The 144,179-nt window shown below is 36.1% G+C and overlaps 1 protein-coding gene across 1 annotated transcript; it reads right to left on the bottom strand.

Annotated features, from left to right (window-relative positions):
* Positions 1 to 48,927: 48,927 nt before the first annotated feature.
* On the bottom strand, positions 48,928 to 126,452 carry MK (mevalonate kinase). The gene is made up of 5 exons (XM_089797420.1): positions 126,155 to 126,452; positions 124,316 to 124,568; positions 123,849 to 124,102; positions 56,302 to 56,715; positions 48,928 to 49,264 (listed from the first exon to the last, which is right to left on the bottom strand). Exons 1-5 carry the CDS (start codon positions 126,306 to 126,308, stop codon positions 49,143 to 49,145), a joined length of 1,197 nt encoding a protein of 398 aa, XP_089653546.1. The 5' UTR covers positions 126,309 to 126,452; the 3' UTR covers positions 48,928 to 49,142.
* Positions 126,453 to 144,179: the final 17,727 nt, after the last annotated feature.

The raw sequence follows: 144,179 nt of genomic DNA, 5'->3' as shown, positions 1-144,179 counted from the left end.
TGAGGATGCCATGATAGATATTATGGCAAATAATAAATTGGCTCTTAATGAGGTAGAGAGGAAGATTCCTATTGATTTTTTCAATAGAATAGATAAACGGTGGCAACAAACATCTACAATAGAAAAATACATTAGAGAAGGTACATTAGCCAAGGTTATGCCTAATTTATCAAAGGAGTAGAAGACAAAATTTTTGGAGAAGTACAGGAACCAATTTGTTCCAAAATTCAAAATCTTTATGATTTTACAAAATAAGTTTAAAGCTGCAATTCAACATAATGAGTTACTATGGAAGAAAATTTTTTGTCTCATCATTAAATAAGTGACATAGGAGAAATAAATTGATACAATAACCATCCAAGATGATCAAAGTGATGAAATGAGTTCAGGTGTGCCAAGTCCACAAGGAAACATTTCACCTATTCATACCGCCATAGCTAACACTCTAGTTGTCGAGAAAGAGAAGTTCTCAAATGTAAAAAAAGAGAAGCAAGAGACAAAGGAACCAAACATAGACACAAGTGTAGAAATTTCTACCAAAGGTCAAGAAGGACCAAATATGCTAGAACCTCAAATTGAGGATAAAAAGGAGGAAAATAAAGCAGTATTGAGTGCTACAATTATTTTTTCTAGCATTGATATTCAAGAAAGATTGAGTGGTGATACCCCCTCACCATCTCCAAAATCAATGCTAAGTAGCAACATTCCATCCCTAAGTAAAGGGAAAGTAATAAAGGACAACTCTCCAGATATTCAAGTTAGTCTAGATGAAGTTATTGAGATGGAAAAATGGGATTTGGTAAATCTCACTCTTGAGCAAAAAATAATGTTGCAAGAGATTTTGATGAAAAAGAAGAAACAAGAAGAGATGAGAAGGGAGTAGCAACAAAGGCAAGTATTGAATGATATAAGGGATATATTTGTAGAGGCATTTGATATACTTAATTTTGATGGGAAAGCCCCAGTTATCTCCTCACTTGTACATATTGTTGAACAATTAAATGCTAGAGATATAGAAGCAAATGAGAAGTTGATGGCATGGTTAGTCAATAAATTTAAAAATAAGATTATGGAGAAAATCTCAACAACCATTGTTGAGCAAAAAGTTGAATTATAGGAATGTGTCCATAATATCAAGGAACTTATTTAAAAGGTACAACATTTGTACAACATTTTGTGTGATGTGCCAAGATTCACAAGTGATCTTCAAGCAAATATCCAGTAGATTCAAGTTGAAATGTGGCAAACAAGAAACATTATTTCACAATCAACAAAATCTAGATCAAGCCATTACAATAAATTATAGTTTGCTCAAGGTAAATTGGCCAAGCTTCAGACAACTGATAGTAGCATGAGTTCAAAATTGATCTCTATCCAATCCATGTTGACACTTGATTTTGAGGTTATGCAGCGTGAATTGAAATTAGCACAAGATCTTATTCAAGAAGATCACAATATTTCAGTTGCTGATAGTTTAATTGATTTGGCAACTAGATTGGAGTTGCAGAATTACATTTTGGAATCAATCAGAACCACTTGGGATCATGCACTTGCTATGATTAACTAGGTTCACAAACCTTTTATTGAGAAATGCAGTTTGATTCCACCCATTCAACCCCAAAAACAACCATAAGTAACACAAAGAAGGGGGAATATAATGATGATTACATATTTTCAATGGAGTAATGATCATAAGGAGAACATTAGATTAGAAGAGTGAGAGTCAAAATCAACATTCAGAGATCAAAGTTCAGAAGATAAACATGATAGGACACTAAAACAATCAGACTACTTAGAGTCATGTGCATATATATATATATATATATATATATATATATATATACACACACACATACAAAAGTAAATTGGTTCAGACAAATGACAGATTCATTTGTATAAACTCTCCTAGACGAATATAGAAAATGTCCATACCCATAGGGAGGTTTGAATGTACTTGAAATCTAAAGAGTTGACATTGGAATGTAATGTAGAATCAAGGACGCCGTCACAAATGCATAGATCTATGAATGCCACTCCTAGATCTTGAATATGGATAAGCTTCATAATCACATGCAAAAGAGAGAGGTGGATATAATGGTGGATCTTCTTGCTTAATTGAGAATTCTTCTATGTGGCCATCATGAGAGAGAAACTTGTATCAATTGGAGAAGATTACCTTTGACATGAATGATCTTGTTCTTGGGCATTTGCCTTCAAATTTTGAATCCAATTGCTCTTTATTGCTCAAAAATATTGATAGCTTGATTGTCAAATGCTTGAGTATAGTGTTAGATGTTGGAGAGATTGTTGGATGTTGTTTGGATTTTTGCAGAGGATATTGCATTATATCTTTTCAGTTTAACATTTTTCCATTGATGTCACATATTTCTTTTTCCTAACAGAGTCGCCAATTTACTCTGTGAAGAGACTGGATCAATAAGACTTACATATTATCAATCAAATGTTACACAGTTGTAGATGGATTCATGGATGTTTGTATACGATAATGGTTGGATAAAAGTTGTCAATATTATGATTTGTGTGAGTTATAACAGGTTGGTCAGACTTCTAGTGAATAGCATTTTCTAGTTATTAAAGTTATGATGGAGTTCAATATTTGAATTGGCGCAAATGAGTTATGAAATATTTATTTTTACTGACTTGGTGGTATGCTCAAGACTTGGATAAGTTTCCTCAACTCGATTTGTTCATGATTTTGAGATGTGCAAGTTATTTTTGTTTTGTGACGAAGATTGCCTAGTGATGTTCATGATGAACAATACAGAGTTGTCCATGGATTTGAAGACAATGATGATATTATTGGTGGTGTGCTATTTCATGATGCTTGTTATTGTTTCTTATTCATGTCTTATTCTTATTGTTGGATTGTTTTTTATTATGTGATTTGATTCAGAAGATTTCATGAAGTGTGTTGTATTCTTGGTTGACTTGCTTGGTTAGTGTGTCAATTTGGATTGTGAGTGTGATTAATGGATCATGACATATTAGAGACTATTTAGATGTGTCCTAGCTATGTCCTAATTGACATATCTTGGATAGCATTGGATTTTGTGTCATATTATTGTGGTTATGGCCTTGATCTTAGTCATCTCAATTTATGTTGATGCATTGCATAAAAGGATGAATACAATTTGTATTCACAAATGAGGGATGATGCAATGAGTATATGAGATGAGAAGGTGAGTGAACATGTTGTATTTATGATTAAGAGAAGAGGTATGATTAGAATTTTTTGAGACAGAGTATTGATGTACTTTATTGGAGTTGTATTGGTATATTAGAGATGTTATTAGTCAATTCATAATTCAATCGATTATTGTCCATCTCAAAGTTGTTGCACTCTTTTCTATCTTTGAGTAGTAATCTCTAGGCACTAAACTTGAATGTATGTACATTCACATTGTACCTTTTTTATATGTGAAAATATGGCCTATGCTAACACACACACTTCAACATGGTCCTTATTTGTGGATTCATCCCAGAATGAACATTGGATTGTTCATCCAAAAATCAGCCGGCAAGGCGACCTGTTGCCTTCTATCTAAAGGAAATTGCTTGTTAGATATCCTTAGATTTGAGGTGTTAAGCAACTAGACCCTCTAAGAATGAAGGATTTAAGAAATGAAATTAATCTATATGATTATGCAGATTAATCTAGAATGAGAAATGCATTCTAATCTAAGAACAAGTAAAGGAAACTAGATTAATCATATGCATATTATGCTAAATGAAATTAAGCTAAGGATGGAAATGTATGTAAAATATGAGCAAATGTGAGCAAATGTGAGTATGAATTCTAGCAGCAATTTGATGCAAATTCCAAATTCATCCTCTCCCAAAATGAAGAGATGAGGGTCTCTTAAATAGACTTTCCTGGAATCCATCAACGGTTGAGATCGATTTCAATCAACGGTCAGGATTAAAGGTGAAGTTCAATCATAAAGGAATATTCCCAAATTAGAGGAAGTTAACTGATTTCTTTTGAGTAGAATAAGGAGTTAACTGATTTAATTTGAGTAGAATAAGGAGTTAACTAATTTAATTCCTTTCTGATCAACAGTGAACTGGAAATTTCCCTTTTTGAACTGAAGAGAGATTTTGGAGAGATATTTAATTTAATAAAATGAGATATGCTCTCATAAATATATTTCCTATTTAATTAAATAATTTCATTTAATTAATTAGAGACACTTTCTTATTTAATTAAATAACTATATTTAATTAATTAGGAATTACTCCTTTTTACTTAAATAACTTTGTTTAATTAATTAAAGAATAGCCCTCCATTTAATTAAATAATTTTCTTTAATTAATTAGAAATACCTTTCCGATTTAATTAAATAATTACATTTAATTAATCAAGATAGGTGTATTTATTAAATTAAATAAATTTAGTCCCATAGTACATTGATCTTAGGAGATAATTTAATTTAATAAAGTATAAATACTTTTAAATTAAATTATAATAAATCAAGTAGGTTTAATGCGAGTAATATGAGTACGTACTATAGGAATTAAATACGAAATGTGATGAATGCAGATTAGGGTCTTTTGCATCTGACAATTAAGTCAAGTAGCGAGTTAGATCAAGAATGTGTCTAATGAAATAGGAATTTAGCAATGACCAAAATAGACTAGAATCGGTATCATGGCAATGAGCCAATTTTGGGGTATTACATTTTCCCCCTCTTTGAATGAATGTGCAAGCAACACATTCAATTCAAAGAAAATTAGAAAGTATGATGCGCAGATCAAAAAAAAAGAGATTGGTCCCAAAATTGATTCTACGGAGACCAATTTATGAGCTTTTAAGGACTATCTCTAGAATAGAGCTTAATCCCAAGGAATCCAAGCAGAATACCTAGATACCTGAATTGAAACATATAAGCTTTTAAGGATCATCTCCAGCACAAAGCGTAATCCTAAAGAATCCAGGTAGAACACATAGATACCTAAGTTAAAATAGATAAGCTTTTAAGGATCATCTCCAAAACGAAGCTTAATCGTAACGTATCTAGGTAGAACACCTAAATACCTAAGTTGATAAGATCTAATTATGAGTCACAAAATCATCCCTAGAACGAGGCTTGATCCTTAGGAGTTAGGGTTTAGACTGTCTCGATACCTGTCCATCAGACTCAGATCAAAAATGTTATAAGATGTGATCAAATGATGAAAAGATGAAGTAGATGACAAGGATGCCAGAAAGAGGAGGACAAGATGCCCCAAGTGAGAAGGACATAAAATGGGAACTAGATGCCCCAAGCAATGAGACTCAAAATGAGTTGAAATTTAGTTCAATGATGTAATCATCCTACCCCCTCGGGAGCGAAATTGAAAGATAACACACCAGAAGTATGATGTAAGGAGAGTGATGAAAGATACCGAAGAAATCCAAGGTTTAGTAGAATATAGAAGAGATTAGAATGATAAAAAGAAATATAAAGAGATTAGAATGATTAGAAGAAATATAAAGAGATCATAACGATCTTGAAGAAATATGAAGAGATCAGAATGATCTGAAAAAATTTGGAGAGATCAGAATGATCTGAAGAAATATGAAGAGATCAAAATGATCTAAAGAAATATAAAGAGATCAGAATGATCTGAAGAAATATAAAGAGATTAGAACGATCTAAAGAAATATGAAGAGATCAAAATGATCAAAAGAAATTTGGAGGTTGATCCGAAGTGATTTTGAGATCCAAAAGACCAAGTTTGAGTTGAAAAGATTCCAAGAATTGCAAAGTATCAGAAAGATTTGGATTGCACAAAAAATTTTAAAATCCATTTTGAGCCACTTAAGTGTGTTAGATTTCGAATTTGATCCCGAAAAATAGGTTCAAAGCAACCAAAGTAGCCAAGAGGGTGATTAATCAATCATTTGTGTAGTTCGTGAAAGAACATGATACTTTGAAGAGATCAGCAATCCCTCATCAGAGAAGGTGAAAGTAGATTTGCAATTGAATCACATGCTTATGCAAGTGAAGTATGCAATGCAAGACTATGTTAAATGCAACCCTAGGTTTGGTTACTGAGCCTCAATATTTAATCATCACCGGATATAGAACAAAGCTCGTAGGTCATACAATTCCCACTGACATTGCAATCATGGAAATATGAATATAACATACATTATTGGTTTGTCGGGATTAAATGTAAGCATTCGACGCACAAGAAGCCAGAATGACCAGAACATTTGTCCCTTTCAATGTAGCAACTTAACATAAGCATCAAAGCATAGACGCTAGGATGACCTGAATGTTGCTTGCATAACAGACACACCAAACACACAGAAGATCCATCTTATGCTAAGTACTTAGTATTTATACTATCCACAACAACCCTTGTGTTCGTAACCTGAGACAGAAGTGTGCTAGATATACTCACAGTGACCCGTATGTTCACTTAATAGGATGAGTATCAGTATGTACTATAGCATAAAGAGTTCACTCTAACAAACAAGGAGAAGAACCAATGTCATTGACGTATATGTATAAAAGGAGTCGAGGTACACATGACCATCCAATACGAGATGAAGGCTCTTATAGTGGACACCCCTTTTATAGGAACGTATCAACTTGTTGGAACTAAACCACAGATAGAAAACCGAGAAAAGATCATGCCCCTAGTCATTACTTCTCTAGTCAAAGATGACATCATCGAGTTGCTCGAGGAGATATGATAAAGCAAAAACAAAGCAAACAAAGAAAAAGCTTAGCATATCCAACCAAGTATATCATTTTTGAGTTCAATGTTTTGGGTTTGATGTCAAGTGTCAATGTCCATAATAAATTTGAAAGAAATCTCTTCAGAAGGGTGACAACAATAGGCAGACACAGTCAGAACAACTGGTGATTGAGGTCAAAGAGGAATCTTCACGATGAAGAACCTAAGAAGTACTGAGCGAAAGTAGGCAGACACAGCCAGGACGATTGTTGACTGACGCAAGAGATTTTCCATAAAGGAATCTAGAGACATGACCTTAGCAATAGTAAGCAGACACAGCTGAAACAATTGGTGACTATTGCGAAAGAGATTCTATGAGGAGAATCTTGAAAAGAGTGACACTAGCGATAGTAGGCAGACGTAGTGAGAACCATTGGTGACTGTTGCGAAGGAGATTCTATGAGGAGAATCTCAAAAAGAGAGTGACACTGGCGATAGTAGGCAGATGCAGTGAGGACCAGTGGTGACTATCACGAAGGAGATTCTATGAGGAGAATCTCAAAAATAGTGACACTAAAGGGGGAATGCCCCCGAGCTATGACAAGACTCAATCCATGGATACATGAGCGAAAAGTAGGAAAAGCAGGAAAGAAAAAGCATGAAAGCGACTGTACAGAGTAGCCAGAAGATGTGCTGGAAGATGGAGCATTGGGAACAAGAGGCACCTGTTTACTAGGTTTTTACCTTCTTGGCAAGATTCTCTTTTTTTGCTACCATGATGCTTGTTTCCAAGTTTTCATCAATAGCACTATTTTTGTTTTTCAATTTTTTTGTATTTTTGAGATTTTCAAAAAAAAATTTGTGTTACCAAGGCACCTATTGCTAGGTTTTCACCAGGGTAACAATTTTTTTTAGGACTTCTTGAAATTTTTAGATTTTTTCAGAGATTACTAGCTCTCAAGAAGGATTACCTTGATTTTGTTCTAGTGTCTAGCAAGGTGTAGGATGAGATGTAGTAGCAAGCGAGTGGATAAGCAGAGATGAAAAGGCAAGGAGTATGAAGCAGTGAATGTTACCCTCAAGGAAAGTCTTCACAAGATTACCCAAGCTAGGGAAAAGGATATAACAATATGAGCTCATGGTGTAATGAAGGGTGTCACGTAAGTAATCAAAGAAAATGAACATGTCAAAAGATTGCTAAGAACTGAGTTTTCTTCTTTCTTTCGTTGATCAAGACCAAAGGGTTAACTGAATAGGATATAAAAGTTTTTTTATGGAGGTTATGAGTGAATGACTTCAGGAATGAGGACATTTGAAAGATAAGCAAGATCATGATAGGATGTCATGGATGGAAGAATTATGCATCACGCTTGTCTACCAAGTTTTGATCATGGTACTTGTCCAAGGTGCCACAAGAAGTGGTTTTCACCAAGGCACTTTTTTCATTTTTCATTTTTTTTTTTTGATTTTTAGATTTTTTGGAAATAATTCAAGCCTTTCTCAAATGAGATAGCACTCCTATAAGAAAGATAAGTTATGATAAGGCAAGGCCATAGTGAGGTATGCTCAAAGATGCTGATAAGGTAATGGAGGGAGATAGTAGAAAAGATATATGGAGGACAAGGTTTAGGCTATGGATAAGTAGATGGGATGGAAGGATAAAAGGTGGAAGATAGAAGGTGGAGTGGATAGGGTAATGAAAGGGATGCGCAAGGGGTAAGTGCACAAAGTTGTGGTGCCAAAAGGGGGGTATAAGTGGACACCTTTTTCCTGAAATCTGAAAATTTTGAACTTCAACAAGAATTTGAAGATAGTTACGCTCAAAATTTTTAGATATGACAAAAAAAAAGTCATAGTCCTTTGAATCTAGTTTCTAAACTACTATTTTTTTTTTCAAAATGGTTTAGTTTTAGGTCCTCAAAAAAGGGGGCCACAAAAAGTGGTACTGTTTATTCCAAAAAAACATAACACAGTACAAAGTGTGGCCCCCCTAAAATTTTAACTTTTTTTTTGAAATTTTTTAATCGCTCTGGTCAAAAGTTACTTAACACTATGTAGTTTATCCTAGATTTTTCAAGTAATTTTATAATGTGTATTTTTTTTTAAACGAATTTTTTAACTAGACACATCCCAAAAACATGAAATATCTGTGTGCTCCCCCTAGAAATAATTGAAAACTAATCTAAAATCAAAACTTTTTTTTTCCAAAGTGTGTAGAATGGAGTCTAGTTTCTAAAAAACTAAGTTGTTACAAAATTTGATGAATAAGCTAAAATCTATAGCCCAATTAGTACGTGGTGGTTTTTGACAAAAAATGAACATACATTCAAAAGAAATTATAGATGAAAGGCTTGAAATAGTTCAAATTAAAAATAAATTATATGGTTAGATAGCTAACACAGAGACCTATAATGCTATGTAACCTAATCTTATCGATACCCAACCATAAGAAATCTTGAAGGGGAGCACAGAAGAAAAAACAATCATTTTTTGTATGTTTGCTGGAAAACACGTCTCAGGCCTGTTCATCAAATCCAAACCTTTGGGTTGGATCTCTAAGGCAAAACCAAGCCTTAGGCTTGGGTTTGATTAATGTTTAAATAGAGCATGCACCCTATAGCGCGCACGCACTATAGCGTGCACGCGCTATTTAAACCTCAGCTCTAAATAGCGCGTGCGCACTATAGGGCGCAAGCACTATAATGCGCACACACTATTAAGATGTAAGTTGCAAAAGAGAACTAGGTGGGGGGGGGGATAGGGGAATGGCTATGTGTGTGCATGAAAGAGATAGAGAGAAAGTAGGGGATAGGAGAGGGGAGAGAGTACAGGATGGGAGAGAGAAAGTGAGAAAGAGTAGGGGTGGCAAAGAGAGTATAGGATGAGAGAGAGAGAGTAGGGGTGGAAAAGAGAGGAAGTGTGAGAGAGAGTACAGGTGGAAAAGAGAGAGTGCGGGATGGGGGAAAGAGATTTAAAGTAGGGGATGGGAGAGAGAGGAAGTGTGAGAGAGAGTATAGGTTGGGAGAGAGAGATTAAGAGTAGGGGATGGAGGAGAGAGAGAGTAGGTGATGGGAGACAGAGTGGGAGAGGAAGAACTTGAGAGAGAGGAGGATGGGAGTGCATGTGTGTGAAAGAGAGAGAGTATGGAATGGGAGAGGGGGAAGAAAAAGTAGCTCAAGAGAGAGTAGGGGATGGAAAAGAGAGTAGGCGATGGGAGAGGGAGTGGGAGAGGGGGAGACAGGGGGGAATAGAAATGTGTGTGTGTGTGTGTGTGTGTGTGAGAGAGAGAGAGAGAGAGAGAGAGAGAGAGAGAGAGAGAGAGAGAGAGAGAGAGAGAGAGAGAGAGAGAGAGAGAGGGAGAGTAGGGGATAGGAGAGAGTGTGAAAATTTAAGAGAAACTAGAGGGTAGCAAAGAGAGAGAGTGGAGAGGGAGAGAGTAAGAGTGAGAGTGAGAGTGAGAGTAGGCAGTGGGAGAGGGAGAGCAAGTGAGAGAAAAAGTAGGGGATGGAAGAGGAGAGAGGGGGGATGGGTGTGTGTGTGTGTCAAAGAAAGAGAGTCAAGAATGAGAGAGGGGAGAGAGAGATAGAGAGAGTAGGCAATGGTAGAGGGATGGGAGAGAGAGAGAGAGAGAGAGAGAGAGAGAGAGAGAGAGAGAGAGAGAGAGAGAGTAGGCGATGGGAGAGGGAGTGGGAGGGAGAGAGAGAGAGGTGGAATGGAAGAATTTAAGAGAGATAGAGTAGGGGATGGGAGAGAGTAGGCAGTGGGACAAGGACTGTGAGAGAGAGAGGGGGGGGGGAATGGGAATGTGTATTTATTTATAAGAGAGATAGAGTAAAGGATGGGAGAGAGTGTGAGAGTTTGAGAGAAAGTAGTACGGGATGGGAGAGAGAGAGAGAGTAGAGAGGAAGAAAGAGAACTCGAGAGAGATAGACAGTAGGTAGTAGGAGAGGGAGTAGGAGAGGGAGAGGGAGAGGGAGAGAAATAGGGGGGATGGGAGTGTGTGTGACAGATGTAGAGAGTAGGGGATGGGAGAGAAGAAGAAGAGTGGGGGGATAAGAGTGTGTGTATCTATGAAAGTGAGAGAGTAGGGAATGGGAGAGAGTGTGAAAGTGTGAAAGTAGGGGGTGGCAGAGAGAGAGTACGATGATGGGGGAGAGAAAGTAGGCGATGGGAGAGGAAAAGAGAGAGGGTGTATGTGAGTGTGTGTGTGTAAGAGAGATAGAGCAGGGGATGGGAGAGAGTGTGAGAGTGTGAGAGTAGGGGGTGGATGAGAGAGAGAGTATGACGATGGGGGAGAGAAAGTAGGTGGTGGGAGAGGGAAAGAGAGAGGGGGGATGGGGGTGTATGTGTAAGAGAGATAGAGTAGGGGATGGGAGAGAGTGAGAGTGTGAGAGAGTAGGGGATGAGAGAGGAGAGAGAGAGTAGGGGATGGGGGAGAGTGTGAGAGTGTGAGAGAGTAGGGGATGGGAGATGAGAGAGAGCAATGGATGGGGGTGAGAAAGTAGGCGGTGGGAGAGAGAGTGGGAGAGGCAGAGAGAGCTTGTACAAGATGGGAGAGAGAGAGAGAGAGTAGAGAGGGAGAGAGAGAACTTGAGAGAGAGAGATAGTAGGTAGTAGTAGTGTGAGTATGAGAGAGAGTAGGGGGTGGTAGAGAGAGTACGACGATGGGGGAGAGGAACTAGGCAATGGGAGAGGGAGAGAGAGGGGGAATGTGAATGTGTAAGAGTGATAAATTAGGGGATGGAAGAGAAGAGAGAGAGTAGGGGATGGGGGAGAGAAATTAGGTGGTAGGAGAGGGAGAGAGATAGGGGGGATAAGAGTGTGTGTGAGAGATTTAAAGAGCCAAGGATGGGAGAGGAGAGGGGGTGAGAGAGGTAGAGAGAGTAGGTGGTGGGAGAGGGAAAGTGAGAGAGAGTAAAGGATGGGAGAGAGTAGGAAGAGAGAGGTAGGGGATGGGAGAGAGAGTAGGGAGGATGGGGAGTGATGTGTTTTGAGAAAGTAGGGGGTGGCAGAGAGAGAGTACGATGACGGGGGAGAGAAAGTAGGCGATGGGAGAGGAAAAGAGAGAGGGGGGATGGGAGTGTGTGTGTAAGAGAGATAGAGCAAGGGATGGGACAGAGTGTGAGAGTGTGAGAGTAGGGGGTGGCAGAGAGAGAGAGTACGACGATGGGGGAGAGAAAGTAGGCGATGGGAGAGGGAAAGAGAGAGGGGAGGATGGGGGTGTATGTGTAAGAGAGATAGAGTAGGGGATGGGAGAGAGTGAGAGTGTGAGAGAGTAGGGGATGGGAGAGAAGAGAGAGAGTAGGGGATGGGAGACAAGAGAGAGAGAGCAGGGGATGGGGGGGAGAAAGTAGGCGATGGGAGAGAGAGTGGGAGAGGCAGAGAGAGCTTGTACAAGATGGGGGAGAGAGAGTAGAGAGGGAGAGAGAGAACTTGAGAGAGAGATAGTAGGTAGTAGTAGTGTGAGGATGAGAGAGAGTAGGGGGTGGTAGAGAGAGTACGAAAATGGGGGGAGAGAAAATAGGCGGCGGGAGAGGGAGAGAGAGGGGGAATGGGAATGTGTGTAAGAGAGACAAAGTAGGGGATGGGAGAGAAGAGATAGAGTAGGGGATGGGGGAGAGAAATTAGTTGGTAGGAGAGGGAGAGGGAGAGAGATAGGGGGGATAAGAGTGTGTGTGAGAGATCTAAAGAGTCGGGGTGGCAGAGGAGAGGGGGTGAGAGAGGTAGAGAGAGTAGGTGGTGGGAGAGGGAGGGTGAGAGAGAGTAAAGGATGGGAGAGAGTAGGAAGAGAGAGAGGGAGGGGATGGGAGAGAGAGTAGGGAGGATGGGGAGTGATGTGTTTTGAGATAGTGCGTATGCACTATAGTGCGTACGTGCTATAGTGCGTACACACTATCTCAAATCATCAAAAAAGGTCAAAAACCAACCTTGGGGCCCATTTCATCCATTTTTAACTTTTGGTCTGTTATGCTCTCTGTTATTCCGACAGAAAACACGGGTTTCAACATCTAGCAAACACTATTTCAACACTTTTGGAAGCTAGCAAACACCAAATTCAATCATTGGATACGTGATTTGAAGAATTTTTGAATATTCTTTTAATAGAAAAGGTTAGTGCAATCCATTTTAAATATTGTTTGTCGATATATAGATACAAATTTGATTATAATTTGATATGTTATGTAATATATAGTGAATTCATTAAAAATTGTATGTTTGAATGAAATGTTATTTCAAAATGGTTAGAAATTTGACAAGTCGTTTGATATATATTGTGTATTCATTCAAATAATTATAATTTTTATATGTAATTGAATAATTTGTAATTTACACATTTTAAGTAATTCAGATGTTTGAATAATTTGACATGTAGAAATCATCATCATGCCAAGGAAGAAACCAAAGATTCAAAAAAATGTAGATAGGGAGAGAGATTTGACAATTAAAAGAGATAAAATGAAATTACTACGTGAACAAAGAAAATTGCAAAGCAATGATGAAGAATTAACTTTCAAAGAGGATCAAGAACCACCAGTACAAAGAAACAAGGAGGAAGAGTTAGAAAGACAAAGAGAACGAATGAGATTGTTAAGCTCAAGAAGACAATTGAATTGTGAAGCTACACCATCCTCCAATGTTGAAGTCATATCGTCTGCTACACCATCTTCGAATGTTGGAGTCATATCATCCACTACACCATCTTCCAGTGTTGAAGTCATATCATCCTCTCATGTTGAAGAGACACTGATTTATAGATCTGACGATATACACACTCCATCATGTCATGTTGAAAGCACAACATCAACACATCAAGTAGGTGATATTCCATCTTTTACATCTTATTGCCAAGGCACATCATCTTCAGTTCAAGGTACCAATACACTCAACCATATATTGATGTTCAAAATGTTGAGAGAATTGAAGAGATTAGAACACATTCTAGAATTCATTTTAGAAAACCAAAATATTTGATTGATATTGATACTAACATTTTGAAATCAATGCCTGACAAGATTAGCAAGCGTACTTGTCAAAGAAAAGTTAATCATATGTGGAGATTATTTTTTGAAGAATTAAATATTACAGGTCAATGCCAATTATTTTTTGAAATGATGAGGAATTTGAAATTTAGGCCTATCATGAAGATTCTTGGGCTAAGAACGATGGATGATTCAAATGAAAGAAATATTGTAAAGAATCTAATGAGTGCTTATGACAAAGTGGGTTCTAAATCACGCACCAAAGATAGTAATATCACAAGACGAGTACTCACATCGACAATAGTAAGTAGCCAAATGAAGAAAGCTCGACTAATGAGAAAGACAAGAAAAACATTAAAAATTGGTAGAGGTACGTTAAGGAGAGCCATGCTAAGGCGTGAGAGATTAGAAGATCCAACAAAAAATGAGTTATGGACATTTAGCGGTAGACTACCACGAAAGGATAAAGAAATTAGTGAAGCCTTGAAATCATTGATCGAAGATTTTTGGAAAAATAACACACGTGTTTCTCCTAATCAAAGAGATGTTGTAAGAAGGAGGATTGGTAGCTGAAATCGCAAGCCACATGCGAAACATTTTTTGGACTCAACTCAGACACAATTTTTTGCAAAATTTATTGGTATGTATCCTCAAATTCGACTAAGTCAAAGATTGATGCAGGAGCATCCAGAGGTATAAGGGCAATCCTGTGTCACCCAAAAAAAAAAATGTACTTAGACTTAGTTTCTATTTTATGTCTTTGCATTTTTGGATACCCATTTGGCTCAAATAAAGGTTCCAACTCTCATAGTTCAACTATCAGTGCATTTAAAAATCCTGAAAAATAGGAGCATGCAATTTGACCATCATTTTGGTGACCTAGAAGGTGTGACTTGGCCAGATGAATGTAATCGAGATTTAGAGCATTCCAAAAAAAGAATCAGGTCAAAAGGCCCCACGGTTTGAAAGTTATTGCAGTTTTTCGGGTTTTGGAGACCCCCTAAGAATGCTTCAAAGTCAGGTTTGGGGCATTAAATGACCTCAAAAAGGGTCGAAAAATGGGGGACGAGCAAAGCTGGTCCATAGGGCTATAGAGCGCTTCGAGAGCTTTCTGAAAATGTAAACGGTTCGTCAATCGGAGTTACGGTTCAAAAGTTATGCCTCTCGGAAGTTCGGCTACCGTTTCTGGATTCTTCTAGAATTGCACCGACTTCTAACGTAGCTTCCGGAACCTTCTATTTTGTCGATGGATGCCTACTAGCACTTTCTAGAATGTACTCCTAGTCCTTAACCCTCCGGGGTCTATTTAAGGAGATTTCTAGCATTGTAAAAGGCAGTTCGGATTGGAGCTTGAGAGGAGGTGCTAAAAGGAGAAATATTCTCCAGATTTATGCTATTGTAAGCCCGCAGGGCATGTTTTGAGTTTATTTTCTCTGCACTGTTTGTACCAGCTTATTTTCTCAGTTAATATAATTTCCCCTTTCTATTTTGTCTATTTCTGGTTGTTGGGTTGTGTCTCCATCAAGTGGTATCAGAGCGGGTTTTCCTGAGTGTGTAGACAGAGCGCCGACTGTGAGGCAGTTTGCACCAGGACTATGTGGTTGTGGGTTCGAGTTAGAAGATGCCTCCATGAAGAGAGCGTGGTGGAAGGGCCAGAGCTGTTGATCCTGAGGAGGTTAGAGCCCTCCAGAGACAAGTACAAGCATTGCAAGAGGAGCTTCGTAGAGGAGCAAATATTGCCGCAGATGACAATAGTGAGGATGACAATGAAGAGGAAGTAATGGAAGTTGACGGGGAAGTTCTGAATCCTGTAGAGGAAAGGCTTTTTAGGGCCATTTCTAGGTTTGGGAAAAGACCTACAATTGAAGTGGGTATATTTTTGGGAAATTTGAGACCAGATGAGTTGATCGATTGGATCAATGAACTGGACGAATACTTTGAGTATGAGGATATAAGGGACCCAGATAGGGTTAAGTTTGCAAAGGCCAAACTAAAAGGCCATGCCAAAATCTGGTGGCAAGAGGTTCAACTGGAAAGACTTAGAAGAGGAAAGGAGAAGATCACAAGGTGGGATCGCATGGTGGACAAATTGAAGAAGCAGTTCATTCCTGTGGACTACGAGCTTGATCTGTTTAAGAAGATGCATGGGTTAAAGCAAGCAGGAAGATCAGTCCAAGAATATACAGAGGAGTTTTACCGACTCCTGATTAGAGCAGGGCATGCAGAAGAAAATAAGGAGAAGGTTGCTCGTTATATCAGTGGGTTGCGACCTAGCATCCAAGAGGAACTAAGTCTGGTAAGAATGACCAGCGTTGAAGAAGCATACCAGTTTGCCCTACGAGTTGAAGAGAAGCTGAGTAAAAGGTTTGAAGGAAGACAAAGAGGGCGCGGCCAAGGAGGAAGGGGAAGCGGTAGATCATCTGGAGGCCGCAATGAAACTCAAAAGAAAAATGAAGATGAGGGTACTAGCAGGAACCAGAGGAATGAGGGTTTCAACCGCTCCCGTGATCAAGACTTTGGAAATCAAAGAGGAAGAGGTAGAGGACGTGGGCAAGGAAGAGGAGGCTTCCGTGGTACCTGTTTCCATTGCAATGAAGAAGGTCATCGTGCCTTTGAATGCCCTCAACGACAAGGAAGGACAGATAGGAGAGATGAGGGCCAAGCTAGGGTTGCTCATGTGGATGAGGATGCACAATCATCACATTCAGAGGATGCAGAAAGAGGAGAGACCTTGGTAAATGAAAGAGTCCTACTAAGTGGTGAAAATGAACCAGGACAACGGAGGAGCTTGTTCCGTACCAGATGCAAGTGTGAGGATAAATGTTGTGATGTGATCATTGATGGTGGTAGCACTGATAACTTGGTATCCGAAGAGATGGTCTCTAAGCTGAAGCTTAAGAGGGAGAAACATCCCCAGCCCTATCGGATTTCTTGGGTAAAAGATGATCATAAGGTCCTGGTAAGTGAACAATGTTTAGTAAAATTCAAAATTGGGAGTTACCATGATGAAGTTCTTTGTGATGTTATTTCGATGGATGTTTGCCATCTATTGTTGGGAAGACCATGGCAGTTTGATAGACATGCAATACATGATGGACATGCAAACACATACTCTTTGACAAAGGATGGAGTTCGCCACAAATTGAAGCCCATGAAAAAGGAAGGTGAAAAGGTATGTAGCAGTGCTAGGATTTGTCTTGTTGATGGAAGGAAGTTTTTAGATGGCATGAAACATCAGCGCATGTGCTATGCTTTGATTCCTAGAAAAGATAAAGAAGGTAGTAGTGAAATACCATTTGAAGTTTCAGATTTACTAGGAGAATTTGGAGATATTACCTCTGATAATGTTCCAGATGGATTGCCACCAGTAAGGCAAATCAGTCATCAAATAGATCTGATTCCAGGAGCTAGTTTGCCTAACAAGGCTGCTCACAAGATGACTCCTACTGAAACAGAGGAGCTAAATAGACAGGTTCAGGAGCTGTTGAGGAAGGGCTTGATTCGAGAGAGCCTGAGTCCATGTGCAGTACCTGCAGTACTCGCACCAAAAAAGGATGGAGAGTGGAGGATGTGTACAGATTCCCGAGCTATAAATAGGATAACCATCAAGTACCGATTTCCTTTGCCAAGGATGGATGATCTTATGGACTGCTTGAGTGGAGCTGAGTACTTCACGAAGATAGATCTGAAGAGTGGCTATCATCAGATACAGATTCGAGAAGGAGATGAGTGGAAAACAGCCTTCAAGACCAAGGAGGGTCTTTATGAGTGGTTAGTCATGCCCTTTGGATTGACGAACGCCCCAAGCATCTTCATGCGGCTCATGAATGAGGTACTTAAGAAGTTCTTGGGAAAATTTGTTATTGTCTATTTGGATGATATTTTAATTTTTAGCAAGACTTTGGAAGAACATTTACTGCATATTCGTAGTGTCCTTGAAAGGCTAAGGGAAGAGAAACTGTTAATTAATCTAAAGAAGTGTGTCTTTGCAAAAAGGGAGTTAGTCTATTTGGGATTTGTTATATCACCTGAAGGTCTCAAAATGGATCTAGAGAAGGTAAAAGCCATCTTGGAATGGCCTACTCCAAGGTCTGCTACTGAGGTAAGATCATTTCATGGTCTGGTTAGTTTTTACAGAAAGTTTATTAAGAATTTCAGTGGCATATGTGCACCTCTAACTGATACAATAAGAGGGGATAGAAAAGAGTTCAAATGGACTACAGCAGCTGCGAGAAGTTTTGAATTGCTGAAGAAGAAGGTGACTGAACAGCCTGTGTTGGCACTTCCAGATTTTAGAAAAGTATTCCAAGTGGATTGTGATGCTAGTGGTAGCGCTATTGGAGCTGTATTAAGCCAAGAAGGTAAGCCTATTGCATATTTTAGTGAAAAATTGAATGATGCAAAGAAGAAGTATTCTGTTTATGATCAAGAGTTCTATGCAATAGTTCAGGCCTTAAAGAAATGGAGGCATTATTTATTGCCAAAGGAATTTGTTTTGTATACTGATCATCAGGCATTATAGTACCTAAATAGCCAAGGTAAATTGAATCAGAGGCATATGAAGTGGGTAGAATTCTTGCAGAGTTATACATTTGTGTTAAAGCATAGAAGTGGAAAATCTAACAGGGTTGCAGATGCATTAAGTAGGAGACAATTGTTGCTTACAACAATGCAGGTTGAAGTAGTTGGGTTTGATGAACTCAAGAATTTGTACCCTGAGGATCCTGATTTTGCTGAAGCATGGAAAGCTTGTAAAGAACCTGTTGCTGTAGATAGAACCAAGTGGTTAGACTATTTGATTCAGGATGGCATGTTGTTCAAAGGTAGTCAATTGTGCATTCCAAGGAGTTCCATGAGGGAAAATCTGATTAAGGAGAAACACAGTGGAGGGATGGCAGGACATTTTGGTCGGGATAAGACCATTGCCATTCTTAGAGAACATTATTTTTGGCCTCAAATTACACAGGATGTGAAGAAGTTTGTACAGAGTTGCCAGGTTTGTCAAGTGGCCAAGGGGTTTAGTCAAAATACTGGCCTATATCAGCCATTGCCTGTTCCATCAAGGCCATGGGAGGACATAAGTATGGATTTTGTTCTTGGATTGCCAAGGACCCAAAGGGGTAATGACTCAGTATTCGTGGTGGTTGATAGGTTCTCCAAAATGGCACATTTCATTCCATGCCACAAAAGTCATGATGCTGTCCATATTGCAGACCTGTTTTTCAAAGAGGTGGTAAGACTACATGGTCTTCCAAGGAGTATAGTTTTTGACCGAGATACTAAATTTGTGGGGTATTTCTGGAGGACATTGTGGAAGAAGTTGAGAACAGACTTGAAATTCAGTTCCACGCATCACCCACAGACTGATGGCCAAACAGAAGTGGTAAATAGAAGTCTGGGCAATTTGCTGAGATGTTTAGTTGGAGATAAGCCCAAGGGATGGGATTTGATTCTACCACAGGCAGAGTTTGCTTATAATAACTCTGTAAATAGGAGTACTGGAAAATCACCATTTCAAATTGTATATGGAAATAGCCCAAGGACTGCACCAGAATTGAGGAAGATAGAACAAGGGGAGAGAACAAGTGCTGAAGCTGAGGATTTTGCTGAACACATCAAGCGTCTACATGAGGAGGTCCAAGCACACATTATCAAGATGAATCAAGAGTATAAAGCTAGGGCTGATCAAAGGAGAAGACATAAGGAATTCCAAGTAGGGGATCTTTTCATGGTGCACTTACGAAAAGAAAGATTTCCAGTTGGTACTTACAACAAGCTAAAAATTAAGAAATTTGGCCCCTGCAAAGTTTTGAAGAAACATAACTCAGGAAATGCATATGAGGTGGAGCTGCCAGATGGTATTCACATTTCTCCCATTTTCAACATTGCAGATTTAACAGAGTATCACGATGATGGTGCAGATGAGGAGCTGGTTTTAGAGCCATGCCCAATTCTTGCTTCTAAGAAGGAGGAGATATAAGACATTCTAGATCATCGTGTGGGTAGGAGTACCAGAAACAGGCAGTATGAAGAGTATTTGGTCAAATGGAAAGGACGACCGATCGAAGACTCAACTTGGATTTCAGCAGCTGAGGTTTCCCATTTGGGATTTCCTCTACCATCCATAAAGTGACAGGGTCACTTTTCAATCTACCCTGGGTGTCTGATGCAGGAGCATCCAGAGGTATAAGGGCAATCCTGTGTCACCCAAAAAAAAAAAAGTACTTAGACTTAGTTTCTATTTTATGTCTTTGCATTTTTGGATACCCATTTGGCTCAAATAAAGGTTCCAACTCTCATAGTTCAACTATCAGTGCATTTAAAAATCCCGAAAAAATAGGAGCATGCAATTTGACCATCATTTTGGTGACCTAGAAGGTGTGACTTGGCCAGATGAATGTAATCGAGATTTAGAGCATTCCAAAAAAAGAATCAGGTCAAAAGGCCCCACGGTTTGAAAGTTATTGCAGTTTTTCGGGTTTTGGAGACCCCCTAAGAATGCTTCAAAGTCAGGTTTGGGGCATTAAATGACCTCAAAAAGGGTTGAAAAATGGGGGACGAGCGAAGCTGGTCCATAGGGCTATAGAGCGCTTTGAGAGCTTTCCGAAAATGTAAACGGTTCGTCAATCGGAGTTACGGTTCAAAAGTTATGCCTCCCGGAAGTTCGGCTACCGTTTCTGGATTCTTCTAGAATTGCACCGACTTCTAACGCAGATTCCAGAACCTTCTATTTTGTCGGTGGATGCCTACTAGCACTTTCTAGAATGTACTCCTAGTCCTTAACCCTCCGGGGTCTATTTAAGGAGATTTCTGGCATTGTAAAAGGCAGTTCGGATTGGAGCTTGAGAGGAGGTGCTAAAAGGAGAAATATTCTCCAGATTTATGCTATTGTAAGCCCGCAGGGCATGTTTTGAGTTTATTTTCTCTGCACTGTTTGTACCAGCTTATTTTCTCAGTTAATATAATTTCCCCTTTCTATTGTGTCTATTTCTGGTTGTTGGGTTGTGTCTCCATCAAAGATTTTTTGAGATGAGTAAACCTTTTTATGTGAAAATAAATCACACACGCACAACTTTTTGTTGTAGGATACATATTGAATTTTCTAACCATTTTGATGTTTTTAGGCACATATGCGTAGTTTTGCATTCTCAGTTTGTTTTGCAGGATTGTGACATAAAAGAGCCACCAAGATCTTCAAGGGAATTCATATCCAACATTTTATGTGAAATAGGGGAAGACCAACAATTTTACAAGACATCATGCTTGGATGGTACGTGCTTATTTTGTGGTTCTTTGCAACTTTTATCAACTTGTCAACATATGGATAGTACACATGCAATTGGAAATGAAATAGTAGATTACAGAAAATTCAAGATAGTGACATATGCTCTAAAAGATGGGAAACATGGTAAAAGATGTGATCTAGTTATTGAAAAGATTCCAGTGTATGAGTTCATGAAGATTTTTCGTGAAAAGATTATGTACGAGTATGCAAGGCATACCCATAGAGCTCGATGGTTGGATTTGCAATTCAAGTTGTGCAAGGATACGTTTCCATTGGTTACCATTGTTTCGGTTGTAGATTTTGCAGAGAACTACACACTACAACCACAAAATGAGGTGCAAGCAAATTATTATACATCTCAACAGGTTTCTATTTTTGTTCACATAACATTCATGCATTCACCTACAAGTACAGAGGATGACAGGAAGATTTTGAGGGAGTACCATTTTTACATCAGCGATGATCGATCACATTCTACGAAGTTTGTACATGGTTGTTTTCAACTATTTTATGGAGATTTGGCTAACAGGGGCATATCATATCGTCAACACATTATTTGGTCAAACAATTGTGCATCTCAATTCAAGAATGCACAGATGTTCTATTGGTTGAGTAGGATGCACAGATTGTGTAGAATTCAATACATGTAGAATTTCACAGAGGCTGGTCATGGTAAAGGAGAGCACGATGGTGTAGGCGCATGCATTAAAAGAGCCTTGGCTCATGAAGAACTAAAGTACAAAGATGGAGCAATATTGATAGATGCAAAATCCATCGTCCAATGGTGTAACGCTACAATGGGTCCAGGTAAGGAAGGTGAGTCTACAGTTCGTAGATTTTTTTGGTTGATAGATAATACTAACATTGCACCATATCAAGATTGTTGCACACTAATAGGATCTAGTGAGTTACACTCTTTTAGAAGCTCTGATGCAGGTTCATGGAGTATCCACACACGAAAAATGGTATGCTATTGTCCATCATGTGTAGAGGAAAATTGGGATGACTGTGAGTCAACTGAATGGGTAGCAGAGACCCTCCTTCTCATGCATTTATTCTATTTATTCTTCTACCTCCTCCTCCACTTGGCCATTTTGCAACACCATCTGGATGGAACTCTAGCCTTCCTCAAAACCATTATACATGACCTCTCCTTCTTCAAGATATTCTATAAAAAGTTCCTCAACCCTTGAACCTTTCAAAACCCCAATCTCAATGGAAGGCTTCTAGACCAAAGGAACTAGTAGATCCGGTCCTTTAAGAGAAAGAGACAACAAATCCAATTTTCTAGTGACTAGATGGAAAATTGGGGAAATCATTTCAATTAGTTGTAAATCGAAAGGAATTATAAGTAAACTATATTAATATAATAAGTAACTTAGTAATTATATCAATATAATTTAATTACTAAGGAAATGAATTTATTACTCTAACATATAGTACATTATTTTGCAGACAAGGTGTTGAATTTGATGCTTAACAGATTTACATACATGTGTAATAAATAATAAGTGTTGTAGCTTTGGGATCAACACTATAAAATGAAGGATGTCATACTACATTCACAGAGGTACCAAAATATTTTATTTGTTATGGAGACAAAAGAAAATGTGTATTCTTCATAACTGCATTTGAGTCTCATGTATTATCATTTTCAGCTATTGACATCAGAGATACCTTTACATCTTCATCATTGTATTGATCAACGAGTCCTTACTGCACTCACTAGTTCTAAGCCAATGACTATATATAATTTTGATTGTAACATGCCAAGTTACAAAAGATTCTAGACTAATGGACTAGTGAGCATGTTAGGAAGACCTCGTTATATACACTAGTCATCTCCCACTTGTTGGTAATTAAAGACAATTAGGGATTTATTTTGTTCCCCTAGTTGGAAAGAGTATATATCTAATGATGTACATTTTACACCTATATGGCATTATTGGGCATATGTTTTGTATAATTTTTTCTATGTATGTCATTTTTTACATATATTTCATGTATGACATTATTAGACATATGCTTATGATGTTTCAAATTATTGATAAATGAATTATATGATATTGTATGGAATCAACTTTGATTTTTTGTTATCACATTGGTTTGATGCTTGTATTCAATCAATCAACATATTTTCCTTTTAATTCTTCCACATTTGGCATATCCATCTAACAATGAACTTATGATACTCCCATCAAGAAGTGCATGATTGCATGGTTTTATGGTGGATGTCCCTCTCTTTTTTAAATTCTAATTTTATTCATCTACATGAGTAAGGGAAATCAATTCCATTTCTTTCAATTGTATTTAAAGGTCATTAAAGTTTTTTCAAACAATGTGATTAAATAAATATTATTCAGCATTTACCTCTATCATCAAGGTTGATTCATTCCTCCTCTTATTTTACCAAATAATTTGGATGAATCACCCATGGCTCCTTACATTTATTGAAGAAAATTTTCAAAGACTTTGCAACATGTCTTCTCTTCTTCCATATAGTTCATGTTCATTGAAGACATTTGGTCAAACAATATATATGCTTTGTATATTCTCACAACACCAATAGTCATGGTACAATGCTTACAAGATCCATAGTTGAAGAGAAGCTATGTGAAGCTTCTAGAACCATGGAACTATACTTAATTTAGTATTATTGCTTCCATGTTACTTATGAAAGTGGAACTTTCACATAGATAAGTAGGGAAACCAAAATTGAAAGCCAAACTTAACATAGAAAAGTAAAGCAAGCCTCAACTATATTCTCATTAAACATTGTGAATTCAAATATCTTTGGCAGAGCATATCTCAGAGCTCATGCAAGATATGGATGAGGTTCCAATTCCTACAAGACCGTGTTGTAGAGACCTACAATAACCTCTCTCACTTTTTGGAGATCGCATTCTGTTTTCATTCTACAACGCCATCTCGGGTGATGTTGAAACTTGCAGTGTTGGCGAGTACAAAGTTGCCAACTGCCAAATCTCTCTCATCTTTTGTCATGGGATCAAACTATCTACTCCATTAGCTCCAGGTGGCCAGGTAAACCCTATCCCCAAACTCATCTTGTCCCCTTCAGAGCTCAAACGTTCTCAGGCACGTTGAACCGGAATGTCCCTAAGGGTCACTAAATCCCATAGGGCTGCAATCTTTGACAGGGCATATCTTGGAGCTCGTGTGAGATATGGATGAGATTCTAGATCCTACAGGACCATGTTGCAGAGACCTACAATAACCTCTCTCGCTTTTTGGAGATCGCATTTCATTTTCATTCTACAACGCCATCTCGGGTGATGTTGAAACTTGCAGTGTTGGCTAGTACAAAGTTGCCAACTGCCAAATCTCTCTCATCTTTCGTCGTGGGATCAAACTGTTTGCTCCATTAGCTCTAGGTGGTCGGGTAAACCATATCCCCAACCTCGTCTTGTCCCCTTCAGTGCTCGAACATTCTCAGGCACGCTGAACCGAAATGTCCCTAAGGGTCACTAAATGCCAAAGGGCTGCAATCTTTGACGGGGCATATCTCGGAGCTCGTGCAAGATATGGATGAGATTCCAATTCCTACAGGACTGTGTTGCAGAGACCTACAATAACCTCTCTCACTTTTTGGAGATCGCATTTCATTTTCATTCTATAACGCCATCTCGGGTGATGTTGAAACTTGCAGTGTTGGCCAGCACAAAGTTGTCAACTGCCAAATCTCTCTCATCTTTTGTCATGGGATCAAACTGTCTGCTCCATTAGCTCTAGGTGGCTGGGTAAACCCTATCCCCAACCTTGTCTTGTCCCCTTCAGTGCTCGAACGTTCTCAGGCACGCTGAACCAGAATGTCCCTAAGGGTCACTAAATCCCACAGGGCTGCAATCTTTGACGGGGCATATCTCGAAGCTCGTGTGAGATATGGATGAGATTCTAGTTCCTATAGGACTGTGTCATAGAGACCTACAATAAACTATCTCACTTTTTGGAGATCGCATTCCATTTTCATTCTACAACGCCATCTCGGGTGATGTTGAAACTTGCAGTGTTGGCCAATACAAAGTTGCCAACTGCCAAATCTCTCTCATCTTTCGTCGTGGGATCAAACTGTTTGCTCCATTAGCTCTGGGTGGTTGGTTAAACCCTATCCCCAACCTCATCTTGTCCCCTTTAGTGCTCGAACGTTCTCAGGCATGCTGAACCGGAATGTCCCTAAGGGTCACTAAATTCCACAGGGCTGCAATCTTTGACGGGGCATATCTCGGAGCTCATGTGAGATATGGATGAGATTCCAATTCACACAAGACTATGTTGCAGAGACCTACAATAACATCTCTCTCTTTTTGGAGATCGCATTCCATTTTCATTCTACAACGCCATCTCGGGTGATGTTGAAACTTGCAGTGTTGGCCAGTACAAAGTTGCCAACTGCCAAATCTCTCTCATCTTTCGTCATGGGATCAAACTGTCTACTCTATTAGCTCCAGGTGTCCGGGTAAACCATATCCCCAACCTCGTCTTGTCCCCTTCAGTGCTCAAACATTCTCAGGCACGCTGAACCGGAATGTCCCTAAGGGTCACTAAATGCCACAGGGCTGCAATCTTTGATGGGGCATATCTCGGAGCTCGTGTGAGATATGGATGAGATTCCAGTTCCTATAGGACTGTGTTGCAGAGACCTACAATAACCTCTCTCACTTTTTGGAGATCGTATTTCATTTTCATTCTACAACACCATCTCGGGTGATGCTGAAACTTACAGTGTTGGCCAGTACAAAGTTGCCAACTGCCAAATCTCTCTCATCTTTCGTCGTGGGATCAAACTGTCTGCTCCATTAGCTCTGGGTGGCTAGGTAAACCCTATCCCCAACCTCATCTTGTCCCCTTCAATGCTCGAACGTTCTCAGGCACGCTCAACCGGAATGTCCCTAAGGGTCACTTAATGCCACAGGACTGCAATCTTTGACTGGGCATATCTAGGAGCTCGTGCGAGATATGGATGAGATTCTAGTTCCTACAGGACCGTGTTGCAGAGACCAAAGATCAGCCAAGGATAAGGATAGCATAGTAAGAAAATGATTATTTATCTGGTGGATATAAGTCTTTTATATAACAAACCATTTATATGCATAGTAAAAGAATTGAATATAGATTTGAGACATATTGATCACCTGCAGTCTGATCATCTCCACAAGTATGCAACTTTTGTTTCACTATTTCATGCGGGTTTATTAAACTTTCTTTATGAGGTCATTTACAGATGGGATGTTCAAAGGTTGAGTTCCTATGGGCTGTCAATACTTTGACTATACTTTAAGTCAACGATTATCAATATGGGAAAAAATGGAACTCGTTGTATTTTGAAGTACTGAGAAGATGGCCTTGCCCTTCCCCAAGAGTTTCAGAAATGGGAGACATTAGGTAAGAGAGTGAAAATTTTACTATCGCTTCAACGCACATGACACAATTGGAAATGAAAATTTTGATGGTAATCATTTTATGATAAGGGAGAGACTAGGGATGATCATTGTTACTATCTCTTTAGTAGTGGATTTTTGTTTTCTCTTGAATTTGGTGGTGGGGGATCAGTGGTAATTCTCCTTGGATATTCCTTCTTATGATGTTAGTGACAAGTGTTGCTCTTTGAAAACACTTGTACAATCTTTTTTAAATTATTAGATAAAAACAAAGAATTGTAAGTATTAAACATGATTAGCCTTTAGTTCCTAGAAGATCTTTATTTCCCCATCAATGCATTTAGAAAGTTAAGTTTTAAGAAGATCATAAATAGAAAAAAATAGAGAAGCGATTTAAACATTTATATTGATTGGAAACATGTGAGTCTTGAGTTTCCTCTGCCTTTTAAAGAACGTTCCTTAGCTAGCATACCTAATTCCACATTCCATAAGAGTGTCATTGTGCTAAAGATTTAGGAAACCAACTACTCTAAGATAAAGCTTCTTGGTCAATAATAATCTAGCCTATTGAGGTACATAATACTTCTCAATTAAATTTGTGTTAATTCAGTATTAATTTTGTAATTAACTACAATTTCAGTATTTGTGTACAGGGGGTGACTGAGAAAACTATTTGAGGTCCAATTTGAAAATATATTTGTAAGGATCTCGACCAAGGTTCACAACTTCGATGATTAATACATTCATTCAGGCTAGAACCTCACTACAAAATAATAATATATAAAAAAGGTAGTGAATAACGTCATGTCTAGACCCAAATCAACCAATGAAAGTCAAATCAACATAATGTGGAACAACAATATATGCATTGAGTGGGTTGTCATAGAAAAGCTTCAGAATAAAATTCATGTCTAGAATTAAAAGACCTTAAAGAAAATTTATGCTTGTAACACAAATGGCCATTCAAAATTGAATATGATTACAATATGTGAAATAGCATTACGAGAACTTGTAATGCTCTTGTGAAAATTGTGTTAATTCTTGTAAGAATCCCTAAGATGCTTGTTATACTCAAAATTTTGTTGAAATTGAATTAATTTTTATCTTGTTGGTTAATTGGCTTAGGGTGATATATGCTTCTTGGATGGAATAATGAGTTCGTGATTAACTCTGTATTAAGATTCATAGCATCTTCTAGTTATTTGCAAAGGAAACTTATAAATTAAGCTAATGTCATATGGCTTGCTTGAGAAAGATGTCCGTGTTCTTATTGATGGGTACTAATGACTGTCCACATTTAGTTCTTCAATATCCTATTTGACAAGCTTTCCATAGACATTTCTTTGCCATACTAAGTATTTTTGAAAACATATTTGAGTAGAAGCACTATAGTAGATACTACATGATGTTTTAACAAATAAAGTAATGGGTTAAAGACTATTATTTCCAAGGTATTATGTCATAGTATTTTAATTGTAATGATCTTAGACTAATGATATTCTTGAAGGTAACTTTGACATGCAACAAGAAAGACAACCTACAGCCAAGGCTATATTATGCCTACAACCAAAGCCATAAATGCTCACAGCCTAAGCCACTAGTGCACATAGCCAAAGCCATGGATGCTTATAGCCAAAGTTACGAGTGTTCGCAGCCAAAGCCATGAGTACATGAAGTCGATGATCACAATTGTTTACAACTATTCACCAGAAACAACTTCTTTGCAATTTTTGAGAAATACTAATAAAGCAAAAAATAACATCTACTAGTTGGTAGACATAATGGCAACTCTCTAGCAATTGAATTTAATTTCATACATGCACATATCTAATTTAATGTCATACACGAACATATCTAATTTAACATCATACATGAACAAACATATAATATAAAATGATAACCAATAATGTCATATACATTAACAAACACATAATATATTATGATAACCAATAATGTCGTATATGAACAAACATATCATATATTAACCAATAATGTCATACATCAAATAAATGTCATACATCAAATATAGAATGTCAAATGTACATCAAATGTATGTCAAATATGTCTCTCTGATGCCTATATATATATATACATGGGGAAGGAAACAAGTCTCTCTCTCTCTCTCTCTCTCTCTCTCTCTCTATATATATATATATATATATATATATATATGTATGTATGTATGTATCGAATATCTCAACTACATCTTTTCCTTCCCATGAGGAGAAGGAAACAAGTCTCTCGACGTCCTCTGCCGTCGTGTGGAGGGAGGCAGTGGAGATGACGGGGTCCTCCTGACACGCTCACTTGACCTCTTGTTGAGGCTCTTCTCCAGGTCCAACTGATACAAAGAAAGTAGATATGAATCAATATTTATTATACGTTGAAATCAAATATATCTACACACAAAATCAATTATTTTCTTACTGCCAACAAATAGTCACTCTGTAAGTCCACCTCAAATGCTCGTGGATGATCAGGCGTGACAAGACCCTACAAAAATTAAATAAATATAATCACTTATAAATAACATTAGAAATTTTGAGATTAACTATTATAAACAACAACTAAAATGAAGAAAATTCTTTCATACCTCAGTCAGTGGCTGTGAGCTAGCCATAGCTGCGGGCACTCCACTATCAACAGACTGTCGCAGATGAGGAGGTGTGTCCGACATCATGAGCTGCATGTCATACAATACACGTTATATCTAACATGAAACATGGAATAAATATAATCAAATGAATTAAATTAACATGAAACAACTGTACCTGTGTGAAGCTCGTATGAGGTCTCTGCTCTATGTCTGTGGTAAAGGTTGAGGGTCCTGTGGAGAACTAATGCACATGCATTATTTTTTTTGTCAATCCTTAATATGATTACATAATAAATATATGTATTAATTAAAATGATTAAATTGATACATACCTCAGGACTCATCGAAGGGACAAAAAATGGGCTTGGAGGATCGCTGCTAGGCCCAGCAACACTTTGACCCTAAATTTTGAACAATGTCAATAAATGCTAATTAATTAATCATTCACTGTACATATGAAATGTGATCAAATTAGTAATTTACCTGTGTGTCAATGCCAAATGTCTCATTCAGGAACTCATCAGTGACAAGCCCATCATCCGCAGCATCTTCGGCATGAGTGCCAAATGTGCATAGGGATACACATGAAGTGCACATGTGACCATGACGCATAGAAGGCTCCCCCTCAAATAATGGGCTCGTGGAATGGATGAGGGTCTGCGTCAAAGCATTAATGGTCCCTAGAGTGCTGGCCTCTACATGTTCCTTCACAACTGAAGGAATAATCACATGCTCGTGCTGTGGATGGACCACAGGTGCCCTAACTACATTAGGGTCACGACGTGCTCCTGGCCTCTCAAATAATGACCCCCACCTCTACCCTGGGAGTCTAACATATCAAAATAATTGGGGATCTCCCCAAGGAAAAACTCACAATATAATTTCTTCAAAAAATACATGGGGACCTCGTGATTGTTGCAAGGAGGGGCATCAAAAACCATCCACCATCTATCCCAAAAATTATTTCTAATAGCATCGTGTATACACCAATGGATGGGGAATCGTTTAGTACCCTCTCTAATAGTATTTGGCTCACCAGGTTTTCTAAATAATGCACATATACTACCTTTTGATATTTCTTTTTTTTTAACATCTTCATATGACAATTTATTTGCATAAAATATTTTTTGTTCATCCCTCTTAGCCCGCCAAATATCTAACTGACCACTAACTGAGGCTATTTGAGTGTTAATGGATTCGAGGGATGATGCCAATTGAGCCCTCATTGGATTGGTTTGTCCGAATTCTTTCAACCGAGAAATGAGTCTTTCTAATTCAGTTTTGCCCCTCTGTATTTCATTTCTTATATTTTCTTGTGTGCCTGGCGGAGGCCTTGCAATTGGTTCGGGTTGTGGAATTTGTTGTTCTTCTTGAGGAGGGTTTTGATTTTGAGGTTCTTGAGGGTTTTGTGGATTTTCCGGTTGATTATGGACATTTCCTGATAAAAAATCAATTGAAATCCAACTAAATAAACAAATCTAAATGAAATTTGTAAAAACCCTACAAAAGAATATAAAAAACCAATAAAACAATATGGAAAACATATTAAACAATGCAAAGTTAAGTTTATATCACTTACCTCGTCGTCGTGGGTGTGCTTGTTGTCTTGGATTTCATCAGTGAGGAGGCATTTTGGCAAATGGTGGTGAATTTTTGCTATCAAACCCGCGTACGCGCTGTTGGAGAGCCAAAAAGCAAAATGAAAATGATGGGCCGCGGGTCTGCAGCCCATCATATAACTTTTTGGAAATTAGAATAGTGCGTACGTGCTATTGAAAATTAGAAAAAAAAAAAAATTGTCATCTTTTTGGCACAACAACTCGGTGCATATGCCCCAAGGGGAGAAGAAAAAGTGGGCAAGATCAACATTGACACACACCTTGAAGGGTGATGGAATAATGGAGGAAATATGGATGAAATAGTATGAGGTTTAGATGTATGAGGTGGTGGAATAATTTCAGAGAAAGGTAGAGTAGAAGGCTTTGAAACCTTTTTAGGAAGATGTTGGGAAGAAGGTGGAGTGAAAGCCTTTGGAAGCTTGAATGTCAACTTTGATTTGTTTTCAATATTCAAGTCCTTCAAAAGAGACTTGGGAATCCATATAGCTTTTGATTTTTCATTAGATGCTTTGGAATGCATTTCTTCAATAATAGATTTAAGATCTCATACTTTCTTTGGTTGAGCTCTTTGAATAGTGGACCTTTGCGGTCTCTTTTGTGTATTTTCCTTCTTGACATTCACATGTCGATTAGAGGAGACATAGTGAACTTTTGAGGATGGATTCATGCACTTGTGTTTGAGTTGATCATCCAAATTACTTCCAAAGGACTTGGGACTTGTGGATGAATGAGGCCAATGTGACTAGTTTAGATGGAAAGGTGAATGTGAAGAGTTCAAGTATGTGTATCTTTGTTGATCTTGAGGTAGGGTAGGAGGAATGTATAATGAGCTAAGAGTGGAAGTAGGAGATGGATGAACATAAGGTCCCAAAATAGATGAAAGGTTTGAAGGTTTTAACTTAGATGGGTAGGGACCAAGGATAGATTTAGAAGATGTGAATGGACCATGAGTATGGATATCAACATCTTTAGAGTGAGTAATATGACCAAAGCCATCAATAGATTTATGAGTAACTGTTATAGGAGAAATACCTTTGACAGGAGTATTTAAAGCTTGAGCATGGTTTGGAAGTGAATGTAGTGAGGTAGAACAAGAGAGTGAGGGAACACTTTTCTCTTCAAAAGGAATTTTAGGTAACATAGGAAAAGTATCCTTCTCTTGGTCTTTTATAATCTCCTTAAGGATGGTGGAAGGAATATCTTGATCTTTCTTAGTAGAGGTGCATGACATGGGAGATGGAGGACTATGTGGCTCTTGAGATGGAGGCACGAGATCTTGAAAGATTTGAAAGGGGATGAAGGAATCTTGGTCTTGATCAACACTTGTTTCTTCATCATGTAAGTAGTCCTCTTGACATGAAACCAATTCTGAGGATGAGGGAGTATCTAAATCTGTATTCGAATCTATTTCTGGAGTCTGCATAAGAGGCTCTTGAAGGGAAAATGGAGGAATAGCTGGAGTGGGGATAATAGGAGAAGCAACACATGGAGGTTTTGGATCTTTGGTTTGAGTAGTATGGGAGAGGTTTGCAACTAAGTCAAGATTAGCTTGAGTTTCCTTTAGAGGCAGCCTTTGAGGGTACACATAGTCAATTGGGGGAGTAGTGAGTTCTTTTGGTGAATATGTGTTGGAAAGATTTGACAATTTAGAAGGTGGATGTATGTTGGAAGAAGTAGAAGTTGCATTTGAACCATTGCTAGACATGGTTTCGTGATGTTGATCCTTCTTGAGAGTAGAATATTTAGAAGCTGGGAGCTTAGATTTTTGAATTATGTCATTATCAAAGAGATCTTGAATCTTGTTTTTGAGCTCCTTACAATGTGAAGTTTTATGTAAATTATGTCTATGATAGGCACAATAGTTACTCATAAAGGACACTCCTGCCAAAGTGACCTTAGGTAAAATAATGAGTTTTTCTTCAAGAAGTTCTTCCAAGGTTGATTCATAAGATCTTCCCAAAGGTGTGAAATCACGCTTTGGTTTAGGTTCCCAAGGTTTGTTTTCAAAGATATTCCTAGATTTCTTGGGTGTTTGTAAAGTGTTCTCAGATATCTTGGATTCAAGATCACAAGAATGTGATTTTTGGTTGTCATAGAAGGAAGGGAAAATTTCTCTCAAGGAGAATTTGTTCGATGATGTGTTTTCCTCTTCTTTTAGTCTATGAAGTTGAGCACTCATTGATTGAATTTGTTGCTTCATGTTTGCAATAAGTAGCTTTTCTTCCTCACTAGGAATATTGGATTTAGCGCAGTTGTTGTTAGCCATTTTGATGTACTATATTTCAAGTAGTGACAGCCAAGTTTTAGAACATAAGTCAAGTTGCCATAGTCATAGATAATGACAAAAAGCAAAAGCTTAGACAAGGACCACACTAGATTGTAGTCTCAAAAAAGCAAGATAAGAGTGTAGTATACTAAGGTATGAATAGTCTTATTTGAAGGCTAGAACAACCAAAGATTATGACTATCATGACACAGAGTACAACAAGCACTAAAAGACAAGAGCAAGATAACTGAGAGACAAGACTAGTTAAAGTATGGATCGCAAGTCATTAGCTAAGCAGGATGCCACTATTTGGGACTGTTTGTAGACAAAGAGTGACAAATGGATGTAGAAAAGGGCAGCGTGCAGGCCGCAGATAGCCAAAAGAAACCAAAAATGGAAATGCTGACACAAAGTCTCACGCAAAGAAGTTTTACAAGCCGCACGAAGAAGTTTTATAGGTCGCACGAAGAAGTTTTACGGCTCGCACGAAAGTCAATAACATTGTTTTAATTTCATGCAAAGAAGTTCATAGGGTCATGCGAAGACTGATGACAAAGGTTTAATTTCGCGCGAGAACAAAATGATTTCGCATGAGGACCAGATGATTTCACACGAGACCCAAATGATTTCGCGCGAGAAGGCAGACTAGTTTTACAACAACAATTGATTTTGATTCATTGTTTTGGCAAATTTGATCGTTTTAGTAAGGAAGCAGATAAACCGGCACGTAGAACAACAAGCAGGTGATATCAAGCACGTCTGAAAACAATGAGCAAGGGAAAAAGAAACCTTGCACATGAACAATCAAGTGACTTAGCTTGTGCTAATCCTTAGGAGAGCTATTTGTGTATGTTTTCAAAGAGTTTTGCAATCATTGCACACATTCCTAGAAAATGAAAAGTTTGGCCTCTTTAAGGTTTTTAGTAATGTTTTGACTCTGTAACTTTTATGATTCACAGGGGTGACCTCCAATCCCGGTGCACTGAGGTTTCAACACAGTTTGAGAACTTAATCTTCAAGAGCTGCTAGAGAGATCTGAAAACCCACAATGAACCACACCCATGGAGATTTATTCCACAAGGACATTTATATAGCGGTTGTCACTACCACATTAAAAATGGCTATTATCGCTCGAGGTTCCGTAAACGCAGTTTGCCCTATAGAGGGATTGTTTGCTACGGTTAACCCTCTCTAAAGGTGATCGACTCACAATAGTGTACCACAAGGGGAATTAGCTTCCAGATTCAAGGTCTTGACACCTTTTCACTTTTAGCCCAATCAAAGCAGATAGATTAATTCGACACGCTAAACTAAGAGTATCTCTTAAAGATCTATGATATCAACTCCCAATGATCTATCAACCTCTCCGGAGAAAGGATGCCTCAATCAACAAGTTGAAGATTCATCTATCTACAAGATGCTCAAAGTATCCTTCCCACCTACAAGGAATCCATCGTAGAAAGGAGTTTCACTAGGAACCCACTCTCTCAAGATCCACGAATAGTGTTCATGGAGGCCTAATTACTATGTGTGTACAGATGTTAATTTTCGAAAGCAAATCTATCCAAAAGTAGTCAAAGAGCACAAGGTGGTACACTTAACACTTTAACTAATGTGAGGTGAGTCCAAAGATGTGGAATATTTAACCCCTCACACAAGCCAAAACGAGTCCACAACTCAGAAACTAGTGAGTTCTAGAAAGCACAAAAGGGTTGCCTAGTGGAGCATTTTACACTTCTTTCCTGTAGACCCCTCCCCTTTAACATGGTGTTGATCTTGCAACCATAGGGTGAGACGAGGGGCCGACGGATTAGCGAGTCCAATAACCCAAGATAGCTAATTAGATCTATCACTAGTAACTAAGCTTGCTGGATGAAAACTAATGGAGATCACAAACTAGTATCAAATTATGCATGTGCTGTAAAATGAGAACATGGAAAGAAATACACAAGCTTGACACGAGAGATGTTTGTTTTAGGTCCAAATGAAGTGTTATCAGTCAAAGAAAATTACCTGGTAATCCTTGCAATGCGCTTAGTAGATGTTTTACCTATTTTTAGCAACTTTATCATGCTTTTCCAATTGTCCTACAAACTGCTGTTGTACTCTTCCAAAAAAATCAGAAAACATAGAAAAACCAAAAATAGTGACCAGTTAGCAGAAAAACTAGAAAACACAAAAATCAATGCAAAAATAGCTTCTGTCAGCAGAGTCTCGCGCGAAATTCCTAACAGTTCGTGCGAAGAATTTTTTCGACCCACGCGAAATTATATTACGGCCCGCGTGAAGAAACATGTGCCGCATGAAGTTTTGCGCGCTCAGGCACTTTCTCGCACGATATGGAAAGAATCTTCGTGCGAAGATTCTAGATCCTCGTGCGAAAATGAACAGTCTTGTGCGAAGATTCCTGAATCTGTACGGAACAGTACAGACAAAGAACAAAAAAATGATTTAATTTTTTTTTTAAAAATGCAGAAAGAGGCCAGAAAAATTGATTTTCCCTACCCCACGGTAGGTGCCAAAAATGTATATGTGAAAATGCGGCCTATGCTAACACACACACTTCAACATGGTCCTTATTTGTGAATTTATCCCAGAATGAACATTGGATTGTTCATCCGAAAATCAGCTGGCAAGGCAACCTGTTGCCTTCTATCTAAAGGGAATTGCTTGTTAGATATCCTCAGATTTGAGGTGTTAAGCAACCAAACCCTCTAAGAATGAAGGATTTAAGAAATGAAATTAATCTATATGATTATGTAGATTAATCTAGAATGAGAAATGCATTCTAATCTAAGAACAAGTAAAGGAAACTAGATTAATCATATGCATATTATGCTAAATGAAATTAAGCTAAGGATGCAAATGTATGTAAAATATGAGCAAATGTGATTATGAATTCCAGCAGCAATTTGATGCAAATTCAAAATTCATCCTCTCCCAAAATGAAGAGATGAGGGTCTCTTAAATAGACTTTCCTGGAATCCATCAACGGTTGAGATTGATTTCAATCAATGGTCAGGATTAAAGGTGAAGTTCAGTCATAAAGGAAGATTCCCAAATTAGAGGAAGTTAACTGATTTCTTTTGAGTAGAATAAGGAGTTAACTGATTTAATTTGAGTAGAATAAGGAGTTAATTGATTTTATTCCTTTTTGATCAACAGTGAAATGGAAATTTCCCTTTTTGAACTAAAGAGAGATTTCAGAGAGATATTTAATTTAATAAAATGAGATATGCTCTCATAAATATATTTCCTATTTAATTAAATAATTTCATTTAATTAATTAGAGACACTTTCTTATTTAATTAAATAACTATATTTAATTAATTAGGAATTACTCCTATTTAATTAAATAACTTTGTTTAATTAATTAAAGAATAGCCTTCCATTTAATTAAATAATTTTCTTTAATTAATTAGAAATACCTTTCCCATTTAATTTAATAATTACATTTAATTAATCAAGATAGGCGTATTTATTAAATTAAATAAATTTAATCCCATAGTACATTAGTCTTAGGAGATAATTTAATTTAATAAAGTATAAATACTTTTAAATTAAATTATAATTAAATCAAGTAGGTTTAATGCGACTAATATGAGTACGTACTATAGGAATTAAATAAGAAATGTGATGAATGCAGATTAGGGTCTTCTGCATCTGACATTTAAGTCAAGTAGCGAGTTAGATCAAGAATGTGTCTAATGAAATAGGACTTTAGCAATGATCAAAATAGACCAGAATTGGTATCATGGCAATGAGCCAATTTTGGGGTATTACACCTTTAACAGGGTTTATGTGCTAGTACATTATCTAGTGTGTTTGTTCGCCACTTTGACTTTTCCCCTAATAGGGTTTCCATGCAATACAATCTAGTGTTATGTATTATGGTGGTGTTAATTTCTTTGCTTTAATGCTTATGTTTCACATGTAAGATGTTTAGGTGGTGAAGGGTCTTATGGATAAGTTTTATTGCATAATCGATTCCCCCACTCGAGTTGCAATTGTTGCCTTGTTATTCATAACATATACCTCTTGGTTGCAAAATGAGGAAAGATAGGGGGGTTTTAACTTCATTATTTTGAGACTTAAAATTGATCCAAGCCAACCACAAATTTTTTTTCTTGCTAAAACTCCACCATTGGGCTCTACGTAAAATCTAGACTCCAATACCCAAGGACATGTAGCCATTCCATGAGAAATGGGCTCAAATTTAAATAGGGTGTTGGGTGGAGTGGAAAGGTGTGCGAAAAGAGAACCGACTTGTTTGGATCACGCACAACAAACATTTGGATCATAAAATCACCATAATGGGTCTAATAAGTCTTAATAAAGCATCTGATCATGGGTGCTAACTTTTTAAGACGATACATTGGCTTTTTGCTAGATGTCTTGTGTTATAACAAATTTCAAGATTCCTTCAAAACCGTTTGTTTTGATTAAGTAAAAATGGGTTTTGAAAGGACCAGAAACCTTGAGCAAAGGGAAAAGAAAGATATAACAATGAAAGATCTAAATACAACTATGGAATACCACCCGACAAACTAGAGGGACACACCAAAGTTCCCAACAAGAGGGCTAGCAGCCCAGAAAACCAAAGACCATCAAGATTTACATTTTGGTCCAGTCATTTGAGAATGTAAAGAAACATCAAGACCATTTGTTGTTTTGTTATAGGCTTATAATTTAATGTTAATTGGTTATTCTTATTCTATTAGATAAAGATTTTATAAAGGATTTTGAGCTCCTTTCAAAACCTATTTTACTTGTAATATTTTTTTGTTAAATAATTATCTAATTGGCATTATTCTTGATGTTTGATAATATTGATCATAAGGCAAGGGTACTCAATTAACATTGCCTTTCAACACTAGTTAATATAGAGAGTAATAAATTCAATCTTTCAGTTTAGGCTTAACCTTAAAAACCCATTGACAAAATTGTTGAAGCATATAATGCCTTGTACATTACCCTCTATAATTCTTATCAATATGAAATTGACCCATCTAAAACCCAATCCAATCATTTATTAAGATGTGTCTTTTAAAGGCTGGGATTATAGTTTTCATATGACTATTTACAATAAATCTAATCTAGGAAACTGTGAAAAGTGAAAAGGTTACCACAAGATTCCCTTCCATTCATTATTTCCCATTTAACCAAATTTTTGATCTATAAATTCTAATTTTTTCATTGGTTGACACATTTTTTTAGAGGGTCTTTTTATTTATTACACAAAAAATTCTGTAAAAAATAAACTTGGAACTAGTTGGCATATAACAAGTAGCCCATATGTCATATGTCTCTCCCACGTGTTTTCCACTTGTTTAATATAGGAAAAATGTCAAGTTGTAGAGGACAGCCTCGGACCAATCAAAATAGCACACCCATTTCGTATACAATTCCAAAGGTTGTAGCAACATAACTCTAGAAATATTTGAGGATTCAGAAGAAACTGAAATAAGTATTTAATATTTCTACAAACAAATGATTCTTCATTGCCAATAGAATGCTTCTTTCTATGCTTTCATTTTTCATCAATGTCATCCCTTCACCCTAGGCAAGATTGAGTTATTTGGTGATGCAGGAGCATCCAGTGGTGTAAGGGCAATCTTATATCACCCAAAAATATGCTTAGTTTTAGTTTCTATTTTAAGTGTTTTGATTTCTGCATACCCATTTGGGTCAAATAAATATTTCAACTCTCATACTTCCACTATTGGTTTTCTGGGTTAGAGTTTTTGGGCACCTTGGGATACGTGCCAATGTAGAAAATAGTTTATTTTGTAATTTAGCCATAATTATAATGAGTTAGAGGGTGTAACTTGGAAGGATGATTATACTTGTAATTTAAAGCGCTCTAGAAAAATAATCAAGTCAAAAGGATTTACAATTTGAAAGTTATTGTAGTTTTAAGTTGCCTAGAGACCTCCTAAGAGCACTTAAAAGTCAGATTTGAGGCACTAAATGGCCTTGTACAGGCCCGAAAAATGGGGGATGAGCAAAGCTAGTCCATAAGGCTATAGAACGCTCGAAGAGCTTTCCAAAAAATGTAAAAAATTCATCAATCGAAGTCCCGGATCAAAAGTTATTTCTCCTAGAAGTTGGACCACCATTTTTGGATTCTTCTAATTTTACACTGACTTCTGATATATTTTCTAGAACCTTCTATTTTGGCGATGGATGTCAAATGGCATATTCTAGAATGTATTCGTAACCCTAAACCTAATTTGGGTACTTAAGGACATTTTTGGCATTGTAAAGGCAACTCTTTTGTGAAGTTTAGGAGATGTTACTGTGAGGAGGATTTTCTCTAGAATCAGATAGCATTGTAAGCCCATAGGACATGTTTGAGTCTATTTTCATTGTACTGAATTTAATAGTAGATCACTTCTGATAATAATATTCCCCTTTTCCTATTGTGTTCATTGTGTTCTTGGATTGTGCCCTCATCATTAGGTGACTTCCCTATAGCTATGTAATAAGGATATTCTTTCATGTTCTTTTAAAGGAATAATCTTCATGGTTGTTCAAATTCAACATTGTAAAAAGTTTATTTGGTTGAACAAGGATGAACTTAAAGAACCAAAATTTAAGAAAAAATGATTTGAAGCTCAACCCTATTTCCACCAAATAAAGCCAAGGTGAAAGGTTGTGGCAGAAAGACCTAATTAGGGTGATGAATGTGGGGGAATTATGTTACAAAAGAGTAATAGTGATGAATGTTGAAGATTTGTGATTCATGAAAGGCCAAATGAAATTAGTGGTCGACGCGCCAATCTGTGCAATGTTGAACAAGCTTACAAATGTTGTATAGTTAATATTATAATCAAATTGAGCTTATCAAAACATCATCTTTAAAAAAAATGGTGAAAATGATCATGTATTCCCTACTGTTCATTTTTGTCATATTTCACAATGTTAATTTTCAAAATTAAAAAAATCTAACATTCTAAAAGTTGGAAATGTTTTATTTAAAAAATATATTTTTAAACATTAGTTTCCACATTCTTATTGACTAGTGGTAATTTTGTTAGAGCTTTTATTATTTTTTAGATTCCCAAAAATAAGAAGAATAAAACTACGTTGATTCTAGAATTTTTATCCATGTTTAAGATTTTTAATATTCATTGACTTTCAATCAACACAATAGAACAAAAAAATGATTGTTTTGTGCTCCTCAAAATGGATGCTCCTCACCCTCCTGTGGAAGTTGTGCATTCTGTCATTAAATTACTTTTTGGAGATGGGTGGACTGAAAATTTTGTCATTAAATAACAGTTTCCATTTGGGCGGATTGAGAACTTTGTCCCAAATTTGGTATTTTGAAGTAGGAATGTATATTTCTTCTACACGACTTCATCTTGGGCTTTCATGGTTCTTTCCCCGTTTAAGCAACAGATTTCTTGTAGGATATTTAAAATTTATTGGATTATTCTTCTAAACAATGAATTTGATTTAACATAATTTTTTAATCTTATTTCGTTCCAAGTTATAAATTAAATTAGTTAGTTTTATTTTTTAATTTCTAATGAACTTGATTTAACATTAAATTAATCTTATTTTGTTACAAGTTGTAAAGTAACTTAGGTAGTTTCTTTGTAAATTTCTTAGCCATAAGTAATTTAGGTTTCAAATAAAATTATGCAATTATATTATTAAGTGGTAAGAGTGAACAAGTGCCATATAAGGGTTGGTATCCATTAGTTTTAGTATAAATTTAGTTTTCATTTAATAAATTTATTATAGTATATAGAATGTTTAAATTAATAAAAATCTTTTATAATATTTTTATAATAATAATATTTTTGAAAAGATTATATAATATAAGTATATATACTATATTTGATGGAATGAAAAAAATTACATTGTAAAATATAATATTAAAAATCATAAAAAGTATCAAAGTATCATGTTTTACAATTTGAGTGTTAAAATAATATAAATCAAATCATTAAAAATATAATTCTTAACAACTGTCATATTTTACACTCCATGAAATCCAACTCATATAAGAGTTAAAATGATTCATCCAATTATTGATTTTATAATTAAATTTTAAAAGTATCACAACGATACTTGATACTAATAAGAATCATTCTATTCTTAGATTTATTCATGTACAAATTTAGCTGAAATATATTATTCAACTCCACTAAATAAATTATCAAATTCCCAAAAAAATTAATGATTCGAATAAAATTATCTTTGTATTTTAGAATTGAGTTACTAAGTGTCCATTTTAAAATTGAATTAGGATAGTTGGCTATTTCAGTTCTTTAATTTAAAAATATGTATTAATTATAACTCAATTGGATACATTTTATTATTATTTAATTTCTTATTTATTTCAATAAATGATGAGTTTTATTTATGCCGATAGGCATTCTACAATGGCAGAATGAGGGAATGGGATGGCGTGTTAATGCTAACTTTTATCTTTTATGTTAAATTTGACAACCATCTACATGTCAAAAGTTTAAATCTTATTATAAACAGAATATACTTTTAAAAACATTTAATAAATACCACATAAAATATTCGTTTAAGTTATAATATTTGGAGATATAAATCATCCATTTCTTAAGAAATTAAAATAAAAAGCTTAAGTTAGTAAACAATTAAATAAATAGAGATAAAGGAAATTAAATAAATTTTGTATGGATATCTATCAGCATTTCTTGAGATAAATTTATTTCATTTTATGGTAATTAAATTTGGTGATTAAACAATATTCAAATACAACCATATTCTCTTGCTTACCAATATGTGTTACAATTAGAGAAAGGCTCTTCTTCTATCAATAGATTTACATGCATTACATGTTACAATGAATCACATCTTCCACTTCTATATCTTTTGGTTATTTTTTGGGGAAAGCTTGACCTTCATACACCTAGAATACCAAAGGTTGACAACACCTAGAATACCAAAGGTTGGGAATGGGTAGGTGATGTTTCTAGGGTCTTTGATCCTTACTTTATTCTTTCCCATTTATCTTACTGAATTTATTATTTAGTACTTCGATGTCGAACCTCTGATTATATAGAATGGATTTGTATCCTAGGATTCACATGAGAAATCTTATTGAGAGCTCTTGACTTTTAATTATCCTAGGACCACCCAGTGCTAAAGGCTTTGCTATTACTAGTGGGTCCATATTTGCAGGATTCCAGATGATGACTTTGTTTGCTATGGTGTCCCTCTCTTTCAGTGGGCTCTAGTTTGGTTCCATTTGAAGACAACATTATGTGCCTCCAATAGGCAGACAAGCAGATCCCAAGTACGCCTTTTCCCTTTTTCTTACATCTGATTTTGCACCTGTTCAGGCTTCCTTTGTTACTTCTCCTGGCATTGGTAAATTTACAAAGGTAAAACACCATAAAAAACCTATAACAAGGCACCAGTGGGAACGATATGGTCCTCATGGAAGGAACAAACGGGGAAATCACAGAAACATCTGCAGAGAAGATACTTGTACAATTATCATTGATTGATCAACCTAAGATAAGAGAGGCACAGTCAGAACTTGATGGGTCCACCTTGCAAAACACAAGATCTGATAGTAACAAGGTGGCAGAGAATCAGATAGTCAGGGCACCCGTAACAACAGAACAACAAACAAGTCTGGAAGAAGCTACGAAACACAATGACATCTCTGCCAATAGTGGCTTGGTCCTGACATACGAAGATAGTTTAATGCACAACAACATCATCAAGTGGAATTAAGGGAGCTTCCTCATTCTTCCAGGACCCTCAGCCGGACACACGAGCTCATTCAATCTTGGAGAGACAAATGGTAACTTACCCACAAACACTCTGAGCTTATCACAAGCCAGCGGACCACCCACAGGAGGAAACTACATCTATGTGAATGCCAAACAATATAAAAGAATAATTAGGCAGAGAAAGATACGAAAGTTTAAAAATGCAAAAAGAGGGAAGTTAGCAGCTTTACTTCCGAAACCGATTCCACAAACCCTAGACAGTGCAAGGGAGGGAGAACAAAGTCTGAAGCCGACTGAAATCTCTAAAACAATTAAGCGGTTTGATAATATCAGAGATATTAACGATAAAGGGAAGATAGATAATTCTCAGGTGATAGACAGAGTGGAGTATGGGCTACCAAATAATTACAGCCCCACAAGGACACCTATGATGTGGTATCCAGAAGTCTTTGTGAATGATTTAGTAGCTATGAAGGAAAGGGTGTGGGCACTTGAAGAGAGGAGCCAAATATAAAGTATCACAATGAAAAGAGTTACTGAGGATAACTGGGAGCTGGCAGCGGAGGTGAAGTCACGTAGAGAACAAATTCAAAAATTGCAATTTAATATGGAAAAAGGAGAGTATGAATTAATATTGTTAAAGAAAGAAGTAGGGGAAAAGAGGACAACAACAAGTACTATAGGAGAAGGAGAGGCTACAGAAGCAGACAAAAACTCGCAAATGAAAAATATACAAAATGCCATGGCCAATATGGAAATAAAAGAGAATCAACTTAGAGAACAAATCGAAGAAGTTAGATCATGGGCTAACATAGTAAAGGGGCTAGCAAACACTCCTATTGACAACATAGAAAAACAAGTTCAGAGACAGATTAGAGAGAAAAAAAAAAAGAAATGGTCAAAGGGCTACGAGACTATGGAGAACAGGAGAAAACAACGGATTTAGTTAAAGACTTCTTTAAAGACAATTAGACTGGCATGGAACAACCATACAAGCACAAAGAATCGGAAAATGGATTAGAGGAGGCAAAGACAGACATGTTAGAGTGACAATGAGGAATATAGGGGATAAAAACAACATTTTCAGCAAGAGGAAGTTTCTTAGAGGCACACACATATATCTTGATGATGACCTCGCCGTAACTCAGCAAGAAGAAAGGAGGAAGGAATGGGAAAAAGTGAAAACAACAAGAGAAAACGGCAAGTGGGGATGGCTACAAAATGGAAAAGCCCAAATCAACGACAAAATCACACACAATAAATAGGAACTCGAGCCCACCCAAGAACATTTAACTATAGTTAGCTGGAATTGTAGAGGTTATCCATGGAGAAGAGGACCTGGATTAGGGCCGATAGCAAAAGATAATGACATCATTATGCTGACCAAGACTCATGAACATGATGGATGTAGGGTTCTAGATTTTGAAGGGTATAAGAAGGTATCACTGTGGAATGAGAAGATAGATAATGGTAAGGGGCATGGAGGCATCACCGTTTTAATAAAAGAAACTTGGAGCAGATTTGTAAACTTAGAGAAAGAAGATGTAAACAAGCAGTATATTTGGATAAAAAAACAGAGAATTAGATTTCTACAAGGGTGGCTATTTGTTACTTCGCTCCAAAAGGCTAAAAATATATATAAAAAACATAGATTGGATCGAGAAGACCCATTCGTTGCACTCAAAAAAGACATAGCAGCCTTTAGCTCTTTAGGGGAAATAATGATAATAGGGGATTTCAATGCTAGAACAACAAACAACCAAACTCTCAATCTTAAGGAGAGTTACAATGAAAGTAGAGACCCAGTTTGGCTCGAAAAAGAAGGGACACAAAAATGGGAAAGATCTTCACAGGATAGCATGGGAAAGATTAATCATTTTGGCGCTAAATTAGTAGGCTTATGTTGTTTATATAACATGGTCATATGCAATGGTATGGAAAAGTGGTCTAAATCAGGTGGAATCACATGCAAAAGATACAATGGACAAAGTGTTGTTGATTATGTTATATGCTCGCAAGACTATGTCGCAAAGATAATTAACTTTGAGATAGAGGTCTGCCCCATGGAGTTAAAATCTGATCATAACCCCATCTTGATAGGGGTGGCCACTCACTTTAAAGATCAACATATTGTTCCAAAACCTTTATAGAAGAGGAAGATGATTCCGATCGGCAAAGTTTTAATGACACAAGAAAACCATGATACTTTCCAAGACTCTCTTTTGCGACTGTCTAGCGTTCCGAGAAACCATCTTGAGTCTGAAAAACAACATTTCATGGACAAGGATAATCTTGTTCTTACTATCATTAAAAAATTGGAGGAGTGTAAAAGATCTAAGGTCACAAGAGAAGCCAAAAACACTTTTCTGGCCAATACTTGGTTTGATGAGGAGTGCAAAATGGCAAAAAGGAATTGGAAAAAGAACATGAACAAAGAAAGTAGAAAGGAATATGATCAGTTGATTAAAAAGAAGAAAGAAGAGTATGTGAACAAGAGAAGAATCGAGTTGATTAATCTTGGTAAAAACAACCCCAAAAATTTTTGGAAAAAGCTTCAGCAGAGAAAAATTCAGATAGAGAATAACATAACAAGAACCAAATGGTTGGAATATGCCAAGACTCTCTACGAATGTGATCTAGGAGAATGTAGAACCATGGAAACAGAGACTACAGGAGAGTTATTCAGCGAAAAGGATATTATTCAAGGCATAAGGAGGTTAACTGCTAGTAAAGCGCAAGCTATAGATGGGCTACAAGCGGAATACTTAAAATGGGGTGCTGAAACCCTCACACCACACATCACTAAGATTTTCAATAGTCTAAATAGAGAAGGTTTCCCTGTAAAATGGACAACAAGTGTGGTGATCCCACTCCACAAAATTGGAGATATAAACAATCCTTCTAATTACCGAACCATCATGATCAATCCACTATTTGGCAAGTTATTTGGCAGCTTGGTAGAACAAAAAATCAACAACTGGGCTAAAATAGAAGGCAAACGTGCAAAAGGGCAAGCAGGCTTTAGACTGAAACACTCTACTATAGATCACGGCATCACTCTCAGACATTTGATAGAGAAAGTTTGGGACACTCCGGGGAATGAGGCTTTTTGTTGTTTCGTGGACTTTAAAAAAGCATTCGACACAGTGCCACGTAATAAACTATGGGATAGAATGGTAGAGTTGGAAGTTCTTAAATAACTTAGGTCAGTGGTTTACAGATTATATGAGCAGGTCAAAGCTAAAATCAGAACGACAGAAGGGCTATCAGAAGATTTTGACAGCAACATCGAGGTTAAGCAAGCGTGTTCGCTTTCTCCAACATTATTCGGGCTCTATATTGACAAGTTAGAAGAGTGGATAAACAAGACCAATGGTGAGGGGATGCAGCTAGCCCACTTCATGATAAGATTGCTCTTATATGTAGATGATCTCATAATTCTTGCTAGAACAACTAAAGGTTTGAAAGAGCACTTGAAAGCACTAAATTTTTTTTTGTCATGAAGTAGGAATGCAAGTGAACACTAGCAAAACCAAAATTATGATCTTCTCACTAAAGAAGAATAGGGGCATACAAGACAAGTTTCTGTTTGAAAATAGCTCCCTTGAGATTGTAGAAGAGTACAAATACTTGGGCATCGATTTTCATAACAAGCTCAATTGGGATACTTGCAGATCGAAAAGGATCCAAGGGGGCTGGAAGGCGTTATACTCTTTACAAAACAAGTGCAAGAATGCAGAATTACGGGATTGGATGACCATGAAAACTCTTTTTGGTTTGCTGGTCACTCCGGTTATTCTATACGGATGTGAAGTGTGGGGCAGTAGTATGTCCGAATAGAAATGACGGCAAGTAAAAAGAATTCAAAAACACTTCATCACATGCAATCTTAAAGTCAAGACCATAGTTTCATATGAAATCCTTTTAGCGGAGGTTGATTCCTTTCCATTAGAAGTCGTCGCATTGATCCGAATGCTAAGATATTTAAAGAAAACCCAAGGTCTGGAAACACATCGTTGGCCCAAGTTGGTCATAGAGGAAAAACTTGTGAGGCGAAAAAGCACATGGATGAAGCAAAATGACAAATGGATGCGAAAATGGGATATCAACATCCAAACTTGCTCGGATAACATTAAAGAAATCAAGAAGTTTGTCAATGAAAAATTTCGCAATATTCTGTGGACAAGACACATAGGGTGGAAAAAATCTTATTACATTAAAGAATTTAATCCCACTTCTAGTCATGATGAAAAGGCCTATATAAGGGCACCTATTAACTGGAAAGCAAAAATGTTGATGGCACAACTTAGAACTAGTTCACATCAACTGCGATGTGAAACTGGTAGATGGCAAGTTCCAAAGGAAGAGTGGGTAGACAAAACATGTTTATTCTGTAATATGGGAGCAGTTGGGATAGAGCAACACTTTGTCAAGGAGTGCCTGGCTTACAACGATATCAGATCTGATTATACAAAAATACTGCAGAACAAGGACTTCAACTATTTATTGGAGGAAGATCAAGTGAAGAGAACATCGAATTTGATTATCAAACTTCAGAGAAGGAGAGACAAGTTAACCAAAACTTTGCAACTGACTAGTTTCACTCCTGACTCGGGAGGGTGATTGCATGGGTTGCATAGACTACTTTAGTCTCATGGACGTCATTAAAATCTATCATATCATTGATTTTATACTGAAATGTGAGATGAAACTTATATTTAATACGACTAAACAAGTCCATGCACAAAAACACTATCCTCTAACGAGAGCTTAGATAGGATTTTGATTTGCACGCAGCCTATCCTCTAACGAGAGCTTAGATAGGATTTGATTTGCACGCAGCCCTTGTTTGTTTTAGGTATTTGATTTGCACACAACCCTTGTTTGTTTAAGGTATTTGAAGACAAGGTATTTGAAGGCTTGTACAAACATTTTTAACTAGAAATTTTAGATCTACATGATTGCACCAATTTGTCATCTCGCACCTCTATAAGTAGTCATTACAGGTTTTTGCTTTCCTTTTTTAAATTAAAAACAATATAAAATACTTGAATATGATGGTAATGCACACTAGACTGGTTTGTTTAATCGTCACTAAAGTGATTCGGCATTGCCACTTGCTCTATCTATGCGACAAATTACAAAGCGAGAATGACACCAGCAATTGCAATATTTGGTGGCTCGGATAAGACAATAAATCTATTTGCAGTCGATAATGGCCAGGTCCTAGTTTCTTCGGCAATAGATTTCAATCCCAATATCACGTTGATCACTGCTTCAAATGTTATGAATGCTACTATCATTCATCAAATTGCTCACCCACATCATAGTGTTTGAGTTTGACATCTCATGTGCGCCATATCATCCATCATTCTGCTCAATCATAATTGAGATCGTTTCATTCTTATATTAATTTTATGGTTAAGATTATGCTCCACGGTAAACGCAGTGAAGCTGCCTTGGTGTGGCCACATTCTTATAATTAAACTTGGATCAGCCTGAAATCTGCATTCCTTCGCTGGAACTATCAACATCCTTACTAAGATTGGGGGTTTGGAACATCTGAACCATCTCATAAGTCTCCAGTTACAATTCTAAGTAAGCATTATCTGATCTTTCTGTAATTGTATGTCATTTGCTTTTACATACAAATCTTTAGAACCATTGGCAAAATACATAATCCTGTTAAAATTCATACACATGCTACTTTAACTGAAATATGCTATCTATCGAATATGATTTTCACTGAGGCTGCAACTTCAAATTAGTTGCTATATTAGGAGAAAATAAATGATCCATTTTACTGTTCAAAATATAAGGGTATTTAATTTCGTAATAAATGGATTTGAATGGAATCAATACAGCAGTATCTGGATGTTCCCTAATATCAACCGATCTTGTGTCATAAAATTAGGAGAATCCCATTCATGTTTTTGAATAAAAAATAATATTTTTCATAGGAAATGGAATTGATTAGTGCAACAATTGACAAATAAAAAAATCAGGTACAGACGGGATTTAAGCGACCATTTGATCTGAAATATAGGATGTACAATGCTACTAATTTTTCTTGCTGGCATGGAACTCAAGAACAGTTGTCCCTTGAACCTCAGGAATACCTTTCTTTAGTCAATAGAGTAAACTTGTTCCTACAACTATAAAAGCTTGTCCCATCTCTCTTCTTCAATTGTACAAAGGAGTCAAATTACATCCCCATGATGATCTGGTACTAATGGTTAGCACATCAATCAGGGATAACTTCTTAGAATTATAGATTGCTTGTGTAATAACTCTAACAAGATAATAAAACAAAAATAACCCAATATGTGTACTTTTTCATACATCCTTACCTTTTCCTACCATCTTAAAATTAATTCGGCATCATAAAATTAATTCAGCTGCATACTTACAGATTATAATCCATGGAATTCTGGCATTTCTGAGTTTTTTTGACAAGGATATTCTAATACGCAACATTCAATAGTTACGTAAGAAGACAAAATGTGTAAATTCCCATAACTTAGCCCCACAATGATATTCTACATACATGGCTTTTAAAGGAAACTTGAACATCTATCATTATGCACTTTGACTTTTAAAGGAAACTTGAACTCCTTCACCACCGACTGTTGCTAGGAAGCACTGGAATCCCTGAGACTCCAAATCAACTTTTACTTTCTCAACTACCTTGGCAGATAACACTGCTCATATGTCAAGATTACAAAACAAGGATGGAGAACTGGAGAGAAGCAAATGAATGATTCTAAATGTTAAAAATTACATTAAAATAGAACTCAAATACAGATTTCCCTCCACCAATGAGATAAAAAAAAAATTCTATCATCAAATACAATAAAAATCATTCTGAACCTGATACTTCACAGATTGAGGATTGGTTAAGAGACATGGCATGTTTGAGAGCATTACATGCTAAAACTGCAGGCCTCAAATGTCGAATCTAACTTTAGTTGTGTGTTACCATTTTCTCATATACCACAAATATTATTTAAAAGAAGCTTATTTTTGTTGCAACTTTAGCTTCAAGAACTAAAAGTAACCTCTTTATTGGTGTGAATGACCACCAGGTAATTTATTTGTTAACAGTTAGTAGAATTGATGCTTACATTGTTTATCTGGTCATTGCAGTAAATTGTGTTTGTTGCAACCATAAGGCTAGACAATTAGACATATGCGCTCAACCAAAACTTTGGCTCCTAAGTTCGATTTCACTGTGCATCGTTTTCCTTCCCAAGTCCTCAAGTTATATATCACCCCTCACCAATTAGTAGTAGAAGGGTTAGTCATTTACTTTAGGAAAATGGTAACAGTGTTTATTAAAAAGTGCTTGAAAAAGCTTACAATATCAAAGTCTACATTCCACTGACAGTGATGCCTAAATATTATCATGAGAAACATTTTAATGTCCAGTTTGAGAAAACCGACATTAAAACCTTCCAGAGCAAAGAAAAATCTCCGCCATATTTCATTGTAATACCAGCTTGCACTGTATAATGAATCATGATCTTCAAATTTCAATCCAGCATTGGTAGCAATCATTCAAGCAGGGCAGTCCTCAAGTGTTTCTTCTAAATGTCTTAATGAACTGGTGGTGAAAATGGTATGATGATTGCACTTATTGGATCTAGTCATTTTTTAGCAATTTGACTATGTGATCTTACAAAATTTTGACCAAACTTTGTTTTGACCATTCTAGTAACTTAAGTGTCATGTCCCCTTCTTGAAATAGGATTTAATAATAAAAAATAGAAAAGAAAAAAGTTAAAATAATAAAGATCAAGTTACATGAAAGATCAAAAGGCAAGAATTGAAAAGTTGTCTCCCTCAAACATGAGATATAAAAGGGAGAGAAGAGAACTTCATTTGGGGGAGGAAAGTTAGTAAGAAACAATGGAGCATGGGAATCAAGGAAGGATTAATAAAGGAATGAGAAATAATTAAGAAAGTGACTCTTTGAAAGGGCAGAAATTATGAAGGGTTGTACACTTCCAAAGCGTGCTAACTGTGAAAGATTGTCTCTTGCTAAAAGGAAGACATGATGAAGATATGTGACCTCTCCCTTAAATTGGAAGATATAAAAGGAAGATGGTTGCATTTGAGGAGAAGAAAATGGGAGATATTATGTGTACAGCAGCAGACTTGTGTGGGAGGAGAAAGATTAATAAAAGTAGATCTTTCTGAATACTTCTAGCAGTTCTAAGAGCAAATTTATAATCATATCTTTTACCAGAGTTTGAGCAGAACTAATGCACGCCTTCAAGCTGATTTAGGAAAGACCTTTAAGGCAGATCCTAAAGATTGCCTGGAAGAAAGAAGAACAATTCCACTCCTGCAAATAAAGAATGTGATGAATAATAGTTATGAAGAGGTGTCACTAATAGTCAGATCCAAACGACAGGATCCCTTATGGAGGAGTAGATACCTTCAAAGTTCACATCTTTCTAGGGAAACAAGAGGATATTGAGCCACAATTGGAAGAAGTCAGCAAGGCATCGAAGAGAGAATTAGCACATGAATGATGAGCAAGAGATCTGCAGTCTCACAATTAATAAATTAGACAGCAGTTTATATACTGTTCAAGGCATTGGTATGGTGCAGAGCGCATTCTGATCTGGCTGATTGACTTCTTGAATGTCCATTTTTTGTACATATAATTAGAATCTTGCAAATGGCCATGCTAAACAATATCTTTCTGCCTCCTATTTGCTTTGATAGAAGTTGGTCCCCAAAGTCTCTGTCCAACAAAATTCTGATGTGTAATTGCCTAGATCTAAGTTACTAGATTCTCTCCTAGACCTAGGAATTCTTGGTTCAATTCTTTGAAAAGTCTAGTCCTTGTCAGATTCTGACAAAAATCTGCTGCAGAGACCGAATTTTGCTCAGAACTCTTCAAGAGGTAACCCTGGCAGAATGCAGACTTTTGGACGACTTTGGTTTCCAGCAGAGGAACCTGGACAGAATTTCGGAGAATTTGGTTGAAATTCACTCTTTTGTTTACTTTTTCAAAAAGTTTTTTTTCCCATATTAGATTCAAATTACCAATCATATTTGATTTGAACTCAATGCTACTTTAGAAGAGGAATAGAGATGTATAAAGGCAGCACACATCTATTATGAAATGTATGTAATACCATAATTCGTGCATATAGCCTAACATGTAAAGAAAACTATGGATTGAAAAAACTCTAAAGAGATCTTTACCATGGGTAATTCTAGATCCAAAGCCTGCTTTCTTGGCTTCATCCATTTTGATCCAAAGTTACTTTCTTTGAATCATCCACTATGATAATTAATGTGTGAAGCTTACAATGTGGCAAAAATCACAACCTTCGTCTTAAATGGGCCTATAGGATTACTTTTTGTACTTCTATTTTGCAATAGAAGAATGATGATGATTTACTTGATGGTTTCTGATGATATTTGATCAACGATGGCTGATTATTAATGTTGATATAATTGTTTTTTAACTGAAACATCTAAGTTGCCGGTTCGGGTTCGGTTTCAAGTCCGAAGTTCAAGAACCGATTCGCTAGTTCGACAAAATTTTGGAAAGGGGTTTGGGTTCATTTGGGTTTGTTAGTACAAAAACATGTAAAAATTATATATATATATATATATATACACACACATACACACACACACACATCTTTATGAAGCATGAGTTAAAATTAGAATGTAGCATAGTAGCATAAACACATTTAAACAACAAAAACTTTAAAACAGCCTAAACAATAACATATCATGGTGATCATACCATCATATAGTAACATAGTTCAATCAATTTCAACATGAAAGATGAAATATTCAAAACATTTAAAATATCAAGTTCAAGTATCATTGTTTCACGTTCAGAGTTTAACAGTAACTAATGGAATGAAAATCTATTAAAATTCTGAATTTCTAGTTCTAAGTTCTTCAATCTTCTTCATATTCATCTACTTCTTCTTCATCTCCTCCTCTACCTCCGCTATTACTTGCACCAAGGCCAATGGGATCAGCAATAGAATCAACAATGGTATTGACATCAAAGTCATCAAAATCATCAATTGTAAGCCTAGCAGTGGAAGCATCCAAGTCCGCAATCTCTGCATCTACATCCCACTTCTTTGTCTCCCCTTCTTTGTATTCTTGACTCTTGTGCGAAAGAAGGCACAAGTTGTTATGCACAAATACCAGGTTCTCTGCTTTTTTTTATTACAACCTATGGCGCTTCATTGAGTGGATGAAAGAATAGGTGCTCCAGTTTCTTTCTGATGCAGAAGAACTAGCAACCTATAAAGACAACATAGGATAAGCAATTAAAAAATAATTAATTCAATCTTATAAAAAAATTCTAATAAAACTTACTTGTGATATAACTTTGATTGCAAGGGGTTGCAATGTTTTGAATTTTTGACAATGGAGGTACCACCAACCATGAGCATCCTTCTTGAACCGATGACGAAGAGCATCATTACTTAGACCTCTAGCATTGACAAACTCTATGAACTCATCCATGATTACATCTCTTATATCATCATCAAGAAATATTCTTCTAAATGTTGCCTGGTACTCGTCAGACACTTCCATATCTCTATATGGTGGCAACTTTCTTGGTAGATCACAATATTGTGAGCTATAGTATTTGGGGGTCAAGGCATAGGCAAGCAAATATAATGGAGTGGTCATTTTGTTCCCTCTTTCATCAATAATTTTTTGCACTTGTTTGAAAAAGATCTCTTGCGGATCTTGCTCCTCCTCATTTAGAACTTGTCTGATCTTCTCAATCATTGAGTCTATGCCATCACAGATCTCTCCAAGGCAAGGTCTATCCATGTCAGTGTACCTAAGCATGCTCATAATGGACTCAGTGATCTTAAGGAGATATTCCACACCTTCCCACCACGACTCAGCCAATAGCCTATCCTTTAGTGTTCTTTTTCTTCCATACACCCCAATTGTTGCTGATTATCATACCTTGAAGTGCATCTTTCACTTGCACAAGTCATCTTAAGACGATTATATGTGATGCAAAATGGGTCTCAGCAACCTATGACATAAATTAGAGCAAAAATCAACTATTAGATACATATTTTAGAAAACTAAGAAAAGTATACACATTGGCAATTGCACAAGTAAAATATGAAAAATCAAAAATTGTCAAATATTAAAAATTAAATTACTAACTTGAGTTCAAGTTCATTTACCTTCAATAGCTCCAATTTTGAGTGGTTCCTGAAAAGAGATTGAGTCATGTGGTGGTTTGTGACAAACATTTGTATGTCCTTAGCCTCTTCATACACTATTTTGATCCACTCAATTTGGTTCCCAATCTTTTGTTGCATAAGATTGAGTGAATGGACTACACAAGGTGTTCAAAAGATATGTTGATATCGTAATTCAACCAACAAACCTGCTGCTCTACAATTCTTTGTGTTGTCCGTTATGACTTGGACAATGTTTGTTGCACCCACTTGTTCAATGGCCTCAATTAGGATATCAGCAATAAATGACCCATCTTTTACTTTGCCCTCACAATCCACCACTTTCAGAAACATTGCCCCTTTAGGGGACACCGCAAGGACATTGATCAAGGGATGGTTCCTAGAATCCTTCCAACCATCTGAAACAATTGTCACCCTTGTCTCAACCCATGAGTCCTTTATGGGCTTCAATTGATTTTCAACCCATTGGACCTCATCATCCAACAAGGTGGTGCATACTTTCTCATACCTAGGGCCACAATACCCTTTTGGAGCTTCATTGGCACCCCTCAACATGTCCTTCCAAAATGGAGAGCGGACAACATTAAAAGACAACCAATTTGCATACAGGCATCTTCCCACCTTAATGTTAGCAATTTCCCGGGCCTTATTCTCAAAAGAAGTTTCTGGTGACCCTTTTCTTTTGTGTACAACAGGGACAGATTCAATGTCAGTGTCCATTGCAGTACTGAAGAAGGGGTGGTATTGTACTATAACATCTAAGGGGGGCTGCATTCCCTTTGCTCTTTTACTTTTATTGCTACTAAGTTCTATTGCCTTGCGTCCTTCTCTCTCTTCTACTACCTCATGCTCTTCAATATATTTTAACACAGTTTGATTTGGTATAGGGACACTATTTTTGCCAGGGCATTTCTTGACTCCTCTTCCAGTATAACCACATAAATGACCTACCACACGATAATAAGAACTATTTCTTTCTACACCACATCCTCGACATCTCCAACAGAATGCACCACCTCCTGGAATGGGTTTCATAATGTCTACATACTTCCATAGAGAAGAATCAGAGTTGGGTTCCATTCTTTGTTCGGTGTTGCCTATTGATGAAGAGGCAGATGACTTTCCTTTCCCTATGGCAAGAAATTAGATACATGTTCATAATTTATATGCAAGAAAATGACAAATTTTGGAATTATAGAAAAGATTCAAAAACATATGAAGATTGAACGAGAAATGAAAAATGGAAAAACTAGAACAAAAACAATAGCAAATGGAATAAGATCTTACCTTTTGTTCCTTTTCCAGCCATTGCATGTTTGCAAATGTGTATGAATGATGCACAAACACTTGAAAAACACCAACAAATCAATCTTCAAACTCCTCCTTGCACAACCGGATGCTTGCTCAAAAACTTATGTGCTCTCCTTTAAGACAAAATAACCTATTTAGAAACATCAAATGACAATGAGAGGGCACTAAACCAATTAATAACACCTTTTTAGGTTACATGGACGCCAAAAAAATTATGCAAAATTGCAAATAAAACAGTCAAAATCACGTCCGTAGCCGCGGGTTCGACCTTGGCTCGAATTTTTGGACGTGGTTAACCTGGGTTCGAACCAGATCGAACCAGGCCTGCAAAAGAGGACCCTGGTCGAACCAAGTTCGAACTGGACCCGAACTTGGAATCGGTTCAAACTAGATCGTGATCTGGAGGGGGGTGGGGAGGTACTCGTGCAACCTAGTGAAACATTGATATAGCGGTGTATTTTGCTAAGTTGCTTTAATATTAGCATAGTGGTGTATGAACTCATTTTCTGCTGCATTTATGTGTGTGCATATATATATTTAAAACATATATTCTTGTATGGACGAACCCAAAACGAATCTGAACCCAACCCAAAAAAATTTAATGAATTTTGAACCTAAATCTCGAACCTGAATCAGTGCCTGAATTCGAACTGGCAACATAGGCTTAGATTATTTAATGTCAGCCCTATATAGCAGTCTTAGGGTTGAATCATAACACCTTCTATGGTGATAAGGTCTCATAATAGACAAATAACTCTCAAATCTTTGGTTGATATTGAAGATATCAATATGTCAAAAATCTTATCAAACATAAGCATGCTACTCTTATATAAGAGTACTATGGTTGCTCTTCTTTCCCAAATTAATGTCCCTTCAATCTTCACACATTAAGCAGATGCTTCTCCTCATGAAGCAAATTTAGATTCTTGCATTGTGTCTTAAGGTTTTTCTTGTTTTAACCCATTTACAATTTATTTTATATTCCGCTGTTTCTGTGAAGCATATCAGGCTAGGACTTAAATTGAGAAAAGATCACTTATCTGCCATGAAAACACACTATTCAAGGAGAGAATTGCATAGAAGGTTGAATGAATGAACTTACAGCTTGATTAACAAAGCATACCAAAATAGTTAGAAAAGCAAGCTGACAAATATTACAGCAACAGCAAGCATACTATATAAAACAATAAAAATGAGAAGGATACACTTTGGCAATAAAGTCAACACACAGCCTCCCCCGCCAGCTCCAGTCAACTTGGAGCATAATTTGTATTTTGAAGTTGTTTTAAGTACAGCTTCAATGCAAGGATGACTGACACCCATACTCTGCAACAAGCCTTGATTCATCTCCACCAACTCTTCCAGATTTCCTTCCTGTTCACTGATGGATATATCATCCGAAGCAGGTGCTTGAATAATCTCTGCCATCTCCTCACTGATCGCATTAACAGCAGCAAATACTGCACTCATAGCTTTTGGATGCCTTGCTGACCTCTCAGACACCCCGGCAACTAATGCTTTAGTGTTCCTTCCGACCTTTGTATTGGTTATAAGCATCTTGATAGGGAAGATATGCTGGATATGTGTAAGGTGGCCAGACTTAAATTTTACCAATTTCCCTGCGATGAACAATTAAACAAATGAAAGTGTCAAAAATCGGATAGCATTTAACTGCAAACAAAAAAATCTACTATGGACCTAATTAAAACTTGAAATTAAAGCTTACATGAAACTCAGAAAAACTGAATTCTGAATTTCAGATGAAATCATTTTCTGGAATATGAAATCATTTTCTGGAATAGAAATTTACTCATTAAATTCTGGGTTATAGATTTCAGTAATGCATAAGAAAATGGATCTAGAAACATACTTTTAAAAACAAGCAAAAAACAGATCTATTCTACCAACAACAAACAAAAAGAAGACCCCAAGTTCATCTTTGAAAAATAGCCAATCTTCTGCCTCGGGTGAATAAATTTTTTATCCAACATAAAAGATAATTTATTCATAAAGTCTACCCACACTTATACATGGGAAAGTGCTTTATGTTATTTTTTGTTTCATAGTTTGAACTTCATTCCTCAGCTATACTTGATATATTCTCTATATGTACTTGTCATGTCCCTTTTCCAGGCATGAGTTGTCAAGTCCCTTTGCCTAAAAGTTTGCTATAAGCTATTGGAGTGAAGGGAAATAATTTAATAACTTAATTTGTCTTAAATAACTTTATACTTTGTTTACAAAAAGACAACTTTTGTTTTACTATTACAAGCAGGGTCTGTTTTTATAAGTGTATATAAGAAAATGTATTAATTTAATATTTGATTAAAATTTATTTTCTAGACACTTTCAAAATTAAGTAAAAGAATGACTTAAAATTAAACAGAGGGTTATTGAAGGAGAAACAAGGGCACAAAAGAAAGCATCTAATTTTATAGTTATTTATGAATTCAAAATCCCATTTTTCTTGAGATTGAGTATATGTTCATCTTTCTGCCTAAAATGAACATATGACTAATTCCATCCAATGATTGAAAATGTGCAGATACATTTATAGCTTTGTTTTTTATAAAAAAGCAGCAAAACAAGGTGCTGACCTACGGTACAACTATCCAGATGGATAATCAGCAGATTAACATTAACAGCACAATAGCAATAAGCAAGAAAAATCAGAGACCAGCAACCCTAGTAGAACTATCCAGATGGATAATCAGCAGATTAACATTAACAGCACATCAGCAATAAGCAAGAAAAATCAGAGACCAGCAACCCAAGCTTACCTCTATAAAAAACAAACCAGCATCTATGCATATAAGACGAGGTAACAGTTCTTAGAGTTGTGATGTGAATATCAGGATTTAACTGTGTGATTTTTGAGTCAAACTCGATGACCCATATTTCATGAGTAGTGATTCAACATGAATCCATCTCTCATGAGAATAAATGGAACACTTAGCACTCATTGGATCTAGGTGATGCTCACAGGGGTGAAGCACCGGGACTTCCCGGGAGGTCACCCATCCCGGGATGGGTGACCTCCCGGGAAGTCCCGGTGCTTCACCCCTGTGAGCATCACCTAGATCCAATGAGTGCTAAGTGTTCCATTTATTCTCATGAGAGATGGATTCATGTTGAATCACTACTCATGAAATATGGGTCATCGAGTTTGACTCAAAAATCACACAGTTAAATCCTGATATTCACATCACAATTTGACTAGCTGTGGAAATCATCTCCTACTTATCAGTTCTTAGAGTACTAACCATACCAGAAGAGTTACTATGCAATATAAAGTATTTAAATTTAGCCATGTTGGGCTATTCATAGATAAGTGTTTATAGCTTTATTGGTTTATTGTGTGGTGTGTGGATTTTGTTGTGGGTTTTTCATGCCCAGCACATGATTAATACAGATCGCAGGAACATAAACCAATAATAAGTAGCAGCAATTAATATTAAAGAGATGATTAGCAATTAAGGAGAAGCATTGATAAGCAAAAGCAGCAATTAAATCAAAGTAATATGGCCAATTTCGTTAGTAAGCAAAAATTTATAAAATATGATAATTTTTAAGGTTGACTTGAAAAGTAATATGACTCTTGAATAGTTTCTACTCTGCAGCATTGTATAAGATGCAACAAGATGTGGAATGATAAGGCAGTGTGGAATTACGATGAAATGTATTGTCACTGCAGAGAAAAAATATACGAGCATGAATTAAAGGTTTAGAAGCATAATACCAGCATCAACTTAGATTGTCTAAATTGTAACAGCAGATTGAAAGTATATAAGTTTATAACTTGCTCTAACCTTATATTCTACAATTATAGTAGTATGTCATAATAGAATCAATAATTGTTGTGATAATGTGAAATGCATATTCAGAATTATTATCTACAACCCGGCCAGCAATCATGTGGAGAAGAGAAGTAAAGAAAGGGAGCTGATACAAGATTACCATCTAAGTAGACTAAACAATGATGGATGGCCAATGTGCCTACCACTTGCGGCCAAGAGGGTAAGTGTCCGCGCTTGGGCTCAAATAGGAGGATTCCTGGGCACTCTATTGCAATTTACTTTCAAACCTCTTCAGTGGTTGATTGTAGGAGAAATCATGTCATAAGAGGCTGAGAAAGGAGACATGAATGGCGAGTGCAAATACAAGCACCCCACTGGGTACACCACCCCAAGCTGGATGCCCAATGTACCTACGACTTGGGGCCAAGAGGGTAAGTGTTTGTTCTTGGGCTTAGTTTGAGGATTTCTTTAGGCCAATCTATCATGCTTCCTAGTTCAAACCATAAAGTGATTGAATACTGATGTAGAATATATATATATACACATATGGAAAATTTCTACCATGGGAGTAGCGCCCATTTATTAGTATGCAAAAATAGAATATTACATGAGGAGTGCCACATAGATCGAGGAGAGGCACAAGACAACACAAATCAAGAATGAAAAAAAAAGCGCAGACCCTATCTAACACATCCCAAGCCAGATCAAGGTAGAAGAAACCAAAGTCCCAATCAAACAGCAAGGGACAATGTGATGGAGCCCATTTTTGGCCAATTCATCAAGGAGCGCACTTTGCACAAATATGAAGTGCAAGCAGTTTTAGGGTCATGTGATGTGTTCACCAACAAATGAATGGGCTGTTAAACATCTTCAGAATTTCTGAGAATATATGTTAGTTGATACTCCTCATCACACCAAACTGCAGGTGATAGCAGTTGCAGATTTAAAGCTAAGAATGTAGTCTTATCAGGAAGGTCTGTGAAGTTTTCAGTAAAAATACGTGATCCTGGGATCATACACTTTATCCTGATAGGTGCAGGCAGATCTCAGTTATCTATGTAGCAAGAAGTAATTATGAAATGTCCATTCCTGATGTCCTGTGCCAATGATCCTTGATGATCTTTGTTGTCACTTTGCAACATATACAAGTGAATGACATAAGCATGAAGCTGCACTTTTTGATGAGATGCGGCAAGTGTCTGAAGCAATGAGACCAGATCTTGTAATACTTGTACTATTGGAGGAGTGGCATTTGATCAAGCACAAGCAGGATAAAGTTTTTTGTTTTTTTTTCAGAATCCAATAATCCCAAGGGCAATTTGAGACGCTTACATGGTTTTAGCATTCATTTGATCTCAGACCACCACGTAAGGAACCTGACAACATTGAAGTCAAAGTTCAGAAAACTGAGTTTATCATAATCAAGCCAAAGTTCATTTTAAGAGTCTCAGCGAGTGTTTAATGTTGATGGATTTGCCGGATGTGAAAGATTAAACAGGAAGTGTGTCCATGAAGCTATGGTCCAAGGAGCAATCAAATATTCATAGGACTCATAACCAGCACCTAGGAATGATTTAAAGCATTTGCGCCATCACTAGTTACATGGATATAGATGCGTGAAGGTCAATAAATTGACGACTGAGACTGTGAGCCAGACATCACACGAATTCATGCACCTTTCAATCCGGAATCACAAGAAATTCATTTCACTCGATTCAATTGTTGTTTTAATTTTTTAATCCGTATCTAATATTGCTTTCCTTGGTTCTATTGCAGAGATACATGCAAAGGATAGGGCACGTTCATATTTGAGGATCAACCGGAAAAGAAATAATGGAAGCATTCAGCGCAAGAAAGAAGAAAAATCACCATGGAGGCAAGGAATTAGAACCCGGCTGTCAAATCGACGAAGGAAGCTTGCGGAATGGATTTCGTTGGTAAAGATGGCAATAGAGATGTCTGAAGAAATCACGCAAAATGCACATCAGCCATCCAAAAAAGTGGATACGAAGACAATGAGAGCAGGCGCGATTTCCGGAAGGAAAACACAAGAAATAAAATATGTCATCCTGGATGCTGTGTGGATGAATGAAAGTTTCGAATGGCAAGAATTTTCATTTGTTTTATAACTAAATTTATGCTAGAAGTTATGTTTATTTTATGCTAAAGACTGTGGCAATTATCAATCGGGTGCATGATTTGAAAAGGTGTGACTCTTAAAATGAAGCTGACACCTTTCAAATTTCTATAAATATTTATAAATCCAAACCAAGGGGGAACCCGAATTCATTTGCTTTTAAAAAAAAGTGATATTGAAGCTATTGTCATTGTAATCTGCAAATCTTCATCCAATACTGTTAAATTTTTTCCTTTTAAGGAGAAGTTTTGAGATTTGAACTAAGCAGGAGAAGTTGAGATTTTTTGAGCATAACCATTCAAAGTTGCATAGGATCAAGCAGGTGTTGAATTGATCACTGATGATCAAAGTGTCTTTAACACCAATTTTTCCAGCAAAGTAATCTATAAGATTTTCATTCTGTTTTGGAGTTAGAATATATATATCTTGTCCTTTGTGATTTTGTTGATTGTTTGTTTATAATTCATCGTTCTCGATAGGTACACCAAGTTGTTCATTGTTGTTTAGATTTGATAAAATACAAGTAGTGCAAAGTATTGTCTTTTTCGTTACTGGTATCTATTGTGTCCACGCAAGGGTTAAAGCATGATAGACTAATCGGAATACGCAAAAGTGAAACAATTTGTGGCGTCATAATAGTTGAATTATCAACAAATACAATATCATCAATATCATAAAGATGTACATATACCCAACTAGAATTTGGCATTGATCATAAATCTGCTCATTTAAGTTTTAATTTGAATGCTGGCATTTCTCTGTCTTCTTCTTTAAAGGATTTGATTTCGTTTAATAATTTGTCTTAACCTTTTCTTTTCAGCAAACACACAAATCTTAATAAAAGTAATCGAACTTTGAAGATAAATAATTCAAAACGTTCCCTTGATGCTTGTCAATTGAGGAGTTTATTTGATTGCTATAATCCGCTATAAATCATTTTGGAATTAAGTTTTGCCATCCAGGATTTAGGTAAACAGGCCTTGGTTCAGCGGAACCAAAAGCGTAGAGGATTGGAATCAATCCTGTCGAGTTGGCCAAAATCAGTTAGATACCCAGCATCGAGCAGGCAAGGCTCATAGGTTTCTAACCGGCGATTTGATAACCAACACAATGAACAAGTGACCCATTGACGAGCACAGAGATTGGTCCAAGCAATAATGAGATGATCAGATAAGGAAAAGTAACAATAGATAATCATAGATCTAGGCCCAAATGCAATTAAGAAACAATCCTGGATCACTAGCACCATCAAAAAACAGTGAAGAGTGCAACAAACACCTATTCGAGAACATCCCAAAGAAATTGAAACCCATTTGCAATGACCAAGAAAATGACGCCCACCAAGTCAACCAAAAAGAAATAGAAACATGCATCCTAGGCTCATCAAAGGAACAAAGTTTGGAAAGAAATCGTGAGACCTGTAGTGATCCTTACTAATAGGATCACTAAAACACTGATTCTCTGTACAATTGAATTTCGTCAAACACTTGGCATGTAATTTGAACTGTACTGTTGAGTTAAAAGACCTAATATGTACTGAGAAATTTTGTCAAACACTTGGCAAGCAATCAACTATACTGCTGGTAGTAAATAACTGATCATAGATATTGTTGAGCAACAAATCCAAGCAACACAATAATGCAAAAATAGTGCCAATATGAATATATTCCAATATAGACTTCCTTACACACAATTGCACTTTCAGAATTTGCAAATAGTCTGGTACTCAGAAAACTACTACAGATTATGCCATGCAAGGATGCCCTTATTGATTAGACTGATCATAAATGTCTTGTCACATGCAATTTACTTCAACTGAGGATGCAATGTTTCATACAGCTATATACAATAGTGACTGAACTGCAATTTATGCATTGACTATTAACGCATCTATTCAAACCCTTAGTACAATCATGACACAATAATCATCTAGCTATTACAACCGAATAGGGAAAGAACCTGATATAATGAAGATGATATTGACTGATCGCTGATGGTGTAATAATCAAACTGCAACCATGATCTATCCTGTCACCGGCAGCTGTACAATCTGCAGCCATACCTGTACGGACTGTACGGCACCTGGCATAAATTGTTGCTGGGCAGTAACTGGCCGAAAATGGCAAGAATGGAGGCGCCTAGGGTAGAGGAATATCCTCCCCAAAACAGAAAATCAGACTCCCAACTGGTTGTTAGATATGAGCAAATATGTGTGTCTCAGTTGTATAACAGGCCCTATCAAAAACTCCTAAAAAATGCACTGACTTGCCTCCAAGGCTCAGCCAAAATGATTCCCCTTGATGAGTAGATGAAAAACAAGTCTCCTTGCAACAAAAACCTCAAACCCTCAATCAAGTCTCTGAATACACCAATGAAGCTCAACATGAAATGGCTGATTACCACTTCCAATGTGCAACCCTTCAGAAGGTCTTTCACTTCCTCAGTTATGCAATCTCTTGAGAGGTATCATTCTCAAGGATTATGTTGAATATTTGCAAACCTAGATGGTACTACAAATGCTCATAAAGAAAAAGTAGTAGAATCATCAATTCAAGTGTCCAAATGAGAGGCCAAACCCTCTATTTATTCACTTTCCTAAGAAGTTACTAAGAACTTCTAGAAGCATCCTTATATAATCCCATTATAATGCACTTTTATAATAAATAATTTTATAAAATAAAAAGTGCAATCTCAACTTAAAATTATAACATGTAGGCCGCGTATAAAAAGTAATGATGAAACAATATCTCCAAGAGCATAATAAGCCATCCAATCCTCAAATAAACACCAGAATGACTCTCTCATCACAACCACTAGTCTACAAGAGTCTGTGATAGACTGATCCGGCACGCAAAACAATGTCAACCAAAACGGGTACATTACAAGACCCGGCAATCTCCAACCATACAAGCAATCCATGAAGTGACTATTAGCCAAGGGAGGGCACAACCCCCTGGCACGGGTAAGGTACAATTTGATCGAAGATTGATCAAAAGCCCAAGCATCCTCATCTCTTTTTTGTTTGTTTGTTTTCCTAAATGTATGTTTCCTTAGACACGATTTGAGAATTTGAGTGGCAGATTCAAAGATCAATTTGAGTTCGATGACATCTAATTCATCCACAAAGGAATCGAGATTAGGGTCATCGTCAAGAAAATCCTTAGTTAAATCCTCAACCAGAATGGACTTTCCAAGATCATCAACCAACTTGTCAATTGGCACTGCAAGAGGATGGTCCAAGTTCCAAACAACTATCTACAATGCGTTCAAATCAGGGTGGCTTCCATCAAAAGGGATAATCTCTATGTCATGGGTTGATGACACCAAGCATTTTCAAAGGGCAATGTAGCGGACAAGACCCATAGGAGGAGCCTTCTTTAGAGTCCAATGCTAAGCCCCAAGGAACAAAGATGAAGTTTCAAACTGTCTTCATCGGTGACATCTAAGACAAAAAAAAGCGCACCATTTCAACTTCCAGTTGTTGGGACCGATTGCCGAAGGAGGATAGTGAAATTTCTGACGGGATTTGATTGATCGCAAGAACCTTGATGCGTGCATAGCGAGCGAAATTCCTACACCAAAATTTGTTTCTAAAGCACACCCCAAAGAATTGCCAAGTTTGCACAAAACCACATTTGATCAAAATTCAAGGGTAAGATTGTAAAGGCGAACCCTGATGGGGGAATCATAAGGGTCATCAATCTAGCAACCATTTTTGGGCATAAATTGCTTAGTCACCAAAGGTCCACAAATTATGTCCAAGGATCGTATCTTTGCTGGCAAAGTCCGCAAACACCACCATGAGAAACTGTTTTGGCAGAAAAAATAAATCTGTCCTCCCATTGGCACAATGCTTATCGACCCAAGTGCAAATCTTTGCCCTAGATCAATGAGCCCCAAGAATACGGGCTATAACAGCATGTGACCAATTTACTGTCAACAATTTCTGCCACATTGATGTCTAGACATGGCTGCAAATACCAAGGGCACTCACTGTCTGCTCCCAAGGGTTTCCACAAGCATGAAATGATTAAAACACCCAAAAACCAACTTAAAAATGATTCTTTTTAAATTTTAACAATAAAACAAACCAATAAACCCTAGAAAGCACCCTAACATGTCCTTATGTTTGTTGTTTGAGCAACATAACTCTATTTCAAACAAACTCAATGTTCCTAATGCATTTAAAAGGATTGTTTCATAACAAAGTCACAAAATACCACAGTGAGGGTTGATAGAATCTGCAACAAATTAGAAAGTCAACATGTAATGTCCCCAAATTGGGATTAACCTATGTACTTTTAGATTGCTTAATCAGCTGTATGGCCTGAATATTTCTTAACCAGATCAGATCTCCTTGATTGATATTTCTTATTCTGTTCAATTCTTTTCCTTGCTTTGATTGCCACTATGTTTACTACATTGCCAACTGCTATTTATTCGGTAATGCAGGCCACTTAAGACTAAATCTGCCTTAAATGCACAAACTAGTTGCTGACGTGTGTTTTGTGACCACTCCAATGTGCAATATAAAATAATATCCTATCCTCTCTCAAACAAGGAAACTTTGAATGTTAAACAATGTAACAAATGTGTGGTCAAGTGAAGCAACCCCAAGGTTTACACTGCATACTTGCAACTTGATGTTGGATGTAACTCAGTTTAATGGTGATATGCTAATAATCACAAAGGGGCTTACATTATTCAATCTGGATTAGTCAATTCTTTTCCTTCATGATGGTTGGAAATTGGACATCAAAATGACTGCTTTGAACTTTGAAATAAAAATAAAAGGGGTGAAGGGTTAGGAAGTCTACTCTATTCCCAAGGGCAATGATATCAATGGATGGTGCTTAGATAAATGAAATCCTTTAAACAAGCTTTGCTTCACCAAATGAAACAACTACACAAAGATGATGCAATCTCCATAGGAAACGCTAAGCATTAACTTGTACTGATGAAGGAATAGAAGAATATAAAGGAGATTTGAATCCTAGTTCTGTTAGTTTTTATTGCCTTCATGATTGTAATATATGAAATTGAGTTTGCAATGAAGAGTGGAAGGAACCTCTTCAATAACATGAATACAAGGTCTACTTAGAAGTATTACGATAATAGATAATCGTCTATTATTAGTTAATGGTAATCTATTGTAAATATCTAGTTAGCTTAGTTAGCTTTCGCTTTTTTAGCTTTCTCTGTTAGAATGGAATGTTTCTATTCTTTACAATCGTTTCCTAAAGAAACATCGTTTTATTCTTTTGTATAAATTGACCTTTCAGTCTCTATTAGTAACAAGCAAATATTTACCATTTACTTCGTAATATGGTATCAAAGCATGGTTAAATTTTTCGAAAATAATAATTTCTTAATTGAAATTCAAAGATAATTATTTTCAAAATAATTTTTTCCTCATAGACCTTGCTTCACAATTCCGTTTAATTTTTTGGCTAAAGCTTTTTTTGAAGAAAAAAGTCTGAAAATCATGAGCTAAGATTTGAAGATTAAAAATCGCGATTTGCAGAGGAGATCGCATGGTGAAAATGGTGATTAACCACACACGTCTGTAAGGGGCGATTTCTTAGCTGCTAGCATTCAAAAACCGCAGCAATAACCAACAAAAAGGGTAATTTTTTGTGGCATTTTTTTGCTGACAGCTTTCACAACCGCAAACCAGCATTTACTGCTATTTGTGGAGTTAAATACCCACATATTCAGCACTCTTCAGTTTCGTCTCAACCTCCAATCGAGCCCTAAAACAAAAATCCGAAAGTTCTGTCTCAAATTGTCATTTTTTCTGCTCCTCCATAGCCACCAACCGAAGAAAACCCTACCTTTTGTGTTCAAAATTTTTTTTTATCAAAGATTCTTGGTGGGTTTTTTGAGAGCTCAACTGGGTTGTCATTAGATTTTTCTAGGTGCCTCGATTTTTGCGAATCAATTTTCGAGCCAACAGATCCAAAAAATGATACCATATTCCTTTTGAGTTTTCCGAGATCTCTTTTGGGTCACTCTGATTTTTCTGGTCTTCCCTTTTTTTGTCTTGAAGAACGTGTCTTAACAGATTTCCACGTTTTTCATTGAAAAGCATGCCATGGCATCTCTGACAAACATTCTGCTCGAGCACAACTCCAAATTCAATGGTCGAAATTATGGCACTTGGAAGCAATGAATCATAGCCATTTTTTAATATCGGAACACCAATCAACTTGTACTAGGTGTTACAAAGCGTCTGACTACTCCTAGTTCTGATCAGGAAACATAGGATCTAAATAATCGGGAGGCAGTGATGCTTCTCAAATTATTTGTGGTTGATGATCAACTTTCTCAGATTCCACCCGGCAAGACAACTGTTGAGATCTGGACACATCTCAAAGGTCTTCATGAGACTTTTGACAAAAGCATAGCTTTCTTTCTGAAGAACACTCTGTTTTTTATTGTCATGGATGAGCGCACCTCACTCTAGGCACACCTGAATCAAATTCAGGAAATCCGTGATCAGTTACTTGCCATCGACTACAAGATGGAGGAAGAGGATATTGTGGTCATCACTCTTCAGAGTTTACCAAAGTCCTATGAGCATTTTATCGATACTCTCAACATCACATCTTATGGGGTTGATTTGAAGTTCACTGATCTCTACACACTGCTGCTTTAGCAAGATTGGTGGAAACAACAATTCGGTAGCAGCTCTAGTTCCACCTCCACAGAGCAAGCCTTTGCTGCAAAATCCTTTCAGAAGGATAAAGGCAAATTTCAACAACCATCTCAGCAGAAGTCTTCTGCTCTAGCATCAGATGGTTCCCGAAAGAACATTCAATGCAACTACTGCCACAAGTTTGGACACATGAAGACTGAATGTCAGAAATGCTTGCTACACAATCTAAGCAATCAGGTTCGTAGCCCAAAGTGAACAGTGCAGGGCACACTGAGCAGGCAGAGTCTGCCTTTTACGCCTTCATGGCTAAAAGACCTACAAATCATGTGAAGTCGTGTGCCTGGTACATTGATTCAGGTACCTCTCATCATTTCACTCACCGCAGAGACTGGTTTATTGACTACCAGCCTTATTCAGGCTGTTATTTTTGGTGGCAGAGAAGAGTACAAGGTTGTCGCCAAAGGCAACATTCAAATTCAGTCTGTTGGGAGGAATCTCATATTCCTTGATGTGTACTATGTTCCAAGGATGAAACTAAATCTACTCTCATTCAGTTAGTTGTTGTGACATTCTCCACACTTGGATGTCACCTTCAATTCACATTAGTGCACCATCATTGATTGAGCGACTTAGTCTACTGTTGCAGTGGGTCTTGAGGATCATGGTCTTTTCAGACTTGTTGATTCTGGTAATTCTCAGGACTTAGCTATGGCTGCTCGGCGGTCTTCTGTCAGCACACTTTGGCATCAATGATATGGGCACTTAAATGTTCATTATCTCTCACAGCTTGCTTGGGATGAGCTTGTTCTTGGATTGACAAAGATTCAGACTCAACAGCTTGGAATTTGTGATGCATAGTAGGCTAGGAAGCAAGATCGCACACCTTTCACCAGTGGCGACTCATGGCGAGCTTCTCAGGTACTTCAGCTTGTACATGCCGATATCTACAACCCTATGGCCACTCCCTCCTATTCTTGGGTCCAAGTATTTTCTATTGTTTTTTGATGATTTCAATAGAAAAATGTGGGTGTATTTTCTTAAAAAGAAATCAGATGCATTTCCTGTATTTCAAAAGTTTAAACCGTTAGTTGAAAAAAAGTTTGGGAAATCTATTATTACTCTTAGATCAGACAAATGGGGGGAATTTTGCACTAATGTTTTCTCTAGCTTCTTGGATACACATGGCATCAAACGCTAGTTAACCACACCCCACACGCCACAATAGAACAGTGTAGTTGAACGTCAGAACCGAACAATCACCAAGACGACTCAATCGATGCTCGAACACAAACATGTTTCGAAGAAGTTTTGGGCAGAAGCACTTAACACTGCAGTTTATCTGTTAAACGGGTCACCCATAGTAGCATTCAAAGGTAAAACTCCAGAAGAGGCCTGGTCTGCTCACAAGCCCAAAATTAGTCACCTGAAATTTTTTGGCTCCCTTGCTTTTGTTTGGATCCCAGATGCATCACGCACAAAGTTGGATGCCAAGAATCAGAAACTCGTGCTTGTTGGATACAAAAGTCTCCACAAAACCTACCACCTGGTCGATGTTGAGACATCTCATCTCATCTACAGTCGTGATGTAGTCTTTGATGAGCAACAAGGACCTTTCATGCCTGTTTCTCCTATTCTTGATCTAGCAGACCAGCCTATGAAGGCTCATGATTTGGGAGTTTGGCTTCCATTAGATCCACCTGATGGGAGGGCTCCAGTAGCTCCAGTTATACCAGTGATACCTGTACAGACACCTCTAGCTTCTCTTGCAGGATCACCTTGCTTTGTAGATGCTTCACCTGAGTTTGATCTAGATTTTTCTGATGAGGAACCTGATCATCACACATCTCCTGATATTAATGTTGGTCATTCTCCTATCCAGCCTAAGACACTTGCTGATATTCGTGATGATGAGCTCATAGATGGGAGAATTGCTCAGAAAAAGAGCAAAACTACAAAGTTTGTTAACTTTGCTCTCATGGCCAACATTCACAGTGTGTTTGAACCTCAAACATACTTTGAGGCTAAAGGAATTCCAGAGTGGGAACAGGCCATGACATCTGAACATCAGAGCCTGTTGAAGAACAACACTTGGGTCCTTTCTGATCTTCCACCAGGGAAGAAACCCATTGGCTGCAAATGGGTTTACAAAATCAAATACAAATCGTATGGTACTTTGGGTAAGTACAAAGTTTGTTTAGTGGTGAATGGCTTTTCTCAGCGTTAGGGCATTGATTATGAGGAGACCTTTGCTCCTACTGCAAAGATGAGCATCATCAAAATTAGTCCTAGCCATGGCAGTACAGTTTGGCTAGAAGGTCCATCAGATGGACGTCAAGAGTGCTTTCCAAAAAGTTCTCCATGAAGATGTCTACATGACACAACCTCTTGGTTTCAAAGTTGCTGGTAAAGACCATCAAGTTCTCAGATTAGTAAAAGCTCTCCATGGCTTAAAGCAAGCCTCTCGAGCATGGTACATCAAAATTGATAAGTACTTCGGTGATCGAGGCTTCAAGAGGAGTTCTTCAGACTCAAATCTCTACATCAAGACTACAGACAGTGACATCATCCTTCTAGTTATTTATGTGGATGATCTGATCATCACTAGTAGTTTGGCATCTTTGATTCAGGGACTCAAACAGAATTTATGCTAGTCTTTTAATATGACTAACCTTGGGCTCATGCATTATTGCCTAGGTGTTGAAGTTTGGCAATAGTCTTCTAGTATATTCATCTCTTAGTCCAAATTCCATATGCAGGATTGCAAGCCTGCATCTACACCTATGGAGAAAGGTCTCGAGTTATCTACAACGTTTGATTCTCCTTCCATTGATGATACTACATACAAGCAACTAGTAGGCAACCTCATCTACCTCTCTGCTACTAGGCCTGACATCAGCTTTGCAGTCAGCTATATCTCACGCTTTATGACAGCTCCTAAAGCTGGTCATTGGATGGAAGCAAAGCGTGTACTTCGTTATGTGTAGGGCACTTTAGATTATGGACTTTTGTACTCTCGAAGTTCTAATCCTAAACTTAGTGGGTTCACAGATTCAGATTGGGCAGGCTCTGTTGATGATAAAAAGTCAACTTTGGATATCTGTTTAGTTTGGGATCCAGTGCAGTCACATGGACTAGTAAGAAGCAACGGGCAGTTTATCTCTTCTCTACAGAGGCCGAATATAGAGGGACTATTAAGGTAGGATGTGAAGCTGTTTGGCTTCGTTGGATGCTTGGGGATATGCAGATGTCACCAGCAAGACTGACTACTCTGTTTGTTGATAATGAAGGCATTATCAAGTTAGCACAAAATCCAGTCTTCCATGAACGAACCAAGCATGTGGATGTTCATTGTCATTACACACGATAGCTGGTTGAAGACAGGACTATAGATTTCCACTATGTTCCTACCACAGATCAGACTACAAACATTCTCACCAAGCCTCTTGGTCCTGATAAGTTTGTCAAATTCAGAGGACAACTTGGTGTTCTAGATAGATTAGCCATTAAGGGAGGGTATTATGATAATAGATAATCGTCTATTATTAGTTAATGGTAATCTATTGTAAATATCTAGTTAGCTTTAGTTAGCTTTTGCTTTTTTAGAATAGAATGTTTCTATTCTTTACGATTGTTTCCTAAGGAAACATCATTTTATTCTTTTGTATAAATTGACCTTTTGGTCTCTTTTAAAACAAGCAAGTATTTACCATTTACTTTGTAATAAGAAGGTAATAGGTGAGAATATTGGGCATAAGATGAATGGGCATAGGTAAAATAGCAAGGCGTACCTTAATGTGTAAGGTTATAGTACCAAACAATTCTCTAGCAACATTGTCAAAGCCATGGATAGAGAGAAAATTAGGTTGAATAAGCTTGGGATCCACCTTAATCTTATACAAGTCTATACCACACACATTTAGGACTAATTTATTGTCCGCTAAGGTGTCTCTTATTGCATTACCATTGATAAGCACCACAATCATAAGAGGTTTGTATTGGTTTTGAATCTCTACAAAAGGCAGATAATATTGGAAAACACAATATTCGCCTTAGTTACATGCATATACTCCACCAAGGCTACCACATCATTAGGTCTCAAGGGAGGAGGAGCAAAAGTCTTTGGAAAGCCTCTTGAAGCATACCATGGTATGTGAATGAAGTTTGAATCAAATCCCAAATGATTATCTTAGCAGTAGCAACATGAAGTTGTTCACAAGATCATATTCCTTACCAACTTGTTGTGAAGGATGAGAGGGTAGAGGAAGCAAAGGTTAAAAAGGAGGGAGAACATTTGAATCTTGTTTTTTGTTCAAGTGTTATATGTGTGAGCTACTGCATGATAATTGGCTTGTTTACAACTTTTTACAACAATCACTTGTATGTTTTGAGGTTGAGGGACATCTTGACAAAGGTGGACCACATTTGTAGACTTCTCATGACTTGAACATTAATGGCATTCACTTGAATAGGTTCTGTTTTCTCCGAGTTTTTATCTCTAGAAAGGAGAGCATCAGGGAAATTGTTAGTGATATCATCCTCTTCTAGGAAAAATATTAGGAGAGGGATTAGTAATAAATCCATCAATGCTTCATCTCTGAAGGAGATATCATTTGAGTTGTAACAAAGGTAACATAAAAATGTAATATCCCCTTTCTGAATATGATTTAATAATAGATAAATCATATTTTACCGATAAAAAAATAATAATAGATAAATCATAATAATTAATAAAAGTAATTATTAAATAATAATAAAGAAGATTATTATGAGAAGCAGAAGTATCAAAATATTGAAGTTGTGAGTAACTAATCCATTAAATACTTTGGAGATCATTTTTTTTGTGTTACTAGTAGTGAGACTATTGCTCCACTTGAGGGACTAAAGACATTATCTCTTCGTCAAACATTTGAAAGAAAACATGATGCCATGAATAAATACATCAGCAAATTGTGACAGGAATTATTTGTTTAGAGAAAATCTATAGCGGCACTCGGCTAAGGACCACAAAACTTTAAAATATTAAGAACATCAATGCAAAAGGCAACAGCCATTAAAGTCACCAAGGTTAGCTTGTTAATAGAAGAATGGACCTATCGTCATTAGCAGGAGAAAGCATTGCAATCTACTTATTATGAGCAGAACTACTGGGAATAATGACCAATGTGTTGGTTAGGAAACTACAATTATAATTCACTCAAGGTGTGATTACTTATGTTGACAATTTAGGAATAATTACTAGAAGAATCATTTGTTAAGTAATTAGCAGCAAGGATGAATAATAAGAGTACTGATTAACTGAAGGGAGGCACCACTTGCAAGGCTAAGGGGTGTGCCCTCTTCGTAGGAAGATATAAAAGAATGAACCGAAGCAAAGGAAAGGCATCAAAGAGGAGATCATACCAAAAAAACTACTTTACAGCAATCTGAGACATGCCACTGTATTAAGGGAGAAACAACCATCATTGGCTGGAAAGTATCAAATTCAAGGAATAAAGCAAGCATTAAATCGGAAGCAAGAATCTTTAACAGATCAAATATCAAGTAACCTGGGACTATATTGCAGAAAATATTAAAAATATACAGAAGCTTGATTCATTACTGAAGTTTGTAACTTCTAGGGCAAATTTAGAAAGGGACATTACATTTGGTATTAGAGCATCTTTCCTATAGTCCTGTGAAATACAGTTAATGCAAACCTACCAAAGAAGGGTGAACAGAATGAGTGAGCAGTTGAGCAATGAATTGAGGGCCTTCATGGAGCAAACCGCTCAAACCACCCAAGCCCTCATGGAGTAGAATGAGAGAAATGAAAGAACTAACCAACTCCTTGAAGCAATTCAAAATATGAGTAACAATGGAAGGGAAACCAACTCAAATCACTTTGCAAATCACCATAATGGCTCCTGTATGATACCAAATCCTAATCCAATAAGAACTCCTTTCTTACCTAGGCAGGAACATATGAAGAAGAGGAAACAAGCATTCCTCCTATGAATAATACTGTCAATGCCTACTCTAAGATTGACCCCAAGCTTAGGAGAGATATCTCTCTTAAAGATTATTGGGATGCCAAAATGAAAGTCACCCCTAATAGAAGGGCACAACCAAATAAAGATCTAAATGAAAGAGTAAGTAAATTAACATTTCCTAACTTCGACAGGTCAGGAATAATCACAGCCCATTCATGAGTATTGAAGTTAGACACATCTCTCATTAAGCCCCGTGATGCAAGAAAATGCCATTAAATTTGTTGTGCTCCGTTTAACAGGGATCACCCATGAGTGGTGGCACCTTGGCCTTATCCCTAGGGCCACCAACAGATAACCACTTGTGAGGAATTCATACAAAAACTCATTAAGAGGTTTGATCGGAAGTATCTATAATGGTACTTCAAAGAATCAACCCAACTCAAACAACAAGGGGCAGTGGAAAAAATTGTCATCAAGTTTCAAAGGTTGACAGTCATGGTACCAAAAATCTCACAAGAAAGACTCACTTACCTATTTGTGGAGGAATTGATAGTATCAAAGAAAAGCATGGTGAGCACATTGGGCCAAACAGACTTGGAGGAAGCAATCCAAAAAGCTATGTTGTTTGATACTTGATCAACAAAATAAAAAAGATTTGCATCGAACATATACTCTAAGCATCCTGACAAAGATGAAAGGCATAAGAGGTAGTTCCCAAAAAGGAAATGTTTTCATTGTGATAAGAATGTTGAATGCGTTCAAGTATGCCAAAATGAGAATGCCCAAAAATTACTAGAGGACCTAAAATTTAAGAATTTATGTATCAAATACAAACAACCATGAGAACTGGGACATACATGCGGAAAAAGGAGTTGAGCCCACAAAATAGAAGCAATACTTGACAAGGAACAAAGAAACATTGAACAAGAAAATAAAGCATAATGAAGATCTCAAAAGCATCCAATCAAAAAATGAAGGGATGGAAAAGCAATGGAGCTTTAAGGAGGAACAACTCTAGTAGTAATAATATAAAATAGACCAAATCCCAAAATTACATATTGTAATATGCATTGTGTATTTATGTGTGTGCTTTGTGTTTTCATTGGATGTGGTTGATATATGGTTCTATTTTCGATTGATCTAGAACAAGAGAATAACTAGACTGAACGCAAAAATATGAATTTATTTTGAATCATGCAAACATAGATTTTTTAAATACAATTGACCCCATTATATGGTCTTGATCCTTTTCTCTAGAACATGAGAAAACTTTTCTTAAAATTCAAACCTTGCGAATTCTCAATGCATAAGTTAATATCAGGGTTGTGCAGTCGAAGCAACTCACAATGGAAGATGTGCATAAAGATTGGCATTGCTTGAGGACAAGCAATTTTGGGAAGAGCAGACTATAATACCCTCTTTCTAGATAAGATTTAATAATGCATAATAATTAATAAAATTAATTGTTAAAATGATAATAATAATAATAAGAGAAAAATAGCAATAATAATAAAGAAGATCATGATGAGATTATTATGAGAGATGAAACTATCATTGGAAACGAAATAGTAATAGCATGAGTAAATAATCCATTAAATACTTTGGAGATCATTATTATTTGCATTGACAAGTAGTGAGACTATTGCTCCTCCTAAGGGATTAAAGGGAATATCTCTTCGTCAAACATTTGAAAGAACTCATGATGCCATGAATAAATACACCAATGAATTGTGAAGGGAGTTATTTGTTTAGGGAAAGCCTATTGCGACACTTGGCTAAGTACAACAACACTTAATAATACCGAGAACATCAATACAAAAGGAAAAAGTAATCATAACCACCAAGGTATGCTTGTTATAAGAAGAATGTTCCTAACATCATTAATAGGAGCAAGCGTTGCAATTGACATATTATGAGCAGAACCACTGATAGTAATGGAAGATATATTAGAATTCTACAATTAAAATCCAATCAAGGTGTGAGTACTTTCGTTAAATATACAAGAAGCATTATTAGAAGAACCATTTTTACAGTAAATTGCAGCAAGTACGAATAATAAGAGTAGTGATTAATTGAAGGGAGGTGTCCCTTGCAAGGTGAAGGGATGTGCCCCATTCGTAGGAAGATATAAGAGAATGGACCTATTGTGAGGCTTTCACACCATTGCCCCATTGCAAATGGGGACCCCCTCTTTTTTCTTTAGCAAGAGTAGTGGTGTTAGGTGGGCTTGGTAGCAATTTTCAAATTTCCAAGTCTAAGAGTGAGTTTGGGCAATTTTAGCCTACTAGGGTAGTCAAGTTTGTCAAGGATATGGGGTGAAAGTTGAGGTAAGCTAGCAAAGGAGGTAGAGTTGAAATCAAAGGATTTGTGATGAAATGAGTTAGAGCCTTTTGAGAATCCTTGTCCCAACTTCGAATTGACCTTAGGAAATTAGGAAAGGTTGTGGGAGGTAACACAAGTGAAGGCATGCTGAATCCTAAAATTTAGCTAAGTGTAGAATTTTTTTGGAAACTCCCAAAATCTAGAATCTTTATTATAACTTGTATGAAGCTGAAACCTATCTCAAACATTTTGACAGTATTTATATAAAATAACTTAAATGTTATATTTAATATAAATCCTCCCATCCTCTGAGCTAATAAAATTATACCTATCTCAAACATTTTGACAATATTTATATAAATTAACTTAAAACTTTATATTTAATATAAATTCTCCCATCCTCTAAGCTAATAAAATTACTACGTATAGACAAAAAGTTATTAAGGTGAAAATTCCTCTAAGCATGGTGACTTTCGCCTGCCCCAAAGGAATCCAAATTCCTCCAACCCTCCAAAATTCTGCCCCTTGCAAAAGCGAGTTCCAAGTCCAAATTGGCAAGATAAAATTAAAGAAACGCAAAAATGCTATTTTTTGAGGTAAAGTTGTGAAGAAAATCCTCTACGCATGGTGGATTATGCCTGCCCCAAAGGAATCCACATTCCTCTAACATGCTTGATTCCTGCCCTCAAGAATAAGAAAAAGTAAAATATCATGAGGTGGGGCAAATGCATTGTCCTCCTACGTGGACTGAAAGTGTGAGTGTCACACCCCTCCGGAGTGCTTTCAATTTAAAGTGGTTTTGGAAATTGTGCCCTAAATGGTTTTTGGATTTGGATTAAACCATGGTTTTGTAAATTGTGCCTTAAATAGTTTTTAGTTTTAAATTTAACAGTGGTTTTGTGAATTGTGCCCTAAATGGTTTCTAGATCTAATCAAATCATGGTTTTGAAATTTTATTATCAAGTAATGATTATTTAATTGTTTTTTTGCATTATGTATCTTGATGAGATTACTATGCTCTGATAACAAACTGACTACTGTTTTTTTGGCAAAGTGGTTGCAAGTCTGATGCAGCCTCCGAGAGAAGGGGGAAGAGATATTATCAGGAAAGAGGGATGAGGTATGATATGAACAATGGGAACAAGATCTTTGGGAACTGGTAAGGCTGACTAATTGAGGGATAGTGTCACCTGGTAGGCTGGGGAACTTAAGGAAGTGTTGTTCAACATCTCTCAGCTGTAAGGTTAGTGTGGTACTGACTTGCACTTAGCCCAAATAACCTATTTGCAACACTGAAATTGTTAACATTAATCGCACATCCATTTCATATCCTTGATCATAGTACAAATTTATCTATATTATTACATGTCCATATATAAGTGATTAATTATGGGCAAAGTGTTTGGCCGTGATTAATCACATGTATAGGAGCGCATAGCGTGGGTTAAGGAATTAATGAGGTATATAAATGTACACTTATATAAATATACTCACCTTTACAATTTTGAGGACTCAACAGAATTATTAAATATTATTAATGCTATTATTTCTTTCTCTATATCACTACCACCTTTGGAATAACCATGATTTCATTTAAATCAAATGTCTACGTTATTCTTAATTGGGTAATTTCACCCATCATGTATCTTGAATCATTAACCGGGCATCACCCTTAGACCTCGACTTAATGTTAATTGAAATATATATTAATGATTAATCAGCTGGCAAGGAAGCCGCTCGATTAAATGGATAATTTTCAAGAACTTTAAAAATTCTGGACATACTCTTCCATAAATCACGAAGAGTAGTGGCAAATTAATAGTGCCAAGTCACCTGCATCAATGTCAAAGCCTTCATCACATTAAGGGTAGCATCATGACGGCTTTTGAAAATGATTTAAACAGTTTTGGAAATAATTTTATCATCTTTTGGAGACTGAAGAGTTACGATTCTTGGTGTCACCTTTATCTTCAATATAAAGGTGCTTCTGCAGACGTTTTTGGGGGCAGCTCGAGCAGAGTTGACGTGAAATACATTCTCATATTTACCTTCTAATCCATTTTGTGGGAGATGCATAGAGTTTCAAACACCTCGGTCATGTAGAAGTTGGCGGGGGTTGGTTTGCATTCTAATCAGACACCATTTCAGTTGTGACTTCCAGTCGTCTTCTTTATTACTCTTAATGTTGCAGGAAAATCATCTTCTTCTCTACTTCTTAAGCAAAAGACTTAAATTCCTTATTTGATTCTAAGCAAGTAGCCGTGGTTCTTCAGAAAATTAAGTAGGACTATATTTGCTGTATTATCTTTTTGAATCTTTAGTTTCAGATTCAATACTTGATTAAGGGAAATAAAATACAGCAGTAGTTCATATGAGTGATACTGTAAAAACTCCTACTTCTCTGATATCTTGGGTAGAGCAAATAAAGTTTGGTTTTCTGGCATTCTTTTTATAAGACAACCTCTGTAGTCTCACCGTATTCTTTCCTCATTTTCCAGCATTGCCATGGATGATTAAAAAGGACACATTCTTGAGGAAACTCTGAGCCCAAATTTCTTCTCTCTTCTTTTGCTTGGTGAAAAATTTGCAGAACATCCAATTTATAGCAGTTCTGCTTAAACCTTTTCCTTAAGTCAAAATTAGGTATTCTTAAACTTGATTACCCGGTCCAGTTTCTCGCTTAAAACTAAAAGATTAACAAGTACGGATGCAGGATGTAGCAATGAGTAAACTTTCCAGAGGCAACGAGCGCATGCAGACTTGCAAAATGGAACCTTAAACACCTACATTTAATTCAATGATAAATTTTATTGACCAAGCCAAATGACTGGTGCTTCGGTATTGAGATTGTGTAGATCAACTGAACTGAAATACTTCTCAGGGTCTTATGGCTGATCATGTACACATCTAGTCCTGACTCACTGTGTTTTTTCAAGGTTGTAGTATAACAACAGAGAAGATTTTATGTAATCTGTGATAAACAACCAACTGATTTGAACTCATCTGTGATAGCAAACTGATGTTAACCAGTAGGATCATTATATAGACAAGAGTCATAGAAGTATACGGGTAGCTGAGGGTCTTCAATAGGTTTGCATAGAAGTTGAATCATGTATCTTAAGGCTTAGATATCATAGGAGGGAATCCTACTCTTTATAAGCCCTGTCGTAACATGACCAGAGTGCAAAGGGGATAGGGTGAGAGGCTGACATCACAGTTGTGAAATCCTTGGCCAAGGTGCACTAGTCCAGTGTTGGTCAATCCTAAGATTCCAAATACACCTCTAGTCAGGTGTCATACCAAGACAATGGGAGTTGTAAGGTGTGGCTGACATGTTGTAGGGCACTTACGTCAGTTCCCAGAAGACTTGTTCCTAGTAACTCCTCATCCCTTGCAGAGGGTTGGACCCACTTCAGCTAGAAGAGTGCAAGGAAGGATCAGGATTGATCCATGGTTGGGTGGATAAATGCCCTGATTATACCTTTTCCCCTCACCAAAGAAAACTAAGGATGCTCCAGTTACAGTCATTTCTAACTACCTAGTAAGTTCTTTTCCATTATGCATTTTTTTTCAATAAACTGTTCACATAAAATAAAATTGAAGAGTTAGATTTGTTTTGATTTCTCATTCTGTTATCTTGCTGAAACTGTTGAAAGAATTGTTTTAGTGTCTACTTGTTTAATTATATCATTCAAAAAAAAATTGTAGTAATTAGCTTGTACCGTATTTAGAATTCTTATCTGATTCTTAATCCATTACATTCTCCTTTTAGATTTTGCTTATTACAGTGAGTTTGAGACTCAAAATAAATGAGTTGGGTATGACTGAAGTGTGAAAGCAGTAATTCCTCGAGGCATGGCGGAATTCTCCAACCTTAGAGGAATCCAAATTCCTCTCCACCCCTTGATTTCCACCACCCTATTGAAGGCGAAGAAACCATGATTAGGAGAAATTACTAAGGAGAAGGCAGTAGTTTGGAGAATTGGTAAAGGGCAAGGAAGATGATTGAACATGAAAGAGGAAAATTCCTCAAGGCAGGACAAAATCTTCCTTCCCTTGAAGAATCAAAATTTCTCTCAACACCTATATTTCTGCCTTGACCTTAGATTGACAAAAACATGGACATAGTCCCCAAACTTCATGAAATGGTGAATAAGGAACTTGAGGATTGTGAGTTATATCAAATCATTGGCAGGCTCTTGGTGTAGAGGCTGCAAATTTGTGAAATTTGACGTGGAAGGATTCAAAATTTCTCTCCATGCCTATATTTTTGCCTTGCATAAAACATATTGAATCTTAATCAAATTGCTTAAAACAGCATTGCAAAAGGGAAAAATGAATGAATGGAGAATTCAAGATGTAAAATCAAAGGTTACAAGCTGAAACCAAAAATGCAAGAGGAAATTACTCTAGGCATGGCAGAATCCACCAGCCTTAGAGGAATTCAAATTCCTTTAGCCCCCACGGCCACAAAAGAAAAATCCAGCCCTATGTGAAGAAGGTGGAAATGAAGATTAACTTGTGAAAAGTGTTGTCCTCAATTTTGACATCACAAAATTAAGGCAACCCTACCCGATTTTCTCATGGATTCGTAGGCAAATCCTCTTTGTTTTAACGCATTGATGAGGCATCACGAAAACAATTCATTATCTTTGAATCATTCTTTGTGCAATCTTGTCTATGTGTTCTTTTGAAGGTTTTCTGTCGAGATTATCGCCAATTGTTTGCTAGTAAGAATTTTTCTTCTCTGACTACAAACACTCAATTTTTGGCAAACTTTCACGTCTTTTCTTTGTTTTTCTTTGTGTTGTAAATAGTTTTTAGTCTTGTTTTATGCCTTAGATGAATAGCCCTTGGAATTCCACTAGTTTCAAGCTAACTTAGGTCAAAATCGAAGTTGTCTAGCTCAAGTTATAAGGGAAAAAGTGGGGTTTTTCCAGTCAATTGCATTTTTTTTATTAAAACCCTCGTAAAAGTAAATTTTATGTTGACAATTGCATGATATAAAATTATATTTAATATTTAAAGTGGATTTTGTGGTCCATTTTAGAATTTCAACTCATTATGAGTTGATTTGACCATAGTTTTTTATGTTTTATGAAAATAGCCTATTTCTAGACTATTTTTCACGTTACTTCATTAAAAACTATAATTAAATATTAAATATAAATACATGAGACAACTTAAGTGCATAAAGCGGGATTTTTATTACAAATTGCATACTACAACATGCAAATCACAATGTGGAAACTCACTTCCAATAAAATATGAGTCCCAACATTAATTTAGATGGACTTTTTCAATGCAATAACACATTTTAATGTGTTTAGTGGGTTTTTAATATGCATTTGCATATTTAAAACTTAATAAATCAATGTAAGTGGCAACATCTAACCCATTTACATATATTTTTGCATGTATAAATTTATTTTATATATATTAATGCATTTTAATGGGGTTTTCTAAGCCATTACACACATTTTTTAAAATTGCTACATGGTGGACTTTTTAAGTTAAAATACATGTTTTAATAAAATGTATATCCACTAGGTGGTGATTTCGACCCAATTGCATGTGTATCTAATATTTAAAAACTCATTTCACTTAGCCTAAGCCAAAGTGGTGATATTTTGCCCAATTGCATGTCTTTCAAAAACATGTAAATGGTCTCCAAAAGTGTGTTTTGCACTAAGTCCTTAATGAAAAACACAAAGTGGCGATTTTGGAGCACATTGCATGCATTATAATATATGCATTTGCACAAGGAAATCTTGATTTTAACCTGCAGCTTGCATTTGGAGGGTATTTGGACACATTTTTCATATGCGAATGCAACCAAAAAGTGAGTTGTTACTTCATAACATGAGACTTTTTGATCGAACACCCAAAAGTGGTGATTTTTAGCCCTAAAACACATGTTGTTGGCTCTCAAAAAATAAGTTTTCCAACTTTCAAATGCTCATATCTTGAGCATTTCTTGGTCGTTTTTTATTATTTGTGGGTCGTTTTTGCCTAAAATCACCCAAAGAACACATTGGGCTACTCAAAAGTGGAGTTTGTTGTGTGTTTTCTTCATTTCTCAACTCCTCTAGGGCACGTTTTTGCTCAAAAACGCCCTAGTTTTGAGCAATTTGCACCATTAAAACAAGTAATTGGATCAAGGTAAGTTTGAAGCATTTCCTATCCTTCCTAGCTTGCATTCAAGTCTTCTAAATCACTTGATATGCTTTGGACGCCATTTTCCAAATTCTTTGCATGTTGCACATTGGTTGGTCAAAAAAGTTGCTAAAATTATGCAATCTTTCACTCTAACTTCCTACATTTGACAAGCTACGAATTTTGACACATCTCTTGTACAAATCGAGTCAAGATTCGAAGTCTATCTAACACTTCACCTTGCAATCTTTCTAAATCCAAGAAATCTCTTTGATTACATTTTCAGATTTTTCACAAGTGTTTAAAATGACTTCTTCTCTTGGTTCTTGATCAAAGGGTATGATTCCTTGTTATTTTTCATAAGGTTTTTGTTGTATATATTTGTTGTGTTGTGTATGCAAGTCTCATCATTTCCAGTTTTAGATTTGTGTTTTTGTATATATGTTGTCACTTCTCTTTTTGTCTTCTTCTTCAAGTTGCATATGCAAGGTCTCATTTACTTGCATATGCGGTCAGGGATAAACTCCCGTTCTAATATGAAAGCAAGTCCCTCTTTTCCCCTCATAAGAATGCAAGTGCAAGTCCCACCAATACGCATTTTGTGAACCTCCATATGGCTGTCCTATGGAGGAAGAAGAATTTCCCACATGCTTGTTGAATACATAGTATGACTTATACCTATTTAAGCATATTGTGTTTTCATTTCATTACACTTCACTCCTCACTTGCATATTTTAAAGTTTGATGTTCACATATGCAATCCACTCCAAAAAAACCTGTTTTTGGCTCTTTTAGCCATTTTTTAGCCATTCTGAGATTGACCCATTTGCTCATTTGCTATCCCTAACCATTCCATTTTGCTCTCCCTATACATACCTTGCTCGAATCTATGTTTTAACACACCCAAGCTTGTTATGGGCCCTTCATATGACGATGATCATACACTATGGAAGTTTCATGTGACAGTTGCGTAGGCACACCATTTGGCAATGTCAAGAGAAGTTACACCAGCAAAAGGGAAAGAGACTACTGTTGGATATGACATTCTCAAGTCACTCAATCATCAACTCGAGTTGTTGGACAGGAATCGTGGTGCTTGGAACAGTATGATGGAAATTGATTTGGACGTCTTGTGTGAGTACGAAGTCATCACGTCTGTTGAGATGTACCATGATTACACTCATGTGATGACCAACAACGAGCAAGTTCTACAAGGACTTGTAAAAGATGCAAAAGCAACAGTAGCCAAGATAACTAACCAAGAAAGCATGATTTGAGAGGCATTTAGAGGGCTATCATGTGAAATCATTACTAAAGATAATGGACTCAAGAATCAAGAAGATGTTCTCATAGAGTTCATAGAGGCCATCCGCTTATAGCTTGAAGTGGATGACTCCAACATTAGTGTGCTAGATAAATTGGCAAGCCAGAACTATTTATTAAAGAATCTGCAAAATCAAATGGAAATCTGTAACAGAGAGATATTTGGAGCAGCAAAAATACTCAAGAAGGTCATAATGATCTCGCAACATACCGATGAACTAGATGCTGCAGTCGTACGCGAGTCCCTGCAAAATTTTGGAGAGTTGGTTGATACCATGCGAATACTTCAAATCAGATTTTCATATGCTTTAAGTAGAATAGTAGTAGGAAAGCTACATGTAAAGAGCATCTATGTTGTAAGTACAGGATAACATGCACCTATACAAGCAACCCATGTAGTTAAGTTTCAATTGCATTAGGCATGCAACTTTGAATAAAGTCAAAGTAGTTAAAGACAAGTTAAGGTGGTTGAGGTTGTTCCACTTTTCCCTCCACCTTTTCCTCTCTTATTTTCCTATATAAAGGAGGGGGGTCATTGTAAATAATCATCTTTTGGCAAGGCAAAAAAATTATGCCAGTTTATATGTGGACTCTAAGACTTTGTGCTTGGATGTAATCTAAATTGCTATCAATAAAAGAGGCAACTTACTTTCAAACTTTGTGTTGATTCAAGGTGTTATGTGATGACATTCTCTGGATATTGATTGTAAGTTTGGAGCTTTGATCAAGAGGGATTTGAATTTAATAGTGCAGACTTTGAGCAGCCTATTGCATTCAAAACCAATTTGAATTTTTGAAGACTTTGTGTTGCAGGAGAACAAATTGTGATAGATAGTAGTGGCTATAATCACTTAGATTTGAAGACTTTGGACTTTAATTGTAAGTGTTTTTAGTGAATTTGAGAATATCCAGTAAGAGACTTTGTGCCTTATTGGTTATTCTGCTTGAGTCTTTATATGAGACAAATGCAAGAGATTGGGTTCTTGTTTTTTTTTTCACAAAATATAAAAAGTAGACTGCTGCCCTTGGTGTTGTTTTTATCTCAATTCCAGGGTCACCGGTATTATCGTAGCAATAAGGCACTCTTTGTTAAGTTGAAAAGTTAGAGTTGTGTACAAATCATTCCTAAAAAAAGAGGAATTGATCAAGAGAACCATCATTTTTGTAATTTCGGTTAAATTCCTATTGAAGCCACCTACGGTAAGAAGAGAGCCTCCCCTATTGCTGAGAGGAGAGAGAAACCTCATGAAATGTTGCCTAAAGTCCCAATTTTGTTAGTCATAGAAAGTGACGTACAAAAATTTTAGCCAACAAAAAGTGAAAGCTTTGTGGCAGCAACTTTGAAGGTTGAGTATTGGAGTCAAGTGGGCTGAAATTCAAAGGGAAAGTTGTAAGTTTGAGAAATTGAAACGAGTGAGAACAAAATTCCTTAAGGGCAAGGTAGAATCTGCCAGCCTCTGAGGACTCTGACTTGAGGATGATAATGAAAATGTGGACAAGGCCCCTCAACTTTCTTAGTAACAGCAAAAATGAAAAGGTAAAAAGGCATAAGGGATGAACGATGAATTTGGCAAAGTGAAAGAGGGAACTTGAAATCCTCTAAGGGATAGAATTTCTGCCTTCTAATCTCCATACATGGTTGATAGGGGAGAAGAAGATGAGAGAAAATGAGAGGTTGTCATGAGGAATGAGAATTCATTTTTAAGCAATAAAAGAAAAATCCCTTGAGGGAAGGGGATGGGGATTTGCCATCCCCCAAGGATACATTATTCTCTTGGGTGCATAAATTCTGCCCAGCATTATGGATGCTATAAGGCCAATCTTTAGTCTCCAAGTGTGAGTTCAGTGAGGAAGCAAAGTGAAATGGACAAAATGTGAAAGTCAATTTGCATGATGAGATGTGAATATCCTAAGGAGGTGAAATTCCTCAAGCTCTCATGGTTTCCACCTTGTTCTCATAAGGATTGGATCTTCAAGATTTACAATGAGAGAGGCAGCACAAAACAATAACATGGAGATGAGAGGGCTGCAATGTGGTTGATAGTTGATAATAAAAAATTTCATCCATTACTCTTTTAACATGTCGGCTGGCAGGGGTAAAAGGTGATGAATTTTAATTGTTTTGATTGGTCAAACAAATAAGTCAGCCATAATAAGGACATGGCTCCTCAAGAATCTCGTCACCTATATAATGAGAGGACATGATCCATTTCAACATAAAATTCAAAACAAATCCACCTCTTGATTAGCAGTGAAATATCTCTTCCAAGGCAGCAAACTAGCATGAAGGAGTGAATTACCTTGGAGTGGAGTAACTCATCTTAATCAGAAGTCAATTATCTCAATGAGCACTGAACTCTTTAAGGAGAAGATTACCTTGAGGAAGCAAACTATCTTGAGAGAGATACAATTTTGAACATTTTAGGTAGTTTTCTTCCAAAAATCTAAAGATTAAAAGAGGGTGAGAAAATTAAAGTCTAGGCATGTTACGTATTGAAAAATCTCATCTATTTTCCAGGTTTTAAGAGAAATTATTTCAAGTTACATGATTAAGATCATTTTGTGACTTGTCAGTAAAATTAAAGTGTGGGATTTGAAAGAGATAGAGAAATTTGGTCTTGGCCTTAAGAAAATCTGTGCTCAATTGCATTTCGATTCCTTGTTTTAGTGTTGCTGTCATAGTTGGAAGACTCGCCAAGTAGTCAACAAGTTTTCAAAACTTGCCGAGTTTTTCTACTAGGCAAGTTTTTCATGAACAAACTCGTAACTTGACTCAAACAAAATTCGTCGAGTAATTGCCAAGTTTTGTTGGAAAACTCAGCGAGGTTTTTGGAAAAACTTCTTTTTTGTTAAAAATAATAATTGTGTCAAAAACAAAAGGCAAGAAGCCTATATTTATCATATAAAATAGAGATAATTATAATGTAAGAGATGGAAAAGAAGTTATTAATATCTGTGAAGAAAAAGCAAAAGAAACAGGTAAAAGCGGCTAGAACCCAGAAGAAGTCGAATACTTAAACAAGAAGCGTCGGTAGGGATATTGAGCGAGGAGGCACAGCCACATACTTCACAGTCACTCCTAGTGCAGGGTTCCTCTTCTAGGACTAGACCCTCTCACTTTTATGCTAGTGGAGATGGGAAGAGGAAGATGTGATTGTAATGATGTATTTACTTCTAATTGACATAAATTGTGTACTATTTTGCTTCCCGCCATCAGCATTCTGCATGAGAATGTGATTTTGTACCCACTGTGCATATATATATATATATAAACCTAAGATACCGATGCATCTAAGAAATGTCCAGGTACGGGTTTTGATGCTTCTAGATGCGTTGGTGCTTTTGGGTGTTGCACCGATGCTCTGTTGTAACAGTTAACAGCTTTTACCATCTGTCAGCTCCTGCCATATTATTGCAGTTTGTCTCTACTCACTTTTTAAGAGCAACCTACCTCTTTCATACATGGTTATCCTTTTAGTAGACCATTTCGTATTTGGTTTTATTTGTTGTTTTTAGTATATTACATACTATTAACACACGCAGAACTAAATGGCATAGGAAATTTTGAAAAATCGATTGCCATCAGCAAAATTGCAACTTAAAATTGTAGACAAATTTCCAAACCATTAGTTTCAGCAGGCCCTATTATTATGGAATGGTTTATATATATATATATATATATATATATATATATATATATATATATATATATATATATATATATATATATATATATATATATATATATATATATATATATATATATATATGAACCCAAATGCATCCAAAATCTCCAACAAAATAAAACATGCATCCACGCATCAGAACCAAAATCGGTAACTTAGATTTAAACTCTACTTTTTTCTTGTGTTCTCTTTAATTAACTCATTACATGCATCTTCTTATTAAATTTTGCCAAAAAGGGTATTTTTAATTAAATTTAAGCTTGTTTTTAGGTTCCCAAGTTATTTTGAAAAACTGGCTAAATTTTTCCCTTTTTTATGGGCTTGCCGAGTTTTTGCCTAGTGAGAGTTTTCCAATTATGATTGATGCAATCTTTATTTCATAAGAACTTTCTAATTCCCTTCATTGTTTTTTATTTCCTAACAATTTTGTGAGCCTAATGGAACTCTTTCATTTGCTTTGCAAAGTAGATCGCTCAAAGAGAAGCTAGGAGAGCAAGGAAATGATGGCAGGTCAAGTCCAAAATTCAAGCAAGAGGATGTTTGAGGACTTCAAATAAGAAGAAAGGTCAAACCAGAATACCAAACTGCAAATTCAAGATCAAGATCAAGATCAAGATGGAATTCAAGAAAGGAAAAGAGAAGGAAAAATCAGAATTTACGAGTAGGAGAAAAAATTCACCAACTTAAATTTCCTCTAGAAATCGAAGTTTATTTTGAAGAATCTAAGTGCATGAAGGACTTCATCACTTAAAGAAGTTCAAGGGAAATCAAGTTTGCAAATACATCAAGTTCAAATCACGGAAATAAGAAACTTTGCAAGAACAAAGATGAAGGAAAATTGAGAAGATGAAGCAATTTGGAATGTCATCACAGTCGAAGTCTTGATAATGTTGAGTATCAAGAGATTTTTTCTCATCCCCAAAGAAATGATCAGGTCTACAAGATAAGGATGTTGAGATGGTGCCTACTTGTCTTCTACCAATCAGAAAAATCTAGTTACAAGTGTCCAAGCAGATTCAATCTTAATAGGCCAAGTGTATAGCTCTCAAAAGCATTATAATTTTCTCATTGGCCCATAGATTGCCTTCATATAATTGGTTGATAGGGTGGCAAACCTAATCAAGCTTTGTAGGGATAAATCTTGGCTCTCGATCTTGAATCAATATGGGCCCCTCATTGCAAGAAAAGGCCAAGGCCTCCTTATTTGTAAAGGGTAAGATTAAAGATTCATTAGAGAGAAGATTAGCTAGAAGTAGAGTAGGTGAGGAGACTTGATGGAATTGTTGCCATAATGTTATCGAAGTAATTAATGATTCATTGTTGGTCTTCGTGGTGGATTACTTAATGTTGCTTTAAAGTGTCGCATGGTTTCTTCAATTCCTTAGTTAGATTAAGATTTCATTTCACCTTGAGTAGAAGTAGATGGATAGAAGATATTGTTGAATGGTGATTAATGGTGAAGCTAGTGTCCAAACCTTTTGGTACTTATTGATTCTGAGTAGCAGTGAAAAGTTAGTCTAGGCCTAAATTTCAAGTGTTTTAACTTCTACTGGAGATGTTCATTTAGATTGTGCCCTCATAGGATATTTGGACGAATATTGACAATGTGAAAATCATTCATGTATCCTAAAAAGATAGCACCCTCCTATGCCTAATTGATTCGGTGAAGCAAGGATTGGTAAGAGGCTCACCTCATCATCAACATTCTCTACATTCCTAGAGTTAGATAGCTTTTATTTCCTTTGCAAGTTATTTTGTTTGAAGTGATTGAAGTTGTTTAAGTACTTGGTATCCAATAAATGAATAGCATAAGTCCCTTTTTGATTTGGTATCCTTATGCAAGAGAGAGTTGGATATTTGATGCTTCATCCTAGATACTAAGTATGCGACTTTGTATGTTGTAGTGGAACAAAACTCACATTAACAATATCAAAGCAACGTGGGAAGGCATCAAAGAGAACATACAGAAAAAGACTACTTTCCAGTAATCTGGGACATATCGCAATATTAAGGGAGGACCATCACTGATTGAAAAGCATCGAATTTAAGGAATAAAGCAAGCATTAGATAAAAAACTAGAATCTTTAACAGATCGAATATTTAGTACCAAGGACAATATTGCAGAAGATATTAAAAATACACAACTTGATTCAATAGTCGAGTCTAGGCAACTTCTAGAATAAATTAGAAAAGGAACATTACAAGCATTAAGAAAGGTGTTCATAATATCATCCTCAAAAACCCTTGAGTATGAAACATTATTGACTTCGCTGGATTCAAGGGTGAAAAATCCTCCCTAGCTGGTTTATGGTGGTTTTACTTCAAAAATCACATTGGAGCTTCAATGGAGTTTGTTGTTTTTTATAGAAACTCTGAGGGTTGCTGATATATGTTAAAGTTTTTTGTGAATTTTAAGTATTTTTACAAAGATTCAAGTGATAAAAGAATAGCTCTTGCAAGCAAGGTTGTACACTTCCATAGCACCTAGTTCATACCTACTCACAAATAATTTCATAAATGTAAACAGCTAATTCATGCAATAACTTTCAGCAATGATAGTCTCACCAATATTATTTCATGCTAATTTCCAAAATGAATATTACAATCAAATATTTAGTAGATCAACAATCAGCTCTAATCATACATACAGAAAATAATAGTCAAATTGGGGAATAAGAAATAAAGTTCAAGCACAAGTGAGACACTTGATATGACACCTCTGCGGACAATGGGTTTTTGTCCACTGTCTTCCAGCGAGAGGATTTTCGTCCTCAAGTTGGTTGAAGTTGAGCTTCTGATTCTTCAAAAGACGAAATCTGAAACGAACCCAATATTTAAGCATGCCAAATGAGTCTACATTCCTTCCTTTAACGTATCCAGTTGTGTCTCTTCAACTTCACTTTCCCATCTCCTTGTCTTCTTGCCATTTTGTCTCTTATTAACACACTTTATACTATTAAATTGACTTTTAATAATTTTGAATTAAGTCCCCAAAAGTCAATTTTAATACTTCATAAATTTGGCTTTAATTTTCTTACTGTCCCAAAAAGCAAACATTGCAATACTCCCTCGTTGAGATTTCTTGTCCTTAAACAATCGATACTAGGATCCCATATCAATATGCTAGCCTCTCTACAGCTTACATGGATAACTCTGAAGTTAGGACATGCAATGTTGTGGAACCAAAAATAAGATTGCAACTTATCTATCAGTAAGATCCTTGAATCCCATGTCAACCTATACATAGTTACACCTCTCTCTCGTGTTACTTCGATCACAACTGCACCAAGCCTTAATCTATGTAGTAACTCATCATAATCTACAAAGTGCAAAACATTCATTTTGTCAAATCTCAGATCGCAAACCAGCCTATCAACACGATCCTAGGAGTATAAATAGCAGTCCATCCACCCACTATCCTCCTATATCATTTCAACTGCACAAGTATATCACTCTACTGATGCCAGAAATACCCCCACTATGCATGAAGATAGCCCATTAAGACACCAAATATCACTACTATAGGATATAGTGGCATTAGAATGATGTTGTATGCTTCAAGGTTCCCATGTATAGAAAATTAACCCAATCCATGAGCAAAATCTAACCTAAAGTCATGCCTCCGCAAATACCCATGCAACTCAATATCTCCTATACATACCACTACTATAGGATATACTGGCATTAAGAATGATGTTGTACGCTTCAAGGTTCCCATGTATAGGTAATTAACCCAATCCATGAGAAAAATCTAACCCTAAGTCATACCTCCGCAAATACCCATGCAACTCAATATCTCCTATACTCCATGCCAAATTTAAAAATGTAAAGATTGACCAAACAAAGCAACTACTAATGACTGGAGTAGGCACAAATATAAAATCACCAATCAATAATTAAATTGTCATCATCTCATAAGTACTTAGTGATAAATCTATAGTTGAGTTGTAGGGACTTTCATTACTCATCAAAGCCAACTCTAGACTTTCCAATTCACTACAAGAGTTATCAATCAAATCATCCTTCCCACCAAAGAAATAACCATTACCAAATGAAATTCTAGAACTGGTATCACTTGATTTATCATCATACTTATGCAGAAACATTGTTACCTCATGATAATCTGAAGGCACACAGTTGTTGTAAACATCAGAGTTTTGGAATCTAACTTCTTGTTGGTCCCTTTGATCATTGTTACTTAAATTTTCACCCCCCGGCTCATTTCGGGTCATAGTAATGTGATTCAATGGAGCATTTTTTATTTGAACCAAATGCAAGAGTCAGATTTGCAGCAAATTGAAGGGTTACAAAGCAACAAGCATACATATGCAATACATCATTTTGGTAATAAAAGGGAATAAAAATGAAGCAACAGCTATAGACTCTACCATCAATGGCAGCGAAGTAAAGGAAGCATTTAGAAGTTTCAAATACTATCAGCAAAAGTACATCTGCAATAGTTGTAAGAGGAAGCAGAGTTTTTCCTATATAAAACTTTACCCCAAGGGTTCAGATCTAAAGAGAAATCAACAAAGGGCTTCCAGATTTCTGGAAACGACAACAAGAAGCTTCAAATTTTATTTTATTTTTGTTAGCATCTATTGTAGCTTTGACCTCTGCGGTTACTTTACCCATCTCTAACTCTAGTTTGTATAGCATATCAATTAAATCATAGACAAACTACAATGTCTGCCTCACTATTGTGGTATGCCATAAACCTGGACTGATTTAAAATATCATCAAAAGAGGATGACCATTCCTGCCATTCCCCGATTCCTCCATTACTATCTAATATACTGGGTACAAAATTTGGTGTTCTTGTAGCAATTAACTTCATCTTATTTTGAATCAACTGTAATTTGCCTACAAAGAAACCATTTAATTCCTTCACCCTATGAATCAATTTTCTGACAGAAATAATTAACCCTTTTGGTTAATCTTTCTTTAATGTAAGCATGGGTACAAGGCTCTCAAAAAATTGTGTATAAGGACCCCATATGGTGAATAAGGGAGATAACAAAGCAATTGCCTTAGAACATTGATACTCTGCCCCTTGTAGAACAAGATAATTACTATGCACATCTGTGAAACAAATTTTTAGGAATTTATCTTGTGAATTAGCAAATTCTTGATGGTTCTAATTTCTATCTCTTTGCTAGACTCCAATTCCTCTTCATCAATAGCCATGGCTTGGCCCATCACATCTTTTGTTTCAGGTGCATAGCCCTCTGTTTATACACCCTATCTTCAATCTCAGTGGTAGATCTGACAGTATTCTTCAAAACAACTATCTCATTTCCGGTTGGAGATTCTTTCGTTCCAGGACATAGGTTTTCTTCATTTCCTCCTCATAGTGCCTCCTGGTTTTGATGTACCTCTCATAGGCTCCTTCCAACTGCTCTTCCAAAATATCAATTATGTTCTTACCTAACAACAATGCTTAAGTTAACAACCCATACATCTAGTTGCTTGATGTGGAATGAACATTCCAAAATATCACATTTCCTTTAGGGGATTCCTTGATCTCCATGAGGTTTGGCTTCTGGTTTTATGGAGCTAGACTCCATATTGCCATAGTTTGGGCATCAATGTTGTATCCAAACCCTCTCAATTGCCCCTGTTGATTCTCATCTTCAAATGAGATAGTTCTTTCCTGCATCCTCATCTGATCTAATAAGAATGAGGAACTGATATCTCATCCTGGAAATATGATCATACCACTCCTCTGTATCAACTCTCTTGCCTCTTCTACAGTAAGAGTTTCACTTGTAGGATCATAATCTTGTAGTTTATGGACCATGTCAGCTACTACCTCATTAGAGTCACCTGGCTTCATCTGCAATGACAATTCATTCTATTTCAACTTAAACAAAAAACTTTTAAATTCTTTTGTTTTGATGAAATGTTCATCATTCGTGAACTCATTTGCTTCAATGATTCTGTCATCAATCATTTGAGCTTGAAGCTCCGACTTCTTAGCTCTTTGCTCATCTTCAGTTGCTTAAGCTATCAAGTAGCTTCTCCTTGCATTATCGAAATATTGACTACTCCTTGGTAGTATCTGCAAGGCTTTTTCTTTGGCCTTCTATGGAATCTCGACCATTTTCTGCTTCTTTCTCTTCTGATGAGCCCACTCTAAGCTTTTTGGTTGGTCCTCATCATCACTAACTTCAACAACAATATCTTGATCAATAGATTCATGGTCTACTTTCTTTCTTATCTCCTCAGAGACTTAAGATGAAATCTCATCAAAATTTTCTATGCATTTATTGAATCTAGACTAGTAATCCACCTCATGGTAGAATCCCTTGAAGGATGGATCAGCCTCTTTCATCTCTTGTTCAAAACTCATTACATCTCTGAATTTGATCATTCTTTCTCTACACAATTTATCATCTAAAAAATCAGCAATTACATCCTCCTCCATAGACCCTTGATTAGAGGTAGATTGTATCCCCTCTTTTGTTTCAGTGCAATCCTAATCACACCATAAGGGCCATATGTTCTAGCAGGGGCAGTTGGCAATTTATAATCTTTTAAGAAGGCATTAGTCTCCTCAATTGCCTTTTTGCCAATGTCAAAATCTACAACTTTGGAGCATCTACACAAAAAGGTGCCTTTCCTGGGATATTATCGGAATTGATCTTTGGAAAGCCATTGAAGCATCAAGAAATGGTGGATCATTACTATCCGAAATCAATAATACCTTTCTTAACTTGATACCTAAAAAAGATGACCCTGGAAACCCAGGGGACTTTAGATCTATAGCTCTTTGCAACACCATTTATAAAAAATCATATTCAAAATTTTAGCAGATCGAATGAAACTGATTCTCCCTAAGCTTATATCAAAAGAACAAACGGGTTTTGTACCAGGAAGATCGATTCTAGATGGGATACTAATTATACAAGAAACAGTACACTCATCCAATAAGAATAAAATGGCAAGCATGTTCATGATACTAGATATTCAGAAAGCATATGCCATGGTTGACTGGAAGTTTCTATGCAAAACCTTAGAAGCTTTCAGATTCTCGCACCAATGGATTAATCTTATCTATCAATGCATCTCAACAACTAAAATTTCAGTTCTTATTAAAGGAACTCCTGAAGGCGTCTTTGACATATCAAGAGGTATAAGACAAGGAGATCCCCTATCTCCTTTCCTATACATTATCATGGTAGAATCCTTCGATAGAGCAATTACCAAAGCTCATACCGATGGCAAAATTAGTGGCATTATTGTAACCGAAAATGTCCCTAATATAACCTACCAACAATATGTAAATGATACCATTCTGCCATGAGAAAGTACAATAGAAGAGGCCCTAAACCTCAAGTCAATCACTCAACAGTACATGGAAGCATCAGGCCAAATAGTAAATGCTGAAAAATAAAAAATAAAAATCATTAACACCACACCTAAAACTGAAAAAAAAATCTGTAATATTACAAGATATAAAAGAGGTACATTCCCGTGTAAATACTTAGGAATAGAGCTAGAAATAGGTAGTTAAACTAACAAGGGATGGCATAGTATCCTTGAAAGAATGGATAGAAAGATAGGAGGATGGAAAGATAAATGGCTCACAAAGGTTGGTAAAGTTACAAAGCTCAAAGCAGTCTTATCTGCCCTCCCAACCTACCCCCTTTCTTGCTTACCTTTATCTAAAAGTATTAATAAGAAGCTTGAGGCAAAACTCAGAAGCTTCCTTTGGAATGACACTGATGAATAGAAAAAATTGGCTCTTATAAAATGGGAAAACTTATGCAAACCAAAGGAACTAGGAGGTCTAGGTATCAAAAACTTAAGTTGGCAAAATGAAGCATTAGGGACCAAACTGACTTGGCGACTATTAATAGAAAGAAATAAAAAATGGGCAAAAATTTTGTATAACAAATACCTAAATGCAGCCGATCCTTACTCCTTGTTTAGAATGAGGATTCTTCCTAAAGGATCCGAAAGCTGGAATTTTATAGTAAAAGGTAGATCCCTAATTAGTAAATATCTTACTTGGGATGTTGGTAATGGTGATGAAGCTCTCTTCTAGGAGGACTCTTGGAATGGCCATACCCCAGTAGATAACATGGGTATCCCAGCAATTCTTAAAGATCAATTAGTCAAACTCTGGGGGTGTAAGGTCAACAATTATAAAACTAAAAAAGATATTAATGGCAAAATAAGTTGGGAATGGAAAACTTTGGATAATATTGACTTCGAACCAACAGCAAAGAAGGTTTATGAAAACATCGTTCATACGAGGAAATAAAACAGTTAGCGAGAAATGACAAACTCATATGGGCAACATCAAAAGATGGCATGTATAATGTTAAAAATGGATATAAAGTAATCATTCATTCCCAAAGGTGGGAAAAAGTTAATACTCCCCTTAAACTTTGTTGAGACTCTTCCTGCCTGCCAAAGGCAGGCTTCTTTCTGTGGATTGCCTCTCAAAATAGGATTCTAACTGCCGACAAACTCAAAAAGATGGGCATTGAGGGTCCTTCAAGATGTGTGCTATGTAAGCATGAGAGTGAAGATACTGATCATCTTCTTAGGGGATGGCCAATTGATAGTAGTAGTTGTACCTATGGTAAACTCTGGAATCTGTGTCCATCTATCCTTGTTTGGGAAGTATGGAAAGAAAGAAACAGAAGAATATTTCACGATTAGGATATGACTGTATGTGAGCTTACGAATAAAATCGAGGCTTGTATTCTTGAAACCTTAAACTCTGACCTTAGAAAAATCCCGAAAGAGGAAGGATTATTTTCATAGTGGGATGGTTTAAAGAAAAAGAGTTGGAAAAACCTAATTAATCCCCCGCTTACGATAAAAAAAAGAATAAAGAGACGAGAGACAAGTGTAGATGGAGTCCACCTCCTAGTGGTTGGATCAAATTAAATTTTGATGGAGCCTCTAGAGGCAATCCTGGTACTGCTGGAATAGGATGCATCATTAATAATGATTCTGACAACTGGATCGCTAAAAGGGCCAAATCTTTAGGATCAACCACTAACAACCTCGTTGAATTATAAGCCCTTCAAGAAGGTCTCCAAATTTGTCTAAATCTAAGTATCTCAAAACTTATTATTGAAGGAGATTCACAGATTGTACTAAATGCCATTAGGAAAAGGGAGACACCAAATTGGGTGTTAAATGCTAAACTGGAAGAAGTTCTAAATCTCCTAGACCTCTTCAAAGATTTTCAGATTCTACATATTTTTCGGGAAGGTAATAAAGTGGCAGATTAGTTAGCAAATAAGGGTGCTAACGGTGAAAATATCTTAATCTATAATTATAAGTAACTTAATTGGAAATTGAACAGTCTTTTGATCCGAAACTGGATAATGTATCTCTTTGAGGAAACCAAAACCCAAGAATTTTTAAAGATTTTTTATTTCTTTGAGGAAATCAAAATCCAACACATGTTTAGAGTAGGAAATTCTAAAAGCCGATCATTTAGTAATCAAAGGGGCTGATGGAGAAGAATTATTAGCTATAAATCAAGACTTTAAAGATTTAAACATGTAAATTTAAAAATAATAAGGACACTAACATTAATAATTGATAAATCAGCTAGTATTTTACCAATTTATAATAATCTACATAGAGCTAAGAAGAAAAGTGTTAAAATTTGTTATAGAAAAGGTTCTTTCTAATTCCTTCATTTCTCTTTTTTGGACTCAAGAAAGGTCTTCTTTAATATGCAGGTTAGTATAGAAGTACTATTTAAGGAGGTATATTCAGTCTAAACTCAGAAGACAAGCTAAATACTGCAAGAAAAATTATTCCTGTCAATATAAGATCTAATAAATGGACATTGTAAGATTTCATTAATTTGAAATATACTGGGGAATGCCCCTTTTAAAGTCGATATAATATAGGACTTCGGTCCTGGGCAAGACTGGAGGTTTTATTGCTCCTTTCTTTCCTACCAATGCCTGTTTGAACGAAGCACAATTTAACTTTCTTTGTAACATTTACTTATAATATAAAGGCTTTATTCGTTTACTGATAAAAAAAAAGGTGCCTTTCTTGACATTTCGACCTAAATATTCTATATTCAAAGAAATTAACTGCCAGAAAAACTCCACAAACCCTAATCTTTCTGGAAAATATTTAGGGAGAAGATGGGGTGGCCGACGGCACCAATAAACCCTAATTACTGTATAATCTTCAAAAAGAAATACACTTCCCAGTCATGCCCTAATTGCTTTCCCTCATCATAACACAGATTGGGCTTAACCAATTTCCTAACACTCCTAGGTATTCTTTCTACTATAGCCCCTAACATGTTCATACAAGATGTACAAAATCATTGTAGAAAGAAATAGTGTTAGAATAAGGGTAGAATCTTTGTCATACCCTTGTCCACCATTGCACAGGCAGTCTCTCTCCCCATTCCTTTGTGCTCTCGAAGAAACTTTGATCAATGAATTGTACATTTTGTATATAATCAGGTGCATGAGCAGCGAGTAGTGATGAAACTTGAAATTTTCCATCTTTCCTCCCTATGTTGCAACAATCTCATTGTGAATTATGCCAGCTATGTATGTAACATAATCATACCCTACATTAGTGTACGGGTCCTAAATGTTCAATGCCATGTAGTGTGCACTAGTAGCATTCATGGTTCCATCTGAAGCTAGGGCTTTATTCAATCCAAACACCGTGTTCTGAAGATATTTCTAAAAATACTCAAGAGGCATAAAGTCTCCCACCTCCTTCTTTGGTATCTCTCCTTTCTCCTTCTTTGACATTGGGATGTGTCTGGTCATGGCTCTTCCCATGTAGAAATTCTTATGATTGCTAAAATTCTCATTTAATTTGTCAATGTCAATTGGTAATGACATAGGTTCTCCCAAGTCAAAAGCTCCAATGAATGTTTCTTTGTCCAGTGCACAGAGTATACTTTTGTCCTTTCTGTGAAACACCTTGCTGACTTGATTATATGACTTTATCAATGCCTTAAATAGATCAACATCTACAAAAATTTCAGGCATGATTAATTTTCCCAAGTTCCTGGTCCAAAGGTTTGATATTGGAACCTTCTCTATCTTGTTCTTGTAGAGGTACCAGAAGAGCTCACTTTCATTTTTGTCAAGTACCTTTACATCTCTGCAAAAATAGTAGGGATCTCTAAATGCATGATCATTAGCCAATTGGAGATTAGATGACCCTAGTAAAATTTGTAACCACTCATCTATGAAAGGGCTAGGGCTTTTTGCCTTTGACATAGATTCCTCAATCTATGCCTATGCTATAAATTCTCCTTTTTGTGTCATAGCTCCGAAGTATCACAACAATTCTGAATTCTGTAAGCTAAAATTTGCTCTGCAACTCAATTCACTCTAACACTTCAAACACTATGCAACTGATAATAAAAATCTTCATTCTTAGAATTTATCTGTTTCTGCAAATGGGAGTGTGGCATTAATGACATTAAACTGGCATGCTTGAAATCCCTTCGGTCCTTGAAAAGCTACCTTGTCTTCACCTTTTACACTATTTGTACCTCCAACTCATCATCCCTTTTTCCAGCTCGAACATGTGCTTTTTAGCCCTGTTTTATGCCTTTAATGCTAAGAGTTGCGAAGTGGCAACCCCTTCTTTATCTCTACTTCTCGACGACATTTTGTTTTTTCTTGTTTCTGGCCGCAATCATGCGAAAATTGTTATTTTGACTATTTCGTAACTTCTCCACCTAATTCTTTAATTGCTAGTTTAACTGTGTGATGTCGCCCTTCAAGCTATCTCTACTTCGCAATTCTATTTTCTCATTTACCATGTGGGCCTGCGAAACAACGAACTCATTCAAACCTTTATCGCAACCTCACAACTATTTATTGCTCCATTCCACTAACTGCAGAGATGTAGCGATAGCTGCATTACTAGGCATGTTCACGTCTTTGCAACATTAAAACAAATTGTATACAATCATCTTGCAAAGTGGCAAAATGCATTGCTTTGACCATTTCACAACTTCTCAACCGCTTAATCCTCTATTTCATTAACCGTAGTGACCAAGAAAAATTGTTACGTGGTTCCTTTTCGCACCATCTCTTCCTTGAAACCTACTGCAACTTAACCCTAGCGACGGCGCGAAACCGCTTATCTCCACTTCGCTATTTATATTTTTAACTGTCACTTTGAAATTGCGAAGTGGCAAAAACTTTATGACTAACTGCCTCGCAACTTCTCCGCAATTTATGGGTTAATCTTTTTATCACCTACGATGCTGTGATGACCCAAACTTTGACCTTGTCGCCTCTTTGCAACTGCCAGACATATAACACTCCTAAGCTGCGCGATGGTGCAATAGCTGTTTTGATTGACTGCTACTTTGTTTCGCGGCTTCACGACCTTAGATCTTAACCCATGATGAAATCTTGCAATGGTGCGATGACTTAATATCTCTGCTTTGCTACCTTAACCGTGGATCATCTTCAACTACAGGCGAGGAAGCGATAACTCCAAACTCTACTACTCTAGTTACCTTTTGCACCTTCGCAACCTTAAAACAGTTAAGTGTAAGTCGTGATGCCGCGATTACTAGCTTATCTCCACTTCGCAACTTAAAACCTATTATATGCTTTTGCTTGCGATGTTGTGAAAACCCTTTGAAGTTAATTGTTACCTTGTTCACAGCTTCGCAACTTAAATCTTTAACTCACCTGTTAACCCTGCGATGGTGCGATTATAAGCCATCTCCTCTTCGCTATTGTAATTCTAGGTTAACTTTAACTACCCGTGAAGTAGCAATAGCTTAGACTTTGACTGCCATGGTTACCCTTTGCATCATCGTAACTTAAAATGTCTTAACCAAAAACAAGTTGTGACCTTGCGATTTCAATGAATCTCCTCTTTGCAGCCTTAACTAGGAAGTTATCACTGACGCCTGCAATGTCGCGATAACCTTAACCCTGACTGCTTCGCAACCCCCAAAATAGTTAGAAAGGAAAACAAAGAGATGAAGAGATTAACAAGATTTTGCGACACTGCAACTTAAAATCCATCTAGGGACATGACTTATAGTATATGAAAATGATCAATGGACTTAGGGATATAAAAATCAACATATAACCAAAGTTTTTGATGTATCCCTTATTTATACTTGCATGTCAATTTATGAATAATTCATCAAAACATAGGACAACTATTTTCTAGGGTTTTTTCATGAGGACAACATTTTCATAAACTCTAAGCAACAAAAACATACTCTCTTCCTGATTTTCACAAGGTATCACAAAAAATTTTGGCTGGGTGAAAATTCAGGCCATCACATTAGTTCTTTCTTATTGATTTCACAATGATGATCTAGTGTCCAAGACTCATGACATGTAAAACAAATATGTACTCTTCTCATTTGGTTCTTACTCATTTCCAAAGATCTTGCAACCTATATGCCTGCTAACATTGGCTCATTTTCAGTCATATATTCCTCGTATATGTCAAGATTATGTTCAATCAATTCCTCTCTAAGCTCCTAAGCCTTGAGTTAGATTTTGTTCTCCCTTTCCAATATAGCCAGCAAATGTGATTGTAGTAGTTTTCATATATCATCATCCTCATCTAATATTAATGACGTGATTGTTTTTATGCAAGATCTCACAATGTTTGGATGATGTTTCCTAAATTATCTTAAGAAACATAGAAACAATTGACAAATCATCTTTTCACAACCGAGATCCAACATGATGAAGAAATTTTTGGCTTTAGCCACTTAGCCTTCTTATCAATTGTAGAACCTGCCTAAAAATGTTATCAGCGTAAGGTGTAACTAGGGTTGTTATTTGAATAATTTCATTAAGGCAAGAAGCAACAATTAACCTCACATTTTCACATGGGTGTCTCATTAACCTATGTTGGACTAAAGCAACCACTGAAAACTGCAAAGCCCAATTCAACAACCTCCAATCGAAGTGGTCTACACTAGATAAACATGAATTCAATTCATTTAATTTAGAAAGTTCATTTAGAGATCTCACTGTGTCCAATTACAAACCCATTACATAGAGTCAATTCCTGATTTCTTCTTCTTTAACTACCATTAAAGGTATTATTAAATTCTTTTGAGAAAACAATGATTTTCAGATTTTCCGTTGTTTTAATTTCATTTTGCTTCCACCAAATTATGAGATGCTATCCACTTACACTGTATCAACTGCAATAAGCTACGCTGATCTTATTGTCTTCTTGCACTAAAAAGGCAGTTGACCCAGACAACCTGACAACACTAATTCTTTGAATTGTTGTCCTTTATCAGCTGCAACTTATGAAGTTACAAAGCATATTCTTTAGTAATTACCAAAAGCAAACACATTAAAATTGAATACCGTAGGCATCAGTTATTTTAAATTACTTTGTTTCTGATACAATAACCAACAAGTTTCCAGTGATATACTCACAGTATTTCAATTCTAATATACCTAATACATAGATAGCTCTACACAACAAGGAAAGCGAGCACCTAGTTTTGCAAGCTTCCAGTGGTCTTGTTGAACTACCAGCGCTCTTTCCTTCTGATGCTCAACACGACGATTTTGGAGTTGTTCCTCGTGCAAGCATTCCAGTGATCTTCAATGGCTCTCTACCACTACGGCTTAGTAATGTTCAACATTTTTTGCATTTACAAAATGATTGAATTGGGACGATATTCTTCTCCTTCTACTGCATTGAATTGACACTATTTCACTTCCATCAATCCCACGAGTCTATGAATTGTCAGATACGTGAACTATTATTTTCGCAGTAACAAGGTTGTGCGACAGTTAGCTTCAATACCTTGCACCTTCCAATTATAGTAGCAGCTTCGTTATTCATTCCTTTATATCACAACAAGCTCTTGATACTGTGCATGTATTCCCTTAACAACACCATTCCAAAATTTAATTGACTTGCTTATCTCAAACACTTTCAAGTCTAAAGTTCTGAAATACCAGCAAGCTTCTAGTATATGCACGAAGTCTTCCCTAATCATTCCACTTTAATTAATGATACTTGACTTATTTTTAGGTCAATTCTTCTGAAAAACATTAAGAGTTAGACTTCAAGTTGTATCCTAGTGTCATCCCCGCAAAGTAAGGCTCTTCATTTTTTTTGCTCTTCAGTTGCTTACGATGCTTCCGAAAAACATCATTCAGATACGAGTCATCCTGGGCATATCTTGCATTGTCGAAGATAGTATTCTCCTGGGAACTCTGCAATTCTCCAAAAGTCTTTCCTGCAATATTCTTTTCTTCTTCATTTGAATTTAAATCATCACACTAACCATTTACTTAATCTCAACACCATAATTTTCAAGCATCCCATGACCTGTATTAGCCAGGGAAAGAGGCAACAATATTATTTCTTGGCACTAACTGTTTAATATTTGATTACCACCGACAGGTTTAGCAGATATTATTTATGTGCCATATTTTGTTATTTACGATTTTGTAAACAACTTGACACCACGTTAAGAAATAATGCATTTCTAATGCAGAGAGAGCATTGTCAAAGGTGTTTTTTAGGCCCTCAAGCCTCTATTACTCCTTATGATCACCTCTAAACTTTGATAAACTCTTACACCGTTCTTAGGAATCCCAACATGTTCAAATGCTCAAACAAACCACAAGATCATCACTTATCATTGTACACAAAGATCATATTGGGTCTGATTTTGGGTTTAATGGCAAGTTCCGCATTTTGAGGCAAATGAGGGAAATGACTCACAACACTTGTCCTGACCAAGGAATTGCGAGGGAACATGATTAGATAGACACAAGAGCTTGAAATCAACCACTCATTTGATTGTCAAGACCCCACAAAGTTGTCTACTCAAACTGACCTAGTGGATGATAATGTGATTTTTCAGTAAGGATAAAATGCCATTGGAAACATAATTGCAAAATATATCATCATGATTTTCTACTGTATTTTGTATTGATTATATATGTGATTGTATGTGTGTGTGTGCGCGCGCACTAAAATTGTTGATAATGTCTAATAAATAATATCAGAATGTTATGTCAATTTACCAATCTATCATACTACTGTAAATTGCTCTATGCAGATCCGGTCTTACTTTATACCCAATACCATTACCTACAATAATTATTTCCATGTCATCAATTATTGTGGTGATTGATCAATGGGCAGTGGGAAAATTTCATATGACATTGCCTCCACACATATCACTAAATTCATGGCAATGGGTAGCCACAATATGTGAAGTCACAGCCTGTTAAAGGGAAAGCCCCGACAAGTAATCTTATTGTAGTATAATACTTATTGTGGTATGTAAATCAGTGTGTTATGAAGGGGCACGTCCAATGTATGGACATGACCCTATGTGGCTTAAGCCACATAGAGTCATGTCAATACATGAGACGTGACTCCCCTTTCCAAATCTCATATTTATAATCCCTCAACCTCCAGATTGAAAGGCAACGAACACATACAGATTTCTGTCTTCAAGCCATCTAATCTCAGGTCAAAAATTTCCTCTCCTCGATGATAACATATTATTGGATCTTCCCTCATAGCACATGTAATCTGCACTTACATAGTTCAGTCAGTCTTCTATAGCAGAGAATTGGTTTAAAGAATATAATCTAAGTTGCCAGTTCCGATTCGGTTCCAAGTTCGAAGTTCAAGAACTAGTTCGCAAGTTCGTCAAAATTTTGGAAAGGGGTTTGGGTTTGTTTGGGTTCGTTAGTACAAAAACATGTAAAATATATATATATATACACACATATTTTTGGAAAGGGGTTTGAGTTCGTTTGGGTTCGTTAGTACAAAAACATGTAAAATAAATAAATAAATAAATATATATATATATATATATACACACACACACACACACACATATTTATAAAGCATGAGTTAAAATTAGAATGTCACATAGTAGCATAAACACATTTAAACAACAAAAACACCATAAATAGTTAAACTTGTAATCATAGTGATCATACCATCATATAGTTCAATCAACTTCAACATCAAAGATTCAAAACATTTGACAAAATACATTGTTTGGAAACATAAAATGATAATGACAAAAGCAATTCATCACAACTTTTAGGGTTGTGGACACCAAAAAAACTTTTTTTTTGCCCAAAAAAGCAATTTCCGGCTGTTCGCAGGGCCCAATTCGCTGTGGGTTTGAATTGTATTCGAACTTTTTGGTGCTGGTTCGCCCGGGTTTGAACCCAATCAAACCCACAAGGCAAAAACAGTACCCTAGTCGAACCAAGTCCGAACCAGACCAGAACTACGAACCGGTTCGAACTTTTCCTGGTGCGGCGGGGGGGGGGGAGGTACTCGTGCAACTTAGAATATAATTGGTATTTAATATACATATCACTAATACATATTGATATAGCAATGCCAGATATTAATATTAAAAGATCTAAGAATCACATATATGTAATCTTGAGGAAATTATATCAAGAAACACATTTCTAAAAAATAGATAGAACTGATAATTTTAACAGTGGACAAGCGTAATAGCAATTAAGTTTGTTCAAGCAATTTTCCGGCCTTAACTCAAATACTTTGCACACAACACTACGAACAAATACACTTTCCAAACACCCTTTTGGGAAGTCTATCAAACCCCAAGAGATCAGATCCTGTCTCTATCAATGCATCTCCAAACTCTTACTATCGTACTAGGCCTAATAGAGCTAATTAGGACTACAACTTTGCAAAGCATCTATCATGAAATGGCTTCATCTGACTTGACCAACTATTCAAACATCTTACAACACCATAAACAACACTAAATCCAACATTGGTTTGGATCCCCCAATCACTCTTTGCTAACTGTAACACCTTTTCCTTCAATTCTTACCCAAGCACATAGAAATGTTGGGCCTAGGGCTTTGTTGTAAAAATATAAAACAGTAACTTCCAGTCCTAGGGCTTAGGAATTCATAGTACATTGACCCTACTTGCTTCTCACCAAGGGTCGTGAAGATCCTGTTAGAAAGTAAAGTCTACCAAGATAACTGAGAGGGGGGGGAGGGTTGAATAAGTTATGTGCTTAAAACAACTCTTGATATCTTTATTAATTTTGAAACATGTAAACAGTAGATGCAATAACCATGTGCAATAAGACCAGATATGTTAACTAGGGAAACCCTTGATCTGAGGGAAAACCCTGGTGGGAATGATGCCCACAAGATGGTGTACTAATATAAAAGCTCCTTGAGAAAGGATAGACCCTGTTAGGAGTCAATGAAATACAATCAATACATATGAGTCCCTATTAGGAGATTCCAACCCTATTAGGAGTTGTGTCAACACTGTTAGAAGTTGAAGGGAGGACAATTGAACCCACTATCTAAATAGCCTCAGAAACAGTCTTCACTAGACAATCTTCCGGATAAGCATATCCAAAATCTCTAAACTGACTAAACAACTCCTTTGCCTATACAGTTCCTTTGAAGCTCACAACACATCAATCCTCATCAATCTTTGCTCTAATCAAAATATATTCGCATTCAAGTTCGTTTATACGATAACTATCCGCACTAGATATCACTTTCAAGTTTGCGTAGCAAAAGATGATCTCACTGATGATTACAACCAAGGAAACAACCTTTCCTTATACCAAGTCATAAAGCAAGTTATTGTGTCGGCCTATAGGCTTTCCCAATTTACAATAATAATATAGAATATTCTTAAGATATTACAATGCACGTTTCATTATGATTATACACTTTTTCAAAAATATCAACAAACTATCGGCTCACAATCTTCATAACTTTTCATACATTGGTCATCTTATTATGCCGTCTTAATCAAGGCATCTTTATCATGTCTTCCACCTCTGTCTAAGTCCACTTAAGCCAATTCCATCCCTGTGAGGAGATAGAATCAAAACATCAGCACTTGCTTTCCAAAAATGCTATCTAAAAGCTGCCTTTCATAAATCCTTCATAACTCAAACCGGTCTTCATATTTTCGTATGCGCTTGTAGCTGTAGCATCTAGACATACTGATGAACATACCCTCAAGTGCGCATAAGCTGATATTCAATCCTCGAACCACGCTAAAGACTTCTTCCTCTGTAACTCTATCATTCTTCACAGTATAACAAGTATGTTGACATCAATGACAAACACTATCATGAATGCAACACATAAGCTCTGAATTATGTCTCCAACATTGCTAACATACTCCCCATAGAAATATCATCAGCATCCATGCTAACAGGTCACATGGTGGCAAGTCAAGATAGAGCTATGTTTGGATGAAACCCTTATTGTAAAGAGGGTTTGAAAATTAACTTATAGCGAAAATGGATAGATCTCCCTTATTACTCCACTTAGGCAATGAAACCAATTGCACTAGAAAGAGGAAACAAAGTACTAAACAAACATGGCAACTAATCTCTCCTACCAATCTGGATGAGTTCGTACAATACGGAAGAATAGGAAATTGAACCAAACATTATTGTTTCTTTATTCAAAATTTCTCCACAATGTACACAAAATATCATTTTGCCTTTGTTCGGCCATTATTAGTCTTTCTATACCTATCCCAATGGTCACAACCAACATTTGAATTCAAAGGGGCCATTGGAAAGGTTTTTCCAACTTTTGCACAAAAAGTTGTTGATGTTGCATAAGCAACATTGACAACATTTACATTTTTTAAAGCAACTTTTGCATATGACCTTTCCGGTGACCCAAACTAACTCATTGCTATCCTAAACATCCTAGGACATCTACAATCTATAAAAATCATTAAAGTGAAGCCTTTGACCAACCTTTGACCCAAGGTATATAAGTTTACCTTGAGCCAAATGGTCTTACAATTGGGTCAATACATTGAACCAAATGGATCTTATGATCCTTATTACATGTTAATCCTTAACCAACCTATTCTATAACATCTTTGGAAGGGAGCCCCTGCACGAATTATACACGTCCACTATTTTGTAAATATTGGTATTTCCATGACTAGACCTTTCAACTCAGGAGTAAAATTAAACTCGTCAAATATTTCACTTAAAATAATTGTTTCATCTTCCAAAATTATATTGTTCGCACAACCACTTTAAGAGAATATCCGACCAATATGAACAAGCCCCACAAATGTTAAGTATTGCAGCTTCATGATAATTAGGATATTTATGCAAGAAGAGATGTGCTCAGTGTTGCTGTGTATTCTCCCGACTACTCTTGTGGCTTTTCCATGAATTATTTAATCCTTGCTCTAACAATAGCATTTGCAATGATTTTTTTCTAATAAATGTGGAATCTATCCCTTCAATTAATTGAAACAATTAAATATTTCTTCAATGACTATCGTCCACCAACATTAATAGTGCAAACACTACTGTCTTAGAGATTTAAGGAAACAAGCCCTTGAATATTCATACTCGACTATAACCAGTATAAAATTAGGTAAAATTTCAACATAGCGGATTTATAATATTCCAATAGCATGAGAAACATAATGTAAATCAATCCCACAAAATTAATATTTGATCCACAACTATAAAAAATCAGCTCCAATATGGTAACTCTATAACACTGAGATGGTCTACAGTAACAATGTTTACTCACTTTTGAGCGCTTGCCCCTGAAATATTGTACAAGACTATAACAACTCGATACAGAAAAAGTAGAACCTTTTTCTTTTTTTAAATGCACTACTTCCCAAAATATTCCACCAAATATAAACAGGCTTCCAATTTGTAACACCAACAACAGTAATCAAGCTTCCAATTTGAATAGCATGACAAACTTTCTTCTTTGTATTCTTGAATGAAGACAATATGAAATGGGATGACTGACAAAGATATAAGCCACACAAAAACACAGTTTCTTAATTCTTCATTATAGTTTCCAACCCAACAAGTCTTTGGTTGTTTGAAAAATATTGGACGCCAACTTTATTTAATTCTAAACTTTCAAGTATCAATTAAAAAAATTTCCTTCAGAATTGATATATTTCAGCGGTCTTACAAATAATAAAATTGGAATAAAATAGGCAAGAGCATACAACACAACGGTAAATTGTGAGCCTCTTATCTAGGAGGTCTTGGGTTCAAGTCTACTCGAGCCTCATAAATAATAATAATTAATCGCATCCCGTACTATTGCTATGAGATGGCTTGTCAAGGTGAAAGAGGCATTAAACCAAATGGTTACTTCAAGCCAATGGAGTATATGGATGGCTTCAAATTCAGAGAGGGCACAAAAGGTAAAGGCATTGATCTTGGATGATAGTTGGTGGGATTGTGTGCAATTTGTATTAGATTTCACCAAGCCTATCATGACTATGCTCTTCTTTGCTGATTTAGATCAGCCTTGTCTGGGGGATGTATATGATGGCATGGACTCAATGGTTGAGAAGGTAAAACTTTCACTACAAGCACATGAGGATGACCCCACAAAATGTGAAGCCTTATGCAATCAACTTGAATCAATCATTCATCATCATTGGGCGAAGATGATTACCCAATTGCACCTCCTTGCATATGTCTTATCTCCAAGGTACTATAGCGAGGAAGTACTTGGTATGCTTGATAGAATAGCACCATATGTGATTGAAAAAGTTGCTAATGGGTTCCACAAAGCTTTTGCAAGACTCTTCCTAGATGATGACACTCACAAAAAAGTTAGGACTGAATTCGGATTATTTGCTTCGGGAACAAAACTTAGTTCTCTTGTAATAAAGGACCAATGTGGCATGGGGGCTATCGCACAATGATACCTCTATTGTGAACTGTTCAAGCATCTACAACCTCTCGCAATTAAAATCCTCTCTCAAGTAAGTTTTATTTGTTTTTAACTTTATTTTTACCACATGTATTCTACAAATCTTTAAATTGGGTTTCATTTTTATGTTTTAGCTTAATAATTAATTTTGTAATTGCGAACATTGTCTACATTGCAAGTTCTTCTGCTGCGAAAAGGAATTGGAGTACATACTCCTTTATCCACTTAGTAAAGCATAACCGGTTGGGCTCTAAAAAAGATGAAGACTTGGTTTTTGTCATGTAAGAAGGATCACTACAAGGAAGGGGCAGCGAAGTTTTGGGATGTAGAACCTAAGTGTGCAAACTTGGATGCAATGATTCAAGATCTTACCACATTCACAGATGATGATGCTGATAACACTATGACACATGGTGTATCTAGCACAAGTGGAACCATTTTTGGTTCAAATGATCTTGAACTTGCAGCAGTTGGAGGAGATGGAGATGATGATGAGTATCTTGCGAATCCATATGGTACAGATTTGGATTGATAAACACTAAATGCTGAACTATATTCTAATTTTGTAGTTGTGATGATTTGCTGATTTACACAGGGATCATGAACATAGACATACATGATATTCATATCATTGATATGGTTTATATTTTATAATCTTATTGAGTATTTGAATATGTATGGGTAAAGTTGCAAGTTATCAAATGTTTTAATTTTGTATAATTCTTGGTGCAAGAGCGTGTAGGATTTTGGCTTCTCCCTATTCAAATTTTGGCTTGTAAATGGCCTCAGCCAAACCATTGAAGAATAAGGACTTAGGCTAGTCCATGAGGTGTGTTTAAGTAAGGTTAGGAGGGGTTAGCAAGAGTTGTTGCCTTTACCATTTGGACTCAAATAGGACATAGTTGAGCAAATGTTGCTTAGGAGTGAAAACCCGGTCAAGGGGGTTGACAAATGGGTGAAACAAAGTAAAATCTCCTTATTTAGTCCTAAGGGATCAAACTGGACACATTTGGAGTCCTAGGAAGAGTGGGAAGCAAAAAGCAAAAAGTTGCTCATGACAACTTTTCAATTTTGCAAAATTGTCATGACAACTTTTGTGCAACTTTGCACCTAGTCATTGTTGGGTAGTTTTTACAACTGCCACACGTGCAGAGGCTTATATAAGACCATGCCACGCCCAAGACAGGGGTTGGCATTGATATTGTACGGAGGCAGAGTGTGTTTTAAGCAAATATTGAAGCAATTTTACCACAGTACGGTTGAAAACTACTCCAAATTTCTATGAATTGAACTAGGGGTTTTTGTTGTATGGATAGTTAGTTCTTGTTGTTGAATCCATTCTTGTTTATGCAATTTGATTGGTTTTGATAGGAGTTAGAAATTGCTCTTGTTTTGGCCAGTCTGCTGGTTTGTACAGAGTTAGTTGGGAAAATATGGCTCTAACTTGACTTCCAATGGTTGAATCCTCATGGCCACTTGGAATCAAGTACAGCATGGTACATACATTGTAAATATGCAATTTTGTGTTTTGTGGAGTTGGATAACTATTTTTGCCACCTAGCCCTAGGCGAGCCCTAGTGTGCTCGACAAGGTGACTTGGTGATTGCAAGAGCAAACAGATGGAGAAGATGGATTGGTTTGTGCCAATCAGTTTGGACTTTGTGTAGCCCATAGGGTGAAGGAACCTAGGAATGAATGTGGGTAAGGGTTGTATCCACTTGGTCAGTCAAACCCTCTAGAAACAAACTGACTACAGCAAACCCTTAAAAATAGGGTCATTTTGGCATAGTGATGTACGAATGAGTTGGGGAACCTAGACCAGTTGAATCTTGGAGATTTCCCAAAAGGGTATCAGGATACCAAGTTAGTTTATGAGCTTGTTAAGGAGTTTTTGGAGTGAAGTATCAAATTCCCTATTAGGAGGCCTAATTGGGGGCAAAAGGGCTACAAGGTCAAATAGTGGATTTGGAGAGATCAATAAGGAATGGGAACATATGGCTACCAAGAAAACTCAAGAGACTTGGAAGGGTGGTGCTGAAGCCTTGAAATGCTCACTTGGTCAGAGAAGGTCCTGATTACTTGGAATAGTAAGTTGGACACCCTTAGTGCAAGGGTGTGTTTGCAAGGGTAGGAGAGTATGTTAAGCTGACTGGTGAGAATCAAAGAGTAAGAAGGATAGGAGAGTGATTATCCCTTAGGTTGGTGTGAAGAAAGAGACCCTAAGAAGCTAGGAGAGAGTGAGCTTAGTGTGGACCTAGACAAAGAGTTGTTTTAGGTCTCAGTGGTTGGATCCTCCCCATCATTTCTTTTATTTCTTTGCATTTACATAGTACAACCATATATATATATGCAGCTACATCCCCCAAAAGAAAAATTGCGCATCTCGCACTTGCTTCCCACATCTGCTTCTGGATCTGCATCCGAATCAATAAGTAAGTTCATGGTCACTGTTTGGCCCTACTATACCTTTTTATCACACCTGCAACAGTTTTGCTCTGTCATTTCAGACCTGTTATGTCACTTCCCAGAATGTTTAAAGTGGATTCTAGACCATTGTGAGATCATATCAGTACTCATCCATGAGGCATCCTCTTGTTGTTTTCAAACCTGAGGACTCAGAAGACTACCAAGTTTTGAGGTGTATTAGCAGTGTTTCAAGCTGATTACCTAGTGTTAGTGCCATGATTGAATGGGAGAAATTAATGAAAATGGTAGCAGACCTGAAGTTGTTTCTTGATCCTTTTGACAGTACTGAATAAAATTTTATGCTCAGGGAGTTCATTACTGCAGCTGCAAGTCATCTTATGTAGGTGGAATGGTGATTTGGGGAAGATTAACAAGCTTCAATCCTCTGTAGATCTGCTACAGGAGGCTTACAACTAAACTGATATATTCTGTTTCAAGAATTGTTCAAGTGTATTTCACTTGAATGTTTTTTTTGGTGAAATGTAACCTCTTTTCTAAGATGCAAATACACAACAAACGTGTAATAGTTGAAAGGAGATATATTTTAAATCCTATTAGACTCGTAACAGAAAAAATAAACCATATTGTATATCATATCAAACTCTGTCATAGCAGAAAAAACTCTATTTGCATTTTCAGTTGCTTGGTTTGTGTTGTGGTTTTCATTGACATATTTCAAAAAAAAATAATGGAGTTTGTTATAGATACCATGCTGGAGTAAGCCATGAATACAAACTTCCATTAATCAAATGATAAACACAAAAGATATATATCATATAAATGAAAAGTATGTAAAGACAATGATAAAACTTACACATCAGCAAGGGAGAGGAGGTAGGAAGGTAGGACTAAATGACTGGCCACCCCTCCAAAGGTGATGAAGGAGCATCTTTTGCTAATGCATTTTGTGTTCATTTTAATATTCAAGGCATTCATTTGGGTCGATGTAGGTCTTAAGGGGTCTTTGAGGTCTATTTCAGTGAGTTAGGATGGGTAGATAAGTCTAGGAATTTGAATTTAATGTTTTCCTGTCAAAAACCAATTTGAGTTTTGGATTTCTTAGAGCAATTTTGCTTCATAAAGGTCGAAATTTGTTTCTCATCCTGGATATTTAGGTATGTAGAGATTTTCTAAGGTCTAGAAGACCATTTAGTCTAGGTAGAAGTCATCTCCATGTTTTTGGTTGGAAATCCTAATTTGAAAAGGATTATTTTGCCAAAAAAACAGTAAAAATTGCACAACACTTACTTAGGGCTTTAGATGCGAAATAGATTTGTAATCGACTGTAACTACTGCTTGGTGTGAAATGGACTGGAAATGTATGAAGATATGCTTTGTGTTTTATGGCTGTTTTACCAGCATTTTCAGTTTGAAAACATGCTAATACAACCATGTACAGTACAATATTGGGATAAAACCAATGGGAAAAGTTCGGGCTATGTTTTCAGGTCCAGATGCAATTGGTTTGAAGAAACCTCAAATTGTTTTAAGGGAGTTGTGGCATTTTTGATATTTTCTGAGAGCAGGTCTATGACATGTTAAAGTTATGTGGATCACTGCAAATGTAGTTGCATTACCTGTGAGGTATATGTGGTCCAAATGGCAGCAATCTCTAATTTATAATGAGCAAAGGCTATGAAGAGACATGTCCCATGGGACATGTCTATTTAATAATTAGATATTAATATAATAACAAATAATAATATCTCACAAAATAGTACATTATTTAATTAATCTCTCTCTCTCTCTCTCTCTCTCTCACACACACACACACACACAAACATATACATATAATTGCACTTTAGTCTCAATTTATCCAACTAAAGCTACCAAACATCAACACTCCCTCTTAGCTAGGGAGGATAAACACACGACCATATATTATCTCAATGTAATATAAGAATATCTTTGATCAGAAGATATTCAACATTTTGATACCACATATGATATCATGAGTATTGGCCTCCAGGATATCAACATATGATATTCACCAAATACTGTGAGTAATGATATTACGAGTAATGGCCTCTTGAATGTCAAGTTGCAAGATATTCACCAAGTACTATGAGTAATGGCCTCCTAAACATCAATTTGCATAACATTCACCATGTACTCAAAATGTTCATAAGGTATGTGCACACACATTCTCATAATGCTTACCATATGAACAACCATGATCTGTTTAAGGAACTTAATCCACCATGCAAATAATCTTCTATTGTGATCTGCATAGACATCATAAGATGTTCATCACAATAGAAGGCCATGGTCTGTTTAAGAAACTTAATCCACCATGCAAGTAATCTTCTAATTTGGTCTGCTTAGACATCATAAGATGTCCATCACAATAGAAGGCCATGGTCTATTTACGGAACTTAATCCACCATGCAAGTTTACAATCTATTATGATCTATTTTAGACATCATAAAATGTCTATCACAATAGAAGGTTAAGTTATTGAAAGATCGTCACCTTTCAATAACTTCTACAGATACAAGTGATAATTTGGAAGTCATCACTTCCTCATAATGTACACAGGGGTTAGGCCCAACCATTCATGAAGTATATTCACGAATCACAGTCCTCTTGACCGCTACAATTTATTGATCATTGGAGAATCAATCACAACATGGTCTGCTCCCTCTGAATCAATACGACCGAGATCACAGAAGGTTGACTGAACCATATCTACCCCCTAAATCTCAATCTCCTTCTTCCTGATATAAATCCTCGAAAAATATCAAGGTACACAATTCTTATAATAAAAATCACTATTAACAATTATTCTCAATAATAATATTATTTAATTATAAGAACATTTAAAAATTTGATTCTATACTTAATTCATAATGAATTAATTCTATTCCACTATTCGACATAGTTAGTAATATATTATATTGACTTGCTTATCAATATATTTTATTATATAAGATCATATGGAGGTTAGTTTTCATTATAAGATCTAGTCCTCTCCTTACAGATATTTTATTTTATTATGAACTCTATCTATGTCTCATAATAACATTAGACTTTACAATTTACCATATAATATACTAATATACCAACCTTCATACCTCTTATTGGTAGTGGGTGCTCATGACCTGTACTTAGCCTTTTATTCATGTGTATCTAGGTAGTATTCTTTAGATTATTTAAAAGTACAAATGTATAAGTAATTACTACCAATCTAATAGTAATTAATGACAATAATTACATCTATACGTAATGGGATATATCTCATAATCACGTGCCTACTTACCTTGCTCCAATGTTAGCCCCATCGAATGTCAAGTCACCCCTCACTATCTCTATATGGGTATGCAACTCGAGCGGAAGTACATAGGGCTTCCTACTCCTACACCGGCCGACATGGTTGACTATTGCCAAGGACGAAATGTGTTGTTCATTTACTGAGACTCCCTTTTTATGCAATACCTACTTTTATTTGTATGCTTAATCTCATTTGTGGGTAAACTCTTTTCTCATGAAACATGATACAAACAGATAGACTTACAAGTATATGGCCTTGGTCACTCCATAGGATCTACTCAGCTCCAAATAGGCAAAGTATGCACATAATGAATTTACCTTTCTCTTAACTCCTTTCTAAATAGAGCTACATACTCCTCCATGATTAACATCAAACTCGGTATCGACATTCGCCAAGACAATGTTTTTTGTGAATCGGGCATTATCCCTTGTCAAGATGATCAATGGATTTGAAGAGATTTCCCAAGCCTGCCAGTATTTATGTCAGAGAGTGATCTAATTATCGTTTAGGATTATCTATTGAACTTCTCCCTCTTGTTGTATAGAATTCTGCATGAACCCGGATGCTTGATCTGCTCGGTGACTGTGCACAATGCCCTCGTGATCAAATTGAACTAGATCACAGGGTCAAGTTCAGGCTGTGGGCATTCACTGAGGTGCACAAGCACACGAGTAGCAGGTGCTACTGACTGCCTCTGTATTTTGATAGCTTTTGACTCTCTTTAATTTATCTCCTCCTATACTGTCTTCAAACACTTGTTTACATTTGCAACTTGTTCGCTTTGATACCATGTTAAAGTTATGTGGATCACTGCAAATGTAGTTGCACTGCCTTTGAGGTATATGTGTTCCAAAAGGCAGCAATCTCTAATTTATAATGAGCAAAGGGTATGAAGCGACATGTCCCTTCATGGGACATGCCTATTCAATGATTGGATATTAATATAATAACAAATAATAATATCTCACATAATAGTACATTATTTTATTAATATACAGATATATATTATATCACACACACACACACACACACACACATATATATATTTGCACTTTAGTCTCGTAATTTATCCAACTGAAGCTGCCAAACATCAACATGACAGTGCTAGGGTTTCCAACAAACAAATTAAATTCATAACCTTGCATTCCACTGTTGAAAATTCATGAAATTTGGTAAAAAGTTCTGATTTTATATGTTTTATAAACCCTTTAAAGAAAAAGTCTTACCTTCATTCGTGTGATGCTTGTTTTGAGGTTTGTGTGTGTTCATTGTCATGAAAATGACTATTAAATGCCCTACAAGTTGAGGGTTTCGCAAAATTTGTAACTTTTGATTTCTCCAAAGTGTAAAAAGGGTTTGTACAGATCCTCTATTGTGCATTAACTGTTGTGAGGTTGAACAAGGCATCACGTATTGAAAAGTCTTATTAAGAACCCATTAGGTCCTACTGAGGATTTCTAGTTGGTGAGAAGATTGCAAAGTTGCTTGCCAAGATAGGGCAGTATCCTGAGACCAAACTTTGTATCCAAGATTGATAATACTCTGCAACAGTTTTGGTATTATTTCCCAAAAGGAGAAATTAATATTGTTGATTGGCATTTGGTTCAGTATGTGTGTTGCAGATTTACAATTGGTGAGAAGAGCCTGGATACCAAAAGACTGGGCAAGGAAGAAAAGAAAAGAAAGCCCTAGGTGAGGTATCACAGGAAGAAGACAAGAAGAACAAACATAGCAAGATGCAGAAACAAACTCAGAAGGAAAGTATTAAGAAGAAAAAGAACATGAAGATGGATAAGAAGCAAGAGGCCAAGTTTGATAGAAAAATGCAGAGTTGAGGAAAGATATTAAGCTTGTGTCTTTGGAAGGATTCCAAGAATGTGTTGGGTATTGGCTAATGAGCAAGAAGAAGAAGTGGCCCATAAAGATGATTGTTCAGAAAGAAAGAAAGCAAGTTGCAACAGCATGCCAAGAGGACAAAAGAAAACAGTTTGCAACCAGGGTACATTGCAAGTTGCCTATAGATGTTGAAAGAGCGATTGAAGAAAGGAAGCAAGTCTACAATAAGGAAGAGATGGTAAACGGTAAAATCAATGATGGAGGCACATCTGGACAGAAGATTCTTGAAGTGGTATTAATAAATTGAAATGATGATTTTGGTTCTCTGTGTGGAAATAAAAATGTTGACCTGCAAGAGAAGAAAAATAAATTAGTCAATCAAGGATATATAGTAGCATATTGGCAAAGGACACCAACTGTAGAAAGACTAAAGTCTATGACAACAAATTAACACCAAGGACAGATAATATAACAAAGTTTTAAAGGAGAGAAGAGGATAGGCCAAGTGTAGGAATAGAAAGGCATCAGTCCAAGAAGATGGAAACCTACATGCGGATAGTAAAGCATGGGGCAGAAATAGAGGAAGATGATAACAAAGGGCATGGTGATACGAAGACAATGCACAAGTGGAGAAAATGTGAAGAAATTGACAGCAGTGATGTCGCATATGAAAGAGATATGGAATTTTGGAGTCTTGCAGCTGAGAAGGCAATAAGATGGAGAAGATACCAGAATGAAAAGTGGAACAAAAGAGTGAAAGTCAAGCAACATAGAGCCAATAAGCCAACCATAAAGAGGATCGAGAGGGGGCCAGAGAACAACAACAAATACAACACAACTGGAAGGAACAAAAAGAGACCATCATTATTGATGCAGCAGCAGGTATACAGCCCATGATAGATATCGAAGACCTACTCTCCGATGGAACCTCAGTTCTTTATTTCCCTTGGGGAGTGATGTAGGAACATCCTTTGTTAATGCATTTTGTCTTCATTTTAATTTTTAAGGTTTTGTTTAGGGTTGATGTAGATCTTAGGGGATCTTTGAGGTCATTTCAATGAGTTAGGATAGGTAGATAGATTTAGGAATTCAAATTTAATGGTTTTCCATCAAAAAAACAATTTGAATTTCCTAGTGCAATTTTGGCTTGTAAGGATTGGAATTTGTTTTGTAGAGGTCTTAAGATCTGGAAGACCATTCAGTCTAGGTAGAAGCCATTTCCATGTTTGGGGTTGGAAGTCCTATTTTGAATAAGGACATTATTTTGTAAAAACATAAAGATTGTACAACACTAAATTAGGGCTTTGGATGCAAAATAGACTTGAAACTTCTTCTTGATGCAGAATGGACAGGAAATGAATGGGAAATGAATGATGATATGCTCCAAGAACTGGTGGAGTGATTTCATGAATAAGAAATTCAGTTTTTTCTTGTGTTGACTCTTTTATCAGCATTTCTGAGTCTGAAAATGGCTAGTACAGCCATTTATGGTACAACATTGGGATGAAACCAATTGAAAAAGGTGGGGCTGTGTTTCTAGGTCCAAATGCAATTGGTTTGAAGATATTTCAATTTGTGTTAAGTAAGATATGGCATTTTTTACTGAGAGCAGGTCTATGACTGCTAGGGTTTGCAAAGAACAAAATAAATTCATAACTTTGCATTCCAAAATTGAAAATTCATGAAAATTGATAGAAGTGTTATATTTTTTATATTTTTTTTAAAACCCTTTAAAAGAAAAAGTCTTACTTCTTTCATTTGTGTGAGTTTTTGAGGTACGTGTGCGTACATTGTCAAGAAAATGACTGTTAAATAATAAATGCCCTACAAATTGAGGGTTTCACAAAATTTGCACCTCTTGATTTCTCCAAAGTTAAAAAGGGTTTCTGCAGATCCTCTAGTGTGTATTAATTGTTGTGTGGTTGAAGATGCCATCACATATTGAAAAGTCTTAATAAGAACCAATTAGGTCTTATTGAGGATTTCTTGTTGGTGAAAAATTGTAAAGTCGTTTGCCAAGATAGTGTAGTATCTTAAGAACAAACTTTGGGTGTCAAAGATTGATAACCCTTTGCATCAAAGGTGCAACACTAGTGAGCTCACTTGACAAGTGTGTGAGATGTGGCAACTGGCAAGTATGCATGCTATAGGTATAGGTGTCTCAAGTGATGAGAATACATGTCTTAGTGCTATGAAGTGACAGAAATGTGTGAAGAAGTCTATATAAACTTAAGCTAAGTGTAAATAAGTCAATCCTAGAATGATGACATCCTAACTGTTAAAGTAACTAAGATCGTTTCTGCAAATGTATAATCATCGCCATTGTAATTGATAATTTCCAAATGCAGATTTGGATCCCATATAAATATGAGAGAAGAAAGCATGTCTCTTCAAGAGACATGAAGAGACATGTCTTATGGTTAATCACCATTTCGTTTATAAATAACTATATGTATAACTCACCTTTAACATATATATGATATTAATATATTAACCATATATGTAATATAATATTATATTATTATATTATTATATAATAATATATAATGCATAATATATATAATACATATTATATTACATATATCATATATATATTATATATAAGATATAATATGCATAATATATATTATATATTATATTGCATATATAATATATATTATATATATAAGATACTTTATCTAAAAGACAATTTATCATCAAAGCAGTAGCTTTAATAAAATCAATCCAACAGAGGCTACAACAAGGTCATGTCTCATAGCTTATGTAAGTCATACACACACATACATACATACATACATACATACATACATATATATTCATTCTTATCAGTAATATGAGACAATAAAATAATGTTCATATAAATCATGAATATAAATACTCAATGTAATGAGTATATCACTTTGACTGATGTTATACTTCAACACTCCCCCTTAGCAACGGAGAAGTAACAAAAAACATTTTATGAGACATCAAAATCAAAGATATCTATACACAACATATTATTTGACTTTAACACTCTAAAATAGTGACTTGTCAAATAACTACAATCACAATGTTATGAACACTATCATAACATATATTATTTGCTCACACTATCATAACATATATTATCTGCTCTAACTGTCCGAAACAATATCTAGAGTAATCATAATAGATACGTTATCTATGATCTCTAATTGTCCATAACAGGCCTATCAGTTGCAAGATCATCATCCTACAAAGATTACCTTCTGTTTGTTCATTATCATGGTGTCCGGCAAAATCTGGCCCAAAGAACCATGATAATAGGTCTACCATTTCTAAGATTGTCACCTTATAATGGTTACCTTCTGTTTATATATGTCAATGAACGATTGTCACCTTTAATTACATATCATATGTGAAATAGTAAACACCATGAACCAAATTAGAGGGTGGTACAAAGGGTTTTCACCTCATACTTCTCTCATAGAGGAGAGCGTATTATAAAGGATTTCCCTTAAAACTTCTCCTCATAGAGAAGATATCATCCACAAAGAATTGCATCTCAAAATTTCTCCCTCTAAACATCGATCCTGGCAAGCTAGGTCCTCTAGTTACTTCCTCAAATTCTCTTCACCCAAGGATGCCTATCAAACTCACTCTGAATCAATTGTCTGATTTTCTGGTGATAATTCATCACTTCCTCATAATATACATAAGAGTAGGCTCATCACATCATGCAGCCACCCACATGTATTTCTAGACTCCCTCTGAGTATCAATCTTCTAAGCTCCTATATTGCCATCAAAGAAGTGTCATACTCCCTCTTAATGTAGAAGAATCTCATAATCTTAATCATCAAAGATGTTTTCTTCAAAAGCCCCATCTTAATCATCAGGGTCTTTGAAACTACTATCATTAGATTTAGTCTGCACAATATTTGGTAGCATATGTAAAGTACTAACCGTCTTTTCCTGTAAGAATATCCTCAAGCATAAAGGAAAACATCAAAGCAACTAACCCTTATAGTATGTATAGAATTACAAATAAATGAATAGATAAATGTAAAAGATACAAGTACTTATCTACCATGAGGGTCATGTAATATCTCATTTTCTAAAGTTCCCACTCTTATATCATTGAACACTTTCACATCACATCAAATTTGACGACTTCTTTCTAAGTTTCAACTTGCTCGTTTCATCCACTGAAGCTCCAGACAATCTTATAGTAGAAGCTAACACAAACTGTCACTTTCATATCATATACACAAGGGGTAGGTCCATTAAGATCACATAGTTGAATGAATTATAGTCCTCTAGACTATTACAATTTATCGATCATTGAAGACTCTATCACAACACAGTTTACTCCCTCTAAATCAATATGATCGAGATCACCGAAGATTGACTGAATCATATATCATCTATCTGCTCCTCTTCCAAAGTTGCCTGAAATATCAATCTCCCTCTTTTTCCTAAAATAACACTCTCGAAGGAAAAGATCAAGGGACATAGCTTTTATGTATAGAAATATAAGTAAGAAAGATATTTCTCAATACATAATAATCAAAAAATAATTATCTCTTGTAATCAAAGGATAATCTCTTATAGACAATACTTGATCCAGTTTAGTACTTTTAATTTTCATGTATTTTTTTTATTTCCATATATACATATTTCCTTATCAAATTAGATATGAAATCAAAAGACATAAATATCCATTACAAGAGATCACATATTTAGGTTTATATTATCTCACCATAATATACAAATTAAAAATGAATGATTGTAATGATAATAGTCAAAATTAATGTTATTATTCTAATAACAATTATATGTCCTTTTAACTATTTAAATATATATAATTCTTCATTATATATATTCATAAAGGAATACGATAATGCTATGTTTCTAAATTAAATTAAATTAAATATAATGATATATACCAAACAAATATAACAATACCTGATTTTACCTTTCTCCATCTATTTATTCCTACGGCCCATACCCTTGACAAACATCTTTATTTGTTCTACTTGTTTATCATCTACCATAACCCCTCGTTATCAGTATTTAGCATCACGATGGGATGTAACCTCTCAACTTTGTTAACCTTATATCTCTGTTAAATATCATTGCAATAAAATTGTCTTACATGTTGACTCCCTTAGCTTCAAGATATAACTTGTTTTAAGAAAATTGTAACTAATGTGCAATTTTCTCACAACTAACTCTTCTCATTATCGCATCTCTTCAAGACCAATTTGGTTTACCGAATCCTTCCAACATTACTGATTTCACAATTACTATCTCTGCCATGTAGGTGGGTGACAAGCACCCTTATCTTGTTGGTGTCTGCCCCGGCCATGTCGAGAGACACACAAAATGGGTGGGATCTTTACCAAAATTGGCTCGATCTGGGTTTGAAAAAATAATTGTTCCAATGGTGTGTTGGCATGGACAATGTGCCACTCAAATCATCAACATGGAACTCAGAGGGTAGGAGGATGAGTGGCCAACACATTCGTAGAGACCAAGGATAGATTGTTGATGGCAAATGTTTACAAATTGTATAACACAAAGTGGTGTTGGCTCCTCAATTTTGAGGGAGATCTGATATGCAAGTCAGAGATGCATGTCGATCGAACTTTGGCTACTATGTTTCTTATCTATGCTCAAATCGATTTGATCAGATGTAAATGATAGCATTGGCTAATGAAACAAACAATGTTATAGGCAGCATTTGCACTTGGATGGCATATATGAAAGATGTTGATAAATACAAAGGTTTGTATCTATTGAATACTATATGTCTATCATTGAATTCATTAAGTATGTTGTGCGACATCAAATAAGATTGGTAGGAGCCACATAATACTGTCTACTATGTACTCCAATTCTTTTCTATAACCTACATTGTTCTCTCATGTATACATTCCACGTGGTTTATGAATTAATTGATAGATATTCTTAATAATTCTCTCCCAAATCGACATCTTTTTGCACCACTCGAAAGAACGCTTCATGTCTGTAATGTTTCAATATAATGTTGACAAACCACCTTCATGTATAGGCCACCAAATAATTTGAATTCTTAACCAATACATTTGCAATCCCGCTCTGATACCATGTTAAAGTAACTAAGATCATTTCTACAAATGTATAATCATTGCCATTGTAATTGATGATTTCCAAATGCAGATTTGGATCTCATATAAATATGAGAGAAGGAGACATGTCTCTTCAAGAGATATGAAGAGACATGTCTCTATGGTTAATCACCATTTAGTTTATAAATAACTATATGTATAACTCACCTTTAACATACATATATGATATTAATATATTAACCATATATGTAATATAATATTATATTATTATATAATAATATATAATGCATAATATATATAATACATATTATATTACATATCACACACACACACACACACACACACACACACATATATATATGCACAATATATAATATATATTATATTACATATATAATATATATTATATATATAAGATACTTATCTTAAGGACAATTTATCATCAAAGAGGTAGCTTTAATAAAATCAATCCAACAGAGGCTACAACAAGGTCATGTCTTGTAGCTTATGTAAGACACACACACACACACATGTATATATATATATATATATATATATATATATATATATATATCAGTAATATGAGACATAAAACAATGTTCATATAAATCATGAATACAAATACTCAATGTAACGAGTATATCACTTTGACTAGTGCTATACTTCAACACTAACTAGTTTGATAATGACTCTATTTACAGTAACATGAACCACCGCCCGCCCCCTCTATTCATAACCAAATGGTTACTTAGGAAAAACATCAGCATAATTAAAGCCTTAGCTTTTGTAGACTATCTATCGTTAATGAATGAATAAATTTAATCATATTGCATGAGGTACAATCTAATAGAATACTCTCTCTCTCACTCACTCTCACACACACAACTTTTTTTTTTGCTACCATACGGAAATTGCTTCAGAAATGACCCAGTCAACATTCAAATTTCCAGATTTAATTGTGTAGTTTTAATCCTCCAGTTCACTGCTTTTCGAAATGTTTAACTACAAGGGCCTCTGGTCTTTACAATAACAACATATTCAAGGGGTTTTTGTACATATTTCTTACAGGTATTGGGAATAATATTTGATTATCTTGTGGTTCGATTTATCTGTTTATCTTAAGAATCTGCATGTAGCATCACGGATGAAGGAATAAGCATATGTAGAACTAACAATTTATGTGTTAATTGCTCAGGATCTACATGTAGCATCATGGATGAAGGAATAAGCATATGTAGAACTAACAATTTATGTGCTATTGCAAGTAACTACTCTAATCTAACAAATAAACCATTTCAATTTGTATCAACAATTAACTTTTTAATCGTTTACATACCAAATGTACTGACAGTATTGTCGATGCCTGAAGGTCTTCCATGGATGATTTTTTCTCCTTCAAAAGCCCACTTGTTCACTATCTCTTGCTTGCTTTCATCCAAGCTCAACCACACATCTTGATGAGTATCCATATGTAATGCACCAGATAAAGCAAGCACAGCACCAGATATTGCTACACAAAAAGCAGCAGAAGATCCCAATCCTGACCCTAAAGGTAAATCTGAAGTTACAGTCACTGTGGCAGGCTTAAACCTGATGATGATAATGTTAGATGAAAACAAGTATATTATATAATAGATGATATTTATTAAAAAGGTTACATTTGTTTCACATTCAACTACAATGGTTTGCATCACTCTAAAACTGTAAAGAGGCAGAAAAAAAAGAGATATCTAACCAAAACATTCTATTATAACAAATATTGAAAAAAAAACACAATTAGCCGATGGCAATACCAAAGCCTACCCAATAATGGAGATATATAGGAATAAAAATGATGAAACTCCTTCTGCGACACCCATTATAGCTTCTGGAAACTCTTCCTCATTGACTAGGGCTGCAACACACTGCATAAACTCTGAAGAACACGGTTTGGTGTAGAGGGGATCTGGAACAAAACTATCCAGAGATTGAAAAGCAGCTTCCAGCCTTTGAATTGGCCATGTCAAAGACACTTTCATGTCTATCAAATTAATAGCCAAATGGCCATTTGGGTCAGCTGCATATGGTCATAAGGAGGTGTCAAATGGCAAAGCATCAATCCCAAGAACTAGTAGAAGTCTTCATCTAAAAAAGTCAACAGCATATAAACTTGAAGTAGTTAAATATTCAGTTTGATTAGAGAATTCCCAAGTATGGGATAACTAACACTCATAGTCTTGAGGTACATCTTGGTAATGAGGAAATAGTTACAGAATTTCACAGACAAGTTTTGGTATTTCACTTGCCTAGTCGGGACTCAAATCCCACAGAAGATAATGTCTGTTCCCCGTGTGTAGAAATCAGAATGAATTTAGTGATAGGGGATCATACCATTAAACAAGTTCCTTTAAGAACCAAAAGGAGCAGAGTATAGCAAATGTCATAACACTGTCATTGACATAAACAACATTTATGCATGCTCATACAACAGGTACAAAAGACATACAGCAGGATAACAAACAAAGGGTGTACACAATTGATTTAATTTTAATAACTTTAAACATTAATATTCTGAAGTGTAATGGCTGGTGGCCTGGTTCAATTGGTGAGAACTCCTTGAGGTAAAGCATGAGGTCGCGAGGTTAAGTCTACCCACCAACATGGTATCGGAGGGAGTGTCATGCAAGCATCACTGATCACATTAAAAAAAAAAAATCCAGCGCACTGCAGTTTATAAGGGGAGTGCTATACCCGATTCCTACATTCTTGATAAATTAATAAAAAAAAATAAACAAATCCTAAAGTGCCAAAAATTGGCTAATTGAAGAGGGAAAAATAGATGGAGTTAGCAATTAGACTGTCTACACTGGCCACTAAATGCAATGAAGATGACTGCAAGATTATTCGACCAATGACATTAGCAATCCATTCCAATAATAAAACAAGTAAAGAGGAAAACACTTTAGAAACGCAAATAGATCACTTCGGCATTGCCAAATAAGAGTTTGGAATGCAATGAAAGCTTTACATACACCAATAATTAAGAGCTTGTACAACATCTCGGCTTTGTCAATGATTAATTCATTGGTCATGGTCAATCAGCACCATCAATATGCAAATGCGCGCAGATTTATTCACACAAGCTTGACACTTCAAAACTCTGGGTTGATTTGAATAGTATAGGCCTATAACCACGTCAAAATTCTTCAATGATAATGCCAGGAATTAAATATTTCAAGGATTGATATCATCATCATACCATAATGAAGCCTCCTTGTTGAGAGCAAAACAGCAGAGAACTGCGAGTGTATGTATGCGTCAATCGTGTATACATAAACTCGGTGTACAAACCAAATGGGTCAAAGGGAGATTATATCAAGATCACCCACATATGATGCAGGCATCAAAGACAACTAAAATCCAAGTTCAAACGAAATGACCATAGAAAAAACCGCCAAGAATCTTAAACCAATTGACAAGGGCAGTTAATGAAAGGCAGAGAACGCTCAAGAATACCAGAACAACAAAAAGAAATAGAACTTTATCATAATAATGAAATGCGTACTGGAAAACAGTTCAGAACCATGAAAGGATTATAGAGGTATTGGAAAAACCGAGCATTAAATGCAACTGAAAGCTTGACCCGCACAAGAATAATTTTACCTGCAACAGAATTAGAATTGGATCTTTGAATCCGCACTTGTGTGTAAAGACCTAAAGACGCAGCCAACGCAGCGGATCCATGGACTACAGCATGCTCTCCACAGAGAATAACTTTTCCAGGTGCACGCCCCGACACTTCTGTGAAATTTTCCATTATTCCCGCAATGCTCCCAAGCAGGCAGCCCTGTTATAAGTCTCCCTTCGACCCTTCCTTTCCTAGCAAAAGTGGAAAAACTTACTTTGCATCAGCTCTCTCCATCAAGGAATCTTTTGGCACGTTTGTTTGATCTGAAGCAATGGGTTCAAACGCTCGTGTGTCTGAATTTTAATGTGGACAGGAGTCAAATTTATTGACTTGATCGGGAGGAGCTTGATTTCACACATTTTTCATGGATCAAGTCAAATTTATTGACTTAATGAGCAGTAGTGTGCTTTAACACATTTTTCATGGATAGGTGAAGGGTTAACAATAAGTAGGGATAGGTTAAGTCTTTTAAATTTGTTTTATTGTAAATAAACGGACGGTTGTAGTAGCTTGATTATAAGGTTAGGTAATTTATCAGATTAAAAGATAGATAAATATTTTATATAATTAATTTTATGTTTATATTTGATTTTCTATTGTGGACTTTGATCCAAACAAAATTATAGTTTTTGTTAATTTTTAATTTTCAAATAAGAGATAATGATTGAATTTCAAGATACTAGTGTATTTAATTTGTATGTTGCTATAAGTCAAGCACTTCATGGTGTTATCTTATTCTATCTCTACTAAGTCCAAATTATAACAATTTTTATTTTTGTTTGATAAGAAATAGACAGATTCAAATTAACTTGTATCAACTTGTTGATAATAGTTGGAATGCTTTTTTAAATAAAGGAAAAAAAAAAATGTAAACAATAACTAGTTACAAAGTAGATCTAACATATCGCATAGTGTGATAATTAAATCGTAAAATTGTTGTTGTAGTCACCAAGGTTCAAATCAAATTGGGGCATTACAATTAGTAGCAGTATGCCCTTGCTAATCACTTGTGATCACAAGTTTGAAACTTCTCAATTAAATTGTTAATGCTCATGCTTCAAGCCCATGAAGAGTTGGTGTATGTTGTACTGCATTTTGTCACCACAAAATATAAGTAACAATACAAAACTTTTCAACTTAGTTTCTCATTTCTCTAAGGTTAGTTCATTATTTAATTAGCTAACATTGATTAATCAATCAACCCCAATTCATGTAATGAACTCTTTTATTGAAGGCTTTCATCAAGTCTTTTTCATTTATTTTTTAAAATTTTATTAAGTCTATACTTGATTTTTGAAGCCTTCAATGTCATTTTTCGCATTTTTTAATGTGTGTTTGTTTGCTTTTTGTCTTTTGGTTTTGTTCAATCCCTTGTTTTCAATTTTCCCTTTGATTTGGTATATCTCAGGGCTTTATCAAACTTGTCGGTCAAAAGATATGACCGTTTAAGTGCCCAAAAGGTCAACTCTCTATATGCAATTGCATAATTTAAAATATCATGTTATATTTTATTGTTGGCATTCAATTTTTGGAAAGTATAACATAAATTCACTTTATGTTATGTTTTTAAGTTAATCATTTAAGTGACTATATAACACTTTATGTTATACTTTCATGTTGAGTTGTTTTTTAAATTTTTCACTCAAGTGACTTTATTAACTATATAGTTTGATTTATTTTTGAGTTATTTAGGTTTTGTTTAAAACATCCAAGTTAAATATTATTTTTTGAAATAATATTTGCATGTGATATTGAATTATATAGTGTAAATGTTGTTTTTGACCCAATTAAGTGATATTTCCTCAAAAATCAATTAAACATGTGCTTAATTTATCACTTAAGTTGTGCAAATGCAACTTTCAAACTCATTTACATGTTTACATGTAAAGAGCCTCCAAGTGTGTGATTTGCACTAGAAAGACACTTTAAAACACTTAAAACATATTTTTAAAACATGCAATAGACCTCCAAGAATGTGATTTGCATGAACTTGGTATTTTCCATGTTAAAGTATCACATGTAAATGGATGGAGAGAGTGTGATTTTGCTTCCAAGGCCCAAATTTCTCAATACACACCACATTTTGCATATTTTAAGATGTGCAAAAGGCCTTGCAGAGTTTAATTTCCTCCTTCTACCCTTTTCCTAAAGAGTGTGATGGCCTCTCAACTCCAAACGCATGCATTTTAAAACATGCAAAAGCACTTCAAGAGTGCAATTTACATTGAAGACCCAAATAGATGCATTTCAAAATATGTTGAGCCTCCTAGAGAATGTGATTTTGCATTCCATCACATGTTATTGCACTTTGAAACCATGATTTTGCTTCAAGAGCAAAAAAGTCCATGTTTTGTGTCTTTAAGGCCACATTTTTGCTAAAATGTCTAGATTCGTTCATTTCATGGCATGAAATTCATGCAATAATGCGTGTTTTTGCATTTATATGCCTTTCCATGCATTAGGTATTAGCATTTCTTGCAAAATTGTTACATTTCATTGCTTTTGGAGGTCACTTTTTAGCAAAAAATGTCCTAATTTTAGAGTTTTCAGATCACGTTTTGGGCTCAATAGGAGGCATTTTGGCATTTTAATCCAAGTCATTACTTTTGGAAGTCACATTTTTGCATTCCCTTGCAAAAAATGTTTTGTGTTGTTGTATCTTGAGACCAAATTTTTTTATCAAAAACATCCCAAAAACAAGATATTTGCAAAAACATCTTGCATATTTAGGGATTGAAGAGCATTTTTTTGGCATCCACATCCAAAAATGCCTCGTCTATTTCTCATACAAAGCCATCATTTACAAACTTTGAAAAGGTTAAGAGAGTTGTTTGAAGATTCAAATTTGGAGGAGAAACCTTCTTTCAAACATATTAATCTTCCATATTTGGCTCTTTAATCACCAAGTAAGTTGAAGTTTTCCATTCTTTGTTATTTCCTTGCATATTTTGGCTCATCCTTGTACATTTTTCAAAGATATGCCATATATTTTGCAAATATTCTTTAAATAAGATGAAAACTTTCATTTTCAAGTGCTTGGAATTTCCCCAACTTCCAATTTCAAATTTTCATAAGAGAGTTCCTGGTATTTGTCATGTCCAAGTCAAAAACCAAAGGTATATTTTTGTTTTGTGCGTAGTTTTGCTTATTTTTTTCTTGCTTATTTGGAAAAAAGTTGAGGATTATTTCCCAAGAATTCAAGAGCATTTTACACGTTTTCACTTTCCACCTTTCCATGCAAATTCATCACATGTTTCCATATTTCACCAACACATGTCAACCATGTTGCATCCATTTCCCAATATATGTAATTACATTCCAAGAGAATTTACATTTTATTCCATCCTTCATTTGCATTTACATGCAATTACCTCCATGCCCACTTACATGTAATTCCATCCTTCAGACCAAATTACATGTTTTCATCAAACACAATTACATGTAAATCACTTTATATGTAATTTTCTCCAGAGAACCTAATTTTGGTAAAAGGTCACACTTTTAAACACCAAAGTCATAATTTGCACACATCCATATGCATCCCACCTTGCATTCTTGGTCATACTTACATCCTTGCCCACATGCAATCCACCCTTGAGAATCTAATTTTGGCCCTTCCCACCCAATTGCATATGTTTTCTGATTCATTTCTAGCCATCGTATGTTTTTCATAAGTATCAATCCATACTTCGAACACTCGTCCCTCATGGATTCGTCATTGTAACTCAAATCTTAAAATTTCATGGATCCAATCTCATTGGAAGATGTTTTCATCTTCATGTTATGGCATACTTTTCAAGAATGTCAAAACTTCTTCAAAGAATAGAGACATCTTGTCAAGAAGGCATGCTTTGAATCAACAAAAGCAGTAATTCGTTTGGTCTCTATTTTTCTAATGGTTATCCAAGAGTCTGAGTTTGTATGGGAATGCACCGAGCATGTTTCTTCAAAAAAAAGAGCTAAAGGTGTTAATGGAAATTTGTTTCGAGTTTACCTTTGGACATTGCGAAGGATTTCAAAGTGTTAAAGACTCTAAAATCTGCCAATCTACAAAGGAGAATTCACGACAACTCAAATAATAAAAAGCTTGATCACATCAAGTTTTCATGACAACCAAAAAATCATTAAAGAGAATGCAATGGTGCAGTATATAGGTGATGGGGACACAACCCAAGAACAGAATGGACACAACAGAAAAAGGGAAATTGTATTAATTGAAAAATAAGCTAGTACATTCAGTATAGAGAAAATAAACTTCAAAACATGCCCTAAGGGCTTACAATAGCATAAATGTGGAGATAATTTCTCCTTTCAGTACCTCCTCTCAAACTCCACTCCGAACTATCTTTTACAATGCCAAAAATCTTCTTAAATAGACCCTGGAGGGTTAAGGACTAGGAATACATTCTAGAAAGTGCTAGTAGGCATCCACCGACTAAATAGAAGGTTCCAGAAGCTGCGTTAGAAGTCGACGCAAATCTAGAAGAATCCAAAAATGGTAACCGAACTTTCGAGAGGCATAACTTTTGAACCGTAGCTCCGATTGACGAACCATTTACATTTTCGAAAAGCTCTCGAAGCACTCTATAGCCTATGGACCAGCTTCACTCGTCCCTCATTTTTTGGCCCTTTTTGAGGTCATTTAATGCCCCTAACTTGACTTTGAAGCATTCTTAGGAGGTCTCCAAAACCCAAAAAACTGCAATAACTTTCAAACCGTGGGGCCTTTTGACCTGATTCTTTTTTTGGAATGTTCTAAATCACAATTACATTCATCTAGCCAATTTACACCTCCTAGTTCACCAAAATGATGGCTCAATTACATACTCCTATTTTTTTGGGATTTACACGAACACTGATAGTGGAACTTTGAGAGTTGGAACCTTTATTTGACCCAAATGGGTATCCAAAAATGAAAACACATGAAACAGAAACTAAGTCTAAGTACATTTTTTTGGGTGACACAAGAATGCCCTTATACCTCTGGATGCTCCTGCATCAGACACCCAGGGTAGATTGAAAAGTGACCCTGTCACTTTATGAATGATAGAGGAAATCCCAAATGGGAAACCTCAGCTGCTGAAATCCAAGTTGAGTCCTCGATCGGTCGTCCTTTCCATTTGACCAAATACTCTTCATACTGCCTGTTTTTGGTACTCCTACCCACACGATGATCTAGAATGTCTTCTATCTCCTCCTTAGAAGTAGGAATCAGACATGGCTCTAACACCAGTTCCTCATCTGCACCATCATCATGATATTTTGTTAAATCTGCAATGTTGAAAATGGGAGAAATGTGAATACCATCTGGTAGCTCCACTTCTTATGCATTTCCTGAGTTATGTGTAACGCCCCGCCAAGGGATCCAAAAGAAATAACCTAAAGTTTGACTAAGTTTGATAGCATTTTTTTTTTTTTTTTAAAGTAAGAATGTATAACGTACACATCAAACACATAGTAGCGGAAGCAATAACATGTAATCATCAACAATCATACATAACAGGTTACATTCCTTAAGGATCCCAAGACGTTGAGTCACGTTTAAATTTAATTAATTCTAAGTCTAACAACTACCACATCCACATGAAAGAATAATACTAAAGTCCAATGTCCACAATATACATTTGTTCCGAATGCCTCTTGGCAGATTAATTCGAAATGCTCAATCATCCACTGTACATGTCATAGGGTATGAAAGACTTAAAAGAATATACAGAAACAAGATAAATATGCATCATCCTCTTCGGATCCATGATACACGTGCAATAAATAAATGAAACCATTCATCATACATAATAACTCCGTACATCAAGAAATATACATACATCATAAAATGATACTACATCCAACATATAATATAACCATCTATCATAATAATCCAAGAACATAGTGAAGGTAAATGCCAACCAAGAAAGCTCCAGCCACGACGACTATGGACAGATCTCAATGGTAAGAGTAAAAGCACTACCACCCGACCGCGTGGAACCTAAATGGTCCACTCCCACCGCACTGAGGAGATAGTCTCAAGTCCCAAACAAGGTATCAAAACACAAAACACAAGTACTCTCTAAGTCTGGAAAATCCTAAAAGTACACTAACTCAAAGGTTCCAACATAGATAGACATCTAGACCCAGAGGCACACAAAGACACATAGGAAATCTACCATGCAAGCGGCAAAGTGTCATCGCAAAAATTCACGTTGGAAGTTACCCGAGTAATCCCTTAGGAATCTCGGGTCCCCTGTGATCCTGCGGCCACTAGTATCCTCTCGTACTGACGAGGCATACTACGAAATGCAAGGTCGCAACCAAGTGTTCTCTCTACCCCATCCTAGTATGTACTAGCACTCAAGGCATGGGAGAGAACATACAGTTATCTTATTAGATTCATTTAAGTCAGTATTTAGGTGAGATGTTTTCAGTTATTAAAACAAACAACTTACAATGAGTCATGCCCATAGCCACTTCGGGTCTCCCGTCCCTCATTGCAAGCCACTTCTCGACACTACACATAGATAACCTACCCTAGGCTCATGACAGCACAAATCACTAAATCACCTCAGTCCTATAAAAGTGACTGGAAAGCATCAAAAGATAAACCACAATAGTCACATCAGTTCTCCACGAGAAACTGGGAAGCATCAAATAATAATCATCATGATCACAACAGTTCTCTATCAGCAACTAAAGGCATCAATGATAAATCACAATATCCATCGGTTCTTAGCAAGCAACCGTTAAAACTATCCCAAAATAAAACATAATACTGATCGAAGACTCCAAAATGGTCAAGTCAAAACATGTCACATCATGACATCATCAAAACAATCACTTTAAAACATCTTAGCTTCACACAAGGAAACTGGAAAGCAATAACAAACAGTAAAAACATCCATCATAAATCACTTCTAATCACATCATCATGGTTGGTTTTTAAAAGATCAAGAACAAATCATCATAATACCACAATCGCATAATCCCCAAGCCTCTGGTAACAACCTAAACTGGTCAACCTAATCAACCCCAAAACCCCAACCATAATAGCATAAAGAAAACATAACAGTATAATACAGTTCATAGTTTGGGTTTGTTTCCATAATACACACTAAGGTTTAAGTTGAAATTTTCAGTTTGAGTTTCAATGAACGTTTTTTAATGTAAAGGTTTCTCACTATTACCCTTATGCTTTAACCCAATTATTTATTCATGAATATACAAGTATTCTCAAATTTAAAGTCAAATTTTCCTAAAATAAATCGATCTGGAATCATCTTTATTTTATTAAATTATAAAAATAATCAATAATGATTTTAAACAAAATCACTATGATTTTATTAAAATTAATTATTTAATCTTCATTTAATAATAACTTTTTTACTATTTTCAGATATTACTCTAACCATATTTAATTAAATAAATTAATATTTTATTTAAATATAAAACATTTATTATTATAAAATTATTAACAATTTTTAATAAATTAAAAATTTATTAAAGCAACTTTTATTGTTAATATCTATTAACAAATTTATATTATTAAACATTGTTAAAATAAAATAAAATACAGTTATATATGACATAACTGACGCCCTTTAAATAAAAGAGTCGTACGGCCCCCATCACAGGGTACCGCAGGCTTTAAAGGCCGTGCGGTCCCCTGCTGACGCAGGTCGCTACCGGCGATTTCACATCGCTGGGGGGGAAAAAGTTAAGACCCCCCCCCCCCATGCGTTATATTTAATAAATATTTTATTTTTATTATTATATATATATTTTTAAAAAGAAACTTTTAAATTTAATTAAAATCATTTCTCAATTCTTTCCTATTCAAAATTTAATAAGATATGTTTATTATTATTATATAAATATTTTATAAATAATTTATTTATAATTATTTTATTATTATTATTATTATTTTTATAACATTCACAAATATACTCTAATAGAAAAAATAATATTAACCATTCAAATTTCAATCTACAATTTTCATTTATAAGTTTAGAATTTAACCCTTCCCCGATTAAATTCAGATTTCATTAATCTATCAAATAAGAATTCCTGATCACTCTTCTAATTTTTACGTATGCCGAATATATTGACAAGCATTTAATAATTTACAATATTGAAATATTTGAGCTTTCATCACAGAGAATTTGGATATACAATCCACAGGCACAAAGAAGACAGGAAAGGATAATTGCGTATTTAATCGATGATCAAAACACAAGACCCTACCTGATCCTAATGCTATTATGCAATCCCCAAGAACTATAAGAGAATTCGCTCCTCTTCAATAACCTTCTTCCAAAAATCTTTCTTGGAATTAGCCTTCTGAAATTCGCTTCCAAAAGTTGTCTCCCCAAAAATTTCCGTCCAAATTCGTCCCTCTCCAAAAATGAACTCCAAAGTTGTGATAAGAAGTTTTCTCCTCAAATCGGGGCACTAATTGTGCGTTCACCTAAGAAGACTCTTTGCTCAACTGAGTTAACTCAAAATTAACTTTTATTATCTTTTATTTTATTTTGCATTCATCTTTTCATGCACATTAAGTTGAATTATTAAATAACTTTATTTAATATTCCACTTGACTTCTATTTTAAATTAATTTATTACTTTAATCTCATGTGCACTTTATGGAATTAAAATAACATTATTATTTTCACTTATTTTATCTTTTTAATTAATTTCTCATATTTAAACTCATGCTTAGATCATGCGATCTAGAAACCTTTAATAATTTAATATCTTTTCCACTTTTAATTTATTTAAGAAACTTTAATTGATAAAATATTTATTAATTCAATTAATAATAATATTTAGCATTTATTTAAAAATGAACTCTAAATATATTATTATTAAATTAAATAAATATTATCACATTCTAAAATTATACTTCAAACTTTTCTCCAAATTCAATTCTTTTTATTTAATTAATTTCTTAATTAATTAAATATAATTAAATATTAAAATATCATAATAATTTTCTATTAAATTAAATCATTAATTAATCTTTTTAATTAGAATTAATTAATAGAAAACACATCAAGGACTCATAAGGTAAAATATGAAAACCCACCGTAGAAAAACACATACTAAATCAAACAAAAGGGTTATAATTACGAAATTACATCATTTGATGCATTCGGAGGGTACTTAACTCATATATAATTAGGACAATTGGCTAAAGGGTTTAGGATTTGGACTTAAGAGTTTATCTCCCCTCTCTTACCATTGAGATAATGCAATAGGGTACGCTCATCCTGGCAATTCAGGGAAGTCGATACCCGGTACCTGCAACCTGCATAAAATCCATGCATGTACAAACACAATATTCTAAGCTAAATAGACAATGGCAGGAAGTGGTGCATCGTGTAGATCCCGACTAGCAGGTGACTACGACTCCCTTCCTTAACCACATCAGAAACACCATACATAAAGAAAACAAATATGCGCACCATACACATGCAGTATGGGGTAAGTATCCATAAGAAAGCACATGTGATTATAAACCATCTAACTAATTATCATCGATAATTGAAAACATTGAATAATCATCATACATGCATGAAATATAGAGTACCAAGTAATCTCATCATATAATAAACTGAATGTAAAACAATGTCTGATAATCTGAAGGTAATGCTACTAAACATCAAGTATAAAACTGGCATAAAAGAGTTTGGCAAAGATAACTACAATGTGACTTAGGGGTAGGCACTACATCATGTTTCTTCACAATTTTGCAGGGGCCAAATTTCTTCATTTTCAGCTTGTTGTAAGTACCGGCTGGAAATCTTTCTTTTCGTAAGTGCACCATGACTAGATCCCCTACTTGGAATTCCTTATGTCTTCTCCTTTGAGCTTTATACTCTTGATTCATCTTGGTAATGTGTGCTTGAACCTCCTCATGTAGACACTTGATATGTTCAACAAATTCCTCAGCTTCAGCACTTGTCCTCTCCCCTTGTTCTATCTTCCTCAATTCTGGTGCAGTCCTTGGGCTATTCCCATATACAATTTTGAATGGTGATTTTCTAGTACTCCTATTTATAGAGTTATTGTAAGCAAACTCTGCTTGTGGTAGAATCAAATCCCATCCCTTGGGCTTATCCCCAACTAAACATCTCAGCAAATTGCCCAGACTTCTGTTTACCACTTCTGTTTGGCCATCAGTTTGTGGGTGATGCGTGGAACTGAATTTCAAGTCGGTTTTTAACTTTTTTCACAATGTCCTCCAGAAATACCCCATAAATTTAGTATCTCTGTCAGAAACTATGCTCCTTGGAAGACCATGTAGTCTTACCACCTCTTTGAAAAATAAGTCTACAATATGGACAACATCATGAGTTTTGTGGCATGGAATGAAATGTGCCATTTTGGAGAACCTATCAACCATCACGAATACTGAGTCATTACCTCTTTGTGTCCTTGGCAATCCAAGAACAAAATCCATACTTATGTCCTCCCATGGCCTTGATGGAATAGGTAATGGCTGATATAGGCCAGTATTGTGACTAAACCCCTTGGCAACTTGACAAACCTGGCAACTCTGTACAAACTTCTTCACATCCTGTGAAATTTGAGGCCAAAAATAATGTTCTCTAAGAATGGCAATGGTCTTATCTCGACCAAAATGTCCTGCCATCCCTCCACTGTGTTTCTCCTTAATCAGATTTTCCCTCATGGAACTCCTTGGAATGCACAATTGACTACCCTTGAACAACATGCCATCCTGAATCACATAGTCTAAGCACTTGGTTCTATCTACAGCAACGGGCTCTTTACAAGCTTTCCATGCTTCAGCAAAATCAGGATCCTCGGGATACAAATTCTTGAGTTCATCAAACCCAACTACTTCAACCTACATTACTGTAAGCAACAACTGTCTCTTACTTAGTGCATCTGCAACCCTATTAGATTTTCCACTTCTATGCTTCAACACAAATGTATAACTCTGCAAGAACTCTACCCACTTCATATGCCTTTGATTCAATTTACCTTGGCTATTTAGGTACTGTAATGCTTGATGATCAGTATACAAAACAAATTCCTTTGGCAATAAATAATGCCTCCATTTCTTTAAGGCCTGAACTATTGCATAGAACTCTTGATCATAAACAAAATACTTCTTCTTTGCATCATTCAATTTTTCACTAAAATATGCAATAGGCTTACCTTCTTGGCTTAATACAGCCCCAATAGCGTTGCCACTGGCATCACAATCCACCTGGAAAACCTTTCTAAAATCTGGAAGTGCCAACACAGGCTGTTCTGTCACCTTCTTCTTCAGCGATTCAAAACTTCTTGCAGCTGCTACAGTCCATTTGAACTCTTTTCTATCCCCTCTTATTGTATCAGTTAGGGGTGCACATATGCCACTGAAATTCTTAATAAACTTCCTGTAAAAACTAACCAGACCATGAAATGATCTTACCTCAGTAGCAGACCTTGGAGTAGGCCATTCCAAGATGGCTTTTACCTTCTTCAGATCCATTTTGAGACCTTCGGGTGATATAACAAACCCCAAATAGACTAACTCCCTTTTTGCAAAGATACACTTCTTCAGATTAATTAACAGTTTCTCTTCCCTTAGCCTTTCAAGGACACTACGAATATGCAATAAATGTTCTTCCAAAGTCTTGCTGAAAATTAAAATATCATCCAAATAAACAATAACAAATTTTCCCAAGAACTTCTTAAGTACCTCATTCATGAGCCGCATGAAGGTGCTTGGGGCGTTCGTCAATCCAAAGGGCATGACTAACCACTCATAAAGACCCTCCTTGGTATTGAAGGTTTTTTTCCACTCATCTCCTTCTCGAATCCGTATCTGGTGATAACCACTCTTGAGATCTATCTTTGTGAAGTACTGAGCTCCACTCAAGCAGTCCATAAGATCATCCATCCTTGGCAAAGAAAACCGGTACTTGATGGTTATCCTATTTATAACTCGAGAATATGTACACATCCTCCACTCTCCATCTTTCTTTGGTGTGAGTACTGCAAGTACTACACATGGACTCAGGCTCTCTCGAATCAAGCCCTTCCTCAACAGCTCTTGAACCTGTCTATTTAGCTCCTCTGTTTCAGTAGGAGTCATCCTGTGAGCAGCCTTGTTAGGAAAACTAGCTCCTGGAATCAGATCTATCTGATGACTGATTTGCCTTACTGGTGGCAATCCATCTGGAACATTATCAGAGATAATATCTCCAAATTCTCCTAGTAAATCTGAAACTTCAAGTGGTATTTCACTACTACCTTCTTTATCTTTCCTAGGAATCAAAGCATAGCACATATGTCGATGTTTCATGCCATCTAAAAACTTCCTTTCATCAACAAGACAAATTCTAGCACTGCTACATACCTTTTCACCTTCCTTTTTCATGGGCTTCAATTTGTGGCGAACTTCATCCTTTGTTAGAGAGTATGTGTTTGCATGTCCATCATGTACTACATGTCTATCAAACTGCCATGGTCTACCCAACAATAGATGGCAAACATCCATCAAAATAACATCACAGAGAACTTCATCATGGTAACTCCGAATTTTGAATTTCACTAAACATTGTTCACTTACCAGGACCTTATGATCATCTTTTACCCAAGCAATCCAATAGGGTTGGGGATGTTTCTCCCTCTTGAGCTTCAGCTTAGAGACCATCTCTTCTGATACCAAGTTATCAGTGCTACCACCATCAATGATCACGTCACAACATTTACCCTCACACTTGCATCTAGTACGGAATAGACTCCTCCGTTGTCCTGGTTCAATCTCACCACTTAGTAGGACTCTTTCATTTACCAAGGTCTCTCCTCTTTCTACATCCTCTGAATGCAATGATTGTGCATCCTCATCCACATGAGCAACCCTAGCTTGGCCCTCAGCTCTCCTATCTGTCCTTCCTTGTCGTTGAGGGCATTCAAAGGCACGATGACCTTCTTCATTGCAATGGAAAAAGGTACCATGAAAGCCACCTCTTCCTTGTCCATGTCCTCTACCTCTTCCAAAGTCTTGATCATGGGAGCGGTTGAAACCCTCATTCCTCTGGTTCCTGCTAGTACCCACATCTTCATTTTTCCTTTGGATTTCATTGCGGCCTCCAGATGATCTATCGCTTCCCCTTCCTCCTTGACTACGCCCTCTTTGTCTTCCTTCAAACCTTTTATTCAGCTTCTCCTCAACTCGTAGGGAAAAATGGTATGCCTCTTCAACGCTAGTCATTCTTACCAGACTTAATTCCTCATAGATGCTAGGTTGCAACCCACTGATATAACGAGCAACCTTCTCCTTATTTGCTTCTGCATGCCCTGCTCTAATCAAGAGTCAGTAAAACTACTCTATATATTCTTGGACTGATCTTCTTGCTTGCTTTAACCCATGCATCTTCTTAAACATATCAAGCTCGTAGTTCATAGGAATGAATTGCTTCTTCAATTTGTCCACCATATGATCCCATCTTGTGATCTTCTCCTTTCCTCTTCTGTTTCTTTCCAATTGGACCTCTTGCCACTAGATTTTGGCATGGCCTTTCAGTTTGGCCTTTGCAAACTTAACCCTATTTGGGTCCCTGATATCCTCATACTCAAAGTATTCTTCCAGTTCATTGATCCAATCGATCAACTCATCTGGTTTTAGATTTCCTGAAAATACACCCACTTCAATTGTAGGTCTTTTCCCAAACTTAGTAATGGCCCTAAAAAGCCTTTCCTCTGCACTATTTAGAACTTTCCCATCAAATTACCCTTTTGGTCCAATTTCATCTTCTTCGTTGTCATCTTCACTTTCATCACCTGCGGCCACAATTGTTCCTCTACAGAGCTCCTCCTGCAATGCTTGTACCTGCCTTTGGAGGGCTCTAACCTCCTCAGGATTAATAGCTCTAGCCCTTCCGCCACACTCTCTTCATGGAAGCATCTTCTTAACTCAAACCCACAACCACACAATCCTGGTGCAAACTGCCTCACAGTCGGCGCTCTGTCTACACACTTAGGAAAACCTGCTCTGATACCACTTGATGGGGACACAACCCAAGAACAGAATGGACACAATAGAAAAAGGGAAATTGTATTAATTGAAAAATAAGCTAGTACATTTAGTATAGAGAAAATAAACTTCAAAACATGCCCTAAGGGCTTACAATAGCATAAATGTGGAGATAATTTCTCCTTTCAATACCTCCTCTCAAATTCCACTTCGAACTGCCTTTTACAATGCCAGAAATCTCCTTAAATAGACCCCGGAGGGTTAAGGACTAGGAATACATTCTAGAAAGTTCTAGTAGGCATCCACCGACCAAATAGAAGGTTCCAGAAGCTGCGTTAGAAGTCGACACAAATCTAGAAGAATCCAGAAACGGTAACGGAATTTTCGGGAGGCATAACTTTTGAACCGTAGCTCCGATTGACGAACTGTTTACATTTTTGGAAAGCTCTCAAAGTACTCTATAGCCCTATGAACCAGCTTCACTCGTCCCCCATTTTTTGGCCCTTTTTGAGGTCATTTAATGCCCCTAACCTGACTTTGAAGCATTCTTAGGAGGTCTCCAAAACCCAAAAAATTGCAATAACTTTCAAACCGTGGGGCCTTTTGACCTGATTCTTTTTCTGGAATGTTCTAAATCACAATTACATTCATCTGGCCAATTTACACCTCCTAATTCACCAAAATGATGACTCAATTGCATACTCCTATTTTTTTGGGATTTACACGAACACTGATAGTGGAACTTTGAGAGTTGGAACCTTTATTTGACCCAAATGGGTATCCAAAAATGAAAACACATGAAACAGAAACTAAGTCTAAGTACATTTTTTTGGGTGACACAGGAATGCCCTTATACCTCTGGATGCTCCTGCATCAATAGGAATCTTTGATCTCGTGTTCATCACAAAGTACAAGGCTTTTCTTAATAGTCTATAGGATTGATTCATTCAAAATCAACAGTTTCAACATTTTCTTCAAGTGTTTTCCAGATTTGTAGATGCAAAAGATGGATTGCATGCAATGCAATTGCATGTAACTCAAACACATGTAATGCAATTACTTTAATCTGATTACATGTCCTCATGACATGTAGTCCAATAATTCTTCTCACCTAGTTAGACTGGGTCAAAGTTGGTTGAGTTGATCCCACTTTTTCCTCCTTTTTCTCATTTCTTTTCCTATTTAAGATGTGCCCCCCTCATTGTAAAAATCATCTTTTTTTATATGCAAGAAATCTCTACCAAACTTATGCAAGCATAAATTTGATTGTGTAGTACCTATTTGGGAGAAAAGTGAATAAAAGAAACAGTTGGATTCAAAGCTTTGACTAGACGTAATTGTGATAGACAAAATTAGAAGCTTTGACTGTAATTTGTGCCTATTGTCTTTCATTTATGTTATTATTGTGTGCTCAATAATAGAGCATAGTGAGTTAATAAGCAATTAGAGTTGAAGCCTTGACTGGGAGTGATTTTGGTAATACATAGACTGGAAGCTTTGACTGTAGCTTGTGTTACCATTTCAAATTCACAAAAAATAGTTATAATTCTTTACTTCTGGATGTCTTTGAGCCCCAATAGTAAAGGCTATTTTTATAGAAAATATTAAGATTGGACTTAGAGCCAAATTGGTATGCTTTCAACTATCCTTTGATTTAGTATAGGTTTATCGGTATCATTGTTTCCAGCTTTAGATAGAAGTGTAGTTTGAGATTTCATCTTGCCCATTACTCACTCTGCGAGTGAGTGATTTCTTTCCTAAAACATAAGAGGAAAGAATATTGGTAATACCCTTTCAAAATCTCTTAACTTTTTGCTTACCTTGAGTTGATCCAAGGAATGGTGAGAAGGGGGAGCCTTCCCTTTAAGGTAGGAGAGACTACATTGTGGTTGGTCATCCCATTTTGTAACTAGATCTTAACAAAATTGTCAGTTGAAAAATATCCACCCAACATTTTTTGGCAACTCTGTTGGGGATATGACACACATTTGAGAGCCTCATGCTTTCATTTGAAACACACTCGTGTCCTTTTTCATTGTAATCTTGTTTCTTGAAGTAGTTTCAAGAATTTACCAAGGACATGTAAAGGGCCCAAGGTCCTAGGGGAAATGTTTTTGGCTCCACCACTACATGATATTCCTAATGGCTCGTGAAAGAATTTTTCCAAATTCTTTGGTGATGAAAAACAACATCCTGATGAACATATTGTTGTTTTCTACATTGCATGTCGTGTTCATGATATTGGATATGAGGACATGTCTATAAGGTTGTAAGTGGAAAATATCAAAGGCATGGTTATTGATTGGTTCTACCATTTACCACCACATATTATCACAAACTGGGTTACTCTCATAGCTAAGTTTAAGGAAAGGTTCAAGCCTCCTGAAGATGCTCATGCATTGTTAGCCCAACTTGCTCAACTAAAGAAGTTTTCTCACATTCCTATGCATAAATTTGTTGCTCATTTCAACAAATTGAGAAAAATAATTCTAGTTCCTGCTCAACCTACAACTACAAATTTGAAGTGTTTCTTATTAGTTCTCAAATTCCTAAAGTTTTTTTTCTATTAAAGAGAGAAGCCCCAACTACTCTTGTAGTTGCACAGGCATTGGTGATTGAAATTGAAGATGGTCTTATTCTTCCTAGAAAGATAAGAATTGAAGCAAGTGGGTTTGAAGAAATTCATCATTCTTCTAATTCATTTTCTTTTAGTACAAGGATGATCCTCTAGTGTAGAGGTTAGCAAATGAGTTACTTGCCCTCAAAAAAGAAAATAGCTAAAGGCATGTTCTTTGTTCTTTGTTCTTTGTTCATAATCTTTCATGAAGATGTACAAAGGAGGCCTTTTCCTACTATTCCTCATAGTTCTATTGTTGGGAATATAAAAAAAATGGTTTCACAATCAAAGAAGCTTATAATTGAGGAACCACTTGTAAAGACAACAGTAAAGCATCTTGTGTTGAAAGCTAGTGATCTTGATGTTCTCTTCCAATAAAAGGTAGAAGACATAGTTGGTGACTCTCATATCTAGTGTATGCAGTCTCAGAAGGTGAAAGATGAAAAGACAAGGAAGCAAAAAATTTCTTCCAATGTTCAAAATAATCATGTCATAAAAGGGTACATTTAAGCAAATTCTAATCAAGCTGAAAATGATGTATTTGATGCAGGAGCATCCTAGGCTTTCCTACAATTTTGCATGCTTGGAGGGATTTTGGCTAAGTATTGAGGAGAATCGAGCTTGGATTTTGGTGGAGCTATGTTTTCATGGTTAGGGATGTGTTGGGGACACATTAGGGAACCTTTCCTCATGATTGCATAGAGATTGGATGGATTGAGTTGAAGTTTGAGTTGTTTGAACCTTGTTGTTGAAACTATGTTTTTCTAGTTTTTGGGTGCCTATTGCAGGGAATGTAACTAATTTTTCATAATGAATGAGAGGCTATGCACTTCAGGAATTGAAGAGGGCCTAGAGTACTTCCTTGTATCAATAGCACAAGTTGTAATTTATTATAGGTTGGGAGATATGGAAATTCTCCCAGAGTATCGATTTCTAGCAGTTTCACGTGACAGTTTGTTGTATGTGACTTTTAGGATGGATGCACACTTTTCCTTGGGGAATCAGCCTTTGCACACTTAATTCAATTGGAGCTAGGAGATATCATGGTTTTACTCAGATATCAATTTTTAGACATTTAATTGTTGTTGCAGGCCGACTTGTGCATTTAATTTATGTATTTGTATTTAATTTGTGTTCTGGGCCAACTTGTGGCTTAGATTGGTATAAGTATGGGTCTTGTGGGGTCTTTTAATTATTGAGTTTGGATGAAGGAAGGATAGATGCGAATTTGAAGAGCTAGAGTTGTGGCTTAGGAACTAGAGGATCTCTTAGTGGACCTGCGGGTACAAGTGTGGATTCTTCTTGGTGTTCTTATCCAATTGTGTATCTAGACTAGCTGAGATTGGTTGTAAGTTGGATCTTGTTGGATCTTATAGAACTAATTGTATTTTGTAATTGT

Source organism: Cupressus sempervirens, chromosome 8 (assembly GCF_028749045.1).
Source record: "Cupressus sempervirens isolate cs-2001-9-10 chromosome 8, ASM2874904v1, whole genome shotgun sequence".
NCBI classification, from domain to species: Eukaryota; Viridiplantae; Streptophyta; class Pinopsida; order Cupressales; family Cupressaceae; genus Cupressus; species Cupressus sempervirens.
The sequence above is the reverse complement of the archived record's forward strand: the minus strand, read 5'-3'. Positions and strand labels throughout refer to the sequence as shown.

Excerpts from the sequence above, each read along its gene's own strand:
- MK (XM_089797420.1), bottom strand. The coding sequence starts at position 126,308 with ATGGAAAATTTCACAGAAGTGTCGGGGCGTGCACCTGGAAAAGTTATT. Across the intron at positions 124,569-126,154 it reads CAATTCTAATTCTGTTGCAG|CTGACCCAAATGGCCATTTG; the intron begins GTAAAATTATTC and ends GACCATATGCAG. Across the intron at positions 124,103-124,315 it reads CTATATATCTCCATTATTGG|GTTTAAGCCTGCCACAGTGA; the intron begins GTAGGCTTTGGT and ends TATCATCATCAG.